This window comes from Bubalus kerabau, chromosome 1, assembly GCF_029407905.1.
Source record: "Bubalus kerabau isolate K-KA32 ecotype Philippines breed swamp buffalo chromosome 1, PCC_UOA_SB_1v2, whole genome shotgun sequence".
In the NCBI taxonomy this organism is placed as follows: Eukaryota; Metazoa; Chordata; class Mammalia; order Artiodactyla; family Bovidae; genus Bubalus; species Bubalus kerabau.
The window spans coordinates 55,418,252-55,562,430 of NC_073624.1; the positions used below are offsets into that span (position 1 = coordinate 55,418,252).

The following is a 144,179-nucleotide window of genomic DNA, read 5'->3' on the forward strand; positions in this document are numbered from 1 at the left end:
AGAGAAACCAATTTTATTTTATTTTTTAACACACACAAACAGGAACAAGTCAGATCAAATACAGACAAGCTTCATGGCCAGCCCAGGAATGGGCTTCAGCAGAGCCAGTGGCCCTGCCCTCCAGCTGTCTGTGGCTCCAATGACACCCAGTGGGCCTGACAGTGTAAATCTCCAGGCTTTACTTGACAGGGATGTTCAAGGTCCCATTTATCTAGAAATGGAAGGAGAAGAAGATAACTCATGAAAGAAGGGTTCCGTGTGAAGTGCTCAGATGCATAGTTATGTCCAACTCATTGAGACCCCATGGACTGTAGCCCACCTCATTGAGACCCCATGGACTGTAGCCCACAAGTTTCCTCTGTCCATGGTATTCTCCCAGCAAGAATACTGGAGTGGGTTGCCATGTCCTCCTCCAGGGGATCTTCCTGATCCAGGGGTTGAACCTGCATCTCTTATGTCTCCTGCATTGGCAGGCAGATTCTTTACCACTAGTGCTACCTGGGAACCCCCAGGGTTCCATACTTTCATCCATAAATGGAGTAGTGGCACTCCCTTTGCTTACCTGTCAAGGAAATAGGATGTTGTTTGTAAATTCACTTTGCAGATCCCTTCACAATTTACAGGGGTTGCCATTGTTGTAATAGGGAGGCAGGACACTGACCCCCTTTTGTGTGAATTACTCAGAATATAGAGCTTCCCACATGGCTCAGTGGTAATGAATCTGCCTGCCAACACAGGAGACACAGGAGACATAGGTTCGATCCCTGGGTCAGGAAGATCCCCTGGATGGGAAACTAGCAACGCACTCCAGTATTCTCGCCTAGGAAATTCCATGGACAGAGGAGACTGGTGGGTTATGGTCTGGTCCAGAGGGTTGCAAAGAGTCAAATACAACTGAGTGATTGAGCATGCACACACACCCAGAGAAGTGGGGAGGTTCCTCTTTCTCCTCCCATGCAAAAAGGTCTTAGTTTCTGGATCTTCAGATCCCTCTTCTATGTTAGGGAATCCTGGAGGTAGATCATCCCTTAGATGAAAACTGCATTCGACATCAGGATCTACATGGGGAATTGATGTTCTTGGTGATGCATAGGGATCAGCCACCCGGGACACGTGAGGTGCTGGGACCCTGAATCTCCTTCCATCTTCTTTCCACCCTGTTGGAGGCCAGGCCACTTTTTCTCACAGGCTGCACTCCCGCTCCCTACTTGTTCGCCTTCTCTCTGTGGAAAGGAGACAGGCCTCATCTCTTTCTCACAGTGGCTTCTGTGCTTTTTCTCTGGAGGGAAAGGAGTTCATGTTAAAAGTGAAACTAGGTTTCCCATTGAAGGAATCATTAATAGAATTCTATTTAGAGTGGATCCCGAATAAAGGGCAAAGAGAGTACAAAGATGAACACAGGCCTTAGAGCCTTGACTTGAACAGGAAATTTTGGGTGCAACCTTCAGTGTTGGGGAGTGTGAACCCCATAAACCAAGGGGAACTTTGAGAAAAGTGAGTGTGCAGGAAATTCATAGCAGACATCCCATTCCCAGTAGCTATCATCTGTCTTGGGGTCTTTGCTGCCCCAAGCCTGTGCTGACACTGTCCTACCCAGCAAAAAGGAGAAGTTCATTACTATGAAGTCTACTCTCTCCAAGGCACCCTGCCCAAAGCTACTTCAGAAGCTGCCCAGCCTGGGTTGAGTCAACCAGGCTGGGATGGCCTGTGGGAGTAGGGGAGGGGATTTGGCTGAGCCTCTGGGTCGCAGCAGCCAGGCCTGCACCTGCATTAAGGAATCCAGGCTCCAAACCCATCTATTTGCTTTTTCAATACGCCTTACAAAGGGAGGGGAGGGGGGAAAGCTGGAAAAACAAAACAAAAAAAGCACAAACTATTATTTTCTCGTGGCTTTTTGGTGAGGGAGGGGAGCTGTGGGGAGAGGAGGAGGCAATTTGCAGCCACCCTCACAAATCCTTTTGAAGTTCTTCAAATAAGAAGTGATGCTGCAAAGTCTTTATTTATTTTTTTCTAAAGCCCCATTTACATTATGATTAAATACCTTCCTCGGATAAGCATAAAGAAAGTCGTTAATCTATATAGCTCTCCAAAGCACCAATACGTTCTGAACTTTTGTAGGATTTGTTACACCCTATTTTGTTACAGTAGGCCAGCTCCTCTAGGTCTAGGCACATGGCTCTCCTCCCCTTCCCCCTTCCCCACCTCCTCCAAGAAAGGAAATAAAGTGAAGGTCTTTCACGGTAAACAAAACCAGCTGATTCTTCACAGAGAACCCATGAATAGCTGGAGAAGGAAAAAAAAAAAAAAACTTACAATAAATGGTGCATTTTTTCTCTGCTGGGTATAGTATTCAAGGATCGGGGCAGTATTCAAACAGAGGTCCATTTTTTGCTCAGCAAGAGAGTTTAGAAAGGGAGCGTGGGGTCCATTCAGCGCTTTCCCCCCTTCACAATCACTGGGTTCTATGAAACCTATCTTCCGTGCCTTGTCCGAGTGTTTCTGGGGACCAATTAGTGCTTTGTTGCACGGCTTCTTTGCTGAATCTTTGAGCAGCAAGAAAAAGCGCTCTCGACTCTCCCCTTATTTTGACCATTTCAGTCATTACTCAGTGTAATAATTAATATGACAACTGGACGCTCCGGTTTGTATAGAAACACCTCAGCGACAGGAGCGAGCGTGCAGTGGGTGGTAACGAGCGGCACATCAGCCCGGAGAAGCCACACACACACAAAAAGGAATGAATGGCCAGGGAGAAAGAGAAGGAATAAAGATAAAATAGTTGGCACAACGCAGAAGAACAGAAAACAGACGCGAATGCAGAGCGGGAGGGGGAAGGGGGGACAATTAGAAAGGGAGGGGGAAAAACACCCGACGGAGGTTAACTTATTTTGAAACTGTTTTCTGAATAGGACCCTGGACGTGAGTGGCCGGCTGTCAGCCCAGCGCGTCCTCCCCCTCCCCCTCCAACTTTCTGAACTCTCTTGGAACTCGGTGGGGAGTGGGGGGCTAGGGTGGGGAAGGGGGGTGAAAGGAGGACTCTTGTATCCTTTAGGTTCTCCCTGAGGTCGCTTTAAAGGATGCATCCAACACACCACTCCGCCCAAATCCTCTACTCCTTGTTTGCCTTCCATTTTTGCAAAAATCTTGCTTTCGGCTAGCAATAGAGAAGATGTGGCGCGAGTACAGAAGAGAGTTGAGTGCTGAATTACATCCCTGAGGGTAAGTTTTGGGGAGAGGGCGCTTCTGATACACCCCCAACAACTCTGCGACGCTGCCTCCTGGAGCAGCGTCCCGCGGGGGCCCTGGCAAAAAGGGTCTCTCCTGGGTAGTGCGCAACCAGCCTGCGCTCTGCGCCTGCGTCCCCGCAAGTGCGCCCTGGGGTGGCGACCCGCTCCGTGACGGCATAATAAATAATTAGAGGGTTTAAGCGCGTTAGACACAGCTCATGCTAATGAGCCAGATAAGGGCTCAGTCTAACCCGAAGTGACAGTTTGCATATCGCAGGAAAGAAAAAAAAAAGCCCGGTTATTTCTCCTCCGCCTAACTTGATCGCCTCTTCTCAAATTCAGGCGTCCCCAAACCCATATTCCCCTGATTCCCTCTCCTCACAGCCCCCTGACCTCCTGCCACACACGCAACACGCACACTCCACCCCCATTTTGACCCTTCCTCGTCTTTCACCCTGCCCGGCCACCTGGTGACAGGGCAAAATCCCTGAGTGTCTCTATCTGACCTGCCAGGAAAGTTCACTCCCAGCGCGTTCGGGCCAGACTCAACCCCCAAGCGGGGATGGTTCGTGTGCCTTTCTTTGCCAAGTAGGGAAAGCACCGAAATACGCAGCCTCAGGGAAGGACTTTGAGACTCAGGGTCAGAGGCCTCTGAGAGCTCCGGGGGCCCCAGCGCTCACTAGTGCGGGCGAGGGGCGCTACCTGCTGGGGAGAGGAACGCGGGCGCCCCGGGCCCTTGAGCTGGAGCTCCCGAAACGCTCCTGCCGTCTCCGGAAAGCAGGGGCAGTTTGCCGAAGTGACTGAGGTCAGTCGTGTGTCCCCATTGTGTGGCCACGTGTCCGGTGTCCATCATCACTTCCCCGAAGTCCGAGCTCAGCCCGACTCCTTGCGGCGCGGCCTGGGAATGCTCCCGCCTATAAATCAGCCGGTGGCTGCGAGCCGTCGGCACCTCGGCGCAGCCCTGGACGCCCGCCCCGCGGGCCAAGGGGAAAGTTTGCTCGCTCCAGGTTAGCTAGAAAGCCGAGGCTGCCAGGGCCCAGGGTCCGCTTGAGCAACTGTAAGCCTCCGCGATGGGGCAGTAAATTATTTCCTCCCTCCCCACCTTCTTCCCTGGCATTTGCAGAATCTTTGGGGGGAGGAGGTGGAGGGAGGGGAAGAAGGTAATTTTTGATACATGGTTATTCATTGTCATGAAACCTTCAACACACAGCAATAAAAACAAAATTAAATGAGTTAATATTTGTAAAACGCTGAGAACAGTGCTGGGCACTGAGTGAACACTGTTTATACATTTGTTAAATAAATGCAGGCATCCTAGGAGATGCTTTGCTCATCTCAGAGGTTAGAAAATATTGTTTTGATCCCAAAATAATCAAGGTGGATATGCTCACTGATTCGTCAAATAACTATTGAACAGAATCAGAGATAAATAAGACTATCTGCCTTCAGTAACCTTCTAGTTTAGCAGACAAAAAAGGAAGAGTAAAAGACAAGAATGTCCATTAAAACACAGTTTGAAAACAATGGAGAGCCCTCTGCCCTCTTCCCTCATGGACTGTTAGTGTGGACTCCACCCCCCAACCCCTGCCCCGTGTTACCCTCTTGGTTAATGCAAATAAATACACAGTCTAGGTAAAAAGTGGACTTGTTGATGCAAACAGAACCAGGCCCTCTTCCCCAACCAGATGGTCACTCCCAGCTTCTCCTGTGTGACAGTTCATGAGCAGACACTAATGAAGTAAACACATACATCTTTAACACCTGTTCAGTTCAGTTCAATTCAGTTGCTCAGTCATGTCCGACTCTTTGCGACCCCATGAATTGCAGCACGCCAGGCCTCCCTGTCCATCACCAATTCCTGGAGTTTACCCAAACTCATGTGCATCAGGTTGGTGATGCCATCCAGCCATCTCATCCTCTGCCGTCCCCTTCTCCTCCTACCCCCAGTCCCTCCCAGCATCAGGGTATTTTCCAATGAGTCAACTCTTCGCATGAGGTGGTCAAAGTATTGGAGTTTCAGCTTCAGCATCAGTCCTTCCAGTGAACACCCAGGACTGATCTCCTTTAGGATGGACTGGTTGGATCTCCTTGCAGTCCAAGGGACTCTCAAGAGTCTTCTCCAACACTACAGTTCAAAGCATCAATTCTTCGGTGCTCAGCTTTCTTCACAGTCCAACTCTCACATCCATACATGACCACTGGAAAAACCATAGCCTTGACTAGACGAACCTTTGTTGGCAAAGTAATGTCTCTGCTTTTGAATATGCTATCTAGGTTGGTCATAACTTTCCTTCCAAGGAGTAAGTGTCTTTTAATTTCATGGCTGCAATCACCATCTGCAGTGATTTTGGAGCCCAGAAAAATAAAGTCTGACACTGTTTCCACTGTTTCCCCATCTATTTGCCATGAAGTGATGGGACCAGATGCCATGATCTTCGTTTTCTGAATGTTGAGCTTTAAGCCAACTTTTTCACACTCCTCTTTCACTTTCATCAAGAGACTTTTTAGTTCCTCTTCACTTTCTGCCATAAGGGTGGTATCATCTGCATATCTGAGGTTATTGATATTTCTCCTGGCAATCTTGATTCCAGCTTGTGCTTCTTCCAGCCCAACATTTCTCATGATGTACTCTAACCACCTGTAGTGAATGTCAAATGAAGTGAAAAGGCAAGTCACTTGAAGTCAGAGACTCCAGGTTCTGGAATTTTCCAGCTCTGTGCCCTTAGGCAAAAGGCTCACCTTCTCCTAGACTATTCTCATGTACCAAATGAGGGGACTGAGTAAACCACCCCCCAATCAACCCCCCTCCCCCGCCTTCACCTCTAACTACACACCTACACAGACAATAGAGGCATGGCCATCTACCCCTCTACTGACAACAGCTTTCCTCTTTGAGCAAACAAACATCTTTTGCTGATCTTTACTGCAAGAACCTTCAGAAGGCACATGACCTCATCCAGAGTTTCAAGATAGAGGCCAGCCCTTGCTAGTGCCAAGATTACAGCTCCTAGTGGCCAGAGGCTGAATTATAGGGTCAGCATAACTTTAGCCCTGGGGGTTAGATGGGCCATTGTCTAATGGGGATTCACATGCAAAGAAAAGAATACCACCAGCCTGGGAAACAGGATTCCCCTCGACTGCCTGAGCAGATTTTGGTTTGGGATTTGGTACTCGGTAAAACGCGACGTCTTCCTTGCTGGGTTGTGTGAATCGCTCGCCACCTGCTGGTCATTTCGTGAACTGCGGCGAGAACTGCAATTCCATACCTTACACGTCTGTTTTGCAGTCTCGTATGTCGTGTCGACTCTTTGCGACCCCATGGACTGCAGCACGCCAGGCTTCCCTGTCCCTCGCCATCTTCGAGTTTTCTCAAACTCATGTGCATTGGTGATTGGTTGGTGATGCTATCCAACCATCTCATCCTCTGTCGCTCCTTCTCCTCCTGCTCTCCATTTCCCCGACATCAGCATCTTTTCTAATGAGTTGGCTCTTCTCATTAGGTGGCCAGAGTATTGGAGCTTCAGCTTCAGCATCAGCCCTTCCAATGAGTAGTCAGGCTCGATTTCCTTTAAGATTGACTGGTTTGATCTCCTTGCTGTCCAACGGACTCGCAAGAGTCTTCTGCAGAACCACATTTCAAAAGCATCAATTCTTCCGCGTGGGGCTTCTCTTGTGGCTCAGCTGGTAAAGAATCTGCCTGCAATGCTGGAGACCAGGGTCCGATCCCTGGGTTGGGAAGATCCCTTGGAGAAGGGAACGGCTACCCACTCTAGTATTCTGTCCTGGCGAATTCCATGGAATGTATAGTCCATAGGGTCGCAAACAGTTGGACACGACTGAACGACTTTCACTCATACTTACTCAGCCTTCTTTATGGTCCAGCTCTTATATCTGTACATGACTAATGGAAAGACCATAACCTTGACCATACCTTTGTTGGCAAAGTGATGTCTTTGCTTTTTAACACACTGTCTAGGTTTCTCATAGCTTTCCTGCCAAGAAGCAATCATCTACTAATTTCATTACAAGTAGATTCTACTAATTTTACCCCATACAGTTCAGTTCACAGAGCATTGTGCTGTCTGTATCACATCCACACAATACTTACATTAGAAATATATGAGATGCCTATTAATGTTCAGATTATAAAGCTTCCCAGACCTACCAAGTCATAATCTGGCCAGCTGGCCTTTTAACAAGCTATACAGTAATCATTTGGTACTCTGCAGATGGAGAATTAGTACTCTAGAGGTGTTCCAGGTGATAAGACATTGTCTTCATTATTTAGAGCTATGAAGAATTAATATTCTGATAAAGAAGTTACACTAGTTCCATAAATATACTTTCTGGGGATGAAGGGGTGTCCCAATGACTTCTGAAGGGAGTGGAGATGATTGGTAAGTTATTACAGAGATGGTCTTTGACGCTGACCCTGAAGCACTGATGGAAATTTGCAGTGGCAAGAAAAGGTCTATGGGAGCAATCTACCCAACACAGAGCATCTTGCTTCCTTGACTTTTGAGACTTCAGCAAGCTTAACTGCCACTCCCCTTTGTTATATCCTGGGTGTGGTCTGCACTCAGAACAGCTCCACCTTGGAAATCTTAACTTTCCATCCATTCCTTCTCATCCTTGTGTTTTATTATCAAGTATATTCCCAACAAGGAAAGAAATTCTGCTTTTTTTTCATTTGAAGGGAGTTGCCCAAGCATATGATATTTCCCCCCAATTTTATAATTAATTGACGAGTTAAAATTGTGTATATTTAAGTTGTACAGCTTGAGGTTTTGATTTTCATATCACAACAATCAAGTAATTAACATACTCATCAGCTCACATAATTACCATTTTCTTTTTCCTCTCTCTCTCTCTCTCTCTCTCTCTCTCTCTCTCTCTCTCTCTCTCGTGTGTGTGTGTGTGTGTGTGTGTGTGTGTGTTGAGCAGACTTAAGATCCACCTGCTTAGTAAATTTCATTTATGCAATACAGTATTTTTAACTTTGTTGTGCATTAGCTCTCCAGAAAGGAAATTGTTTTAATCAGGGGCTGAAGAAAACTGAACACTTAGGCCACATTTTCAAGACTTCTAACTTTGAATCTAAGAGTCAGTGACCTAGGACAGAAACAGTAGGAGTGTTCCTGGAAAACCTTCTTACTTCTAGACAACCAGCAATAGCTATCCATGCAAGTGACAGCAAAATGACTTGAATGCATTTACTAAATACAGATTAAATGGATCTTCATCTTAACTTCTCCTTAGGTTGATCTCAAAAATGTCTGGGTCACTGCATTTAAATATTTATTCAGTACACTATCATATGTAAAATAGAGAGCCAGTGGGAATTTGCCGTACGACTCAGGGAACTAAAGCCGGGGCTCTGTGTCAACCTAGAGGGGTGGAATGGGGTGGGAGGGAGGTTCAAGAGGGAGGGGCCATATATATACCTATGGCTGATTCATGTTGATGCATGACAGAAACCAACAAATATCGTAAAGCAATTATCCTTTAATTAGAAGCAAATAAATTAAAAAGCAAAATAGAAGTAAAACCATAAAAGAGCATGCATGGAGGCATCTCTGAGAATGGCACTATTTCCATTGACTCAGCAGCCCAGAAGTCATCTTTGACCTGTTTCTCACCCTCACCCACCATATCTAAATTGACTCTTTCAACCTTCTAAGTCTTTCTCAAATGCATCCCATTTTATTTATCTCCACCGTTTTAGTTCAAGATGTCCATTTCTTGCCTGAACAACTGTAATTACCTCTGAACTGCTCTTGCTATGCTTCCCTGCCCTCCATTCCACCAGTCGGAGTGATTTGTTATAATGCAAATATCATAAGAAGTGTTAGTTGCTCAGTGGTGTCTGACTCTTTGCAACACCATGGACGGTAACCCACCAGGCTCTTCTGTCCATGAGATTTCCCAGGCAAGAATACTGGAGTGGGTTGCCAGGCCCTTCTCCAGGGGATCTTCCTGACCCAGGAATTGAACCCAGGTCTCCTCCATGGCAGGCAGATTCCTTACTTGCTGAGCCACCAGGGAAGCTGGCAATCTCATAGAAGAGCACCATTTTATTATATACTTCATTGGCTTGGAAATTCTTCCAGGAAAAATATAAAACAAAACAAAACAAAACAAAAACTCTTCACTTGGTCTATAAGACTCTGCATAGTCTAGTTCTCTCTAGCTCTCTGGCTACATCTTCAACCTTATTCCCCATTGTTTCTACCATATTTGACTTTTGCGTATGCTTCTCCTTCTGCCTGGAAGGTTCCAGACAGTTCCAGATTCTTCCCTTCCTTTTTCATCTAGGTATTCTTAAATCAAGAAAACCTCCAGGGGAAAGCTTCTTATGGTATCATGTGTGTCTCTTTCATGTTCTCTGTTACAGCTGTAAATTTGAATTTATCCCTGTAATTTTACTAATCCTAAAAAGAAAATAAACTCAGGGAAGCATTTACACCTGGAACTAGAATAGTGCCTGTTTTCCAGCAAAACTTTAATACATATTTTTAGGTTGTATGGATGAATCTCACTGACTTCTAGTCCCCCTAAGTATCTTCTCAATCTTAAGAGTTCAGCTAGCTCCCCTCCTCCCACCAGTGAGACAGATGCAAAAAGAATTAGAAAAAAATCAAGGTCTAAGATCATGCATGTAACTGGGTGGCATGCCTCTCAAATTAATTACTCTATGAATAATGATCACAACCACTAAGACCGTAGCTTTCAAATGGCCAAGCCTACCGAAACTCTACAGAGACCAGGGATCTCTGAGTGGACAGAGGTGTTTATACCACCCTTGCCTTCCACAGAAGACTCTTCTCTTACTCAAGAACCAATGGGAAAGGATAATGGGTATTTTTCTCAAGACTAACATCACCACCCTAGGTCTTTTGCTTATATCTCAGATTCCTCATCCATACAACAGGAATATCCAAAATCTATCCCACTGGATTCTAGAATGAATTAAATAAGATGGCCTCTGCAAAATGCCTAGTACTGAATAAATATTTAAATACAGAATAAGTATATGTTCCTTTCTGTTTCCAGAGAGGACGAGACAGAAAGAGTAAAGCTGAGGGATAGCCTTTTATGTCTAATTAGAAATCCAGTATGGCTTTGGGAAATTTTTCTAGGCAAGCTCCTTTATTCCTTGCAAATTTCCTTCTTTATATACATTTAAATGGAAAAGATAACAACCACAGCAACAAAACCTGTTCTCCCAATCCCATAACTAGAGAAAATTCCTCTTTCTCATTCTTTTTGTTGTTTTTGTATGCCTCCTGACATATTTACACAGTGTGGAATACAAGACTTTATGTTTTACTTTTATCAGTCATGAGTTGAATTGTGTGTATTTGGAGTATGATAAATGTTTATGATTTAAAAAAATAATTTTTATGACTATATCTATTATGTGAAATAATAGATCTAGTCCCCTATTGATGAAGTTTTCGGTTCTCCCCAAACTTTTTTGGATCTGAACAGTTTTGTACATATTTTTCTACATTCTCGATTAAACTAATATGAATGAGCACTTAGTATAATGAACCAGACACCATGCTTAGTCCTGAAAGTTAGAAAGACTAAGATTTGGTCTCTAGACTGAGAGTTCTTAATCTTGAAGGAGGAGACACAATAGTGAAAATAAGACAAGAGAATTTATGTTTAGTTATTGATGTAAAGTCAAGATGCTACCTGAGTCAGGGAGGGGCGATCAGTTCCACCTGGGGGCAGTGCTTTTTGGAAGAGGTGGTATTCGCCTTGACCAACTGAGAGCCAACACTTACTTGTAAGCACCACTACTGTGGCAGCTTCCCCTGGCTTTGACTTTGGATTTTTCTCAGACAGAATCTTACTCTGCTCTGCTTGGATTTGATGCCATAGCACTATTGACCAGTGGCTGAGCCCACTCTGCCCCAAAGTGTCTTCAGCCCCGGGACTGACCTTGGTGTCCTGCCTCTGAGGCATCTGGCTTCAAACCAGTCCTTCTTGTGCTTTTGCTGCTGTAGCTGTTGTTGATGGGATGGTGGTAAATGTTTAACAACCTGCTGACTTCACTCCTGATGTGCGGTGTTTGCTGATTTCCATGGAGTAAATATTCCTGCTTTGGCAGATTTCAAGCTACCAATGTGAGTATGAAGTTGAGAACAGAGATGCAGTAGCATATTATTATGTAGTGTTTTTACCACACAGATAAAATTGACATAAATCCCTTAGGAGCACGGATAATAAGATTTAGTAAAATAATTATGAAATAATGTCTTGAGGATTTATTACCTTTGTTTTAAATATAATTTATTTAATTTTAAGTTTATATAATTTATAATCAGGGATGTGTTTAGCAACAGTCTCACAGAACTGAAGAATGAGATCTCTCATGTCTATATAAGCAGGCTTTAGTACACCATGGCTATAAATACAAGAACTGGTTCTGCCCACCTCTCAAAACTCAGCTCATCCCTCTCTCCCCTTTACTATCTATTTCAGTCATGACAGGCCTCTGTCTGTTCCTCAAAAAAGTTCCATTACTCATCGTTTTAGAGATTTTCTAAAATGTTCCCTCAAGTGGGATCCTTCTGCTCTCTCATGTTTGCATTTGGAGTTGAGCCTTCTCATAATTCAATTCTCAGTTCAAATATTACCTGGTTGAATAGGTCATCCTTTTGCATCCAACTCAAATTGGCCTCTTCAGAACAGTTTATTTCCTTTATAATACCTCTTTTTAAAACTTTATTTCTTCTTGGCCATCATTAATACTGAGTGTATCTTGCTTTTTTCCCCTTCTTGTTTAGTCATCATATTCCCCTTAAAAGAATGTGAAATCAGTGAGAGCATGGACTGTCCTGCTCACCAATGTCTTGAATTGTACCTGATGGTCCAAGAGTATATTCAGTCACCGGGTCAGAAAGATTCCCTGGAGAAGGAACGGAATATACTCAACAATTTGTTTAATGAGTGAGTGTATGACTGACAACGTGTGAATGATACTCAGTGACTTCAACCTGATGTTGCCAAAAGGGCTAATGGCTCCAGAGTCTTAAGATTTCTATCTATGTCTATCTATCTATCTATACATATATATATTAAAAACCTTTGATCAAGTGCACTTGGTTTACCAGCTGATTTTATTATAACCCAAGGAAATGTCTGAGTTCTGCTAATAATTCCTAGAATACTTTGCCTTAAATCTTACTTTGATGGAAACCACTATGTACATTGATTAGTAGTTTGTGTGGGCATTGATTGATAATGATCTTCAGATTTCTGGGTGATCTGTGTGGGAAACGTTAGATTGCAAAGAAGCAGGCCATAGGAATGAGGTTCTAAAGAAGCTCACAGCCAGTTGACTTTGCAAGGTGTGAAATGTGGGAGTCTCCGAAATTTTTTCCAATGAGGCACTGCACTGTTTTTAAAATTCTGATGAGGAAAGAGTAGTTCTTGCATAGATAAATCCATCTTAAATATTATTCTCACATCTCGCATATTGTTAGAAGTAGACTTGGCCGTGAGTGGCAGAAATTTCAAAATAACATGGGTTTAAACAAAATAGAAGTTAATTTTCCTCTTATGTCAGTGTCTAAGGCAGTGGCCCAAGGCTGCTGGAGCGACGGTCCATGGTGTCGAGCATCAGGCTCCTCCTGTCCTGTTCCTTCACTTTTTTGCTCTGAAAAGTGTGGCTCCCATTCCTATGCTTACCTCACAATCCAATATGTCTGCTCCATCTCCAGTCAGCATTTATGTATTCCAACCTGCAGTAAGGAGAAAATAAAAGAAGAAGGACAGGCTTCTTTTAGGAACAATTCCTAAATGTTGCACAGACTACTCTTTGTATGTGCTATGTTGTTTCAGTCCAACTCTTTGGGACGCTATGGACAGTAACCCACAAGTCTCCTCTGTCCATGGGATTCTCCAGGCAAGAACACTGGAGTGGGTTGCCACCCCCTCCTCCAGGGAATCTTTCTGACCCAGTGATTGAACTCATATCTTTTATGTCTCCTTCATTGGCAGAAGGGATTTTTACCACTAGCTCCATCTGGGAAGCCCCTCTCTTTGCATGTCTTTGATCAAATATTAGACCTGTGGTCACATCTAGCTGCAAGGAAACCTGGGAGATGCTTTTATTTTGGGAAGCCTTGGGGCTGGATAGCTAACATTCTGAGCTTCTATTTCCTGAGAGAGAGAGAAAGAAAACGGGGCAACTCGCCACAGATGCCACATCTTTGTTTCTTCTCCATCAAGTGGGTTAAGCAGTTCCCAAATATCAGTGTACCTACTAGGCTGATGTGTCATATTTCCATGAAATTGGCCGGTAAGGAAACAACAAACCCAAATGAACCTAGGCAGTAAATTTCTCAGAGCACAGCAGGCAACGTGTTTTATGTTCATGTTGGCTCCCCTTGTCCCTCAAGTTCATGGGCATCAGTGAAGAGTGAATCTGGGCATATGCTGAAAACATGTTGGATCTGTGTCACAGCAGAGGAACAAGGAGCTCAGGAAACTCCGATCTTATTTAAGGATTGATGGCAACTTTCCCATCCTCCTCTCCAAAGTGAGACATTATCTTTGCCTTGGAACATATGAAAATCTTCTCTGGGTAGAGGAGAAAGCTTTATTATCATGGGGTGTCTTCTGGGATGGAGAGGTTCTCTATCTATCATGCTGAACAACATTCTGCCCTTTGACACACAGAATCTTATCTCCCAGCTCCAAGGCTGTTTGCTCTGCCAATATCCTTGAAAAGGGGAGTCCAAGACATGTAGAAATGCTGTGAAAATTACCTCTCCACATGCTCCTTTTCTAAATTCTGCACAAATGCATACCCTAATTACACACGTAAAGGAATATCCAAATTTGTTTGAGACCTATAGTTCCTGTTATTACTCTAATGGTATGTTAAATGTGATTGTTTCGTGGTTGTTATTTTGGAGCCTGACACTCTATGCAGGACATTCTAAGAGATGCTGAAGCCCATTTTGCAACCCTCAGCTCAACACTCACTTTAAGGATTTATAAGGGGAGTCTAGGAGACTAACACAAATGGCTGGAATAGAAAATTTATTAGAGAGAGATTTGTTAGTGTGCTGGGACATCTTTCCTTTCCACTGACTAGTGTGCTGTCACGTTTCTCCTTTCTTTTTTCCCAGTCTCCCAATTTATCCCTCCCTACCCTCCCACCCTGGTAACCATTACTTTGTTTTCTGCCTCTGTAACTCTATTTATGTTTTGTAGATAAGTTCATCTGTACCCATTTTTAAGATTCTACATAGAAGCAATATCATAAGATATTTATCTTACTCTTTCTTCCCAGACTTCTTTCTCCTTCACCTCACAGCAAGTCAGGGAGGTTAAAAAGAACCTAACAGAGACCATGGCCTTTGTCCTCTGGAATTTAGGGGATGGATGAACTATGCCTGACTCTTGTATAAAGGCAAGAAACTCTCTAGCTTATTTGAATATTGAACATGAATGTGTGGCCACAGTGAGAGCAAGCTAGACTCCTCCGTTGGAAGGACAGAGGTATGTCTTTCTTGAACTAGGCTACATGGTGAGATGACTCCAAAGAGACAATGCACTGTGGGATGAAACTCTTTAAGTCAGAGGCCATCACTCAAACCACAGAACCATATTTAAAATCCCCCAATAGGAAATCTCCAAGCTAACTACAAGGCTCTGTTAGAGAAATAATCAGAATTGAGACATCTTTTGTGTGTGTGTGCCAGAGAACACCAATACTAGATTATACCTATAGATGCTTCCATGAAGAGCAGGTGTCTTCCACAGTGCAGGGTAATGGGTTGGGGGCAAAGTTTGGGGATAAAGCCCCAGGTCTCTGTCCTGTCCAATGATTTAAACTGTAAAGGGCAGGGGTATAACTCAAGGTATAAATAATTCACAGAAAAGTAAATAGACACCTTGCTCAAAGTAAAAGATATTCTAATTAAAACTATAATGATTTTTTCCCCCCTCAAGATTTTCAAGGATTTTAAAATTTGTAAGTGCAGAAGAGGTCTCATGGCCGGTCTAAAGGCCACATGTGTGGGTTCTCCTCTCACAGTGATGAATTCATAAATGTTCTTGGCTCAAGTGGCTCATATTAGTGCAAAGAGATGGTAAGAGGGAAGTTAGTTCTAGGTTTTGTGCCATAGCATCTTCATCAGCTTATGCAATGGATGGCTGAGGACAATGACTTCTGCTTGATCCAGGAAAGGCTCTGAGATCCAGACCTGCCTTAGTCTCATGGTCATCAGTTGGTGTGAAGGCAAGTGCTGAGCTTCCAGAAGGTCTGATAGATCTCTCATTCACTCAGATATTCTAGTCTGCCTGTGTGTACTCACCCAAGAAGGCTATAGCCCTGCTCATCCCCAGATAAGGTTGATGACCATTTTGCTGTGAATCCTGACTTGGCAGATTTTTAGGTTTCTTCAAGTGATGTCTGGTTTTTCTGTGTATCTGAACCTACTTGTTAAGACTTGTCAATACTGAGGTAAGCAACCTCATATTGGGCTGGAAAAATTATAGGAAATAGATAAAATAAATAGGTAATAAATAAATAGATAAAATAAATAGAAAATAGATCGAAAATAAATAGATAAAATAGATCAGATAAAAATGTTTATCTGATAGTGTATGAACTGTCAGAACCCATAAGGACTGGAAAACTCTTCATATTGATTTGCCTGAGATAGTCCCAATTTATACCTGCTATGTCAGTGTAATTATCCCTAGCACCACTTTCACTATCAAAAAATTCTGGTTTAGATGATAAATTGTATGGTCACCCTCTGGAGGATAATTTGCCAGTATCTATCGAAATGATATAGGTCCATACCTTTTGACCCAGAAATTCTACTCACAGTCTTTTTTCCATACAGACATAAGCTAACATGCATGTAAAATGATGCACATAAAAGTTATTTATCACAGCATTATTTGTAATAGCAAAAGATTGGAAACAACAAAACTGTTAATTAACAGAATGCTAATTGAATTATGATAATTTATACAAAGAAGTACAATGGAGCTATTAAAAAGAGTGATGAGGAATCCCCTGGCAGTCCAGTGGTAAGGACTTCGAGCCTCCACTGCATGGTGCACGGCTTCAATCTCTGGTCAGGGAACTAAGATCTTTCAGGCTGCACAGCTCTGCCAAAAAAAGAATGAAGAAGGTATATAGTAAGCAGGATGATCCCAAGACATGTTATTAAGATAAAAGTTTAAAATGCCAAGGTACCATGTATGCTGTGCTACTGTTCGAATGGAAGAGAAAGAATACATGTACATACACAAATGCAAACATGTATTTGCTTTAAAGTCTCTGGAAGAAAATAATAATGTTGGTTGTCTTTGGGGAAGAGAATCAGGCAGCTGAAGGATGTGTGAGTGTGAGAGAATTTTCATTATTTATGCTTTTACTTTTGGATTTTTGATCCACATGAGTGTGTAACTCTTCAAACACAAGTAAATGAAATTAAACATTATATCAAAATGGAAAAAATAAATAACAACTTAGAGATAACCAGTGTCTTAGTTTGGCCTGCTATAACAAATATACCACAGACTGGGTGGCTAAAATAGCAAACACTTTTATTTCTTACAGTTTTGGAGGCTGGGGCAAGATCAAGGTGCTAGCAGATCTACTATTTGGTGAGAACCCCTTTCCTGGTTTTCAGATGGCCATCTTCTCACAGTATTATACACAGTGAAGAGCAGAGAGAGAAGAAACAGGAGTGCCCTCCTCTCATAAGGGCACTAATCCCTCTCATGAGGGCTCCACCTTCACATCCTAATCACCTCCCAAATTCCTCAGTTCTAAATACCATCACACTGAGGATGAGGCATCGCAACATGAACTTTAGGGGGGACACAAACATTTCAGGCCATAACAACCAGCAAAGAAAAACAAATAGAAGGGGTAACTTTTTTATCATAAGAGCAAAACTTGATCTGTTCTTCCATAGAAAGGTTAAAAAGGAGAAAATGAAATAAAGGGAAAGTGCAGGAAATGGAAAATATGAAATAAAATAAAAGAAATATGCCCTAACATAAAAGTTGTTATAATAAATTTAAATGGGTTAAGCTTACTAATAAGAAATTTTCAGATTAGATTAAAACACAAGATATGTATGTATATTATAATCTCTGTATAAATATTTGAATGTGTTGTTTGTGTTCTATATCAGTTTTTTGATCTGATCTATTAACTTCTGAAGTGAGCATGTTAAGATATCTATATCTAAGAAATAAATATTACCTATTTTTTATATTATATATGAAAATTTTGAATATCTGAAAACAAAAATTGGCCACATGTACTTGGTCACCAAAAAAGCTTCAATAAACCCCAAAGAATCATAGTGACAAAGACTGGGCTCTTTAGCCATGAGGTAATTCAGTTAGAAATTTTAAAACTGAGAGCTAAAAACATCTCCAGTATTTTGAATTTAAATAACAGACTACTAAAAACTCTTGAATTATGGAGATCATTATATTCAAAACTTAGAACCAAACAATAACAAAAACACTAACTGTATCAAATTAATGAGACACAGCCAAAGCAGTACTTAGAAACACTTCATTTTAAATGCATTTATCAGGAAACAAAGAAAATTAAAAACAAATAAACTAAGTGTTCAACTCAAGAAGTTTGGAAAAGAACAACAAAGCAAGTTCAAACACAACATAATAAAGAAAAGTGGAGAAAAACAATGAACTAGATGACAACACAAACAACAGAGAGGAGCAGTCTTATGAAATGCTGACTCTTATTGGGCAAACATCTGGCAGGATAAGAGAAAATTCAGATAAACGAAATACAAAGTAAAAAAGGAAAAATAAATGTAGACACAATCAGTTCAGTTCAGTTCAGTTCAGTTGCTCAGTCGTGTCCAACTCTTTGCGACCCCATGAATCGCAGCACGCCAGGCCTCCCTGTCCATCACCAACTCCCGGGGTTCACTCAAACTCATGTCCATCGAGTCAGTGATGCCATCCAGCCATCTCATCCTCTGTCGTCCCCTTCTCCTCCAGTCCCCAATCCCTCCCAGCATCAGAGTCTTTTCCAATGAGTCAACTCTTTGCATGAGGTGGCCAAAGTACTGGAGTTTCAGCTTTAGCATCATTCCTTCCAAAGAAATCCCAGGGCTGATCTCCTTCAGAATGGACTGGTTGGATCTCCTTGCAGTCCAAGGGACTCTCAAGAGTCTTCTCCAACACCACAGTTCAAAAGCATCAATTCTTCAGCGCTCAGCTTTCTTCACAGTCCAACTCTCACATCCATACATGACCACAGGAAAAAACCCCCCAAAATAAGAAAAGAATGTTATAAACAGTAATATGTTAGTTTTGTTGAGACCTTGACAGAATGAATTAATTTCTGAAAAAAAAAAATACAAACTGAGAAGAAACATAAAATATAAATATGCCAATAAAAGTAAAATAAATTGAACTATATTACTTTTCCTGCTTTCCAAAATTTCAGTCCAACATATTTATAAGAGGTCCTACCAAATCTTCAAGAAACAAATACTTTCTATCTTCTATAGCTTATTCCAGAAATTATAAAAATGGGCAAGTTGTACAACTCCTTGTGCAGGATTACTATAATCTTGATTTCAAAATAAGATGATGGTACAAGTAATAAAATTTCAGTTTCATTTCACTACTAAAAAGAGATGGGAAAATCTTATATAAAACATAAGCTAACCATATCTACTAGTGTAATAAAAATTAATATATTATAGTCAAAGGTTTATCCTGGCATATAAGAAGAGTGTAACATCTACAAAATCTACCAATGTGATTCATTATATTAATAGATGAAAGGAAATACATCACATCATTTTTTTGGTAGATAGAGAAAAAGCATTTGCTAAATTCATTGCTTTATGATAAAAACAAGCCTCAGCATACAAAGACAGAGAGATTTTGTAAATCCAATGATTGTCATAACATCAAAAACCTACATCAAGTATAATATTGATGGAGAAACTTTGGCTGCATTCATAAATTTGGATCTAGCATGTATGTCTACTCTTAACTGCTCCTGTTTAACACAAGTGTCTACAGATTATGCAACACATTCAGGGTTAAACTAATCAATATTTCAGATGAAATATGGAAGAATACATGTGTACTGATACCAAATAAACTTTTGAAAACATACAAGCAAGAAAGGTGACCTGACAACCAGATACTAAGATATACTACCAGGCCATGTTGTGATAATAAATGTAGTATGATACCGACACACAAGAAGAGATATAATGCAATACACCAGTGGAATAAAATTAAGCTTTAGAGAAAGACTCAGGTACAAACGGCAATTTCATCTTGGCTCAGAAAATTCTGACATAAAAATTGGGGGGAATTTTTTGCACTTGTTATAGAAAGCTGACTTGTAATTTGGAGAGAGAAGAAAAAAACAGTTGGGTCATTACCATATCCCATATAAAAGAGATCCAGAAAGATTAAAGATCTGAATGTGAAACAGAAAACTCAGGATGACAGAAGAAAGAAGTGAGTATCATAGCAACATAGGAATAAGGAAGGACTTCTTTAAAAAGATCCCAATAGCACAGGGATGGGGGAGCCTGGTGGGCTGCCATCTATGGGGTCACACAGAGTCAGACACGACTGAAGTGACTTAGCAGCAGCAGCAGCAGCAATAGCACAAGCCACACATTTTTAAGATCGATTTTTTATTATATCTGAATTATAAATTTTCTCAAGGAAAGATACCAGTTGACAGTTAACTGAGAGTGATTGGTGACGAGATGATATCTTTAGTGATCTGAGAAAGGCACAAGGCTAATATAGAGACTACACAAATTATTCCTGCAATGAAATACAAAAGCCAGGAATCCTAATATAAAAATAGGCAAAGTGTTTGATAAAGAACTATTCAGAGCGGAGGCTGGTGGGCTGCCATCTATGGGGTCGCACAGAGTCAGACACGACTGAAGCAACTTAGCATGCATGCATTGGAGAAGGAAATGGCAACCCACTCCAGTGTTCTTGCCTGGAGAGTCCCAGGGACAGAGGAGCCTGGTGGGCTGTTGTCTATGGGGTCGCACAGAGTCGGACACAACTGAAGCGACTTAGCAGCATTCACAGTGTAGTTCTTAAGTACATAGATGCTCAAACTCACATTAGACGTGTGTGTGCATGTGCAGTTATGTCTGACCCTTTGCAACTCCACGGACTGTACCTGCCAGGCTCCTCTGTCCATGGAATTTTCCAGACAAGAATACTGGTGAGGCTCGCCATTCCCTTCTCCATGGGATCTTCCTGACCCAGGGTTCAAACCTGAGTCTCCTGCATTGACCGGCAATTCTTTACCAGCTGACCCCTGGGGAACATACCTTTTCATATTGAACATACTGGCAAGCAATCAGACATTTGGAAAAGACCATATTGAGGATACCTAGCAACAGGAACCCGTTTGCTCTGCTGGTGGGAATGTAGACTCATACAAGCCATTCAAAGGGGCAATCTGGCATTACTTTGTGAAATTAAGGATGCATGTTTCCTACGATTCAGGACCTCATCCTTCTATCCCAGAAAAAATTCTCACACAGGATGTGAGAAGACAAGGATGAGGATATTTATCACAGTATTACTGTTGAGGGTGGTGGAAAGTTAGAGACAGCCTAGGATTCATCACTGGGGAATGGAAAAATCAAATATGGTAGTTACACAGTGTGAAATATACTACACTAGTTAAAGGAGCAGAGTTACTACATTTAGTAGCATGACCATGTTCCAAGAATGTAGAAAGAAAAAAGTTAGAAACCAGAAAATCTATATACATTGATATGCTATAGTAAATTTATACTGGGGCTTCCCAGATGGCTCAGTGTTAAGGAATCTACCTGCCAATGCAGGAGACACAGGTTCAAACCCTGGGTCAGTAAGATCCCCTGGAGTGGGAAATGGCAGCCTTCTCCAGTATTCTTGCCTGGAGAATCCCAGGGACAGAGGAGCCTGGTGGGCTACAGTCCATTGGGTCACAAAAGAGGTGCACATGGCTTAATGACTAAACAACAACAACAACAAATCTATATTATGACATCACTCATATTCATGAAAAATACAACACACACCAATATTTCCTTGTAGCTAATAAATCCATGACTAAATATTAAAACATGTTAAGGATGTCATATCTAGGGGAAAGGAATGGGAATGTGGCATGAAGATAACAGAGAATGAATAAATAAAACAAGAGACAGGCCTTGGAGGTTTTGATTACTTGCCATGAACTCAGAGATTATGATTAACTCAACTCTCTACCTGTGAGGTTAAATGACAAGTGTTTGATAACCTGCAGTGATTGGGAAATCTTCAACTTCCAAGTGAAGGTCAACTCTAAGTTTACCAGGTATACAACTGCACATCTTGCGACATGGTGCCTACCTCTTCCTGGTCGGTCAGCAAATCTCAGTGGTGGACAGGCTGAATTCTCTCTCTTTTTGTAAAAAAAACAAGAATTTATTTATTTTAATTGGAGTCTAATTACTTTACAACATTGTAGTGGTTTTTTCCATACGTTGACATGAATCAGCCACGGGTATACATGTGTCCCCCATCCTGAACCCCCCTCACACCCCCCACCCCCATCCCTCAGGGTTGTCCCAGTGCACTGGCTTTGAGTGCCCTGTTTCATGCATAAAACTTGGACTGGTCGTCTATTTCATATATGTAATATACATGTTTCAATGCTATTCTCTCAAATCATCCCACCCTTGCCTCCTCCCACAGAGTCCAAAAGTCTGTTCTTTTTATCTGTGTCTCTTTTGCTGTCTCGCATATTGGTATTTTTCTTTCTGACTTAGTTCACCCTGTATAATATGCTCCAGTTTCATCCACCTCATTAGAACTGATTCAAATGCATTCTTTTTAATAACTGAGTAATATTCCATTGTGTGTATGTGCCACAGCTTTCTTATCCATTCGTCTGCTGATAGACATCTATGTTGCTTCCATGTCCTGGCTATTGTAAATAGTGCTGCGATGAACACTGGGGTACATGTGACTCTTTCAATTCTGGTTTCCTCAGTGTGTATGCCCAGCAGTGGGATTGCTGGGTCGTATGGCAGTTCTATTCCCAGTTTTTTAAGGAATCTCCACACTGTTCTCCATAGTGGCTGTACTAGTTTGCATTCCCACCAACAGTGTAAGAGGGTTCCCTTTTCTACACGCCCTCTCCACACAGGCTGAATTCTTGGATGTTCCTTTTACACTAATTTTCTTAGGGCTCACCACCACCCTTGTTCACAACAGCAACACATTGTATTCCATCCCAATTTAAATGATAGTTTTAAAAAAAAACAGTACAAAATTCATGTCAGCAGCAATCTCATGGTAAGTGAGTTTTAATCTTATTGCATGGATACATTTCCCCTTTTAGCCAAAACAATTTTGAAAAGAAGCTACTAAATGTTTTTCCCTAAAGCAGCAGACAACTAATTGTGCTCTCCTCCCAACACAGATCTGGGTCATTTTTATGAGAGAGGAAATTAAGAATTTTATTTTTAGTAGATGAGAAAAGAAAAAAGAAGTGCTATTATTTTGTTGTTCTAAAAATCATTGCTGTTCTTATTTTTAGAAGGGAAGGAAGAGTATGTAAGAGCCAGTGCCTTGGAACTGGGTGAAATGTAGTTTGACTTTGAACTACTTATTTAAACTTTCTGTGTCTCAGTTTCTTTATTTATAAAGTGGGGATTCATAGGTCAAGGTTTTGGAGGGGAAAAATGAAACCACTCATGGGGAATGCTTGGCAGTGTCTACTATACAGTGTGCATTTATTTAAATAAGAAGCTGTTATTGCTTGCTTTTATTCATTGCATGCCTCTTAAATAGCAACATAACAGGGTTGTCACATTCATTGCTCTCCTTAGTATGGCAGCAACATCAAGGGATGAAGTGATGTTTGCAAGGCAATCTTGGGGTGGAGGAAAACTCTTCATCTCACGTCTGTGTGTATGTGCGAGCTTAGTCACTCAGTCATATCCTGCTCTTTGCGGTCCCATGGACTGTAGCCCACCAGGCTTCTCTGTCCATAGCATTTTCCAGGCAAGTATACTGGAGCAGGTTGCCATTTCCTACTCTGCGGGATCTTCTAGACCTAGGGGCCAAACCTCATGTCTATCACACTAGAAAAACACTGGAGTTCGATAAAGGATATGGATTCTCCCGAGGGTGGAAGTCAAGGTCTTGCTCTTCTATGTTCAACAACATTGATTCTCCATCTGACCACAGGGACTATTAATCACACACCCAAAGACTCCTTTTGGACATAAATTATACTTCTGTCTGTATTCACAGCAACCAGTAGAAAGCCAGACATGAAATAGAGGCTCCAAGAATCCTAAACAACCCTTAAAGCCCCATTTTATTTTATTTTTTTGCCTCTTAATGTATTATTTATTTATTTTTAATTGGAGGATAATTGCTTCACAAAGTTTTGTTGGTTTCTGCAGTACAACAACATGAATCAGCCATAAGCACATATATACCCCTTGCCTCTTGAGCCTCCCTCCCACCCCACCTTCATATCACCCTCCAAGTCATCACAGAGCACTGAGCTGGGCTCCCTGTTAAAACCCCATTTTAAAGACAAACTGAGGCAAGGACTTGGCCAAAGTTAGTGGTGGAATCAGGAGTCAATCTGTTTGTTTTGAATCCCAAATCTGAGATTTTTTTTTTTTTAATTTTTTGGCAGGTGCCTGGTCATTCCTTCGAAGAATTATGGGAGGGGAATGGGTGGATTTCTAGCAGCCTCTATTATTGGCTTGTTGACTTGTTTTTCCTTAGCCCATTACACTCTCCTGGCTAAATATTAGGCAGAGACTCAAGGCCTTAACGATCTTGATTTGTTTTCACATCTTTTCTGAACTTCTGTCTTTGCAGTGTTGTTTTGCCTGCTGGGAATGAGTGTCTTGTCTCAGTGTCAGAACTGAAAACGTGGAGGTGAATGACATCTTCCTGCATATTAGCCCATCCCCCTATTTTATTTTCTTCAGAAGGCTTAACTCTGCCTAAACTTACTTATATGTTTGCTGTCTGTCTTCCAGAATGGTAGCATGGTGGGGGAGGCAGGGTCCCCCCTACATCCCCATCACCACCTGGCACATAAGAAAGGTCTGCAGTAAGCATCTGCTATGGTATACTTTTAAGCAGTATCCCCCAGTTACTGAGTGTTGAACTATACTGCAAGAACTCTGCGTGCATGCTACCTCACTTCAGTCCTTTCGGATTCTGTAACCTTGTGGCTCCTAGCCCGCCAGGCTCCTCTGCCCATGGGATTCTCCAGGAATTCTCCTATCCCATGGACAGAGGATACAAGAATAGTGAAGTGGGTTGCCATGCCCTCCTCCAGGGCATCTTCCTAATCCAGGGATCGAACCCTCGTCTCTTATGCCTTCTGCATTGGCAGGCGGGTTCTTTACCACTAGCGCCACCTGGAGGGGGGGCGGCGCTCAGAGGGCAAAAACTCTGCTTAATGTTAAAGGTGTCACCTCATGTTTTCTCTTACCCACAGTCTTACTAAAACGTCCTGGTAAGGTGGCGCTACCATCCTCTTCCGCGTGCTCCCTCCCAGCAGAAATGTAAACAGCTCAGTGACACACTGGCTGCATTTCAACCCAGGTCGTGCTCTCACCTTTGCTCCTTAGCAACAGTGCCCAGTACTCACAACGTCGTTTCTTTGGTGGTTAGTAGAAAGGAACCCCTTCCCAAACATCAACTAAGAGACTGACTCTGCTTCTTATAATTTCATCAGGCAGCCACAGATTTACTCCAGTGGCAGAGAATCTGTGCCCAGGCTTTGGAGAGTCCTGGAAATGCCCAACCTGTCTAATCGCCAGGGCACAGGTGGTCCTGCCCTCCCTCGCTGGCCTTCCAACATCCCAGGAAGGCAGCCAAGTTCTGCCTCTCCGCGTCCGCCACACCTTCCCGGGCCGCTCCCCCTGACCCTCCCCTCTGGGTGGCCCAGGTCCCGACCCAGAGCCCTGTAGCGTCAGCACAACGCCCATCGCGGGGCGTTCCTGCGGCGGGTATGCGTCAGGAGACATCTTGGAGGCGCTCCTCCCTAAAGCCAGGTTAAAAACCTCAGCACCACGTGTTGCTTGCGCTGTTTGCAAATCTCCCTGCGGCTGACGGCAGGTAACTGTAGAGAAGGCCCGCGCTACGAACCAGCATGTCAGCTCTGGTCCTGGAGAGCGGAACCTTGGGCAGGAAACTCAGCGACTTTGGACAGGTGAGCCTGGGTTGGGGGGGGGGGGAGGCGCTTAGCTTCGCAGGGAAGGGAGTTTGCCCTCCTCCCGCCGTGGAGAGGTCAGAGCAGTGTTGGTGTTTCAAACTCCCATCAACTCACCAGGACACTGAAAGTTCATTTGAGGAGGATGGAAACGTTTAGGAAGTTGACAGATGACACATGTGCTAACATGTTTCCCAAGGACAGGACATCTAAGGTGACTTTCAGGGAATGAGCTGCAGGAGTTGGGGATCGGCTTTCAGAGCTGTCACGGATGGACTCGCTGTGTGTCTTTACACAAGTCTCTGTCGCCTTCTTTTTCTTCTGTACATTGGTCCTTAACAATCTGGAATGGGAGTTGGGGTCCATCCAGATTTACTCTTCTGTGATGTTTTACACGTGTTCTCAGCCAGGAATCAAAATGGCAAAATTGTAAGAAATTGTATCCTTTTTTTCACCTTTGGGAGAAAACGCGACATGAAGAGGTCCCAGACTTACTCCCACCTGGGGAAGGAGAAAATTAAACACAGAGGAAAATACTCGAGTCAGCCTTGAACTTGAAATGTAAGAGAACCTTAAATGTGGCAAGAATAATGACCAGGGTGCATTCTATTCTCTAGAAAGTGTTCCCTGTCCCTTGAGGTGAACAACTGCAGAGTACGTTCTTTAATTGGCTGGCCACATTCCCAGAATTTAGGGTTCAGACTTAAAGCCCACCCCTGGGAGATAAGGTGGGTCTATGGGGATTTGTCATCTGTAGGATTATTAAGAACAATTTAAAGACCAGGGGGGCTGGAGGACAGAGGATGATTGATGTTTTAGTATAACTAGAGAGTGCAGAAAAGTGGACTTTTTTTTTTTTTTTAATCCCAAGAGAAAGACTTCCTTTGGAAATGGTATGTAGGACTTGGGAGACAGAACTTCATGTTGAAGAGGGACGCCATGGGTGTCAGATCCCAGAACAGACCCCAGCTGTGCCATTATTTAGCTTCTGTGCTGCTGGCTGTGGGATCCCCGCAAGCACGGCAGGAGGTTAGGGGCAACAATCTGATTAGGGAGCCATGGGAACTGAAAACTTCATTTACAGAGCACTTAGAAGCCTAAGAACCACAAATTGTCACTATCAATGATGACGGGGGGTGGGAGGGTGGTGTTTAAAGAGGAAGGTTTAGAGAGTGCCCTGTAACACCTGTGTGTTGAAAGCAAGCTATTTAACTTTGCAAAGCTGCAAGTCTATTCATTTGGAAGGTTGGAATAAAAATACCCATATCCTAGAGTTAGTATGAGAATCAAGTGAAATAATATCTTTAAAGCTCTTAGCACACTTTCTGGAATATAGGAGAAGTGCCAGGGGTGTCTAGCCAGAAATGATTTGTTTGTTCAACAAAATGTGTCAGAATACTGGCAGGAGGAACACACACTGAGTCAAGCCTAGTGGCTGGTGGAGCTTCTCAGTGGAAAGGTGATGGGCCCAGGATCAGGTGACGTGGACTCTGTGTTTAGTTTGCTGATGTTGTGTATTATCAAGAAGTCCCCTCACTGGGTGAAGAGGCTCAGTTTGGGATCTGTAAAACAGGGGGAGGGGGCTGGGAGGTGGGGGAGGTGGGTAGAAAATAGTCTCTAGGAGGGCTTCCCTGGTGACTCAGATGGTAAAGAATCTGCCTGCCATGTGGGAGACCCAGGTTTGACCCCAGGGTCGGGAAGATCCCCTGGAGAAGGGAATGGCTACCCACTCCATATTCTTGCCTGGAGAATTCTGTGGGCAGAGGAGCCTGGTGGATTACAGTCCATGGGGTCGCAAAGAGTCGAACAGGACTGAGCTACTAATACCTTTGAGTCTCTAGGACTCCAGCTCTGACAATCTACAAAAAGACATATTTATACCTTCCTGAAGCTCTAACCCAGATAAGCAGAACGCCCTAGGTGTAGTCCAGATAGAAGGCTGATCTACACATGCAAGCACAACAATCCTGCAAGAGACGTCTGGCTCGTTCGTTCACTCAACTCAACAAAGACTTATTGAGCACCTACTCTAAGCTAGGCACAGCTAGCTGGTATAAAGTCTGCCCTGGTGAAACTTCAATTCTTTTGGAGGAGACAAACTGTAACATTTAACCAAATGAACATATAATTTCATGTGGAGGATAAGTGCTGTGAAGAAAAATAGAATGGGGTGACGGATTAAAAATGAGGAAACTCAGAAATCATAGCTCTAAATGGCACAGAGTCAGTGTTCAAACCCAGGTCTGACTCCAACACCCTGTGCTCTCCAACCACACTGCTTCCTCCTGTAGATAAATTCTGCAATATACAGGCTTAGTGTGTCCACAGCAGGATGTCTTCTCTTGTTTCTGGGTGTCTTACACTGTAGATGTGTGTTTGTATAATCACACATGTGAAAACACACCTCTGCCTATGACCCCCAAAAGCACTAAGGTCGACAGTGAGTACCCCTGGAATATCTTTGCTGTAGATTAATTGCTTGTAGTTATGAAAACTGCTCTTTTTCCAAATATATTAACAATAGAATGTATTTGTTAGACAAAAGCAAACTTATTTCTGTTGTTAAGTGTATTTCTCTGTTCAGTTCAGTCACTCAGTCATGTCCAACTCTTTGACACGTGCTACCATGGACTGTAGCATGCCAGGCTTCCCTGTCCATCACCAACTCAAACTCATGTCTATCGAGTTGATGATGCCATCCAACCATCTCATCCTCTGTTGTCCCCTTTTCCTCCTGCCTTCAATCTTTCCCCATCATCAGGGTCAGTTCTTTGCATCAGGTGGCCAAAGTATTGGAGTTTCAGCTTCAGCATCAGTCTTTCCAATGAATATTCAGGACTAATTTCCTTTAGGATAGACTGGTTGGATCTCCTTGCAGTCCAAAGGACTCTCAAGAGTCTTCTCCAACACCACAATTTAAAAGCATCAATTCTTCGGCACTCAGCAGAATATAGTCTTTATATTCCAACTCTCACATCCATACATGACTACTGGAAAAACCATAGCTTTGACTAGATGGACTTTTGTTGGCAAAGTAATGTCTCTGCTTTTTAATATGCTGTCTAGGTTGGTCATAGCTTTTCTTCCAAGGAACAAGCATCTTTTAATTTTATGGCTTCAGTCACCATCTGTAGTGATTTTGGAGCCCAAAATAATAAAGTCTGTCACTTTCCATTGCTTCCCCATCTGTTTTCCATGAAGTGATGGGACCGGATGCCATGATCTTAATTTTCTGAATGTTGAGTTTTAAGCCAACTTTTTCACTCTCCTCTTTCACTTTCATCAAGAGGCTCTTTAGTTCTTCTTCTCTTTCTGATGTAAGGGTGGTGTCATCTGCATATCTAAGGTTATTGATATTTCTCCCGGCAATCTTGATTCCAGCTTGTGCTTCATCCAGCCTAGCGTTTCTCATGTTGTACTCTGCATATAAGTTAAATAAGCGGGGTAACAATACATAGGCTTGATGTACTCCTTTCCCGATATGGAACCAGTCTGTTGTTCATTGTCCAGTTCTAACTATTGCTTCCTGACCTGCAAACAGATTTCTCAGGAGGCAGGTCAGGTGATCTGGTATTCCCATCTCTTGAAGAATTTTCCACAGTTTTTTGTGATCCACACAGTCAAACACTTTGGCATAGTCAATAAAACAAGAGTAGATTTTTTTTCTGGAACTCTCTTGCTTTTTTGATGATCCAATGGATGTTGGCAATTTGATCTCTGGTTCCTCTGCCTTTTGTAAGTCCAGCTTGAACATCTGGAAGTTCATGATTTGCGTACTGTTGAAGCTTAACTTGGAGAATTTTGAGTACTACTTTGGTGGCATATGAGATGAGGGCAGTTGTACAATTCTCAGTGATCAAAATTCTTTTCTTCTTGGTTGCTAGTAAAGATTTTTTTTTTCTCCCTGCTTTCTTTTCCGTTTCTAATTTTCTGTACCTTTATGCATCCTGAGTGTACATGTGTTTTTAAGTCAACTCACATATCTATTTGAAGCAAATAATTACAGGTTATGAGCCAGTTTAAACACATTCTGGAAAAGATTTGTCCAAGATCCCATGCTGATCCATAGAACAGTATTGGAATCAGAATCCACCCACGATCACATCATTTCACAAAATTCCATAAGCTTCCTTTCAGTTCAGGTCCCTCAAGCTTTGAAAAGGGGAGCTATTGTTCCAGTTGGGTCACTGGGATTTAGATTAAGGATTTTGGAGTTATTGGACTTAGGTTCATTTTACAGGCTCTGCCACTCATTAGCTGAGTGTCCTTGGACAAGCCATTTAATCTTGCTGAGTCTGTTTCCTCATTTCAAAATAATAAGGGTGGTGTCATCTGCATATTCAGGTTATTGATATTTCTCCCAGTAATATATATTATAATATATATATGCTGGTATATATATGTACTACAACTTTATCCATTCATCTGTCAGATGGACATATCAGTTGTTTCCAGGTCTTAGCTATTGTGAATAGTGGTGCTATGAATATTGAGGTGCATGTATTTTTTTGAAATATGGTTTTGTCCAGATATATGTCTAGGAGTGGGATTGCTAGATCATATGGCAATTCTGTTTTTAGTTTTATGAAGTACCTCCGTACTGTTCTCCATAGTAGGAGCCTGAGTTCTTAACCTGCCATGCACTGCCTGTGTGCTCTCAGGTGAGTCACTTTCTTTGGCCCATAGTTTCCCCAAAATGAGATTGTGGACAAGCCTATCTCTGTGAGTCAGTTATTCTCAAGTCCCATGTGGGCATCAGGAGACAAACAGAATACCTAGATTGAGGAGGGATTATTCACCTTGGCTGAGGAGTACAGAAGTTTTCTGAGAGAAGTACTACACATGGGGCTTTTGAGGAAGGGTAATGGATTTGAAAGGGGAAGAGGGTAGGATGCAGTGCATTTCCTGTAATGAGGTGTTGAAAGGGGAAGGAGGAAGTCAGTTTCTGGAAAGGAGTTTCCTGAGGGTGAATCTCAGGAGATGAGGCACCAACGAGACTTTTGAAAATTCGAAAGAGGTATTGTATATTGTTGGCTATGTTGTTCAGTTGCCAAGTCATGTCTGACTCCTTGCGACCCCATGGACTGTAGCCCACCAGGCTCCTCTGTCTATGGGGATTCTCCAGGCAAGAACACTGGAGTGGGTTGCCATGCCCTCCTCTAGGGGATCTTCCCAACCTAGGCATCGAACCTTGGTCTCCCACATTGCAGGCAGATTCTTTACTGTCTGAGACATCAGGGAAGCCCTAAATTCTGCTAGGAGCATCCAATCACTGCCAATCACTGAGGGCTGGATTGTTGTCAGTGTGAACCAAAGAAAGGCCTGACCCTGAGAGCCGTTTCTGGAGAAGGTCAGACTGGCTGGGTGGAAGTGGGGAGGTGGTGGCTGACAGAGTTCCATACATTCAGGTCTGAATTGCACTAGTCGTAGGTGACTTCTGTTGAAATGTTCTGTTTCCTGGAGGCCAACAGGAGAGGATAATGTTGCCAAGTGAACTAGAAATAGAAATGTTTCGTCATTTCAAGGAAACTGGGAAGAACTGAAGGCTTAGTGTTCTCTCCTAGGAAGAAGGCTGACATCAGAGACTTATTTGTGCGTCTCTGGCAGGGTCAGAGACAGAAAGTAGAGTCCACAGGAAGTTGTGATTCATGGACAAAGTGCTGGCATCCAGTGACATGGGCTCCACTGCTAACTTTGCAGCTCTGGATGAGTTATTTAAATTCTCTATAAGACTTCCTCTTGTCATCAATAAAAACGGCACTTGGAGAAAACCTATTTTCTAGATTGTTATCAAAATTAAATGAGATAATCCAAATCAAGTGTTTATTATAATGCTTAGGACAGTATACTAACCAGGTGGTACTAGTGGTAAAGAACCTGCCTGCCAGTGCAGGAGACATGAGACACAGGTTGTATCTCTGGGTTGGGAAGATCCCCTGTAGAAGGGCATGGCAACCCACTCCAGTATTCTTGCCTGGAGAATTCCATGGACAGACAATCCATGGGGTCACAAAGAGTCAGACATGACTTTATAGGGCTTTTAATATATGGTAGATCAAAAAAAATTTTTTAGAAAGATAGTACTGTGGTCCATACAAAGATATATAACAGTTTGGTCTTGCTATTCATCTAAGGCTCCCTCTAATCACACTTACTGATAATTCTGGTTCTTCCCCCACACTGTTTCAGGTGAGGTTCTGGGAAAATCTGAATTCTCTGAATTAAAAGAATTTCATCAGTGGCCACACAGGGATTAAAATGCCAAGTCACCAAGAGCCTACCCAGCACAGCCTTCTCACTGAGATAATGCAACATCCATTCCACTAATTTCATTAACTTGTTTACAAGAGAGTAATTGTTCTGCATGGAGTTTTTGTTCCCAGTTTTAGGTACATGATGTTTATTTGAAAGCACACATGGAACTTTGTGTATTATTGTAAAACCTAATTTAATCCTTAACTTTAAAATTTTAAGATTTTGGCCAACCCTTTCTAGAGTGGCAACCCTAGTCCCACCTTAATTTGCTGTCACATGGCTGGAGAAAATATTAGATCCTTGACATTCTTTGCTGTTTTAAGATGTCTATCTTCCAGTGGGTTAATTGTGTGCTCTTATGTATTCTGTGACTCCTTTTCAACAATTGGTATCTCAGATCCCAGCATCTGGGAACAAGTTAATGCTCCTGCGAGATCTTTACTGAAGGCCAAGAAATCTTTTGTGGGTATTTTTAATATTTCCATCATTTTGTATGCTTTTATTAATATTATATTTAAAATATTTTCTGTCTTTCTTTCATCATCTGAATACTGTTTTGATAGGGCTTGGCATGATTATACATTAGCCTGATTTCTCACATGAGGAAATTAAGAAGGTTAAGCTGTTGGTCCCAAAGTGCTCTGGTAGGTCAATGGAAGAGAGAGGATTCCAACCCATGTATTTGGAGCTAAAAGTCTGTGTGTGTTCTAATTTTAGTATTTTTTACCTTATGTTTCTCAGTGTTTTCCTGGGACAATTATTGAACCATCATACCACCTATAAGATCTTTTTCTACTTACCTTACTTGTTGTGTATGTGTCTATTACGTAAAAATTTGGGCTGCTGATGAATGGGGCATCCTCTTATTCATTTGTTTCTTTCAGATCCCTGATTGTACCTCGCACTTGTAAGTGTCACTGAAATGCAGTCTTTAGAGTGACTGGTGACATCAGTGAATAATTGTATGTGTGTTAATTACTCAGTTGTGTCTGACTCTGTGACCCCATGGACTGTAACTGGTCAGGCTTCTCTGTCTGTGGAATTCTCCAGGCAAGAATACTGGAGTGGGTAGTCATTCCCTTCTCCAGGGGACTCTTCTCAACCCAGGGGTTGAACCTGGATTTCCTGCATTGTGGGCAGATTGTTTACCATCTCAGCCACCAGGGAAGCCCCAGTGAATAATTAGAGTTTTCTGAAATTGAAATATGATCTATGAGCATCATTTAATGTTTCACTTTCCTTGATTCACTTATTTTCCCTTGCACATATACTTCTATATAGAATGTATGTAGCTCATTGTATTCCAAGGCTTAACTAGTAGAGAAAGTTCATGCTCACTTCTTTCTTGGAGGTTTCACAGGACTGAATTGTTGAGCTGTGAAAAAAACATTTTACCCAAGTGCATTTAATCCTATAGGAAACGAGCTATATTGAAGGCAACTCTGATCAAAATGCTGTATCGCTGATCTTCTCACTCAAAGAAGAAGTTGGTGCACTGGCCAGAGTTTTACGTTTATTTGAGGTAAGTGCTCTGTTCATTTCTGTTTTAAATAATGGCATAGCAGACTTCTGTGTTATCTTCTGGTTGGATGCAGTGAAAAGAACATAGAGTCTAGAACTGGAAGGCTTGATTTTCAGCTTAGGCTCTTACATTACCCAACTGTGTGATCTTAGATAAGTCTTTCATTGTCTGTGAGCTAAGGTTTCTCCATTTCATAATTAGGATCATTCAGAAGCATGGTTGCATACCAAGGAAGCCAACATTGGACTCCCTCTTCCTGTATCAAACTTGTTTTGAAGTAATTGAGTTGGCCTTCATATTTACAAGTCATACCACCTTCAGATTCAACTAAAATTTCTATCTGGGGTTGGTTGAATCCACAGATGTGCAGCTCACTGGTAGGGAGGACTGTATTCATTATACTAGTACTGCCATTTTATATAAGGGTCTTGAGCATCCAGGGATTTTGGTACCCATGGGGTCCTGGAATCAGTCCTCCATGGATACAGAAGGATGATTGTACTATTCTCTCAATGTTCCCAAAGCACTTTTTAACTGTGGACTATAGACTAACACTTTCACAGCACTTATTTACCTTGTGAAATGCATACATTTCTGATTGACCCCAAGGATTGTTTCTTCAGGCAGGGAACCTTGTGTGAGTCATCTTTATATCCTCTATAAGCTCAGTTTATATATATAAAGTGTTCAGTTAAGAATGAAATAATATATGGAATCTAGAAAAATGGTACAGATGAACCTATTTACAGGATAGGAATAGAGCTGCTGATGTAGAGAACAAGCATGGGACACACTGTGGGGAGGAGAGAGTGGGATGAATTGAGAGAGTAGCACTCACATATATACAGTACCATGTGTAAAACGATAGCTAGTGGGAAGCTGCTGCAGGGCACAGGGAGCTCAGCTCAGTGTTCTGTGATGACCTAGAGGGGTGGAATGCAGTGAGGGGTGGTTGGTGGGAAGGAGGCTTAAGAGGAAGGGGATATATGTATAGTTATAGCTGATCCACTTTGTTGTACAGCAGACACTAGCACAACTTTGTAAAGCAATTGTACTCCAATATAAAATCATAAATGAAAAAGGATGAAATTATATTTAAATGTGAGCAAAGGAAAATAGACTTTCAAAAATGTTTTTGCCCTGGATTGCAAGAAGAAATATTTTTGAACCAAATAATGTTTTACCCCTAGTACTTTAGGGGTGACTGTACCTGGTGACTGAATACATAAATAGGTGAAGAGACAGATCTCCCAGGCAGAAGAATGCCAAATAATTTAAACAGATACTCTGGAGTCAAAGAAGGAAAAGAATATAACTCTTCACTCCTTAGGTGTGGGCCATACAGAGTGACTTGATGAAATGGCCCTTCACCTCTGTGATCTTCTTTCCCTAAACCCATAACCCCAGTCTAACTATGAGGAAAACATCAGACAAATTCCAGTTAATGAACAGTGTACAGAATACTTGACTAGTACTCTTCAAAACTGTCAAGGTCATCAACAACTAGAAGTGTCTGGGAAGTTGTCCCAGTCCAAAGGAGCCTCAGGGGATTTGACAACTAAATATAATGTAGTGCCCTGAGTGCGATTGTAGAGCAGAAAGAGGACATGAGACACAAACTAAAGAAATTCAAATAAAGTATCGTCCTTAGTCTGTGAAAGTGTATCAACATCAGTTCATTAATTATAACACATGTTCAGTACTTATACATGACACTAATATTAGGGGAAATTGGCTGCAGAATATATGGGAATTCTTTCTACTAGCTTCTTACTTTTTTGTAAATCTGAAGTTGATCTAAAAAATAAAGTCTATTTTAATTAAATTAAACCTGGCTATCCAAAGTGAGGAAGAAAAATATCTGCCTGAGTGAGAGCAAGAAATGAGTGTAGAAAGGAGAGACAGAGAGGTTTCTGAATGGCAAGCTGATCCTGAGAAAGAATATATCTGTAAATACAGGAATGTCATATTTTTGCCTTTGTATTATATGGTTCATAAGCATTTTCCTTGTGAGAGTCAGAGCTTAAGGTTAATAAATTAAATAATAGTAAATTAACAGGATGTTTTCAACCTAATAAATAAGCCACAAGTAACTATTTACCAGGATGAAATGCACCCAAGAAACATGGACTGCACGTGGGATGGTTGAATGCCGAAGTTCATTGACTGTGACAGGTTGTTTAATGTGTGTCTTTGTTTACTCATCTGTAAACTGGAACTAATGATCCATACCTCCCTAGGTCCTGGAGATTGTATGTGCTACATAAAATGCATGGTATGACTCTGAGTCCACAGAAGATTCTCACATGATGTCTGTTCCTTTACTGCTTCCAACTGTTATCTATGAAACCCATGAGAAATCTTTGAGACTGTGTGAAGAGGAGAAAGATGTTAGAAGCCTAGAGATATTCAGGAGCCTTGATTTAAATTTTTTTCCCAAAAAAGTAAAAATAAAAAAAAATAGAATGAATGGCTTAGTGTGTATTGTGAGCATTTACAGCAAATTACAATGACCGAGAGTCAAGGCAGGACCATTTAAAAAAAAGCAGAATAGCAAAGAGCCAGACACGACTGAGCTAGTAATCACAGCAGAGTAAGCACAGCTTAGTAGAACCAAGGGGTTATGGTGGCCACAGTGTATTTGTATACTTCACATCTCTCATGATACCCTCAATGAGATGGAGAAGTAAGTGTTAGATACAAAGCCTTTAAATTGTATGCATGTGTGCTTGGTCGCTCAGTTGCGTCTGACTCTTTGTGACCTCATGCATTGTAGTGCACCAGACTCCTCTGTCCCTGGGAATCTCCAGGCAAGAATACTGGAATGGGTTGCCATGCCCTCCTCCAAGGGATCTTCCCCACCCAGGGATCAAACCTGTGTCTCCTGAATTGCAGACAGATTCTTTATTGCTGAGCCCGTGGGGAAGCCATTTATATTGTGTAGATGATGCTAAACTTCTGGATCATATAAAATGAAATCATTTTCTGCCAGAAAAAAAAAAAAAAGAAAAAAGAATAAGGATGAATCTAAACTACACTTTACGGCAGTATTTCCTAAACAATAGTCTATCAAATGCCACATATTATTAGGTGTTTCATTAGATGAGAGTTCCAAGGTTAAATAGGGTTGGAAAATTCTGCATCTAGATTTTGGAGACCCCTCATGCTTGTGAAAATATTAAAGAGTTTGGAAAGCCCTGCAGAGTGGAAACTTATTCAGTGTTACCTTACTCAGCATTTCCCAAATGTTTTTGACCATGGAACCTTGTTCAAGAAAGACACATTACCATTTTGCAGGCACTAGTATCCCATTGAACTTATGCTATTATAGAGTTAGGAGCTCCTGACTCTCAGTTATGAGTGAGATTTGGGACCCACAGCATTGGGATTAAGACCATGTTGTCTGGAACCAAACTGTTTGGGTTGAAAATCCAGTTGTGCCACCTGTGAACTGGGTAACCTTAGGAAAGTTATTTATCTTCTTGGTGACTTAGTTTCCTCATGTTTAAACTGAAGGTAATAAGATTTTTTTGTAGGGCTGTTGTGAAAATTAAATGAATTAATACAGGCAAAGTACTTAATGATAGTATCTATCACATAGTAAGAGCTCAATAAATGTTTGCTCTCATTATTTCTATGCAGTATCATTTTGGAGAGTCATGGAGCATCAGAGACTTACATTCTTGGCTCTGTGACAGATAGCTAAAGGATTAAGATTAAGGTTAATTGACTTGAAAAGGGATTATGGGGTAAGGAAACAATAATTTCATTCAAATATTTGAAGTGCCATCATGGAAAAAGAATGGGGCTTCCCGGGTGATTCAGATGGTAAAGAATCTGCTTGTAATGTGGGACACCTGGGTTTGATCCCTGGGTGGGGAAGATCCTCTGCAGAAGGGAATGGCTACCCACTCCAGTATTCTTGCCTGGAGAATTCCATGGACAGTGGAGCCTGGCAGGCTACAGTCCATGAGGTCAAAAAGAGTCAGACAGAAGAATACTGTTTATTTTTTGTTACTTCACAGGCAAAAGTACAAAGCATGAAATTACAGGGAGCATATTTCAAATCACTTAAAGGCATCATCTCTACTGTATAAGAGAACTGGAAGACATTGATTTCAAGCATTATTACTATCAAAACAGCTAGTAAAAGGCAGGGCAAAATCAATGCAAAAATTATGGTATAAATAATCTTACCTTTCCTTAATAAAGACAAAGGAAAAATCCATTCTAGTTCCTCCAAAATTGGCAATGGAGGAGAAATGTTATATGGCAGAATCACCTGCACCTGTGAGTACCTTGCTAGGTACTCTTGTAGTCACCTCCATCCTTAATGAGCACGACTGTCTTTGCCGTAGCTGATTAACACCAAAGTCATCATCCCACTAAGTGGTGATACTGCCTGCCAGTGGGCTCATGGTCTATTAGACCTCAGCTAGTAATAGCATCAGAATGCAATGCAAACCTGGAGAGGTGGGATGTGTGGCAGTGGGAGGGAGGCTCAAGAGAGAGGGGATCTATCTATCTATCTATATATATATATATATATATATATAGGAAGTGAGAAATAGATTTAAGGGCCTAGATCTGATGGATAGAGTGCCTGATGAACTATGGAATGAGGTTCGTAACATTGTACAGGAGACAGGGATCAAGACCATCTCCATGGAAAAGAAAGCAAAAAAGCAAAATGGCTGTCTGGGGAGGGCTTACAAATAGCTGTGAAAAGAAGAGAAGCAAAAAGCAAAGGAAAAAAGGAAAGATATAAACATCTGAATGCAGAGTTCCAAAGAATAGCAAGAAGAGATAAGAAAGCCTTCTTCAGCAATTAATGCAAAGAAATAGAGGAAAACAACAGAATGGGAAAGACTAGAGATCTCTTCAAGAAAATCAGACATACGAAAGGAACATTTCATGCAAAGATGGGCTCGATAAAGGACAGAAATGGTATGGACCTAACAGAAGCAGAAGATATTAAGAAGAGGTGGCAAGAATACACAGAAGAACTGTATAAAAAAGATCTTCATGATCCAGATAATCACGATGGTGTGATCACTGACCTAGAGCCAGACATCCTGAAATGTGAAGTCAAGTGAGCCTTAGAAAGCATCACTACAAACAAAACTAGTGGAGGTGATGGAATTCCAGTTGAGCTATTCCAAATCCTGAAAGATGATGCTGTGAAAGTGCTGCACTCAATATGCCAGCAAATTTGGAAAACTCAGCAGTGGCCACAGGACTGGAAAAGGTCAGTTTTCATTCCAATCCCAAAGAAAGGCAATGCCAAAGAATGCTCAAACTACAGCACAATTGCACTCATCTCACACGCTAGTAAAGTAATGCTCAAAATTCTCCAAGCCAGGCTTCAGCAATATGTGAACCATGAACTTCCTAATGTTCAAGCTGGTTTTAGAAAAGGCAGAGGAACCAGAGATCAAATTGCCAACATCCGCTGGATCATTTAAAAAGCAAGAGAGTTCCAGAAAAACATCTATTTCTGCTTTACTGACTATGCCAAAGCCTTTGACTGTGTGGATCATAATAAACTGTGGAAAATTCTGAAAGAGATGGGAATACTAGACCACTTGATCTGCCTTTTGAGAAATTTGTATGCAGGTCAGGAAGCAGCAGTTAGAACTGGACATGGAACAACAGACTGGTTCCAAATAGGAAAAGCAGCACGTCAAGGCTGTATATTGTCACCCTGCTTATTTAACTTATATGCAGAGTACATCATGAGAAACGCTGGACTGGAAGAAACACAAGCTGGAATCAAGATTGCCAGGAGAAATATCAATAAACTCAGATATGCAGATGACACCACCCTTATGGCAGAAAGTGAAGAGGAACTCAAAAGCCTCTTGATGAAAGTGAAAGAGGAGAGTGAAAAAGTTGGCTTAAAGCTCAACATTCAGAAAACGAAGATCATGGCATTCGGTCCCATCACTTCATGGCAAATAGATGGGGAAACAGTGGAAACAGTGTCAGACTTTATTTTTCTGGGCTGCAAAATCACTGCAGATGGTGATTGCAGCCATGAAATTAAAAGACGCTTACTCCTTGGAAGGAAAGTTATGACCAACCTAGATAGCATATTCAAAAGCACACACATTACTTTGCCAACAAAGGTTCGTCTAGTCAAGGCTATGGTTTTTCCAGTGGTCATGTATGCATGTGAGAGTTGGACTGTAAAGAAGGCTGAGCGCCGAAGAATTGATGCTTTGAGCTGTGGTGTTGGAGAAGACTCTTGAGAGTCCCTTGGACTGCAAGGAGATCTAACCAGTCCATTCTGAAGGAGATCAGCCCTGGGATTTCTTTGGAAGGAATGATGCTAAAGCTGAAACTCCAGTACTTTGGCCACCTCATACGAAGAGTTGACTCGTTGGAAAAGACTCTGATGCTGGGAGGGATTGGGGGCAGGAGGAGAAGGGGACGACAGAGGATGAGATGGCTGGATGGCATCACTGACTCGATGGGCGTGAGTCTGAGTGAACTCTGGGAGTTGGTAATGGACAGGGAGGCCTGGCGTGCTGCGATTCATGGGGTCGCAGAGAGTCAGACACGACTGAGCGGCTGATCTGATCTGATCTGATATATATTGGACTTCCCTGGTGGTTCAGACAGTAAAGCGTCTGTCTACAATGTGAGAGACCTAGGTTCGATCCATATACTCACAGATGATTCGTATTTTATAGCAAAAGCCAATACAACATTATAAAGCAATTATCCTCCAATTAAAAAAATAATAATACAAAAATAAATAGACATTCATTAATTCAAAAAAAGAGAATGCAATAGGCTTGATATTTGCATTGGAGATACAGAGGTATGGTGTTTACACACATTGGTTGTGTGGTGATGGAGGCAGTGAGGCAGATGGTTTCGTGGATTGGGGCCAAACAATTAGGAACATACTCAAACCTCTGTCTGCTAACCCCAAAAAATCCCACTGTCTTGAGTACATTGATCTTTCAATTCTCTGCATTTTCCAAAGTTCTCTTTATTTTTAGCTTCTACTCTCTCATGTCCTGTGCCTACTTAGAAAAATAGTCTCCTGAGAGCCTTTATTGCAAGTGGCTTAGTAATGGGCTATAAAATTAGAATCAAACTCCTGGGGGAAGTTGCAGAGAAGAGGTCTCCCTTCCTCTGCCAGAATTCCACTAATCATTTTGCCTCGAATTCCCTAAGGACAGGAATAAGCCATCAGGCGCATATACAGAGCTCTGAAGTGCATGATGAGTGTGCTCAGTTGTCCTCATTTAAGGATGGAGACACACAGGTTCAGACTAAGCAAGCTGCCCAGGGCTAGACTCTTAGAGCTAGAAAATCCTTCCAAGTTCACCCTCCATTTTCACAGTAGATTTGAAAACAAATCTATATATGTGTTTACAGTCTAAATGTTTACAAGTACAGTCTATATTTTTCACAGTCACTTTCTGTGTTCCCTCTCTGCCCAGATGACCCACATCCCACACTCATAAGATACTCAATCAGCTCATACTGTCTCATTCATGCATTCCATTAACCTTCTGTGAGTATCAGCTGTTATCAGACCATATATAGGTGCTGAGGAGACCAGGATGAGTGAAGCAGTCATTCTCTGCATCTGCAGAACATGGAGAAGCTCAGGCTTCCATGAGCATTCTTAATCTAGGCTGGGGGAAAATTTTGTTAAGAATTTTCTTGCAGACATAATGTTTAAGCTGAAACCTAAAGGACTGACTAGTAAGGTAAATGGGGGAGTAAATTCCAGAATGAAGAGACAAATGACTTGAGGGGAGAGAATAAATGCATGGCCAGGTCATGGAATCCTTGAATCCTTTACCATCCACCAACCTCAGTGTTCCTGGGAACAGAGGCGGGGTTGCAGAGGAGAGGTTTGGCAGATAATAAGATGTTTACTACTCTCAAGTTTGGACTTTAGGTCCTGCCTGTGACTCCTGGGTCTGGTGAGCAGGACAGCATCAAGACTGAATCACGAGGGTTCCTTTTATTCTTTTCGCCTTGGTGCAGAGCAGTTGTGGCAGTAACATGTTTACAGGGAACATTCCATCTTTAATCAAAATAAGAAGAGCATTGCGTTTCACTGGGGAAAAGTTCTTACAACCCAGATGACTTTTTCATCTTATTTAAACCCCCAAATATAGATAATGATATAAAGAATGTCCATGTAACTCACTTCCTGTTTAAGCAGTAAATCATTACAGGAATGACTTAAATCCCGGGTACCCCTTCCCCATGTACCTCCCTCCTCAGAAGTAGCTATTAATCTGAATTTGATACATATTATTCCCATGCATCTTTTAAGACTTTGTTATATAAAGATATCCATTAGGATATATGGCATGGTCTTGCAAGTTTTGCTTTTTTGAAGTAAAGTTGATTTACAATGCTGTATTAATTTCTGGTATACAGCAAAGCAATTCATTTGTATATGAACATATATACTTTACGTATATAGACTTCATATTCTTTTCCATAATGGTTTATCACAAGATATTATATATAATTCCTTGTGCTATACAGGACGTTGTTGTTTATCCTGTAAGCTTTTAATCTTCATAAGATTGGAATCATATTGTAATAGTCCGTCTGCAGTTTTCTTTTTGGGGAGAAGAAGGGGGACATTGTTTTTGAGATTTGTGCATCTATTTCTGCTCATTCATTTTTTTTCCCCTCTCTATTTTCCATTGTATGACTATACTTTATTTCTTATTGATGGATCTTTAGCTTGCTTCTCTTGTGTGTCCATGCAGATGGTTCTGCCTCAAACATTTTGATAGGTTTGATGATCCAGTTATTGAATAGAGGAACCTCAAATGGAAAACTGGCACTGTTTTCAGCTGTTCACCTGTTCAAAACCAGGCATATTTGAGAAACAGTAGCATGAAGCTGACTTTCTACACTTTCATCATAAAGTTCAGTCCCACGTTGTGAAAATGTAGACGGAGTGCTATGGTCCATTGATGGCACGTGGGTTGTCATTGCTCATGGATAGCTTAGACTGAAACAGGCCACTGGACCATTTCGATTTTATCTCTTCGGTGCAAAAAAAAAAGGGGTGGGGATAGAAAGGGTAACCTGGGACAGGACAGCTCTTTCCTGTAAAGCCTTGAGAAGAGCCTGGATTAAGCTGCTAGCCCGGTTCTTCCCCAGGAAAGGGGTTCCCTCTGAAATGGACACAGTTCCAACCACATGGAGGGGAAAATGGGGAAGAAATAACCCAACAAAGAGGGACAAGACCGAGGGAGGGAAAGACCAGGAGCTGACCACAGAGATACTCCCAGGGGAGGTGAGACTGGGATCCTAAAAGATGGTTTCCAGGGAGTGAATCCTGAAAGTTAACTTGAACCTGCCTGAGAATGCACCCCTAGCGTGGAGTGGGGGAGGGTCTTGAGCTTACTCTAGACTTTAATAATTGTGCTGCTCCTGCTTTCCTGAATGTTTTTGGTTTCCTATTTAGCCCAGTGGGTTTAATTTTTAGACTCTTAGTCAGCTGGGGCTGTTACTGGACCTCTCACAAGAAGAGATCAGTAAAATACACAAGAAGCCCTGCCTGTACCTCTGTGAGACTTCTCTATTTTTCTAACTGTTATTTCTCACCCCAGATGTTGTGGCCATCCCCAGACTGTTTCTGCTTTTGTCCCATTGCAGTCTTTCTTCTTTTTTTGTGCCCCACGGTTTGTGGGATCTCAGTTCTCTAACCAGGGATCGAACCTATGCCCTCTGCAGTGGAAGTACAGAGTCCTAACCACTGGATCACCAGGAAGTCCCCAGTCTATCCTTAAAATACCTGCCAGAGTCTTCACTGAAAACATGAGTCAAAATCTCTCTCTCCCTCTGTCGTACTACCTCTCATAGCACAATGGCAACCCACTCCAGTATTCTTGCCTGGAAAAGCTGCAGTCCATGGGTTCGCTGAGAGTCGAGCACGACTGAGTGACTTCACTTTCACTTTTCACTTTCATGCATTGGAGAAGGAAATGGCCCACTCCAGTATCCTTGCCTGGAGAATCCCAGGGATGGATGAGCCTGGTAGGCTGCTGTCTATGGGGTCACACAGAGTCAGACACGACTGAAGCGACTTAGCAGCAGCAGCAGCAGCATAGTTGATTTACAGTGTTGTGTTAGTTTCAGGTGTACAGCAAAGGGTTTAAGTTACATAAACATATACATATGCAATACATAGACATATACAATACATATACATATATTCATTCTTTTTTCAGGTGAAAGTGAAAGTCTTTCGGTCGTGTCTGACTCTGCGACCCCATGGACTATACAGTCCATGGAATTCTCCAGGCCAGAATACTGGAGTGGGTAGCCTTTCCCTTCTCCAGGGGATCTTCTCAATCCAGGGATCAAACCCAGGTGTCCCCCATTGCAGGCAGATCCTTTACCAGCAGAGCCACAAGGGAAGCCCAAGAATGTTGGAGTGGGTAGCCTATCCCTTCTCCAGTGGATCTTCCTGACCCAAGAATTGAACCAGGGTGTCCTGCATTGCAGGCAGATTCTTTACCAACTGAGCTATCAGGGAAGCCTTTTTCAGATACTTTACCTTTATAGGTTATTACAGAATATTGAGTAGAGTTCCCTTTGCTTACAGTAGGTCCTTGTTGTTTATCTATTTTATACACAGCTTCTTAACGTCACTCCAAGTGAAAACCAAAGTTAAGATGATGGCTGATAGGTTACTCTTGGCTGCTTCTCTGCCTCGTGGCCTACTGCCCCCTGCCCCCTGCTTATCTGCGCCTGTCACACTGGCCTCACTGCTGGTCTTCAGTCACACTGTGAAATGGCTGACCCCAGCACCCTTCCACTTGCTGTTCCCTTATGACTTGCTTCCTCACTGATTTTAGGTCTAGGCCTACATGTCACCTGTTTATTTTTTGGGGATTTCACGACCCCATTGTTTAAAATGGCACCTAGATTGAACCTCTGGAATAGTCTGTCCTTCTTCCTTGCTTATTTGTGTATGTTCCATCTGAAGACTGTATATTTTATGTATTTATCATAGTTATTATTTGTGTCTTCCTTCCAGAATGTAAGCTCCAGGAGGGCAGGGGTTTTTCCTGCTGTCTGTTCTTATAGCCCAGTGCTTAGGGCAGTGTTTGGCACCAGGAAGGTGTTGGATTGAATGAGTTATGAAAGGCTCCTGTCCGTTTACCTGAGACCAGTGATGTGGACCATCATCTGTGACTGTCTTTGATGTTGCCTCCCACCCCAGAAAGCTCTGAAACAGACAAGGACATAACTTCATTTGAGCTTATGCCAAGGCAACAGCCTGTAGGGGGTCCAAGAATTCAAGAAGCTCCACTTTTCCAGTCTAATCTCATCTGAAAATATGCTCAGCATTTCATTCTCCTTTTGGAAACATACTTTCAGGGAAAAATCTGAGAAGAGCTTAAAGTACAGCAAATATTAAAGGGGAAGTGACTCGTCAACTTAATGTGTTTCAGTTTCCAGGAGAATAATATCTGTGCCAGGTTGAGAAAGGTAGGGCATACTGACTTCTTACTGAGTAACTGTGATTGAAGCCACAATGGTGCAAGGTGCTCTCTCTTGCTAATGCTCATTAAGCTGCCAGATAATATGATTTTTATATTAAACATGGAAAATAAAAATTCATAATGGCTAACGTATCCAAAGGTAGTGAGTACAGAACAGAATTTGAACTCAGATTAGTCCCAAAGCCCACCCCTTTTGCGTTATCATTCTTCTTTCCTTGAGAAATGAAGTGGAAGAGGAGAGGAAGGAGCTTGAGTTCAAGAAAAGGTCCAGAAGCACAAATCCATTTTTCACATTTCGTCATATTCATTCTGTATTTCATCTACTTGTGATGAATCCCCCTTTAGGAAGATTTTCCTCATGGATGGGAGCACAAAAGGGTTTCTGGTCAATCCTTGTTAAAATAGACCATTCTTTTCACTTTGCTTTTTTCTGGCCCCCACACTCTGTTCAAGAGTCCTGAGTCATCAGGTTGTTGCACTGCCTTTTTGTATGCAGAAATTAACTACTGGGCAAATTGTGAAATTGTCTTTGCAGTGTTGAACTCTAACTTTTCTTGCCTCTGCCAAAATGTCCATGAAGACGTGATGAGTGTGCATGGGTCAATTTTTAACTTGAATAGAGCCCTCGTTTGAAAATACAAATTCAGGGACTTGCCTGGCTGTCCGGTGGTTAAGACTCTGTGCTTCCACTGCAGGGGGTATGGATTCAATCCCTGTTGGGGAACTATGATTCCACATGCCACATGGCATGGCCAAATAAATAATAATAATAATTCATTTCTTAAAAGGTAACTATGATCATATTCAGTTTGGTGGTTCATTTCTAAAGCATTTCTTAGCAACCAAAATTATTGGTATCTAAGGATCCACACTATTAAACCAGAGAAACACCACTAAGGAAATTGCATGCTAAGCTAGAGAACTAATTGATTCAAATGGGAAAAAAATCATCTGAAGAATTTAGCTGGGTGATCTTAGCCAGAAATTTCACTCACATTAAAAAGATACGTGGATGAAACTGGAGCCTATTATACAGAGTGAAGCAAGCCAGAAAGAAAAACACCAATACAGTATCAGTTCAGTTCAGTTCATTCGCTCAGTCGTGTCTGACTCTTTGCGACCCCATGAATTGCAGGACGCCAGGCCTCCCTGGCCATCACCAACTCCCGGAGTTCACTCAGACTCACATCCATCGAGTCGGTGATGCCATCCAGGCATCTCATCCTCTGTTGTCCCCTTCTCCTCCTGCCCCCAATCCCTCCCAGCATCAGAGTCTTTTCCAATGAGTCAACTCTTCGCATGAGGTGGCCAAAGTACTGGAGTTTCAGCTTTAGCATCTAACGCATATATATGGAATTTAGAAAGATGGTAACGATAACCCTGTATACGAGACAGCAAAAGAGACACAGATGTATAGAACAGTCTTTTGGATTCTGTGGGAGAGGGTGAGGGTAGGATGATTTGGGAGAATGGCATTGAAACATGTATATTATCATGTGTGAAACGAATCGCCAGTCCAGGTTCGAAGCATGATACAGGATGCTTGGGGCTGGTGCATTGGGATGACCCAGAGGCATGGTATAGGGAGGGAGGTGGGAGTGGGGTTCAGAATGGGGAACATGTGTACACCTGTTCATGTCAATGTATGGCCAAACCAATACAATATTGTAAAGTAATTAGCCTCCAATCAAAATAAATTTATATTAAAAAAAGATATATTTTAATTTTCGTTGCATGGGTAATAGTATGAAACTATTGGGAAAGAAATGGAAGTTACACATAATCTTGTCATAACATCATGATGCCTTTCATTCTAGCCTTTTTTCCTTGTGTTGGACAGACGTTTTAAAACATATTTTAATTATCTATTACATACCTATATCCATCATAAGTATTTTCCCAAGGGTCTGTCATTTAAAAGAGAAAGTTAAATTTTAGTAATAAGTATTGTTTTTCGAAAAGTTGAACTGTGATCAAAAAGAAAATAGAGACAAAAAACACCCTGAGGCCCATCACTGGAGTTATTCAGTCGCTAAGTCATGTCCAACCCTTTGTGACCTCACGGGCGACTTCCCTGTTCTTCACTGTCTCCTGGAGTTTGCTCAAACTCATCACTGGAGATCATCACTGTGGGAGTGCTTACTGGCACTTTGTTTTATGCATGTTGTTAGTTTCTTTTTAATGGTTTCAGGATCTCCAGTGAATGATTATAGACTACAGTCCATCTAATATCCCACTATTATGTGGTCGGCTTACAAATTTTGGTAAAAAGTTCTCCCATAAGTTAGGTCTCTAGAATTATAAAAACTGAGCCACGGGGCATACTTTGTTTTTATTTTTTTTAATTGAAGCAAAATTGCTTTGCAGTGTGTTTGTTTCTGCTGCACAATGAAGTGAATCAGCTGGAAGTATACGTACATTCCCTTCCTCTTGAGGCTCCCCCTCCTTCCCTCCCTTCCATCCCACCCCTCTCAGTCATCACAGAGCACTGAGCTGAGCTCCCTGTGCTGTACAGAAGCTTCCTACCAGCTATCTGTTTTACTCATGGTAGTGTACATACAGCATACACTGTCTTCTGGCTGTTTCCAAGGTGAGAGGCTTCTCCCTGGGTAGTGGTGTTGTGTTAGGAGGGGTGGGATAGAAGTGGGGAAACTCAATCAGCGTAGTTTCTGCCTTCCAGCCTTTAAAAATTTTTTTTCACTCTACACCCCTTCCCACCTCCTATACCACCCGCCCTCCCTTGCTGTCCCACAAATGAACATGGCCAAGGTGCATCCACTCCTATTTCTTGGCTTTGCTGTTTTTCCTCTGCTCTTAACAAGGCAGGAATTGGTTAAAGTTTAAAGTTACTTTAAACTTCTTTTAAAGTTTCAGCTTAGGTCAATAGGTGGAGCTTAACCATTTGCTTTCATCCAGAGCCAAGAAGGATGACATTGCTTTTTGTTTTCATTAGGAAGTCACCTCTATTTGCAAAGAAAGCTTTAGAGCAACTGCTATCTGGTCTTCCTTCCTCCACGTGATCTTCTCTCTCTCTGGTCAGGAGTCCGCACATTGGGTTACCTGGTCAGGGGTATGTTCTTCTGCAGCTGGTGCCCATGTATAATGGCTTCATCATGTACCCCTGAGAATTATGGGGAAGAAGGAGCAGGAAGCAGTGCCTGTGTAGGATTGCTTCTTATTGTGTTTACTCCCATGGTGTTTTCACTTTGAGGGACTTGGCATACTAGTAATAAGAATGATGAGACCTGGTATTTGTGGGATGCTCATCATATCCCTGGCAGGACAGGGTGTGTGGTTAAAAGACCAATGTCTGAGGTTAGAGAAAATGAGCTTCTCTCTCCAGACACTTTTTTTTTTTTAAATAGGTGTGTAATTGCTTTGGGCTTCCCAAGTGGCCTCCCTGGTGGCTCAGATGGTAAGAATCTGCCTACAATGCAAGAGACCCGAGTTCCATCCCTGGGTTGGGAAGATCCCCTGGAGAAGGAAATTGCAACCCAATCGAGTATTCTTACCTGGAGAATCTCATGGACAGAGGAGCCTGGCGGGCTATAGTCCATGGGGTTGCAAAAGAGTTGGACATTACTTAGCAACTAAACAACACTAATTGCTTTACAATGTTGTATTAGTTTCTGCTGTACAATGCAGTGAATCAGCTATATGTATACATATATCCCCTCCCTTTTGGACCTCCCTGCTACCTGGCATCCCCCATCCCAGCCATCTGGGTCATCACAGAGCACCGAGCTGAGCTCCCTGTGTTACACAGCAGCTTCCTCTCTGGCCCCTTTTAACAAAGCATCTTTGTCTCTAATTTCATTCTTTACATCTTCCTTAACCTCTACAAAGGATTCTTGAGAAGGTCACAGAAAATAATTTGAAACTGTAAAGTGATATTATTTGAATATCATTACTGTATTTAAGTATCATTACTGTAATTATCCATGTGCTCTTCAACCATATGCCACTAACCATCAAGGAAAAAGATACACTTCTTGAACTCTAAGGTTGATGAATTTCATTTCTTTGCAATTATAGAATTATTCAAGTTAAGCGTTTTTTTCTGGGTACATTTTGTCCATTTTAATGTTTGGAGAAATCCTCTTTTAAAGAAAAATTAATAAAGAGGATAGTCCTTGATTTTCTTCACAAAGAACAGTACTGTCAATGAAATCAGAGTTTTGAATAAGTAATAATGAAAACCACACATTGAAATTTGAGGGCCAGTTTAAGTAAGTGACTCTTTTTTTACTGATGAACTCTGTAAGGGCTAAAGTATCACTAGCTAGAGACATTGTAGTTGAGAAGCTGTATTAAGTGATTATTATTTGTGACATTTAATGCACATGAGTCTTCCCTTCTCAATGAGACTTCATGTGTCCATTCTATTAAATACTGCAAACTGCCCAGTTGCACTCCAAACTGCCTGTTCCCTTCACCCTGCTCTGCATTGTATTTTTCCCTAGGCTTTATCATTATAATACATAAATCAGTTATCTTTTTTGTTTGTTGTTTGTATCTTCAAAACTTGAATGAAAACTCTATTAAAGGAAAATATCTTTGTTTTGTTCACTACTGTATCCCAGCCACTTAGAAAGTGACCAGTACCTGGAAGGTGCTACATATACATTTGTGGCATAACCGGAATGAAAAGTAATTATATAAAAATATGAGTGGTATTTATACTGGATAAAATAAAATTTTAACTGAGCATGTTTTAGGTACCTGACAGTCTGTATGTATCATCTCATCCAGTGTTTCCTACAAATTTATGAACCAGGTACCATGAATACCTGGAGAAGGGCATGGCAGCCCACTCCAGTATTCTTGCCTGGAGAATCCCATGGGCATAGGAGCCTGGCAGGCTGCACTCCATGGGGTGGCAAAGAGTCGGACATGACTGAATGCCTAAGCACCACAAATACCCACAAAATTACAGATGGAGAAACTGATGGTTAGAAATATAAAAGTACATTTTCTAAGGTCTCATAGCTGATATAGTTAAGAACTTTGATTTAAACCCAATAAGCCTGACTCTTGTGGACTCTATCCAAGCAGAACAGTGTTGCTTCTGTGTACCAAACTGAAATCTTATGTTTGCAATTCTAGGCCTTGAGCAGATTTCCACGTGATTAAGTTCTGTGACATTTGAACTATTTCCCCAACATTTGGTTTGTTATTTGGTTTTGCAGAAGAAAAAGTAAAAAATTTTTGCTGTGTTAAAGGCTTTCTTCTACTCTTATATTGGACAAAAAAAGGAAGAAAGAAAAAAAAAAAACAAACTCTTCTTCCTCACTTCTCCACATTCCGTTGTGTTTGCTCTGGTTTTGCGTTTGGTCTGTGTCAGTTCCAGTTACTGTCCCCTTCATACTCCCTTAACTTCTCTTTTCTAGGAGAATGATATAAACCTGACCCACATTGAATCAAGACCTTCACGTTTAAGGAAAGACGAGTATGAATTTTTCACCAATCTGGATCAACGCAGCGTGCCTGCCCTGGCAAACATCATCAAGATCTTGAGACATGACATTGGTGCCACTGTGCATGAGCTTTCCCGGGATAAGAAGAAAGACACAGGTGAGAGACAGGAATTTCACAAGGTAAATAACTCTACATCCTCACCATAAAATAACGGCAAAGAAGGACTTGCCTGGGAGCCCAGTGGTCAGGACATTGCCTTCCAATGTAGGGGGTGCCAGTTCCATCCCTGGCTGGGAAGCAGGGATTTCATATGCCTTGTGGCCAAGAAACCAAAATGTAAAACAGAAACAATATCGAAACAAATTCAATAAAGATTTTAAAAATCATGCTCATGCTAGGTTGCTTCAGTTGTGTCTGACTCTGTGCAATCACATGAAAAAAACTTAAAAAAAAATAATGTTAAAGGTAATCTCAACCATGAAAGACCAGGATTTAGTGAGAGGATGTAGTTTAGGGATGCAGAATAGTGCCTGTCATAGTTAGACATTTAATAGCTGTTCCTTTTCCCCTTCCTCAAGATAGCTGTTTCTTATATTTAGTTGTCTTTAGTTGCCTTCTACTGCAATTTTTATACATTTTTCATTGGTGGATTTTTATGCTCTCAAAATTTCTCAGTCTCTAGAGGTAGGATGATTAGGGTGTCCAGGGTGCTTTCTATTTAAATATAATATCAGGACAAGTTCTTTAGCAATCTGTTGCGTCTCATGGTCTCTCCCCATGTGCTTCTCATGAGCTGGAGCTCTTTAGTTCCTTGTTCTTAGGACTTTCATTGTCTCTTCCGCTAGATTACAAGCTCCTCGTAGGCAGGGAGAGTCTCTTACCTACATTAATATCCTTAGAGTTACATAGCTCTCAGCAATTATTTGTGCATGAATGACTAAACAGAGCAATTGTCAAGACTTGCTCTGCCCACTTGTTTACTTACTGAAATTGCTACCGAATCCAAACTGGTTCTGCTCTGTCACACGATGGACCAGTAAATCAGGAGACAAGTTACTGGGGACAAGGAATAGTGACTTTATTCAGAAAGCCAGCAGACTGAGAAGATGGCAGACTGATGTCTCAACCATCTTACTCCAGTCAGAATTTGGGCTATTTTACTAAAAATAGCCCGAATTATATTTTTATGTTAAAAAGAGAAGTTAGTTGTCTATTGTAAACTTCTTGGTGCAGGAATCCTTTGTTCTTATAGGTGTCCCTGTAGGTCAGGTTATGATGTTCCTGTGAATCTCCAACAAAACAAATGTTATTCTCTGTTTTGCAACTTTTTACCCATATGTGTATAAAGGCCAGAGCCCTGAGAATGGGCTATCCTGTATATTTTAAGTTCTAGGCAACATTCTTTTACAAAAGGTGGAGAGCCAGTGTGATTAACCACTGGCAGCAGAGCACAAAGGTTAAAATAAAAGAAACATCTAATATGGAGTCATATTTGTTCTTCCCTATTACAAAATATTGCCCTGGAGAGGAGTTAGGGCAATAGAGTGTAGGAATTGCATGGGCTTGGCCTTGGAGAGGCTTTAGTTCAAGCCCTGCTTTTTCCACTTACTGGCTTTGAGACCCTTGACAAGTCTCTTTAACAGCCCTGACCTCTATTTTTCATAGGACTTCTGTGAGGATTAAAGGAGATCTTGCATAGTCAGTGCTTAAAACAGTGCCCAGCTGGGTAAATGATAGTATGTGGTGGTTGTTGAACTGATGAGCCATGCTAATAGGTGACTATTAACTAAAGACCAGAGTTTCCATTAGGGATAATGCTTTGCGTTGTGTAGTTCTGTTGATTTTGACAAATACATAATGTCACGTGTTTGCTATTTCATGTCATACAGAATGGTTTCAGTGCTCTCAAAATGCGCTGTGCTCCACATGCTCATCCCTCTCTCCTTCCCCTTTCTCCCTGGTAACCACCCATCTTTTTACTGTCTCCGTGATTTTGACTTTTCCAGAATGTTATGCTGTATGAATATGAAACCACAGACTATATATCCTTTTTTAAAATATTTATTTATTTGGCCGTATTGGGTCTTTATTAGGTCTTAGTTATGTTATGTGGGATCTTTTGTTGCAGACTCTCTAGTTGTGGCATGAGGGCTTAGTTGCTCTGAAACTTGTGGGATCTTAGTTCCCCGACCAGGAATTGAACCTGTGTCCTGTGCATTGCAAGGCAGAATCTGAACCACTGGACCACCAGGGATGTCCCTACATCCTTTTAGATTGGTTTTTTTTGTTTGTTTGTTTCATTTAGCAGGTTTCCTTCATGCCTTTTTGCGACTTGATAGCTCATTTTTTGGTAATCACTGAAAAATGTTCCATTGTATAGATGTACCGCATCTCATTTATCCATTTTGGTCAATCTATTGAAGGATATTTTTGTTGCTTCTAAATTTTGGCAATTATGGATGAGGCTGTTAAATATTCATATGCAGGTTTTTCTGTTTTCAAAGTTTTCAACTCATTTGGGTCACTACTTAGAAGTGATTGCTGAGATGAACTATTTTTTCCTATATAATCAAAAATTTTTTTCTATTGTAAAATCTAAAATCAAAAGCTTTTTTTGGCCACAACATTAAAGACTAGCTCAAGAGGATTTCAGGCTTTGCAGTTGAAGATAACATGTTAATAATTACTGCTGCTGCTGCTGCTAAGTTGCTTCAGTCGTGTCCGACTCTGCGACCCCATAGACGGCAGCCCACCAGGCTCCCCCATCCCTGGGATTCTCCAGGCAAGAACACTGGAGTGGGTTGCCATTTCCTTCTCCAATACATGAAAGTGAAAAGTGAAAGTGAAGTCGCTCAGTCGTGTCCGACTCTTCGCGACCCCATGGACTGCAGCCTACCAGGCTCCTCCGTCCATGGGATTTTAAATGAGACATAAGACTGCACACTCCTCCCCCCACCCCCCTGCCCCACATAGGCCATTGAAACATTTTCTAAAAGACTCCTCTGAAGCTATCCCAGGGGATCTCTTCTCTTCTTGCCCTTGCTCTCTGTGGCTGTAACCAAGACCAGGAAGTCCATCCTGGGTGTCTGCTCTTGCTGAGAGTGGCAGCCATGCATGCAGGCTCTGATCACTGATGGGGAGCGGGGCACTTGGAATTCTTCCTCAAATTAACCCTATCAGCTTCCCTTCTTCTTCTACCTTCTGAGTGAGCTGCTTCCCTGATGACCTCCTTCTCTTGCTTTTCCGGCCACCTGCTCCCAACAGGAGCCTCAGGCCCTCAGGGCAAAGGGCCTGCCGGATCCTGGGGCGAGCTCTGCCTCTGCTGGGAGCAGGTGGAGGCCGGGCCAGCTGGAGCCCTGGGGTAGAAATTCAAAGCAATTGACAGGCAGGCAGGCAGCCCCTCAGGGAGGCAGGGAAGATGTACATAGATCAGCTGAAGGGCTGGCAGCCTGAACTGGAGGCTCAGAAAGCAGATGTGGAAGAGCAGTTAGGAGCCCAGACTCCGGAACCAGGACACCCACTTGGTGTGATTTGGGGCAGATTATTGATCATCATAGTTTATCACTGTATAGAATTCAAGTAAGAAGCCTCTGTCTTGCAAGATTAATGAAATAACACCAGTGGTGTATTGAGGACAGCCCAGAGTACATTTAAGGGCTTAATAGAGGTTCACTATTCTTAGTGTTATCATCATTGTTATAAATAATGCCTTGAGCATAGGAGCCATGAAAAGCCAGCCGGTACACAACTACATTTTCAGAGGTTCTGGGAACTGGAAAATGACCTCAGAGGTCATGCAGCCCAACATCTTTAATTTTTCATCTGTTAAAATCAGAGGCCACAACTTGTCTTCGGGCACAGAGTGAAGTCTGTGCAGTTGTGGGCAAGCAGGTGTCGAGCACCGCTTTATGCCGAGCACCGTGTTTGGAGCTGGAGGGAGAGAGAGAGCCGGCAGGGCCTGTCCTTAGGGAGCTCACAGGCTGATGAGGGCAGCTGGGCAGCCAAGTGAATGCAGAAGAGGGGGTGGGTGCTGTGATGGAGACACGGCTGGTAGAATTCGGCCTCAGTTCCACCTTAACTCTGAGGACCCAGCAAGTGTGAAAGTGAGGAAGCCCACACTCTGATATCGAGGCACCGCATCATCAATGTTGGGCTCATCAGAGGTAGAACGTGACACAGGTCTGATTCCCTGGTGGGGCCCAAAGTGGCAGGATATTGATGTTTAACATTGGGTCGATATTTTACCTAGTGAGGAAAACACTGCTCAGACTAACCCTCCAAAGCACTACGTGTCTCCCGACCCTTGTTTCTTTGGATGGTTCTTTACCCCAGCCCATATTGGTTGCCCTTCCCTGGCATGGTTTCCCGACCCTTGCACCTGCTGAAAGACATAGCCCTTTGGGTTTCTGGGTTAGTTTTTATGAACTGGAATCTGGGCCCAGATTTTTTTTTTTAGGGGAAACAGCCATCCCTTTACAGAATTGTTCTTTCCGTCAAACTCCATGAGAGGATGATTAGGAGAAGAAAGCATCTTCATAGATCTGAACCTTTGATTCTTTCATTCAACAAAGTGCCCTTTCTACTGAGGGGCTCAGATCTCAGGGGCGAGTCTGACAACAGGCTGAAGGAGGGGGAGATCTGAACCCCTCAAATCAATTGGGCTAAATCACTTGCCATTCTAGTTGTTAAACCATTCAAAAGGCTGTATGGGTACTAGAAAATGAAAGTTTTCAGTTTCTTAATTGCTAAAGTTCCCCACCCAAAACAGCTTAAGGGAAGGCTAATTATGGTGACAAGTTAAAGAAACCCCAACCTTCTCAAATGGCTCCTGGCTGATAGGAATTTAATAGGATTTTAATCCATAGAGTCTTTTGAATACTTGAGGTCTATTCTCCTGTTCCCCTGTCTCCTGATGACCTCAAATCCTTCTTCAACCCAACATGAAAGAGTGTTAATATCTTCCATCGATTAGTCTACTAATCCTTTTACCTTTCTCTTTGAATCTTTTGCATGACATTACATTTAGCTGGGAGTTGGGGGGATGTAAAATTCCTACATGGAGCCAGATTGCAGCCAAGAGAAGCAGATGGACAAAATGTCTTGGCTAGAAAGAGGTGTAGGATCATCACCTTTCGAGAAATTTATCTGTTTGGAGTTATTTTCCAAGAGCAATTGGACTTGAGAGTTATTTTCCAAGAACAATTGGATAGATTTTGTTCAAATTGGGATGATTATAGGGGTCTTGGTGTGGAAACAAAGCACATCCAGATTTCCAGGACAACTGTATTTTCTGTGCGGAGTAGAAAGGCTATTTATTTACTTTTTCATCTATCTACTACCTATCTAGCCTGGAGGTGCTTATGATTTTGTCTTTTTTATTTGGATTAATTCCTGAAGCAATGATGGAAAAATTATTGCAGAAGACAAAATAACATTATATTTATTCCCTCCTTCTTATACATTATATTTATTCCCTTACTCTTCTATGCCCCTCTCCCCTCCCAGCCCACTTGAGTTTTTCTCTTTTCTGCTTCAACATCACTGCTCTGAAAGACAGTGTCATGATAAGGCTGAAGTTTCAGATCCATCGTGGGAGGAAGAAGGGTAGGGTTCCTTGGAGGAGTCTGAATAGCCCCTGGGATTGTGGGCAGAATTGTACACATGCACCTGCTTGCATATATTTTAGGAGAGGATTTTCAAAGGGGTCATGGTTCTCAAAGAGTTGAGATCCTGTAGAGAGAAGCTGCTTAGGGCAGGAGGGGGCTCCAGATGGTCAGGATATTTCTCCATTTCTACCACCTGCACCTGCCTTTCCTCTGGCTCTTCCTCTGCTCTACTCTTCCATTTCCATCATCTTCCTTTTATCTCCCTCTCACTTCGGAACCTCCTCCCTTGCATTTCACTTGGCCCCACCTGTGTCTCAGGGCTGGGGATGCTCATGGACCTGGGTCTGCTGGAGACCTGGGATCTGCATGTTCATAAAGACATACAGGATTGATTGATAGCCTTTTCCAGTCTACCTGGATGCTTGCTACCTGTGGCAACATCGCTCTAAGTCCTCTGGCAGCTGGGGATGGGACTTTTGTTTCAGTAGCCTGCCTCATCGTGACAAGCATGCCCACAGCTAAGAGGACAAACCTGTTTGTGAAGAGGTGGCAGCAACCCTGAAGCTGGAGGCTGGCCTAGGGTTTGCCCTCTTGTAAGCTGTCAGAAGCATATCTGTTCACGGTGAGGGAAGATCCTGAGTAAATGCGGTTTCTGAGGCCAGTCTGCTTTCCAGGTTCCAGGGCTTCAAGCTGAGGAACATCATAAGATTATAAGCAGGCTTTCATTCTAACAGGAGTTCCTTATTTGTGGGCCAAATCCAAAATATTTTCCCCTTAGGTTGTCTCACTGAAGCTTTGCAACTCAACTGGCCAGAGTAAGCAGATAACTTGATTTTTATTCTCCATATTAGGAAATGAGGCAGAGGTACACTTGAATGGCAGTGTGGATTTTGGAGTCTTCATTTTTCCAGTTCAATTCCTGGGCTGTAGTTTTTTGGCCAAGTTGCTCGCCCTCTGTAGGCCTAGCTTTTCTTGTCTGTAAAATGAAAATATCTGTGTGCCAGTTCAATTCAGTTCAGTTGCTCAGTCGTGTCCAACTCTTTGCGACCCCATGAATCGCAGCACGCCAGGCCTCCCTGTCCATCACCAACTCCTGGAGTTCACTCAGACTCACGTCCATTGAGTCAGTGATGCCATCCAGCCATCTCTTCCTCTGTCGTCCCCTTCTCCTCCTGCCCCCAATCCCTCCCAGCATCAGAGTCTTTTCCAATGAGTCAACTCTTCGCATGAAGTGGCCAAAGTACTGGAGTTACAGCTTTAGCATCCTTCCTTCCCAAGAAATCCCAGGGCTGATCTCCTTCAGAATGGACTGGTTGGATCTCCTGGCAGTCCAAGGGACTCTCAAGAGTCTTCTCCAACACCACAGCTCAAAAGCATCAATTCTTCGGCGCTCAGCTTTCTTCACAGTCCAACTCTCACATCCATACATGACCACTGGAAAAACCATAGCCTTGACTAGACAGACCTTTGTTGACAAAGTAATGTCTCTGCTTTTCAATATGCTATCTAGGTTGGTCATAACTTTCCTCCCAAGGAGTAAACGTCTTTTAATTTCATGGCTGCAATCACCATCTGCAGTGATTTTGGAGCCCCCAAAAATAAAGTCTGGTACTGTTTCCACTGTTTGCCCATCTATTTCCCATGAAGTGATGAGACCAGATGCCATGATCTTCGTTTTCTGAATGTTGAGTTTTAAGCCAACTTTTTGACTCTCCTCTTTCACCTTCATCAAGAGGCTTTTTAGTTCCTCTTCACTTTCTGCCATAAGGGTGGTGTCATCTGCATATCTGAGGTTACTGATATTTCTCCTGGCAATCTTGATTCCAGCTTGTGCTTCTTCCAGCTCAGCATTTCTCATTGTGTACTCTGCATAGAAGTTAAATAAGCAGGGTGACAATGCAGTTGTGTAAATCCTGTGATATGATTGTACAATGTACCTGGCATGAAGTATCCATGCAAAAAGGTCAGGAAACTCACGCCTAGTCTTTTCTAAGGATACCCAATAAATCTCATGGTGGAGACAGAGTCAGAACCTCCAAAGTCCTGATCTTTGATAAAGAAAGGCTACCATGATGTGCTATTTGGATCAATCCAAAAGATGGTGAAGATTACAAAGAATTAGACTAAGAACACCCTTTTTCTCTGTACAAATGTGTTCCCTCAATTGAAGGAGGTAATAAGAGAATATGAAATACTTATTATGGAATGTCAATTTGCCATTGATGCTGAGTTGAGGGAGCAGCATGGCAAGTGAAAAAGAGCAACTACGTGAAAAGAGTCAAGAGCCAGGATATGAATTCCTATTCTGTACAAAGCCAGCTAGGCTTGAATCTCATCTGACTTCCTGCCAGCTGGGACACCTCATTACCTCTTCTTCCTCATCTGTAAAATAGAACTGAGATTCACTCTGTCACTTTCTGGGTCTCACAAGGGCATCATGCAAGATACTCCATATGTTAGGATGTTTGATGGATTGCGTTGAACTTGCTTGAGTTGAAGAGGCCCTTGATCTTAGATATCCTTAAGCCTCAGTAAGGGGGGAGCTTTATGGTCTGTTGCTGTTGTTCAGACACTAAGTCATGTATGACCCTTTGCAACCCCATGGACTGTAGCCTGCCAGTCTCCTCTGTCCATGGGATTCCACAAGCAGTACTGGATTTCTTTCTCCAAGGGATCTTCCTGACTCAGAGATGGAACCCATGTCTCCTGCACTGGCAGGCAGATTCTTTACCATTGAACCACCAGGAAAGCAACCGCAGCTTAGTATCAGGCTATTTGCTACCACCAGCTCCTTGGGGTGGACACTCACCAGGCTAATAACAAATAGAGAGTTGGTGGCAGCCACTCTTTCACTGGGGCTAGCCCCACCAGAAGCCAGGGAGTCAACTTCCTGTGTGGGATGATGTGAGGGCCCCTGGGCATGATCTCTCATTCACAAAGATGACTTCCTGTGAACATAGCTTGGCTGTTTGATATTATCCATGTGACTCTGTGTTATATCGGAAATAGCACTGATGTTGGGCTGCCGTCTTTGGGGTTGCACAGAGTCAGACACGACTGAAGCGACTTAGCAGCAGCAGCAGCAGGAGATGGAAGGCCAGTTTCACATTCAGATTTCCTGCTTTATCCTCTTTGTTCTTTTCTTCCCTCCTTTTCTTTTTTCCTTCTCTTCTTCCTCATCCTTCTGACAACATTCATTACCAAAAGCAGTAGCCTCTTTTTTGTCATTTTCCTCTTTGAAATATTTGTAACATTTGACATCATTTTTCTCCCTGGAATCCCCTCTCTCCTTCGTATTTGCTAAATCACATGGGTCTTACTTATTAAAATCCTGCTGATTGGCGTTTTCTTCCTTTTTCTTTTATATCTTCTCCAAACCCAGAGTCTGCTTTACCACCTTCTTGTCATTCATTCACATTTATGCCCTAATTCAGTGGATCATTCATCCATACAACTCATATATATTGAATACCCATTCAGCGGCAGCCACATGGAGGGATGCATTAGGGAAAATCAGTCATGTGGTGTCTTGACTCATGTGTCTTATGGTCTAGGAGGCTGCTGTTCAGCCATGTCTGTGTAGGGATAGGGGAGTGGCTGTTTGCCAGGCACACCAAGGATCTACACTGAGGCCAGTCTTGGGCATGGTGGGGAGAGGGGAGCAAGGGTTGGGGAGGTGCTCCTGTGGGGAGACAGACATTATATGGAAGAGGCTTTAGATACATTCTGTTTGAGCCAATGTAGGTTGGCCATAACTCCAGAGGCAAGTAGCTGGTAATCAGATCTCACTGCAATGTGGAATTCAGTATTTGGGAACATAGTGAACATCCCCATCAATAAGTAAGTTAATAAGATAAGTGACATCTTAAAATGGCTGTTGGGAGGATAGCTCCAGTTTAGATTGGTGATTGGAATACACGCCCTTTTCTTTGTTCATCATTTCACTGGCATCTCTCACTCATTCCATCCATTTATTCATTTTGACACCTTTTCAGTCTTTACTTCCTGGTTGATGCCTTTTACCCACCTGGTTTCATTCTCATTGTGATACGTGGATAGAGGGATCACATGCTTTGTCTGGCCTGTCAGTGATAAGTGAGCCCTGCCTCCACCATGCTTCTGTTTGGTCCAGGAGGAGGGAACTGGCTTGGCACCATCATCCGCATTTGGCTCACCCATTCTTGCCAAGACCTTCACAGAGGGTGTTCCTTCTTTAGAAAGAAAATGGAAGCTCCTTAAAGGAGAAACCTAATGCCCTCAAAGGCATTCATCCTTCAGGAGGTGGGCACACCAGCTCTGTTGGGGTTAGTTCAGGGAAGGCTTCTCTGCTGGGCTGGAGGCCATGGCCTCAGAAAAGACATCCAGGAGCCTCGGAAGTGGGGGAGGGTGGCAGGGCAGTGAACATCCTTCTATTTTGGGCCTTGGAAGCTGAGGATTTATTGCTCTCCCTGAGACAGGCTGGAGGCAGAAGTCTGGGGCAAGCCTGGGTGCCTTGCTGGCTACACCCTGGGGCTGGTGAGCATCTGGTGGAGGGAGGGGGTCAGATGGGATTCAACCTGCACCTTGAACTGCTATAAATCTTCCTGGCCAGGAAGCAGGCTCCAGCCAGGCCTGTGGGGGTGGGGTGGTGTGGTGGTGGTGGTGATGCTTTTTGCTCAGGAGCACCCCTGAACCAGCCACTCCTCGGCGTCCGGGCTGAGCAGTTGACCCTGACTTAATGAGACTACAACGTGGGTGTCCAGGGCCAGCTCTCCCGTGGGCTGCTTCCCTTGGAGCCAAATCAATATTTATTAATGATCTGCCCCCCTCACCCCACCCCCGGATGCCTCTGGCTTCACAGAGGCCCTCTGTTGCACCAGCCTGCCCGAGCCATTCATTAACCACTGAGCCCCGCCGCCTGTGAGGCCGTGGAGGGGCTCACAGAGGCCAGCCCACCGCGGAGGTATTTGCAAAGGTCATTAATGAGCTAATCTGATTTCACTTTTCCAAACAGAAGCCTGGGTCGCTGGGGTCAGTCTCTATTCCCAGCTTTGTGAGTGAGTCTGGTTGGGAGGGGAGAGGCCTGTGACCATCACTGAAGAAGAGAAAGGGAAAAGGAAGGGGTCTTGGAAGAACCTAGAACTTGCATGTTAAAAAGCTACCACTTCTAAAGCCAGGGTGCCTGATGGAAGGTGAGGAAGACCTGGGGCTGTCCTAGGGATTTTCTATCAGCCCCTCTAAATTCCTGTCTTAGTTTGTTGTTTCCTCCCCCTCTCTACATGGGAGAACAGAAATCTAAAATCAAGGGTCCCCCACTCTCACTTTATTCTAAGCCAGCCCAGTGGTTCAGTGCACAAGCTGCCCCAGTTCTGATTCCAGGCCCGCCAGCTCTGTCATCTTGAACAAGTCACCTCATCTCTCTGACCTTCAGTGTGCTCCGTTAATAATGCAAAAATAATCCTGTCTACCCCCCAGGGCTTCTCTGGTAGCTCAGATGGTAAAGAATCTGCCTGCAATGCAGGAGACCTGGGTTCTATCCCCGGGTTGGGAAGATCCCCTGGAGTAGGAAATGGCAACCCACTCCAGTATTCTTGCATGGAGAATTTCACAGACAGAGGAGCCTGGTGGGCTACAGTCCATGGGGTCGCAAAGAACTGGACATGACTGAGTGACTAACACAAACGCCTGCCAGAGTTACTCTGAAAACTAAAATAGACGGTGGAAGTCAAGTGCTTAGCACAGCATTTGGTGGCTGGGAAGCTTTCAGAAAGTATAACTTTAAAGGAAAAAAGCAGTTACTGTAACCTTGAGACTGGGGAAATTGGAAGAACCCATAAGTTGATGATGGGGACATGGGTAAGTGTCCTATCCTGGCCATCAGTGGACTGCAGGACCTTACTTAACCAGACAAGTGTGTTCTGAGCCTTTTCTGAATGATGATGGGGCCCAGAAGCTACCAGGAGTGCCTGGACTTCGATGAAGGCCCCATGGCCTCACAGTGACACCTGGGTCTCCCTGACAGTCTCCCTGATGGGGTCCTAGAGATTGTTAAGCTGCTTCAACCTTTGTCTTCTCTTTGCCAAGACTTAACACCTGGGGGATTTCCTGGTGGCTCAGATGGTAGAGTCTGCCTGCAATGTGGGAGACCTTAGTTTGATCCTTGAATCAGGAAGATCCCCTGGAGAAGGAAATGGCAACCCACTCCAGTATTCGTGTCTGGAAAATCCTATGGGTGAAAGAGCCTGGAAGGCTATATAGGGTCCATAGGGTCGTAGAGTTGGACATGACTGAGCGATTTCACTTTGCCAAGACTTGAATCCTTTGAGTCTTTGCAACCCTCTCAAGTTCTCTGATTTTTTTTTCCCGCCAAGAGGTCTGAACCAAGCCATGTGGCCCAAGTACAGAGTGTTTTCCTTTTGGAGGAGAGGAAAAGAGAAAAGGAGAAAAGAGAAGAGAAAAGAAAAGGAGAGGAGAGGAAACGAGAAATCAGCCAAAGCTGAAAGTAAGCTGGTTCTGCTGCCCTCTGGCGTTCAGCTGGAAGCTGACCAGCACGCCCAGCTCTGAACCCGGGTGGGGACAAAGAAGCTTGTCTCTGGAGCAGAGCCTTGTTTCTTTGGGAAACAGTAGGGTCAGGCATTTGGGGAGCTGAAGAAACACAGTAACTATGCTTCCAAGAACAAGTCAGGCTGACACATAGATTGACTGAAAGTGTATTTTCATGAGTCCCCCTAGCCAGTGTTAGCCCTCCACATAGGCATATGAAACCCCAAAAGGATCGTAGCAGCTATGAATCCAACAGCCTACATTTTTTGCAGAGGAAACTGAGCCCAAGATCAGAAAACCTGTTAACATCAGAGCAGAGCCTGTCTGAGAAGGTGCTTCTGACTCCTGTCTCCCTTCTTTCCTCCTGTTCCCTCCCCTCCTCCTCCTCTCCCTTCTCCCCTTCATTCCTCTCCTCCTCCTTTTTCTTCTTCCTCATCACCACTGAACTTTTCCCATCCTAGTGGTTAACACCGATGGAACACTTACTGTGGCCAGTCGCTCTGCTCAAATGTGTCCCATTTCCTCTAGCATTTAACACAAGTGTGTGCGTGCTCACTTGTGTCTGACTCTGAGACCCTGAGGACTATATAGCCCGCCAGGCTTCTATGTCCATGGGATTTCCCAGGCAGGGATACTGGAGTGGGTGGCCATTGCCTCTTCTAGGGGATCTGCTGACCCAGAGATTGAATCTGCGGCTCCTGCATTGGCAGGCGGATTCTTTACCACTGAGCCACCTTAACATATATAATGATGCAGTAATATGGAAAGACAGTTTTAATTCATTTTGTGGTTAAAGAAACTAAGGCTTTGAGAGAGAAAATGCTTGCTCAGTTACACAACAGAGTAAGTGGACAGATTCCTAGCCTTGCTGGAAAACATTATGCTCTGCTCCCTGTATTATATTACTGCTGCTGCTGCTGCTAAGTCGCTTCAGTCGTGTCCGACTCTGTGCGACCCCATAGACGGCAGCCCACCAGGATTCCCGTCCCTGGGATTCACACTGGAGTGGGTTGCCATTTCCTTCTCCAATGCATGAAAGTGAAAAGTGAAAGGGAAATTGCTCAGTCATGTCCAACTCTTTGCAACCCCATGGACTGCAGCCTACCAGGCTCCTCCGCCCATGGGATTTTCCAGGCAAGAGTACTGGAGTGGGGTGCCATTGCCTTAAGGGCAGAGTAAAAACAAAAGCAAAGTCCCCGGAGTTTGTAGCTGAACAGTTCTAATACTGACATTCCTCCTCTATTGTGCTTTGCTTTACCATGCTTCACAGGTACTGTATTTTTTTTTACAAATGGCAGGTTTGTGAAAGCCCTGTATGGAGCAAGTCCATAGCCTTCATTTTTCCAACAGCGTTTGCTCGCTTCCTATCTCTGTATCCTATGCTGGTAGTTCTCACAATATGTCAGCCTTTCTCATGGTTGTATCTGTCATGGTGATCTGAGATCAATGATGTTACTACTATGACTTGCTGAAGGCTCAGATGATACTTAGCATTTTTAGCGAATAAATATTTTTTTAATTAAGATATATACATTGCTTTTTCAGATGTAACATTATTGTACACTTCATAGACTACAGCACAGTGTGAAAACACAACTTTTATATGTCCTGGGAAACCTCAGAGTTAATGTGACTCACTATACTGTGATATTCTCTTTATCATGGTGGTCTGGAACCAAACCCCCAGTATTCCCAACATGTGTAAGTGCTCAGTTGCTGCAGTCATGTCTGACCCTTCACAAACCTATGGACTGTAGCCTGCCAGGCTCCTCTGCCCATGGGGTTCTCCAGGCAAGAATATAGGAGTGGGTTTCCATGCCCTCCTCCAGGGGATCTTCCTGATCTAGGGATCGAACCTGCTTCTCCTGCATCTCCTGCATTGCAGATGGATTCTTTACTACTGAGCCATCAGGGAATCCCTATTTCCAACATGAATCTGTATTTATTATGTACCAGACTCTGTTCTCAACAGATCACACATATTAACTCTTTTAAACTTATGTGTTCCTATAAAGTGGTACTTTATTATCCCCACTTTACCCGTAGGAAGACTAAAGCAGGGTTAAGTATTTGTCCACTTGACTTCACATTCCAGGAAGTCTGGCTCTAGGTGAGTGATCACACCATCGTGATTATCTGGGTCGTGAAGATCCTTTTTGTACAGTTCTTCTGTGTATTCTTGTCACTTCTTCTTAATATCTTCTGCTTCTGTTTAGGTCCCTACCATTTCTGTCCTTTATTGAGCCCATCTTTGCAGGAAATGTTCCGTTGGTATCTCTAATTTTCTTGAAGAGATCTCTAGTCTTTTCCATTCTATTGTTTTCCTCTATTTCTTTGCATCGATCACTGAGGAAGGCTTTCTTATATCTCCTTGCTATTGTTTGGAACTCTGCATTCAGATGCTTATATCTTTCCTTTTCTCCTTTGCTTTTCGCTTCCCTTCTTTTCATAGCTATTTGTAAGGCCTCCCCAGACAGCCATTTTGCTTTTTTGCATTTCTTTTTCTTGGGAATGGTCTTGATTCCTGCCTCCTGTACAGTGTCATTAACCTCTGTCCATAGTTCATCAGGCACTCTGTCTATCAGATCTAGTCCCTTAAATCTATTTCTTACTTCCACTGTATAGTCATAAGGGATTTTATTTAGGTCATACCTGAATGGTCTAGTGGTTTTCCCTACTTTCTTCAATTTCAGTCTGAATTTGGCAATAAGGAGTTCATGATCTGAGCCCCAGTCAGCTCCCGGTCTTGTTTTTGCTGACTGTATAGAGCTTCTCCATCTTTGGCTGCAAAGAATATAATCAATCTGATTTTGGTGTCGACCATCTGGTGATGTCCATGTGTAGAGTCTTCTCTTGTGTTGTTGGAAGAGGGTGTTTGCTATGACCAGTGCATTCTCTTGGCAGAACTCTATTAGCCTTTGCCCTGCTTCATTCTGTACTCCAAGGCCAAATTTGCCTGTTACCCCAGGTGTTTCTTGACTTCCTACTTTTGCATCCCAGTCCCTATAATGAAAAGGACATCTTTTTTGGGTGTTAGTTCTAGAAGGTCTTGTAGGTCTTCATAGAACTGTTCAACTTCAGCTTCTTCAGCATTACTGGTAGGGGCATAGACTTGGATTACCATGATATTGAATGGTTTGCCTTGGAAACGAACAGAGCTCATTCTGTCGTTTTTGAGATTGCATCCAAGTACTGCATTTCAGACTCTTTTGTTGACCATGATGGCCACTCCATTTCTTCTAAGGGATTCCTGCCCGCAGTAGTAGATATAATGGTCATCTGAGTTAAATTCACCCATTCCAGTCCATCTTAGTTCACTGATTCCTAGAATGTCGATGTTCACCCTTGTCATCTCCTGTTTGACCACTTCCAATTCGCCTTGATTCATGGACCTGACATTCCAGGTTCCTTTGCCATATTGCCCCAGAGACCAAGCCTAGGTTGTCTGCCTGTGTAATCAGGGCCTTAACCACAGCTAGGTTGTCTCTCCCTGAGAAACGGGGGCCCTGATCTGGGCTGGGGTCAAACTCTGGCTGTTCCAGTCCCCTTGAGCAATGGCAAGCTCGTGTCATGTCTCTCTGACTTTCACCCTGGGGTCTGGAGCCATGAGATGTTATGTAAAATAGTATCTTCTTCCTTTTCTATTTCCTGGTACTGATTTTTTCTTCTTCAGGGACTTCCTGGCATTGTTATATTTTAAAATTTATTTATAGCTTATTCCTTGTCACTCTCTCTCGGATGTGAGCCCCACAGGAGTGAGGAATCCACTGTATTCACTCCTCAACGTCCAGAGCCTGGCAGTATAAATGCTTAATACGTAGTCATGAAAACTCCTCTGGGAGGGCTAAGGGTCCCCCAAGTCAGAAGATGGTGCAGTGAGGAAAGGCTGGCTTGCTGTATCTCCAAGGGCAGCTGTTACTGCCAGAATTATGGATAAATTTCTGGCAAAATAGAGGCTGTGAATGAGCAGGGACAGGCAGTCTTGGAAGGGAAGTGACAGGGCAGCAACGCACTAGAGAAACAGGGAGGGTCTTACAGGGGGTCCTGAGTCCTGACTGACTACGATAGGACATCCTTCCTTATGCCCTCCCAGACCCATGGAGGGAACAGACCCCATTTTCAGTTCTGACAACAGAGATCCATCATGCAAGGCCCTGGATTCAAGGAGAAAGAAAAGCTTGGAGAGAATTCAAATGACAAAGTGGGAAGTCAGGTCTCATCTTCAGTGAGCTAAATGCGGGGCTGAGTCATCCCAGACTCCAAAGTCCAGCATCTGGAACAGCGGAGGGCTGTGGAGCGACTTCTCCTCCCTGCCCCTCGGCTTCCTCTTCTGAAAATGGGGGTGATAAGAATACCAACCTCACGGAGCTGGTATGAGAATTGGGTGAGGAAGGGTGTGTAGTGTTTAGGACAGCACCTGGCACGAAACAACAGCTCTGTGAGTCTTAGCTGGAATTACTACCACAATGTCTGTTCCTGTTATTACTATTGTAGGGAGCCCACCTTGAGAACCGGGTTGGGCTTAGGGGTGTGCAGACCTCCAGGTGGGAAACTGTAAAGAAAATCAGGCAGTCAGGCTCCAGAGCCAGGCCCTCTGCCCAACCTCTGTGCTCCCCACCCCTGTACCTGGCAGGATGGATTTTGTGGTCCAGACCTGAGATCACAGCATCATCCAGGCCCAAGTTTGAATATTGAATCCACTGTTTCCAACAGTGTGTGTGTTTGGGTTTATCACTTAACCTCTCCACATCCCAGTCTTTTCATTTTCAATATGGGGATACCAATAGTACCACCAGGCTTCCCTTGTGGCTCAAACAGTAAAGAATCCAGCTGCAATGCAGGGTTTGATCCCTGGGTCAGGAAGATCCCCTGGAGAAGGGAATGGCAACCCACTCCAGTATTCTTGCCTGGAGAATTCCATGGACAGGGGAGCCTGGCGGCCTACAGTCCATGGGTCTCAAAGAATTGGACACAACTGAACAATTAACACACAAACAGTCAGTTCAGTCAGTTCAGTTGCTCAGTCGTGTCTGGCTCTTTGAGAACCCGAGGACTGCAGCACACCAGGCCTCCCTGTCCATCACCAACTCCTAGAGTTTACTCAAACTCATGTCCATTGAGTCAGTGATGCCGTCCAACCATCTCATCCTCTGTCGTCCCCTTCTCCTCCTGCCTTCAATCTTTCCCAGCATCAGGGTCTTTTCAAATGAGTCAGTTCTTTGAATCAGGTGGCCAAAGTATTGGAGTTTCAGCTTCAGCATCAGTCTTTCCAAGGAATATTCAGGACTGAATTCCTTTAGGATGGACTGGTTGGATCTCCTTGCTGTCCAAGGGACTCTCAAGAGGCTTCTTCTCCAACACCACAGTTCAAAAGCATCAATTCTTCGGTGCTCAGCTTTCTTTATAGTCTAACTCTTACATCCATACATGGCTATTGGAAAAACCATAGCTTTGACTAGATGGATCTTTGTTGGAAAAGTAATGTCTCTGCTTTTTAATATGCTGTCTAGGTTGGTCATAACTTTTCTTCCAAGGAGCAAGCGTCTTTTAATTTCGTGGCTGCAGTCACCATCTGCAATGATTTTGGAACCCAAAAAACTAAAGTCTATCATTGTTTCCATTATTTCCCCATATATTTGCCATGAGGTGATTGGACTGGATGCCATGATCTTAGTTTTCTGAATGTTGAGCTTTAAGCCAACTTTTTCACTCTCCTCTTTCACTTTCATCAAGAAGCTCTTTAGTTTTTTGCTTTCTGCCATAAGGGTGCATATCTGCATATCTGAGGTTATTGATATTTCTCCTGGCAATCTTGATTCCAGCTTGTGCTTTATCCAGTCCAGTATTTCTCATGATGTACTCTGCATAGAAGTTAAATAAGCAGGGTGACAGTATACAGCCTTGACGTACTCCTTTCCCAATTTGGAACCAGTCTGTTGTTCTATCTCCGGTTCTAACTGTTACTTCCTGACCAGCATACAGATTTCTCAGGAGGCAGGTCAGGTGGTCTGGTATTCCCATCTCTTGAAGAATTTTCCACAGTTTGTTGTGATCCACACAGGGCTTTGGCATAGTCAATAAAGCAGAAGTAGATGTTTTTTTCTGGAACTCTCTTGCTTTTTTGATGATCCAACTCATCGAATAGTACCCACCAATCGTACCCACACCAATAGTACACACACACACAATAGTACCCACCAGTAGTACAAATACTAAGTAAAGTATTTGGAATTATACTCAGTGTTAGTTAGTTTTTATTATTAACAGAGGAGGAAGAAAGATTAGCATCTCAGATCTATGGAAAGGAGGCTGTTAAGTGGACCTTTATTACTTGTGTTCACATAATCATCTTGTTTTGATGGAATGCAGCGGTTTCCTGTCTGATGCGCTAATGTGTAGACCATGGGTGACAGTTCCCCAGTATGACCACTAGATGGCAAACATGTTCTTTCCTGCCTGACCTGAGCAAAGCCAGACAAATAACACGCAAGCAGTGGAAAGCTACCTTTTATCATCCTGACGCTGGGCTGCATCCTTTGCCTGCATTCTCATTTACTCCTCACAGCAGTCCCCAGATTAAAGGACATATTTCACCAAAAATGCTAAGCACAATTCCTGGCATATGACATGTTGCTGCTATTTTTACAGAGTTGAGACTGAGACACAGAGGATGAGTAGGCAGCTGGAGCCTGGGTTCTAAAAGGTAGACACAACTGGCTGCAAGTTTAGCATCTTTTTCCCTAAAATTTCCTCCCTCTGTTCCCTCTCTGCACATAGAACTACAGTGCAGCCTGGTTCCTAACTTCATGGAACTTACAGTTCAAAATGTCCTCATCTCTGTTCATTCATTCCTGGGACAGTTCTGCTCTCAGTGTGCCTTCTTTCTTGAAGGCCACAGAGATCTGGGTGCTGCCACCTGCTCTGCAGGACCCAGTCACTGTGGGTCACACCATTCAGATCCCACCTTCTCTCCCACTGTGCTTCCCAACCCAGGGATCAAACCCAGTTCTCCCACAGTGCAGGCAGATTCTTTACCAGCTGAGCCACAAGGGAAGCCCAAGAATACTGCAGTGGGTAGCCTATCCCTTCTCCAGGGGATCTTTCCGACCCAGGAATTGAACTGGGGTCTCCTGCATTGCAGGTGATTCTTTACCAACTGAATCAGGGAAGCCTTGTGGTAAAGAACCCACCTGCTAATGCAGGAGACATAAGAGATGTGGTTTCAATCCCTGAGTTGGGAAGATCCCCTGAAGGAGGGCATGGCAACCTACTCCAGTATTCTTGCCTGGAGAATCCCATGGACAGAGGAGCCTGGTGGGCTAAAGTCCATAGGGTCACAAAGAGTCAGACATGACTGAAGCGACTTAGCATGCATAGAATGCACATTCCAGAATATATCTGGAACATATATCACATGAAATATTCTGCTGCTAAAGCAAACCATCAAACACCACTCCACTGTGCCATGATAGGTAGACAAGAGATGAATTTTGAGATAATTCAGAGAAAATCTCCAGGAAAGGGAATAGGTGAGGGAACATATTTTAAGTGAAATAAGCGAGACAGAAAAAAAAAAAAAAAACATACTGAATGGTATCATTTATATGTGGAATCTTCAAAAATAAAAAAAAAAGAAAATTCACAGAAACATAAAGTAGATAACTGGTTACCAGGGGCTTAATGGTGGGGAAATAGGGAGAGGCTGGTAAAAGGGTACAAACTTTTCAGCTATAAGATGAATGACATCTGAGACTTCCCCAGTGGTTCAGTGGTTAAGACTCTGTGCCTCCAATGCAGGGGACACAGGTTCAATCCCTGGTGATGAAACTAAGATCCCACGTGTTGTGTGGAATGGCCCCCCAAAACAGATGGATCAGGCCTGAGGATCTAATGTAAAACATGGTGACTGTAGTCAATAACACTGTACTGTATTGTTGGAATTTGCAAAGAGAATAAAACCCTCAAAAGATAAATATGTGTGGTGATGGATGTGTTAATTAACCAGATGGGGGGAATCCTCTCACAATGTGTATGTCTATCAGACCATCATGATATATGTTTAAGCTATCGTCAGGTTTCGTTATTGGCTTATTCAACTTCAATGTTGAATAAACCAAGAAATATATACAATTTGTTTCCAAGGAAAATGAGATTTGACTTTTGAATAGGAATTTGGGGGTTATCTGGGCCCCCACTTGCCAGCACCATGGGCTTGCCTTATTGGAGCTGATCCCCTGCTTCTGATCTTGGTAAGCCCTTTGGCCATGTTACACCCATCTGCTAATCAGGCCTTTGCCCTTTCTGTGTTGCAGTGCCCTGGTTTCCAAGAACCATTCAGGAACTCGACAACTTTGCCAACCAGGTTCTCAGCTATGGAGCTGAACTGGATGCAGATCACCCGGTGAGCCCGTGGCCCCGCCCATGGAGCTCCCTCAGTTCCTCCCTCCACCCCCTCCACCCCCTTTCAGCAATGTGTTTTTGTTTGCTTGTAAGACAAACATTTATTGAGTGTCTACTTAGACATCATCATTATCATGGTTATCTTTGAAGCAAATACAGATCACCATCCAGAAACTATTATTTATTTATCATATATGTATGTAAGGGATGTGTATTCATACATGCACAAAAACACACATGCACATATGTAAATCACCTTTATTTCTGATTTGGTCCTACCACAGAGATTTAAATCAAGTGCTTGGGCAACACTAAACTACTAACAACTCCACCAGGTACAGTGGGGCAGTAGGGGGTGGTGATCTGGAACTGGATTTCAAAGCCTGAGAACAGTCATATAAGGAACCAAGAGGCTCTATGAGCCGAGGGAATAGCATATGCAAAGGCTCAGAGTCCTGAAAAGTATCTGGAATATTTGGACATGAATCTGAGCAAACTCCAAGAGATGGTAAAAGACAGGGGAGCCTGGCATGCTGAAGTCCATGGGGCGCAAAGAATTGGAAACAACTCAGTTACTGAACAACAACAACAATATTTGGGGAATGGCTGAGTTGATGTATTAGGCATGAGGGTGAGAGTGTCAGGAGATGAAGCTGGGCAGTGGGTTATGGTCAGATTTTAAAAGATCTGATGTATCAGATAGAACATTTGACTGTATCCTGTATCCATTCATATTTTTAAGTAGTTGACCAAGGTTGGAGTCTTATTCTCCTTTTTAGGGCGGAGGACTCTAGAAGGAGCAGCCTTCTAGAGGCTGAGAAGTGAGGCTTCTAGAGGTGAGAAATGCCACCATCGTGTTGACTGTCATTTACTCTCCGACCAGGCAGATGGTTCCTCAATCTTTAAACGACTTGGAGGCTGTTTTCATTACTGTAACTCACTTAGAGCCTCTGCATTTTATCAGGACTCTGTTTCTCCTCCGTCTCAGCTATGTGGTCTTTACAGCTGAGCTGGTTGTGAACTTGCTCTTCACAAAGGCTCTTCTCAGTAAGCAAAGCTGATGTTCCCATTGTATTGACTGAGTCACTGAGGCACAACAAAAGTAAATGACTTCCCTAAGTCATCCTAAACTTTGGATCCTTCACCTCTTTCATCTGTGCTCATAGTACCTGAGGACAGAAGTCTAACCAGTGTCAGAAATTCAGGCCCTTTCACAGAGACGAAGAGCAAACTATTTGGGCAGGCTAGCCTTTTAAAATATGAACAGTTTTTGCTTGTTCCAATTCAAATAGTAAACCCCTTAGAGTGGACTCAAAAGTGCGGAAAAGCATGAGGAAGAATATGAAGATCATCGCTAATCTTAGTTATTTCTCTTTTTCTCTTGGTTCTATTCTGCATTTTTTTTTTAACATGGAGAAGGTGTTTTATAAGCAGAAGCAAAGGTGAATTTCCCCCAGCTCCTATACTTCAAAACAGAAAAAAAAAAAATCACCTGTTATACTGTCCAAAATCATCAATATTTTATTAATTTATTTATTTAGACACACGTGAGTACACATGGCGCTTCCCAGTGGCGCAGTGGTAAAGAATCTGCCTGCCAAATGCAGGAGATGTAGGAGACTAGGGTTCGATCCCTGATTTGGGACGATCCCCGGAAGTAGGAAATGACAGCCCACTCCAGTATTCTTACCTGGGAAACCCCTTGGACAGAGGAGCCTGGTGGGCTACCGTCTGTGGAGTCACAAAGAATCGGACACGACTGAGCATGCGCGCACACAGCATGAATATACATATTTTAAGTTAGTGCTATCATGTCCTAACCCGCCCCCAACAGGAAGCTTGTAGGAGGTTTCAGTCTTTTAGTCTTAGGATGATTCGGCAGTGAATCCTCCTGCCTGTGCATCTTTATGTGAACTTCCCAGAGCTTCTTTGATTCTTATTTGTGAAATTATTTAAGGATAGAAACTGGATTTCAGGCTCCTCATATCTATTACTTAACACCTGCTCCCTGCAAAAACTAGAGGTAAAGTTGCAGCATTTGGAATCTCGTCCCATCTTCCTGGGTAGAAAGCAGCCGAGTGGAGCCCGGGGAAGAGGGGGCACACAAGGAGATGCTCTACATGCCCCATGACACGTCTGGGGCAGACCCAGTTTGCCGCCTGCCCAGGGAGACGAGCATCTCCAAAGACTCCATTTCTCAGAAATGCTGTTGGGCCACCCTGACCCCATCCGTCCCTGGGATGTTTTCTCCTCTTCCCAAGCTCCCCACCTCCCGCTCCGCTCCGTGTCCCTTCTGCTGGCCACTTGCTGGCTCCCTCGGAGCAACGGGGGAAGAGGCCAGTTCTCAGAAACGGCCCGTTCCCTCTCCTTACCCTCGTGTCTCCTCAGAGGCACTCGGGGCTGGTCTTAAAACTCCCTGGAATTCATTTTCATTACAGACCAAGCCCATGTCTTTGGCTCCCTGGCCTCTCCGTGTCACGCTTTTTATCATAAAAATGCGATTTATCAGGTACACGGTCCCCCTGACGAGGAGGCCAGGCTCTCTGTGTTCCTTTCTGTGACTTTTCATCAGATCTGGGGAACTCGCGGGCCAAGGACAGAGTAAACCCTCCAGGGTGCTTCCCTGCAGCCTCCAGCCCTGCAGGGCCTGGCCTCGCCACGAGGGGTGGCTCGGGCGTTCTTCCCGAAAGGACCCTCTGTTCCTCCCGGTCCCCTGGTGTTCAGACTGACCCCCTGCCCTTGGCAGTGTCCACTGACACCTGACCCAGAATCTCACTTCCGGGCTTTCAAAACAGCCCCTTGAGAAAAGAGGACAAGGAAGAATTGTTCCCGAAATGCAGGGTAGAGGGCACCTGCCTTTCAGCAGGAATGTGGAAGGGGCCAGCTCACCTGCCTTCTTCTCCCGGCTCTCTCCCGCCTTCCCCCTCACCCCACCTTCCTCCCACAAACATTGATTAAGCAAATAACATCCACAGCTAATGTTTCTCCAATGAGGACTGTATGCCAGATGCTGTGCTGAATGCTTTACCCACATTTTCAAAATTTCAATGTTATAACCTCCCTGGGAGGATTGAATTTTCTCATTTTCAGAGGAGACGACTCAGACGAGCAGGCTGTGTGGCCTCACGTGTATGTGGACTGTGTCCCAGGCTGTGGAGAGGAAAGGGGCTGGAAATGATTAGTGAGACCTGGTTCCTTCTGCCCTCCACAGGCCTTCGGTCATGGGGTAGAGCAGGGAGGGGTGTCCAGTTTTCCCAAACGGATGCCAGAGGGGGCTAGGATACAGCCTCGCAGGTGGAATTCAAATGGGTCTAGTTATTGTTTTTTAGATCATGAATTAATTTGGTTGCTTTGGGTCTTGTGGGATCTAGTGCCCTGACCAGGGATTGAACTGGGGGGCCCCCCTGCATTGGGAACAGAGTCTTAGCCACTGGGTCACCAGGGAAGTATCCCAAATTGGTCTCTTTGATCCCTGTTTCTAAAATGGACTCTCCTTTCCCTGACATCTCCCAGCCTCTGTGCTCCTGTTCACGTCATTTCCTTTCTCTGGGATATTTTTTCTTATTCTCTCACTTCTTTGCCTGCTGGCAAACCTGTCTTTTCATCTTTTAAGGCCCAGCTCACATACCTTGGACTCCCTAAAGCCTTCCTCCTGAGCACTTTCTCCTGGTCAAGTTTTTCATCCTGATGCTGCAGAACTAGGTCCACTGAGTTTTATACTTTGAACACAGTATCAGCTCCAAATAAATTCATTGCCTCAGAGGACTTCTTTAATGGTCATGTGCACAGTTCTTAAATTGTAGTTTTTGAAAAAAATTCTCATGATCAAGGAATAAAGTCTGTATTCCGGACTCTCATTTTAAGCATCTATAAGTTCCATTATCTCACTAGAAGGTTTGGAAAATCCTATAAAAATGAAACCCATTCAACCTCATGTTCCTTAAATTTATTTACCCATGGAACCCCCTTTTCATGGAATACCTAGCAACACCATCTTGAATGGTAGTGTTCCATGGAACATAGTTTGAGTTCAGTTCAGTTCAGTTCAGTCACTCAGTTGTGTCTGACTCTTTGCAACCCCATGAACTGCAGCACGCCAGGCCTCCCTGTCCATCACCAACTCCTGGAGTCCACCCAAACCCATGCCCATTGAGTCGATGATGCCATCCAACCATCTCATCCTCTGTCGTCCCTCAATTCTCCTCCTGCCCTCAATCTTTCCCAACCTCAGGGTCTTTTCCAATGAGTCAGCTCTTCGCATCAGGTGGCCAAAGTACTGGAGTTTCAGCTTCAAAATCAGTCCTACCAATGAACACCCAGGACTGATCTCCTTTAGGAAGGACTAGTTGGATCTCCTTGCAGTCCAAGGGACTCTCAAGAGTCTTCTCCAACACCACAGTTCAAAAGCATCAATTCTTCATTTGGTAAAATCATAACACACAAAGTATATGATTAAACATCAGATTTAAAGAGTCAGATAGTACATACTATCAGTTCTAAGGTCCTTGTGGACTAGAATGGTTTGGGAGGACTTCTGGAAAGAGGGAGATCTGAGGTGAGCCCTCTAGTAACAAAGTCAATAGTTGTTGTTCAGTTGTTAAGTCGTGTCTGACTCTTTGTAACCTATGGACACCAGGCTTCCCTGTCTTTCACTGTCTCCTGGAGTTTGCTCAGATTCATGTCCATTGAGTCCGTGACGCCATTCAACCATCTCATCCTCTGCTTCCCTCTTCTCCTTTAGCCTTCAATCTTTCCCAGCCTCAGGGTCTTTTCCAGTGAGTCGGCCCTTCCCATCAGGTGACCAAAGTATTGATCAAGAGGGCCAAATGCTTATCAAACGACCCCCAAATCTCTATGAATTAACCCAGTAAAAGTTCATTTCCAGTGTAGGTCAAAAGGGAAGTTTCCTCTTACAGTCCTGCAGAGATCAAGTCTCCTTCGATCTAGTGGCGGCGCCCTCATCTGGGTCCTGGGAGCCGTCTCCATTCTGCCAGGCATGGGAGAATTGCTTCTGGGAGGTATTTATGGTCCAGGATGAAAGGTGACTCACATCCCTTCACTTCAGTTCCACTGCCTGCAGCTCAGTCACAGGGTTGCTACTCCCTAAAAAAGAGACCAGGGACAGTGGTTTAGTAATGCTGTCTGAAAGCAAAAGGGCTCAGATCTTGGGGACCATCAGCAGCCTCTGCCACACAGACCCTAACCCCATAGGTCCCTCTTCCAGTTTTCCTGGCACCTGTTGCGGCTGCTGCTAAGTCGCTTCAGTCGTGTCCGACTCTGTGTGACCCCATAGACGGCAGCCCACTAGGCTCCCCCATCCCTGGGATTCTCCAGGCAAGAACACTGAAGTGGGTTGCCATTTCCTTCTCCAATGCATGAAAGTGAAAAGTGAAAGGGAAGTCGCTCAGCCGTGTCCAACTCTTCGCGACCCCATGGACTGCAGCCTACCAGGCTCCTCCATCCATAGGATTTTCCAGGCAAGAGTACTGGAGTGGGGTGCCATCACCTTCTCCATCCTGGCACCTGTACCTGTTTCTAAACTGAAGATCTGCATGAGGCGAGGCTTTCTGGTGGGGAAAGCATTAGCCAATACAACTGCTTTTCTGTGTCTCTTTCTACTTCTTGATGTAAACCTCTCAAATTGCTTTTCAATATTTCCAGAACATAGATCCTGAGTATCCCTGCTCTCCAAGAAGAGCCTTGCTCTTTCCCGAAAGCAGGACTATCTTTCTAATACTTCTCTTTCCCTTTTCCTTTGCCCATCCAACCTTCTCCACCCCAGGGTCCTGTCAAGGTCTGTTCTAAGGATCAGTCAGACAGTTGAGTCATCAAAGACTCCCTGTGCTTCTACTAAGCTGCTCTGTCAAAACATAACTTTTAAAAAGTTAAAAACAACTGTCATACAGGTAGATAGTGAACATCTCTCAAAGATCTATGAACTCAGGAGTAAGGGAATCAATAACATGACAAGGACAGTGCAAAGGAAGATATAAGAGATGAAAACATATGGTCATTGAAAAATGGGATGCTGGAATGAGATTACAAAGATGGATACACGTGATTAATGTCCTATAAAACAATAAAGTCACAACCACGAGTGCTTTTTGTTGGACAGAAGTCATTTGCAACTTGATCATAAAATAAATGTTTTGCAACTTAAAGGTCCATCTAGTTAAGGCTATGGTTTTTCCTGTGGTCATGTATGGATGTGAGAGTTGGACTGTGAAGAAGGCTGAGCGCTGAAGAGTTGATGCTTTTGAACTGTGGTGTTGGAGAAGACTCTTGAGAGTCTCTTGGACTGCAAGGAGATCCAACCAGTCCATTCTGAAGGAGATCAGCCCTGGGATTTCCTTGGAAGGAACAATGCTAAAGCTGAAACTCCAGTACTTTGGCCACCTCATGTGAAGAGTTGACTCATTGGAAAAGACTCTGAAGCTGGGAGGGATTGGGGGCCGGAGGAGAAGGGAACGACAGAGGATGAGATGGCTGGATTGCATCACTGACTCGATGGACGTGAGTCTGAGTGAACTCCAGGAGTTGGTGATGGACAGGGAGGCCTGGCGTGCTGCGATTCATGGGGTCGCAAAGAGTCAGACACGACTGAGTTACTGAACTGAACTGAATCTTCTGTAAGGGCTTCCCCGGTGGCTCAGCGGTAAATAGTCTGCCTGCAATTCCAGAGACACAGGTTTGATCCCTGGGTTGGGAAGATCCCCTGGAGGAGGGCATGGCAACCTCCTCCAATATTCTTGACTGGAGAATCCCATGGAAGAGAGGAACCTGGCAGGCTACATTCCACAGGGTTGCAAACAGTCAGACATGACTGAAGTGACTTAGCATGCATGCATTCTTTCTATAAGTCAACCCTACTGAAGCAAAATCATACTATTCAACACCCCAAGTAAAAAAGTTGCTGAGATTAAGGTGAGAGATTCCAGGTGGACTGCGGGTGATGTTACGACTTTGCATCCTGTAGACTTCTCTCACCATTGTCCCATCCACTATGCCTCTCTTCTGCCTCCCCCCACCACTCCTTCACCAACAATATATTTTCCTGTCAAAACATACTTGGTTACATGCAGTGCAACCAAAATTGCTGCTATTAGCTTAATTGAGACAGGGTGATTATAAATAAATTATATGCAGTCCTACCGAAATTGCTGCTATTAGTCCAAATTGAGATGGGATGATTAGTCATCACCAACTGTAGCTTAATTCAGAGTGTCTTCCGCGTGGTCACAGAGCCCTGTGGCCACCTGGCAGCCCAGGGGATGCAAGGCCAAATGCCTGAGAGGTGGGCTCCCAGGCTGCAGATCTCTTTTGCTGGTAACAAAACAAAAGTCTGTGCTGCCTAGATGGCAGGGTTCCTTTGTACATCGATAATGGACTTCTTAGAAACTTGAAGTTGGAAAAGACCATAGTTAGAAAACTTGCCATATAGAAAATTTTTGTTATATATTAGCATACATAATTATATAAATAACATATAATAGTATATAAAATATTATGCAATATAAAATATAGTATTATATTTGGATGTGTTGATATAGCTCACTGTATCAATCTTCTGTCCATTCCCATAATGATTTGAGATGGGTTTTTAATATTATTTTACTTTTTTTCTAATTATAAAAGGGCTACCCCAGTGGCTCAGCAGTAAAGAATTCGCCTGCAGTGTAGGAGACACTGGTTCAATCCCTGGGTCAGGAAGATCCCCTGGAGGAGGGCATGGCAACCCACTGCAGTATTCTTGCCTTGTGAATCCTGTGGACAGAGGAGCCTGGTCGCCTGTAGCCCATATGGTTGCAAAGAGCTGGACACAGCTGAAGTGACTGAGCATGCATGCCAAGATAAATTTTCAAGTTGGGATTAACATATGTTGTTGTTGTTTAGTCACTACATTGTGTCCAACTCTTTTGTGATGACCTCTCCCTTTTGTGACGGTAGCCTGCCAATCTCCTCTGTCCAGGCAACTGGAGTGGGTTGCCATTTCCTTCTCTACGGGAGCTTCCCAACCCAGGGATTGAACCTGTGTCTCCTGCATTGGCAGGCAGATTCTTTACCACGGAGCCACCAGAGACTGACATATACACACTGCTATATATAAAATAGATAACTAACAAGGACCTACTATATAGCACAGGGAGCTATACTTAATATTTTGTAATAACCTATAATGGGAAAATCTGAAAAAGATATATGTATGTATATGTATTCAGTTATACATATATATAAATGTATAACTGAATCATTGTGCCATGTACCTGAAATTAACATGATATTGCAAATCAATTATACTTCAAATAAATAAATAAAAATGAAACAATAAAATAAACCCAACTGCAAAAAAAAAAAAAAAAAAAAAGGAGGGAAAAAGAAACCCACATTCACAGTAAAAAAAAAAAAAAATACTGTGTATTTTTACACATTAAAAATACATTTAGAAGCCTAAGTGGCATGGAAGAATAAGAGTTCCCATTTCATACCATTGATTGGATTTGGGTGTATTTATTCTATCATTGTTTTTATTCTATTTAAATAATCCCTCTGACATAGTTGCTACCTATTGGAATACAATTTTATGTTAAGCTTTTTTTTTTTTTTAATTGGTTGAAAAATCTTTAAACTACCTAGACAAAATATGTTGAAGGTAAAAGAAAAATGAGCCAAATGGTAAGAGAAATTGTCATGGGCATCCCATTCTGGAGACATCATAATAAAGTGGAAATCCACCGGTTAAGCAAATTTGAATTCTTCACTCCTCTCCCTGGGTAACTATCTCAGACTTCAAACCACATCTCACCACCTGGCCAGGACGGGAAAACCCAAGTGGAGGTGCTGTTTCTGCAGTTAAGGGCCCCTCGGCAAATGGCTCTATGGGCTTCACTTTCTGTATATCTACATCAAAATATAAAAATAGATATTCTTCAAGGCAACTTTACAAGTGCAAATCCTATGCTTTGTATTTAGGGACTGGGAAAAGCCATGACCATTAAACAGGACTTGTAGTAAGGATGACTGTTAGTCAAGCATTAATGACTGACAAGCATTAAGGTTAAATTTTGAGTCTGTAAGTTTGGAGATGTGTTCTTCATTTAGCCCAGTAGACACGTTCCTCAAAGTGTTTGTTAGCGCTGCTTGGAAATAAAATGATAGAGTCCAATTTTCTTTAATTTATTTTTATTTATTTATTTTTGGACACCCACAGGGCATGTGGGATTTTCCCTGACCAGGGACCGAGCCCTTGGCCCCTGCACTGAAAGTATGGAGTCTTAACCCGTGCACTGCCAGGGAAATCCAGTAGTGTCCAGTTTTCTTACTGTATTGTCCCAAAGCAACTTACTTTCATCCAGAAGAACTGGGTCCAGCAGTAGTTTTAAGTTTTCAGATTCCTAAGCTTTCCTGCTTGTAGTTAATGATTTAAAATCACTCGGTACTTGAGGGAAAACACTGTAGTTATACTTTGTGATAACTATTGTATGGAATCTTTTCTAAGCTGAATAACTGCTTAATTTGAGATTTAGTTTTGGAGTGAAAAACTAAATAATATGGAAATTTTACTTTACTTTTTCAGTGGGAAACATTTAGATTTTTCTTTTTCTCAAAAAAGAACTATAAATATCCTAGGAAACAAACTAGGGAACTTCTTTCTCCCCTTCCTTTCTCTCCCCCTCTATTTATCCCTCCCTCTGCCTTATCCTTTTCTTCCTTGTCTATTTTAACAAGTGTTGGTGGTTCTTTCCATATGCCAAACAGACTCTGTATGCTATGGATACTCAGGTGAAACTACATTATATACATGGACCCCTGGTTCTTTAGAATTACTGGTGGAGTTGGGTTTTATAAAACAATTCAGTTCAGTTCAGTCGCTCAGTCGTGTCCGACTCTTTGGGACCCCATGAATCGCAGCACACCAGACCTCCCTGTCCATCACCAACTCCCAGAGTTCACTAAGACTCATGTCCATCGAGTCAGTGATGCCATTCAGCCATCTCATCCTCTGTCATCCCCTTCTCCTCCTGCCCCCAATCCCTCCCAGAATCAGAGTCTTTTCCAATGAGTCAGCTCTTCGCATGAGGTGGCCAAAGTACTGGAGTTTCAGCTTTAGCATCATGAACACAATAACCAACCAACCAATCAAGTGAAGCAGAAAACAATATCTGAAAGTCAGAGAATACTTATCCTTTAAAAAGAGTCTTTAAGTATTACTCTCCATGGCATAAACCTTTGTTGTTGATTCATTAATGCCTTGGTTTGGAGGGATGGTGGGACATAGAAATTGCAAGCTAAAGTGATGGATGGTACAGTTTATTGGTAGATGCTTGATGACACTAATATCTTGTTTAACTAAAATATAGATTACAATCAAATTTTTTTGGAAAATGGTCTTTTTTCTAGCTTTTTTGAAATATAACTGGCATACAGCATCATGTAAGTTTGGACTTACAACCTGCTGATTTGATATGTGTGCATATTTTAAAATGATTGCCATATGTGATTACTATATATATTGTAATATGATTACCATATGTAAGGTCAGTTAACACCTCTATCTTCTCACATAATTACCATTCTTTTCCTGTGGTGAAAACATTTAAGATCTACTCTCTTATTAGCTTTCAAGTATAAAGAGTAGTATTTTAACTATAGTCATCATCCTGCACATTAGATCCCTAGAACTTGTTCATCTTGTAACTTGAAGTTTGACCCTTTAACCAACAGCTCCCTGTTTCTCCCACTCTCCTCCTCTGGCAACCACCAATTTACTTTCTGCCTATGAATTTGGCCTTTTTAGATTCCACATATAAGTGATGTCATACAGTACTTGGTCTTTCTCTAACTTATTTCACTTAGTAAAATGTTCTCAAGTTCCACCCATGTTGTCAGAAGGTTTTTCCTTCTCTTTTATGGATAAATAATATCCCATTGTATATATGTACCACATTTTCTTTATCCATTTATCTGTCAGTGAACACTTCGTTTATTTCTGTATCTTGACTGTTTGAATGGGGATGCAGTGGACATAGAGGTGCAGGTACCTCTCTAAGAGTGAATTTATTTCCTTTGGATATATACGTACAAGTAGGATTGCTGGATCATATAGCAGTTCTATTTTTCATTTTTTGAGGAACCTCTGTACTGTTTTCCAAAATAGTTATACCAATTTACATTCCCATCAGTAGTACACAAAGGGTTCCTTTTCTCCACATTCTTGCCAACACTCATCTTTTTGATAATCAGATCAGACCAGTCGCTCAGTCGTGTCCGACTCTTTTCGACCCCATGAATTGCAGCACGCCAGGCCTCCCTGTCCATCACCAACTCCTGGAGTTCACTCAGACTCACGTCCATCGAGTCAGCGATGCCATCCAGCCATCTCATCCTCTGTCGTCCCCTTCTCCTCCTGCCCCCAATCCCTCTAACAGATATGAAGTGATAGCTCATTGTGATTTTAGTTTCATCTTACTGATGATTAATGATGTTGAGCATCTCTTCATGTACCTGATGGCCATTTGTATATCTTCTTTGGAAAAATGCCTGTTTTGATCCTCTGCCTATTTTTAAATCAGACTATTTGATTTTTGTCTATTGTTTGACTTTCTTGTATATTTTGGATATTAATTCCTTAGCTGATGAGGAGTTTGTGAATATTTTCTCCTATTTTATTGATTGCCTTTTCATTTGGTTAATTGTTCCTTTTGCTGTGCAGAAGCTTTTCTGTTTGGTGTAGTCCCACTTATTTACTTTTGCTTTTGTTGCTTGTGCTTTTGGTGTCATATTCAAAAATTCATTTTTCTAGGCCAAGATCAAGGAACAATCCTCAGAAAGAACAAAGCTAGAGGAATTACATGCCCTGATTTCAAGCTATATTACAAAGCTATAGCAATCAAAACATTTTAGTATGGGCATAAAAACAGACAGATGAAGTAATGGGACAGATTAAGAGCCTGGAAATAGACTCATGCACATATAGTCAACTAGTGTTTGATAAGGGAGTGAAGAATACTCAATGGGAAAGGATAGTCTCTTCCGTAGATGGTGTTGGGAAAACTGGACATTCATATGCAAAAGAATGAAATTAGACCCCTGTCTTACACCACTCAAAAAATGAACTTGAAATGCATTAAATTAAGACCTGAAATGATAAAACTCCAAGAAGAAAACATAAGGAAAATGTCCTTTTAACCAATTGGGATCATCTCCAACTCTAGGATGTGACCTCCCCTAACCCTCAACACTGAAAGAGACACTTGGCCTCTTTTCATTCAGAAATGTTTATAAATTGTTGGGGAAAGGCTGCCTGCAAGTCAGCCTCAGAGGAGAAACTAGTATCCTGTTTATGCCTTGGGGCAGAATCTTAGTTAGTCAGGCCCCTGCCAAGTTGTAAAGGTTGATATTTCCTGAAGTGACGTGAAAAGAGTATGGAATTGAGTGATTCAAATCCTAACTTTACTGGACTGCTCTTCTCTGAACCACTGTTTATTCTGGAAAGAAAGGGATCATCACACTGGTTTACCTTACATGTTTCTTGTGAGAGTTATGAGTTCCTAGCATGCACAGACTGGCATATAATAGACACTGAATAAATGGTATTTTTAAAAATTGCAATACCAGTAAGCGTTTACCTGTTAGTCTATTAAGAAGTTAGGAGGCAGTGCTGGACTCATACCATTGGTCAGGAGTTGAGTGGCTATTGTCTATCTTCTTCCTAGACATTTAGCCTAAGAACTCTGCCTAATTTAGCACATTTATAGATTAGAAATGCTATAGATGAGATTTCTTTAAAACCCAGACACCATTTGCGCTTAGGAATCCCAAGGCAGAGCTCACATTGAATTGAAAGTGTGGCTAGTAATGTGTCGCTCATGATATCTTATGAGACAATTTATGCTCAGATTAACTGAGACTTTATTTTCAGAGTATAATCAGGGGAAGGCGAGCTGAAGTGTCAGTGGTCAAAGGCCCCCATTCAAAGCATGTGTAGATAGGCCAGGTTTCAAAGCCTGAAGAAATAAAGTGTCTCCTTTCTTCCTAGGGATTTAAAGATCCTGTATACCGAGCAAGACGGAAGCAATTCGCTGACATTGCCTACAACTATAGACAGTAAGTCTGCTCTGTGTGTTGGTGGGGGATGGGGAGAAGACCATACTCTCCTTTGCCCAAAGTTGGAAAATACCAGCTTGGAGAATCCTTCCCTCTGTGTATGTTTGTGTATGTTTAAATCCTCCCTTTAATAACACACATTTAAAAATTCACCACGAGATAAAACAATATTACCCCCTACACCAGGGCCCAGCTCTCTCCCAAGCTTTGTTGTGTAATTACGCAGTGACATCTGACATAATTATAAAAGGCCTCAGTCCTGAATAAAAGAGCCTCTGGTGTTTCTGCATTAAACTGGAAAAAAGGAGAAAGAAGTATTTACATTCAAGAAGGAGTTGGCTGCTTTACTGAATTAGTGAATCATTGGAGGTTTCAGGAGAGCCAAGCCTCAGGGTTCTACTTTTATCTGATCTGACCCAGATGCGAAGGGCAATTTTAGAATGAGTTTATTTTTTTCTCTCTGGGATTCCGCCAGATTTTAGCCAGAGGAAAATGCAAATATTAAATGTTATTTGGGAAGAGAATTGTTTTGCTATTTTGAGTTCTTGGGAACTACAGAAATGCTCCCATGAGAAACTTAGTGTTTGGGGACCTGAGCTCCATTACTGAGTTAAGGGTGTGAGAAAAGACGTGCTCAAGAAGAAACATACAGGGTTTAGAACATGAGGTGATGGGACTTCAACAGCTTTGCTAGAATATGGGGGAGATAAAGGAGATGCTAACACTTTGTATACAGAATAAAAACGACCTTCACAAGGGAAAGGCTTCCAGAGAAAATTTCTTTATCTGAATGAATCCTGGTAGTAGAAAGATCCAGAACAGTGCTGACCTTCGTCATGTCTAGACCCAGCTGGACTTTGGCTTGTGGCAAGCAGGAATCACAGAATGTGGTGACCTCTCTCCCGTGTCCCCATCATGATCCCAGCATGGTCAGGTGGACACATCAGACACAGGCAAGAGTCCTTCTTCAGATAGTCAATAATAATAGGTCATTTTTAATCTCCTTGTTATGTCTGGGGCTTTGCTAAATGCTTAATGTACATAATTTCATTTAGTCTTAATAATAACTCCCCATTTTTCAGATGAAAAAACTAAAGCTTTAGAACAGCCCAGTAAATAACTTGCCAAAGTCATAGAACTGGAAGGTGGAAGAGCCTGGTTTTGAGCTCAGGCTTTTTTAACCACAAAGTCATTCTCAACCACTTCCTTGATTGTCTAGGGACTCTCCAAGTCAGGAGACCACACTTCTCCTGATGTCCAAGGAGCTGCTTACGGGGTGCATTCACTCCTTCTTGGCTGTTGGGACTTGAGAGGGAGAAACTCAAACCACCTCTTTAACATAAAAATATTATACTTGGTGAAGAAGTGTGGAATTGGTTGAATGCCTCATGATTCTGGATGATCATGAGTTAAATTGGCTACTGAAAACCATCCAGAGATGGCTGGTACTCAAAGGCACACCAGATATTTTCAGGCAGTTCTACACCTCATGTTCAGTTCAGTTCAGTTCAGTCACTCAATCGTGTCTGACTCTTTGTGACCCCATGAACCGCAGCACACCAGGCCTCCCTATCCATCACCAATGGCCAGAGTCTTCCCAAACTCATGTCCACTGAGTCAGTGATGTCATCCAACCATCATTTGTCATCCCCTTCTCTTCCTGCCCTCAATCTTTCCCAGCATCAGGGTCTTTTCAAATGAGTCAGCTCTTCGAATTAGGTGACCAAAGTATTGGAATTTCAGCTTCAACATCAGTCCTTCCAATGAACACCCAGGACTGATCTCCTTAAGGATGGACTGGTTGGATCTCCTTGCAGTCCAAGGGACTCTCAAGAGTCTTCTCCAACACCACAGTTCAAAAGCATCAATTCTTCGGTGCTCAGCTTTCATTGGAGAAGGCAATGGCACCCCACTCCAGTACTCTTGCCTAGAAAATCCTATGGACGGAGAAGCCTGGTAGGCTGCAGTCCATGGGGTCGCTAAGAGTAGGACACAACTGAGCGACTTCACTTTCACTTTTTACTTTCATGCATTGGAGAAGGAAATGGCAACCCACTCCAATGTTCTTGCCTGGAGAATCCCAGGGACGGGGGAGCCTGGTGGGCTGCTGTCTATGGGGTCGCAGAGTCAGACACGACTGAAGTGACTTAGCAGCAGCAGCAGCAGCTTTCATTATAGTCCAACTCTCACATTCATACATGACCACTGGAAAAACCATAGCCTTGACTAGATAGACCTTTGTTGGCAAAGTAATGTCTCTGCTTTTGAATATGCTGTCGAGGTTGGTCATAACTTTTCTTCAAAGGAGTAAGCATCTTTTAATTTCATGGCTGCAGTCACCATCTGCAGTGATTTTGGAGCCCCCCAAAAATAAAGTCAGCCACTGTTTCTACTATTTCCCCATCTATTTCCCATGAAGTGGTGGGACCAGATGCCATGATCTTAGTTTTCTGAATGTTGAGCTTTAAACCAACATTTTTACTCTCCTCTGTCACTTTCATCAAGAGGCTCTTTAGTTCTTCACTTTCTGCCATAAGGGTGGTGTCATCTGCATGTCTGAGGTTATTGATATTTCTCCCAGAAATCTTGATTCCAGCTTGTGCTTCTTCCAGCCCAGCGTTTCTCATGATGTACTCTGCATAGAAGTTAAATAAGCAGGGTGACAATATACAGCCTTGATGTACTCCTTTTCCTATTTGGAACCAATTTGTTGTTCCATGTCCACTTCTAACTGTTGCTTCCTGACCTGCATACAGGTTGCTCAAGAGGCAGGTCAGGTGGTCTGGTATTCCCATCTCTTGAAGAGTTTTCCAGTTTATTGAGAGCCACACACTCAAAGACTTTGGCATAGTCAATAAAGCAGGAGTAGATTTTTTTTCTGGAACTCTCTTGCTTTTACCATGATCCAGAAGATGTTGGCAATTTAATCTCTGGTTCCTCTGCCTTTGTAAAACCAGCTTGAACATCTGGAAGTTCACGGTTCACGTATTGCTGAAGCCTGGATTGGAGAATTTTGAGCATTACTTTACTAGCGTGGGAGATGAGTGCAATTGTGCAGTAGTTTGAGCATTCTTTGGCATTGCCTTTCTTTAGGATTGAAATGAACACTGACCTTTTCTAGTCCTGTGGCCACTTCTGAGTTCCAAATTTGCTGGCATATTGAGTGCAGCACTTTCACAGCATCATCTTTTAGGATTTAGTGAAGTGAAATTCACTTCATGTAGTGCTTTCACCTCATGTAGTGAAGTGAAATTAAAAGACACTTGCTCTTTGGAAGAAAATATATGACAAACCTAGACAACATATTAAAAGGTAGAGACAGGGCTTTACCAACAAATGTCCATCTAGTGAAAGCTATGGTTTTTCCATTAATCAAGTATGGATGTGAGAGTTGGACTGTAAAGAAAGCTGAGCACTGAAGAACTGATGCTTCTGAACTGTAGTGTTGGAGAAGACTCTTGAGAGTCTCTTGGATAGCAAGGAGATCAAACCAGTCAATAATAAAGGAAATCAGTCCTAAATATTCATTGGAAGGACTGAGGCTGAAGCAGAAACTCCAATACTTTGGAAAAGACCCTGATGCTGGGAAAGATTGAAGGCAGAAGGAGAAAGGGATGACAGAGGGTGAGATGGTTGGATAGCATCACTGACTAGATGGACAGGAGTTTGAGCAAATGCCAGGAGTCGGTGAAGGATAGGGAAGTCTGGCATGGTCCAGTCCATGGAGTCACAAAGAGTTGGACATGACTGAGTGACTGAACTGAATAGTGAAGTGAAAGTCACTCAGCTGCATCCAACTCTTTGTGACCCCATGAACCTGCCAGGCTCCTCTGTTCATGGAATTCTCAAGGCAAGAATGCTGGAGTGGTTTGCCATTCCCTTCTCCAGGGGATCTTTCCAATCTAGGGATCAAACCCACGTCTCCCACATTGCAGGCAGATTCTTTACCAGCTGAAGTACCAGGGAATCACCTCATATAGATGAACCCCAAATGGTTAAGTGATGTACTGAAGGGCATATCTCTCATTAGGGACTGAACTTGTCCTCCAATTTAAAGCCTGTTTCTGACCTCATCTCCGCTCATCTCTTTAGAACTTCTGATGCTGTTTTCCATCCCTTCCTTCTTTGCTTTTGTCTTTTATCTCAACATCTGTTACAGTTGATTCTCATTCTTTGAAGGTTACTTGCTTACATTGATTTGAGACCCCTGCAAACACAAGGGATTTCCACACTCATCCCCAGATATGTGCAGAGCAAGGAAAAATGAGTCTCCTGATGCATCAGTTCCCAACTGAGGTCAAACAAGGCAACACTGCCTTCTTGTTTCGGCTTTTCTACTGTAAACAAGTGCTTTTTTTGCGGTCTCTTTGGAGCCATGTTTGTTGACTTTTTGTTCTTTTGGTTGGTAATTGTGTTGTTTAAAATGGCCCTCCAGCATAGAGCTGAAATTCTGTCTCATGGTCTTGAGTACAGGATGGCTCCGACATGCCTAATGGGAAAAATGTGTGTTCGATATGCTTCCTTCAGGACTGGGCTGTAGTGCTGCTGGCTGTGAGTTCAGTGTGAATGAATCAGCCATACATTAAGTAAGGTGTCTTTAAACAAAGGCACATGCAAGACAAGGTTGGGATTATGAGTTGAAAATGTGATCTGGGTCCTGCATTTCACATAGGAGCAGCGGTTCAGTGTTCACTTACTCAGAGTTCATGGTGTCTTGATGGAACAGAACTTCTGTCAGTAAGGAGAAGAAACTCTGTTCTATTGTCTGAAGGTTTCCCTCCTTCCTCCTTCAGGCTTCATCTCAGTCTCCTCTGGCCTCCTCCTCCTACCCCAGAAATCATCATGCCTTTCAAGACCCAGTTTTGACCCTCTTCCTTGGGCTCTGCCAGCCTCCATGCCAAACAGCCCCACATTCTGGCCTCTAGCACCTTCCCAGTCATCCTCCCACATGGGGTCAAAATCCTGCCCCTTGAGTCATAGACTCACAGGATCAGTTGATCCAATGTGTTTACTCTGTTCCAGGACACATGCCAAGAGCAAGACCAACAAACTCCATGTCCTCTGGGGATTATTGAGAAAGACAGACAATGACAAAAAGAACAATACATGCGATCCATATGACCAAAGTCAAAACACGGGTTTCACAAGGCCATATAATTAGGAAATTTAATTCTGACTGGAGGGTATTGGTTAGAGGAAGTGACATTTAGACTGAGAACTGAAGATGGAGTAGGAGTTTATCGGCCCAAGAGAATGAGGAAAGTGAACGGAAGGGTAGGTATGGTTAAAAACAGGGCTTTTGTTGTAAGATGTATATTTGGGTCCAGAACTGAATTACTGGAGGCAGTCAGAAAGCAGCTAAACCCTGTTAGCACCTCTTCTTGGCCCATCCACCATGTGATGCTCTGGCTCCTCCCTAAGAATATTTAGCAAAAGTCTTAAAACATCAGTTTGAAGAGGCACTGTCAAATTACTCTTGTGTTTAGGGGTACCAAATTATTTGCCTTGGTAATGATTACATGTATGGGGACTTGGTGTAAAATAAGACTGAGTGAGGAAGCTGATACTTTCCTGGACTATAGGTGCTGGACTATCTTGAATGCCATCTTTGGCTGGTGGAATAATTCAAAACCAGTATCTTCTCCTTAAAATATGGTTTTGTTTTTGTTTTATTTTTTTTGGAAGAGAGATCCCAATGGGCTGAAATCTTATTTCAAGCTAAATTGACAATTTTTATTTCAAGCCAAATTAATACTTTCCCTCAAATATCTTGGTTTATTTTACTTCATGAGATCATAGTTTGGTAAAATAATTGATGATATATTCAAAGACTGAGGATCTTGTGTAACCTAGGTCTCTTGGTAGAAGGAGAAGATGGAAGCAAATGTGCAGAATTTAATTCCTAAGTAGATCATGGATGGACAGAGGAGCCTAGCAAGGTCACATGATTTAGTGACTAAACAACAATAAATATTCCCAGAACATCATGGGTGTTCAATAAATATTTGTTGAATGAATACATGAACCTAGAAGACCCTATGACAGTAAAGATTCAAAGTACCAAGTCAAAGATGGAGCTAGGGATTGTGTCTAGAACCACTTAGAAGGCAGCTGCTGCAGAGTTTGATTGTTTCTGGAGTGGGGCTTAGACTTTAGAATTTTATCAAAGAATATGCTAAATGGACTATAAGAATTTTTATCTTTTAGCCACAATTGAACTGAAACAAAAGGGGTGTTTTATTGGCTCCTATAAGTACAAAGTGTAAAGGGAATAGTTGAGGTGGATCTAGGACTCTACATCTCATTCTCCTTCCTTCCCCCTGACTCTGGTGTCCTCTGTAGTGACCTTGCTCTGAGGCACTGGCCTTATCTCTCTCAGAAGTGAACCTAGGACCTCTAGGCTGACACCACAATCTGGCCAGAGGTTCTATCTCTTTTCAACAGAATCAACAAAAGTTCTTTCACTGAGTCTCATTGGCTCTGATCAGGAAATGGGCCTATCTCTCAGCCAATCACTGTGGCCAGGGAAATGAGACACTCTAATAGGCCAGGCCTGGTCACATGCCCCCTCTGAAGGTAGGAAGGGTGGAGTCTCCTCTTACTTGAACCTGCAGACCGAGAGGGGAGAAGGGTTCTTTACTGGAAGAATGGGAATGGGTATGGAACTCTGGAACAGCAAATGTCAACTGAGGGGCTATCTCATTGCCTAGTATGTTCCAATCTCCTGAAAATTTGTTGCTCTTATAGCAGAGACTTTGCTTTCTAAATGAGAATCTGTTACGGTGATCATTTCCAACTATCCAATGGTACTGTTTGTCAGCACCAGTGTTAGGTACTTTATACACAGCATTTCACTTACCTCTCCACCATACCATCCAAAGAGTTGCTTGTTTTTAGCCCATGTCCTGGCTGTATAGGTTCAGAGAGGTTTACTAAATTGCCTGAGGCTACTCAGTCAATGGCAGAGCAAAGCAGTCTACTTACCTCTGACCTTTTCCAAAGCCTATTTTTTCTCTTTGCCAGCACTTAACCCCTGAAACAATGGTGCCTCTGTAGGCAGGTCTTTCGTGGTGTTCTTTTCACCATTCCAACACCATTATAGACCCTCTGGGCTTTTAATTCTTAAAGAAAAATTGGTCTTTTCCCTCTACCCTTTGCCCATCACTTCATGGAACATAACAGTGACTTTGCTTTAATGTCTTTGGAAGAGCTACAACTCTGAAAGGGCAAGAGGGACCTAGTTTGAAGCCTGAAGATGATCTATAATTCTAAGGTAAACACTCTTGCCTTGTCCCAGACACTGCGTACCCTGTTAGGAAACAGGCCGGCAGCCCAGAGAACAGTCATCGGCCTTTGAAGTCAGGCTTTGTTTGGTTTTCATTTTTTGCTGTTCAGAATATGGCTCACTCTTAGCTGGTTTTCAAACGGACCTTTTGAACTAATGACGCTTGGATAATAGAGTGTCACCTGGAAGTATATTGGAATCCAGAAGCCTGGGCTCTCCCCTCCCTCACAGGTTCAGGATATGAAGTGTTCAGTTCAGTTGCTCAGTTGTGTCCGACTCTTTGTGACCCCATGAATTGCAGCATGCCAGGCCTCCCTATCCATCACCAACTCCCGGAGTTCACTCAAACTCATGTTCATTGAGTCAGTGATGCCACCCAGCCATCTCATCCTCTGTCATCCCCTTCTCCTCCTGCCCCCAATCCCTCCCAGCATCAGAGTCTTTTCCAATCAGTCAACTCTTCGCATGAGGTGGCCAAAGTACTGGAGTTTCAGCTTTAGCATCATTCCTTCCAAAGAACACCCAGGACTGATCTCCTTTAGAATGGACTGGTTGGATCTCCTTGCAGTCCTAGGGACTCTCAAGAGTGTTCTCCAGCACCACAGTTCAAAAGTATCAATTCTTTGGCACTCAGCTTTCTTCACAATCCAACTCTCACATCCATACATGACCACTGGAAAAGCCATAGCCTTGACTAGATGGACCTTTGTTGGCAAAGTAATGTCTCTGCTTTTCAATATGCTATCTAGGTTGGTCATAACTTTCCTTCCAAGGAGTAAGTGTCTTTTAATTTCAAGGCTGCAATCACCATCTGCAGTGATTTTGGAGCCCACCAAAATAAAGTCTGACACTGTTTCCACTGTTTCCCCATCTATTTCCCATGAACTGATGGGACCGGATGCCATGATCTTAGTTTTCTGAATGTTGAGCTTTAAGCCAACTTTTTCACTCTCCTCTTTCACTTTCATCAAGAGGCTTTTTAGTTCCTCTTCACTTTCTGCCATAAGGGTGGTGTCATCTGCATATCTGAGGTGATTGATATTTCTCCCGGCAATCTTGATTCCAGCTTGTGCTTCTTCCAGCCCAGCGTTTCTCATGATGTACTCTGCATATAAGTTAAATAAGCAGGGTGACGATATACAGCCTTGACGTACTCCTTTTCCTATTTGGAACCAGTCTGTTGTTCCATGTCCAGTTCTAACTGTTGCTTCTTGACCTGCATATAGGTTTCTCAAGAGGCCAGTCAGGTAGTCTGGTATTCCCATCTCTTGAAGAATTTTCCACAGTTTATTGTGAGCCACACAGTCAAAGGCTTTGGCATAGTCAGTAAAGCAGAAATAGATGTTTTTCTGGAACTCTCTTGCTTTTTCCATGATCCAGCAGATGTTGACAATTTGGTCTCTGGTTCCTCTGCCTTTTCTAAAACCAGCTTGAACATCTGGAAGTTCACGGTTCACGTATTGCTGAAGCCTGGCTTGGAGAATTTTGAGCATTACTTTACTAGCGTGTGAGATGAGTGCAATTGTGCGGTAGTTTGAGCATTCTTTGGCATTGCCTTTCTTTGGGATTGGAATGAAAACTGACCTTTTCCAGTCCTGTGGCCACTGCTGAGTTTTCCAAATTTGCTGGCATATTGAGTGCAGCACTTTCACAGCATCATCTTTCAGGATTTGGAATAGCTCAACTGGAATTCCATCACCTCCACTAGCTTTGTTTGTAGTGATGCTTTCTAAGGCCAACTTGACTTCACATTCCAGAATGTCTGGCTCTAGGTGAGTGATCACACCATCGTGATTATCTTGGTCATCAAGATCTTTTTTGTACAGTTCTTCTGTGTATTCTTGCCACCTCTTCTTAATATCTTCTGTTTCTGTTAGGTCCATACCATTTCTGTCCTTTATCGAGCCCATCTTTGCATGAAATGTTCCCTTGGTATCTCTAATTTTCTTGAAGAGATCTCTAGTCTTTCCCATTCTATTGTTTTCCTCTATTTCTTTGCATTGATCACTGAAGAAGGCTTTCTTATCTCTTCCTGCTATTCTTTGGAACTCTGCATTCAGATGCTTATATCTTTCCTTTTCTCCTTTGCTTTTCACTTCTCTTCTTTTCACAGCTATTTGTAAGGCCTCCCCAGACAGCCATTTTGCTTTTTTGTATTTCTTTTCCATGGGGATGGTCTTGATCCCTATCTCCTGTACAGTGTCACGAACCTCCATCCATAGTTCATCAGGCACTCTATCTATCAGATCTAGGCCCTTAAATCTATTTCTCACTTCCACTGTATAATCATAAGGGATTTGATTTAGGTCCTACTTGAATGGTCTAGTGGTTTTCCCTACTTTCCTCAATTTCAGTCTGAATTTGGCAATAAGGAGTTCATGATCTGAGCTACAGTCAGCTTCCGGTCTTGTTTTTGCTGACTGTATAGAGCTTCTGCATCTTTGGCTGCAAAGAATATAATCAATCTGATTTTGGTGTTGACCATCTGGTGACATCCATGTGTAGAGTCTTCTCTTGTGTTGTTGGAAGAGGGTGTTTGCTATGACCAGTGCATTCTCTTTACAGAACTGTATTAGCCTTTGCCCTGCTTTATTCCATACTCCAAGGCCAAATTTGCCTGTTACTCCAGGTGTTTCTTGACTTCCTACTTTTGCATTCCAGTCCCCTATAATGAAAAGGACATCTTTTTTGGGTGTTAGTTTAAAAGGTCTTGTAGGTCTTCATAGAACCATTCAACTTCAGCTTCTTCAGTGTTACTGGTTGGGGCATAGACTTGGACTACCATGATATTGAATGGTTTGCCTTGGAAATGAACAGAGATCATTCTGTAGTTTTTGAGATTGCATCCAAGTATGCATTTCAGACTCTTTTGTTGACCATGATGGCTACTCCATTTCTTCTAAGGGATTCCTGCCTGCAGTAGTAGATATAATGGTCATCTGAGTTAAATTCACCCATTCCAGTCCATTTTAGTTTGCTGATTCCTAGAATGTCGATGTTCACTCTTGCCATTTCCTGTTTGACCACTTCCAATTCGCCTTGATTCATGGACCTAACATTCCAGGTTCGTATGCAATATTGCTCTTTACAGCATCGGACCTTGCTTCTATCACCAGTCACATCCACAAATGGATATTGTTTTTGCTTTGGCTCTGTCCATTCATTCTTTCTGGAGTTATTTCCCCACTGATCTCCAGTAGCATACTGGGCACCTACTGACCTGGGGAGTTCCTCTTTCAGTATCCTATCATTTTGCCTTTTCATACTGTTCATGAGGGGTAGGTCCAATATATGTACTTTAGCAAACTCTCCATAGTTTTGTTATGTCATAGCAACAGATGCTGGGTAAGCAGATCTTTTACCTAGCATGCATTTAAATATTCTTATAATATCCTAGGGGCAGAAATACCAAATCCAGCAAGTTTATGCCCACTCAACAAGGGATCTCAAACTCATGTTACATATAGTAAATCCACTTGAGCTCACAGGTATGGTTGCTTTAGTTGACAATACAAAACACTATTGTTTTGCTTGAGCTTGGATGCTTTTGTTCAGAAAGAGGATGTATTCTTCACTTGTCTCAGTCCCCATCCTCCTATTATCTATCCCTGCTACTTTACACATTTATGTTAAATGCTAAATGTTAAATGTACTTCTGAAGGTAAGTGCATTTCCACACTGGGTAAAGAGTAGAAGATAGAAGAGCAGAAAAGCCCAGTGGTTTCCCAAAATGAGAAGAAATCTTTGGTGCAGTGGGTAAGGTTGGAAGCTTCTGTCCTTGCTTAACCAAGTCACATGAATGTTTCCTATATCAAGAAGTGGAATTTTCCTCTTTCAAGTAACTTATGAAATAGGAAATCCACTGTCTTCTGGGGTGGCAGCTCATGGACTTTGGACCCATGTCCCTCTACCCAAGCTCCTTCACCCTCTCCTCTGCACCTGCCCTGCTGCTGACAAATATTTCATGTCTGTTTCCTAGCGGGCAGCCCATTCCTCGAGTGGAATACACGGAGGAAGAAAAAAAGACATGGGGGACAGTGTTCAGGACCCTGAAGTCCTTGTATAAGACCCATGCTTGCTATGAGCACAACCACATTTTCCCCCTTCTGGAAAAGTATTGCAGCTTCCGCGAAGATAACATTCCCCAGCTCGAAGAGGTTTCTCAGTTTCTGCAGAGTAAGTGCACATCTGGGTCAAAAGATTGGGGGCTGGGGATGGAAAGGGGAAGAGAAGGAAATTTAGGCAAGTGGATTGTGTTCGTGCTAATGCAGGCAGGTTGATTTTCCCAGGAAAATGAATATTTCACTGCTGGGCTCTGCCTCCCTGCCAGGCCCCACCAGTATAACACTGTCATCCAAGAAAAGGCATCCAGTGTAGATTTTGCCATGTCTATATCCCTGAAAGGTTTTTTTAATACTCAAAGCCCAAGGTGCCTAGTCAGGGTTCTCCCCGCAGCTCCTGCTATGTTATAAGCTGGCTGCAGTGTGCATTTGTGTAAGACATGCACTATTTGTGCCAAGAGATCTGAGCCCTGTCTATTCATCTGGTCTTTGGAATCTTGTTTTGATCCTCTCTAGTTGGGAGAACCTTCCTTAGTTTAGTCATTTGTCAAATGGAGACCATCCACCATTTAGTCTTTCTCACAGGGAAATTGTGAGAATGAAATCAAATATTGAACATGAAAGCCTAGCGCTCATGTATAGTAGGTGCTGACTGAGTTTGGGATGCATTGCAATCTGAGTAACTCAATAGGTAAACAGGTGATTGAACTGACCTGCCCATCATTTCAGGGGAGAAAAGTGTTTTCTTTTCTGCCAGGAGCTGTTGACTCAGCAAAACCAAGATAAACAGACAACACATGTTAAACACCTACTATGTGCTAAGTAAAATGCTGGAAATTAGGGAGATAGACCACAGGGCTATAGAAGGAAGAGTTTTCTATGCCTCAGAGCTATGCAGAGACGGTGCAAGAAGCAAGAAGCCAGGGAAGCTGCCTGGTAGGGAGGGAAGTGGGAGCTGGACTAGATGGGGAGTGAGTTGGATGACCTTTTGAATCCCTTCTATTTAGAGTCTTTACTATTCAGATAAAGAGAGGAGCAGGGCTCAAGCAAAATGAACTTCAACCTGAGGGTCTAAGACATATAAGCCAAGGGACAAAGGAGTCTTAAAGATATTCTTTGGCTAATTACCCGTGTTGCTATGGCCAATAACAAGAAGAATACTACAGCAATGCTAGTAGTTGTGTGTGTGTGTGGGCTCAGTCGTGTCTGACTGTTTTGCAACCCCAAAGACTGTAGCCCATCAGGCTCCTCTGTCCATGGAATTTTCCAGGCAAAAATACTGGAGTGGGTTGCCATTTCCTCCTCCAGGGGATCTTCCTGACTCCAGGATTGAACCCATGTCTCCTGCATTGGCAGTTGGATTCTTTACCATTGTGCCACCAATTTGTAGGGTGGCAGGTGGGGATGGGAAAGAAGTATGTGCTAAGTCTTTCCAGTTGTGTCCGCGTCTTTACAACCCCATGGGCTATAGCCCTCCAGGCTCCTCTGTCCACGGGGATTCTCCAGGCAAGAATACTGGAGTGGGTTGCCATGCCCTCCTCCAGGGGATCTTCCCAACCCAGGGATCGAACCTGGGTCTTCAGTGCTACACATAAATTCTTTACCATCTGAGCAACCAGGGAAGCCAATGGACTATATACTGCACCAGTGCCTAGGAGAGAAGTACAGTTCAGTTCAGTTGCCCAGTTGTGTTTGACTCTTTGCAACCTCATGGACTGCAGCATGCCAGTCTTCCCTGTCCATCACCAACTCCCAGGCTTGCTCAAACTCCTGTCCATTGAGTCAGTGAAGCCATCCAACCATCTCATCCTCTGTTGTCCCCTTCTCCTCCCGCCTTCAATCTTTCCCAGCATTAGGGTCTTTTCCAATGAGTCAGCTCTTCACATCAGGTGGCCAGCGTATTGGAGTTTCAGCTTCAGCATCAGTCCTTCCAATGAATATCCAGGACTGATTTCCTTTAGGATGGACTGGTTGGATCTCCTTGCAGTCCAAGGGACTTTCAAGAGTCTTTTCTAACACCCCAGTTCAAAAGCATCAATTCTTCAGTGCTCAGCCTTCTTTATAGTCCAGCGTTCACATCCATACACGAGTACTGGAAAAACCATAAGTTTGACTAGACAGGCCTTTGTTGGCAAAGTAGTGTCTCTGCTTTTTAATATGCTGTCTAGGTTGATCATACCTTTTATTCCAAGGAGCAAGCTTCTTTTAATTTCATGGCTGCAGTCACCATCTGCAGTGATTTTGGAGCCCAAGAAAATAAAGTGTCTAACTGTTTCCATCGTTTCCCCATCTATTTGCCATGAAGTGATGGGACCAGATGCCCACTGGAGAAGGCAATGGCAAACCACTTCAGAATTCTTGCCTTGAGAACCCCATGAGCAATAGAAGAGAAGCATCAAGTAGCGATTATAGAAACAGACTCTGAAGCCAGAGTGCTGGTAGCTGTGACCTTGGGCAGAGCTTTAATCGCTGCATCTTCTCAGCTCCCCCATCTGTAAAGTGCAGAGAATAGGAGCTCTACCTCCTAGAGTTACGATGAGGATTAATTTGTATATATAAAGTGCTTAAACCTGTGTCTGACACATGGTGGGTATTATACAGTGTTAGCTATTACTACGGAGAAGGCGATGGCACCCCACTCCAGTACTCTTGCCTGGAAAATCCCATGGACGGAGGAGCCTGGTGGGCTGCAGTCCATGGGGTCGCTAAGAGTCGGACACGACTGAGCGACTTCACTTTCGCTTTTCACTTTCACGCATTGGAGAAGGAAATGGCAACCCACTCCAGTGTTCTTGCCTGGAGAATCCCAGGGATGGGGGAGCCTGGTGGGCTGCCGTCTATGGGGTCGCACAGAGTCGGACATGACTGAAGCGACTTAGCAGCAGCAGCAGCAGCTATTACTATCATGATCATGGTCATTACTATTCTCCTTCCAAGTCTGAAATTAGGGAGATTGAGAGACAGATACAAGAGCCAGAGGATGGGTGATCAAAATGGTATTGGTATTTTATTACCAATAGAAGCTGCTTCGAGAATGTGGTATAGATGTGTAGGCAAAATGGACTTTCTAATGTTTCACCCCTGGATTAGGTAAACTAACTTGCCAATTAATTCACTGGCACAGTATCTAGTCATTGGCTGGCCAAGAGCAGACTAGAATGTGTTCATGTGTGGACAGTCAAGAGAGAAAGGGCAGGGAGGATGAAGTTGAGAATATTCATTTCCTCTTCTCAAATTCTTAGTCAGAGAAGTCACTGTTCCTCATGGGGTATACCTATATGTGCTATATGGAAAGCACTACAGAAAAGCTAGAAGTGCTCCTTTCATATTCTTCCCTCCTGGGAAGCAGAATGAAAATTCCCTGCTACTCTAGAAACATGAGAAGTAAGGAATAAGTGTTCCACCCTAACAAACAGTAATGAAAGTTTAAATTTATTGGAAGTTCCCATGTGCTAGGCTCTAAGTCTTTTATACTTATTAGCTCTTCTGATTCTCAGAATAATCTTAAGAAATATTTCCCCACATTTTGCCCATGAGAAAACAGGCTCAGAGAGGTGAAGTGGCCTGACCCAGATCACCCAGCTAGAAAGTACTAAAGCATAGATTTGAAGTCAGTTCTGCTTGGCGTCAATGTCCATGCTCTTGGACAGTTGAATGTACTGCTTTCCTCCCCAGTGGTCTTCAGGCCCCTCTGGCTCCCTGTGATGGGCTCTGAGTTTTCTTTCTCCTTTGCTTCCCAGGTTGCACTGGTTTCCGCCTCCGACCAGTGGCTGGCCTGCTTTCTTCTCGGGATTTCTTGGGTGGCCTGGCTTTCCGAGTCTTCCACTGCACTCAGTACATCAGACATGGGTCTAAGCCCATGTATACACCAGAACCGTGAGTACCATCCTTTTGCTATCAGTTTCTAGCCACAGTGAGTTCCATCTCACCCGGCTCCAGGAACAAGGCCAGGACTCACTGTGGGCTGGTCCACAGGACTCATTGCCTGCATTGTTTGATGATAGTGCAACAAGGGAATTTCATCTCTTCTGGGGATTTCCCCCATCCAAATAGACTGTACTGATTGGAGATTTAGGCATCTTCTGAATCAAAGGTTCAGATGAGAGAATGAGAGTTCACATTCGAATTCCAAAGAGACTGTAGTAAAGTCAGAGCTATGAAATGCCAAATGGGAATAGGAACAAGTGACAGCCAGGCGGTCTCAACACTTCCTGATTCCTGGATCACATCTAGATGATTCTCATCTCTTTGCCTAGGTTGGGTCTCAGCTGAAGATACAGAATGTCTGGCCACTATGCTTCTTATTTTTGCATGTAGCCATCTCCTTAGACAGCTAGAACTGAAGTAGTTTATGTGATCAGTCAGCAGGATACCCCAAATGATCTTTCCCAGCCTACAAAATTCATTACTAGAAATCAGAAAAGACCTATTACTAGTAAATCTGGCACCTAGAGTGTTAAATAAATGTAAGTTTTCTTCTGTAACCAGTCTCAGCCCCCTCCAGGATAAGACAGGAACATCATTAATATTATTATTGTTGTTGTTACTGTTATTATTACTTCTACTATTATTATTATTTAGTTCTCATGGAGAATAACTGAGCATATTGTATCTGCCCAGGGATGTCAATACCAAGGAGAAGACTTGGGATGGGAAGTGTTTGTGATCCACAGTTCATTCAGGTGTATGGCTGCCCATAGGTGTACTGGCTCTTTTGTTCTGCATCCCAGTGGGCATACGCTCAAAATCCCCTGGCTACTGTGTTCTGTCCTGTCCCTTACATTTCTTTTCCCTTCTTCTTTTTCTCTTGTATCTTGTTTCAACTGATACCAAGCCTTACATACCCCTTATTCTTAGGAATGAGGTTATAAGACTGAATGAGTTGCTTGTTGCTTTCTGCCCATTCCTTGTGTAGAAAGACTGAGTCCTGCATAGCTTATAACCCTCCTCCCCTCCAAGCTCTGTGCTTTTTGTTTTTCAGGGACATATGCCATGAGCTCTTGGGACATGTACCTTTGTTTTCGGATCGCAGCTTTGCCCAGTTTTCTCAGGTGAGCAGTTAATTTCTCTAGACTTCTAGTTACAGGGTGAGACCTGGATTGCTCAGATAAATTGAAACCATGGAGGGGCTCTCATGTCCTCTGCGAGGGTGGAATCCAGGTATAGTTCTGTGACCCCATCACAGGTGGGAATGTGGTCCCATGGGGCTGGCTAATTACCAGTTCCAGGGACCACAGCATGGAGCTGGTGATTTGGTTGTCCTAGGAATTGTGTGTTATTGACTTAGCTAATTTCACCTGTCCTACTGGATGTAGTTTAAGAGCCTTTTCATCTGTGAAAACCTCCCAGATCCCCATGCAGAAGTAACCTTGTCTTCTTCCAAATTCTTGTGGCATCTTTCCCCTCATATTTTGGGTCTTTGCCACTTTCTACCTTATCAGGCAATCATTTTTGTATATGTTTTAAGTAAGTAAGATGGCATTTGCCAAGACTCTAGTGCCAATAGCCTGACTCATGGCAAAAAATAAAGAGCCAGTTGCCTTCTCACCATCATCAAGGTAGCAAGCTAAGCTTTGATTCATCTATTACAGTGGTGAGCAGGCTCAAAAATGCTTTTTGGATGAGTGAAAGAATCCTACAAATTCTCTTCTGGCACTGAGAGGCAGCCCCAAACCATGGTTGGGCAACTGGGATGGTGGGAGAGTGGAATGGTAGTGCTATGTAGCCTGGAGCAAGTTGCCAGTCACCACAGAAGTGGATCAATAAAGAGCCCTTCCTGATAGTCTCCTTCCTCACAAGGAGGAATAACGATCAAATAGAATGACCTATGAGCAAATGCTGGCCCAAGGATGAATTTCACAGTAATGGGATTGTATGTGAATCACTTAAGCATATTCCTTTAGCCAGAAAGAAAGAACTATTTCTACTCTTGAATGAGGGAGGCTGCTACATGGTAGCTGAAACAAACAGAGAACAAAATTAACTGCTTACTAAACAAGGAAAAACTGTACTTGTTAGACACAGCCTCTCTAAACAAAGGAAACAACTGCTTTTATGTGTGTTAGATGCTCAGTCATGTCTGACTCTTTGCGACCCCATGGATTGTAGCCCACCAGCTCCTCTGTCCATGGGATTCTCAGGCAGGAATACCGGAGTGGGTTGCCATTTCCTCCTCCAGGGGGTCTAACAAACCGAGGGACTGAACCCCTGTCTCCTGTGCCTCCTGCATTGGCAGGCAGATGCTTTGCCACTGAGCCACCTTATGCGGGCTTGGGGGAATTGCGAAGTTCGGAGATTGTTGGACCTTTAGAAGTGGGAGTGTTTAGAAATTAGGTGGACCTTTGCTGTGGAAGCGCCACCACGGGAGTAGCTGACTTTCAGAAGTGTGGTTCCTGCTGCCAAGATGTCATAGATTGCTATCAAACTAGGATTGGAAGTCTTTATTCTCATTACTAAAAGTTTTACTTCCCAGTCAGAGGCTAAATGGCCATCCTCCTTAAGCCATTTCCAATTTGGGGATCCCCACAGAGGGGTTGGAAGTTACCTGAGTGAGCAGACAGGAGCTTCTGGCTCATCAGTGTTCCTGGTTCCAATTTTGACCTGGACAGTTCCAAAGCAGGGAGTTATTTTGAGTTCCCTGAGCATCTTCTTTTTTGATCTAAAAGCAGGACTAGTTTCCCACTGGAGTGCAGAATGGACTGGGGATGAACCACTTCGGGTTCCTTGTTTTAGGCAAGATCTGGGCTCACAAAGAATAGTGGCTATGAGAACAGGGAACCCTTTCAACCTTGCATTTATTGATGATGACTTCTGTTAGACTTGGGCTTCTCAGGTGGTGCTAGTGGTAAAGAACCCGCCTGCCAGTTCAAGAGACGTAAGAGACGTGGGTTCAGCCTCTGAGTCAGGAAGATCCCCTGGAGGAGGACATTGCCTCTCCTTAAAGGGATTTTTCACGGGCTGTGCATTTGGCCTGTACAATGCTCTTTCCTCCACTATCAGCAGAGCCAATAACAGCCTCACTTTCATCAAGTCTTTGCTCAAATATCACCTTTCCAATGATGCTTTCAAATTGTGGTGCTGGAGAAGACTTTTGAGAGTCCCTTGGACTATAGGGAGATCAAACCAGTCGATCCTAAAAGAAATCAGCCCTGAATGTTCATTGGAAGGACTGATGCTAAAGCTGAAGCTCCAGTACTTTGGCCACCTCATGTGATAACTGACTCATTAGAAGAGGCCCTGATGCTGGGAAAGATTGAGGTCAAGAAGAAAAGGAGGTGACAGAGAATGAGATGGTTGGATGGCATCACCGATTCAATGGACATGAGGTTGAGCAAATTGAGTGAAGCACAGGAAGCCTGGAATGCCTCAGTCCATGGGGTTGCAAAGAGTCAGACATGACTTTGAGATTGAACAACAGCAACACAGTGATTTTTTAAAATCATTCTGGAGCCTTATTTAAAATCACAGCCTGGGGACTTCTCTGATGGTTCAGAGATTAAGAATCTGCCTTCCAATGCAGGCATTTGGAGGTTCAATTCTATCCCTGGTTGGGGAACTAAGATGCCATATGCTGCAGAGCAACTAATCCCACATGCCTAGAGAAGCTGCATGCCGCATCTACTGAGCCTGCAAGCTGCAACGAAGACCCAATACAGCCAAAAACAGAAGATGAAGGATAGGGCAATCAAAGCCCCCAACCCCACCCATGCTTCTCTGGCACGCTGGATCCCCCTTGTCCCTTTCTCCTTTTGTTTCTTCTTTCCGAAGAACTTATCACCTTATGACATGCTTATTATTTACTGTTTATCCACTTAAATGTAAAAGTCAGAAATCTTTATCAATTTCATACATTGCCTGTCACATAGAAGGCATTCAATAAATATTTTTGGAATGAATGAATGCATATTAGTAGGAAAGAAATATAATATATATGCACACACACATACATATATTTGTATATATATGTATGTGCTTTGCTGCAAATCAGTCTGGAGCAAATGCTGTAAAAGAGTCAGAGACCACTAGGGGCTTCTGAGTTGGGAGCTGTGATGAGAGGTGGCCTGTGACATCTCAGACTCTCCAGCTATGCATATACCTGGACAGATGTCAAGCACTTCACAGCAAGTCTCCTATGGTATCTTCAGGGGGCTTGATGAAGTCCCATCTGGTGCACCAGGAATATTCCACTTGAACTGTGGAAGGATAATCAGGACTTGAAACGTTAGACACAACCTGCCGTGTGACCTTGAGCAGGTCATCTCTTTTCTCTGTGCCTCGGTTTTCTCTTTTGTAAAGTGAATAGAGGACCAAGTGATGGAGAAAGGCTTCCTCCATCCTCGAGATCTGTGATTCTATAAAGTGTGGTCAGGGAAGCCTTGACAGAACAGTTAAGAGCCTACCTGGGCCCTTCTGAATGTATCTAGCCACCCATCCCCTTCCTGTGGTCAAATACGAGGTTGGATCTGAGCATCAAGGTTGAAGGTCAGCAGACCCCAGCCATGTCAGTGCCGGTTTCTCTGCCATTACAGGAGATCGGCCTTGCCTCCCTGGGTGCACCTGACGAGTACATTGAAAAACTTGCAACAGTAAGTACCCTCTCTCCCTGGTGGATGGTGGGAATGTCTTGGGTCTTTGAAACTTTGCTGCTTTCCTGAAAGCCAGATCATTTGAAAAAAGAAAAAATCTGAATGTCTTGCTTACATTTGCACAAGTGACATTTCACATTTTGACTTCTTCTTAGTGGTTTGATTTTGAAATCAACTACATGCAGATGTTTACATGTAACTTTAAACAGTATGTCTTGAAAGCACCAACAGGCTATAATGATAGTCGTTGAGAACCCCCTTGAGTGGGTAGGTAGTCATCTAGATTCACATCTTTGAAAAGGAAAATATTTACTTTCTACCTAACACTGGAGCCAGCATTGGATCTTTCCTTTCTCAGATCCAAGGTAGAAGTGGGAACTGGCTTTTCCCTTCTAACCAAACACTCTCTTCCCCAGGGGTGTGATGACTGTCATCCATAGACACCATGGATGAGCGACTCTGCACAGCAGGGGTTTTCCTTCCTGTAGACCCCTTTCCAACTTGAGTGATTCCCTCCCTAACCTCTAAGCCACATTTTTAAATAATATGCTCAGCTTGGAAGATAAGAAATAAAACTTTATAATGGAACTAGGGACTACAGATTAATGCACACATATCATTCAGTTCAGTTCAGTTCAGTTGCTCAGTTGTGTCTGACTCTTTGCAACCCCATGGACTGCAGCACTCCAGGCTTCCCTGCCATTATGATATATCCATTTAGAAGTTTGTGAATTTAATTTAAGAGAAGGTTGAAACCTCCCAGATCCTTTCTCACTGCCCAGATGCTCTGAGACCCTGGGCAAGTAGCTTTTGCACCCTCACCTCTAAAAATGCATACAATTTTTTATATCATTTCCATCTCAAAAGTACATCATGAGGATCTTGAGGATCAAAAGAGTTAAATTTGTGTGGATGTAAGTTTTTAAATGCCAGATGCTGTGGTGATACAAAAAGCAACTTTCAAGGAAACTACAGAACTTGATAGAATCTCTCATTTGTAAGAAAAAAATAAACTCAAACACAGAGCATTAAGTTACCTGCTGTAATTGTGATAAAAGTATTCATTACCAACCTAGCTTCTCAAAAATAATCTTATTATTAATATACTGATCTGGCAATAGTCTTGGGCCCCTTGGTCTGCCCTTGAGATGCTGTGTCACTGTATTTATTTAACTTGACCTCTCTGGGCTAAAGATGTCTCATCTGTATGTGAGGAGCTCAGACTGACTCAGTTCTGACAGCCTTCCCAGGTTTCACATTCTCTGCTGCTGCTGCTGCTAAGTCACTTCAGTCGTGTCAGACTCTGTGGGACCCCAGAGACGGCAGCGCACCAGGCCCCACCGTCCCTGGGATTCTCCAGGCAAGAACACTGGAGTGGGTTACCATTTCCTTCTCCAATGCATAAAAGGGAAAAGTGAAAGTGAAGTCGTTCAGTCGTGTCCGACTCTTAGCGACCCCATGGACTGCAGCCTACCAGGCTCCTCCGCCCATGGGATTTCCCAGGCAAGAGTACTGGAGTGAGTTGCCATTCACATTCTCTAGTGCAATAAATAGACTTACCTAGAAACCCTGGGCCTTGGCTTTCTCTGGCCCTATAGTAGGAAAGAAAGTGAAAGTCACTCAGTCGTGTCTGACTCTCTGCAATCCCATGGATTATACAGTCTATGGAATTCTCCAGGCCAGAATACAGGAGTGGGTAACCTTTCTCTTCTCCAGGGGATCTTCCCAACAGGGATCAAACCTAGGTCTCCTACATGCAGGTGGATTCTTTACCAGCTGAGTCACAAGGGAAGCCTGAGAATCCTGGAGTGGGTAGCCTATCCCTTCTCCAGCGGATGTTCCTGACCCAGGAATCAATTCTAGGACCTTATTTCCCAAGCCATTTATCTGGGACATGTTGCACTGGGAGCTATTGAAAGAAAAAGACTTGGTTATTTGGGAGGCTGAGTGTAGTGACTGACAGGGTTTTAACACAGATTGTTGGATGGTGGGAATGTTGACTAATAACCTTAGAACTTTGAGGCCAAATAAGGAAGCAGATAACTCAATAAAATGCAGTGATGAAATTTATTGTGGGTAACTTACACATAGGAAAGGGTGGGTAGACAGCAGCCAGAGGCTTTGGCAACCACACTCTATGCCACAAAAAGGGTATGGGGGGTTAAAGGAGCCAACACTACAAGATCAAGTGCAGCCAAATTAAAATTTATTAGTTAATTAATTAAAGGGGCCAAAGCTAAGGATAGAATCTGATTACTAAGGGAGAAGCAGGCTCACACTGTCAGGAGTTAGGGGTTTTTTCCTCCCCCTGGAAGGTCTCATGACCATTATTTCTTGTGAGGCATTACCCATCTGCCTCAGCAAAAATTTTTATATGTCAGATGAAGTTTTTATATCAGATAAGAAGGGTAAAAGTTGATGAGGAACTTATTTGGTGCAGTCCTTGTGAGTAGACTAAAGTTCAACCATGCAGAAAAGGATGGGGTTAGGACTTCAGGCTTAGATGGAGCTGACAAAATGGAGTTGGCATGGTTCAGCCACACAGATGACAGGATACTCCCTCACTGATTCTATCATGACCCAATTCCCTACCTCCCACTGAGCCTGATGGGATTGTCTGGTAACTCCAGCCAACTTGGGGGAGCAACTCCCTCTAGCTGATGCCACAGAGAAGAAAGTGGAAGGGGTGGAGGAGTTCCTGTCATAGAGAGTGGCTTGTTGGGGGTATCCTTTGGGGGCTTCCTTAATACTCTCCCACAACTTCCCATCATATCTTGCATTCAGTTCAGTTCAGTTCAATCACTCAGTCGTGTCTGACTCTTTGCAACCCCATGGACTGCAGCACACCAGCCTCCCTGTCATTCCCTGGAGCCTGCTCAAACTCATGTCCATTGAGTTGGTGCCATCCAGCCATCTCATCCTCTGTCATCCTCTTCTCATGCCCCCAATCCCTCCCAGCATCAGGGTCTTTTCCAAGGAGTCAATTCTTCATATCAAGTGGCCAAAGTATTGGAGTTTCAGCTTCAGCATCTTGCATTCAGCCAACTCTTAATTCAACAGGCAACTGGATAGGGTAAGGCATAGCACACAAAACCATGACCCCAGGTCAGGCTGATTCAGAGAACAGACCTGCACAAACTCCCACCTGGGCACCTTGTCTCTGGCCCTGGGTCACCTGCTGCTTCCTTGTGTATGCTTTCAACTTGACTTTCCATTTCAGATTTACTGGTTTACTGTGGAGTTTGGGCTCTGCAAGCAAGGAGACTCCATAAAGGCATATGGTGCTGGGCTCCTGTCATCCTTTGGTGAATTACAGGTATGAACTGAACAGGAACTATGGATGGATTTGAGAGTGGTAGGTACAGCAGAGCATTCATTTTCCCTTTATGCTGTCAAAACCCTCTTATATCCACTTTGAAACCGAACCTTGGAGTTTCTCCTCAAGTGACTGACCTCTTAGCAGCTATGATTTGGTCATGACTGTGGGATTTAGAAATTGAAATTGAACTGCAGATACATAGGTCTCCAAACCAGAGGGGCCTCCTGAATCTAGGGTTGAACTGTGCATTGGGATATAGACAAACACATGCCAGAAAATGCGGCTGCTCCCACACTCTCTGTTGATCACCTTACCTGAAAATGGTCAGGGTAAAATATTCCTTTTGATCCTGATTACTGTCTAGTATGTGCAAATAATTTAGTTCACCTGCACTCGGACTAGGGTATGGAAAGAATCAGGATAAGGTGGGAGGGGATGCACAAATAGCCTAGGGGATGCGGCAGGGACCAGCAGCCCTGATGTAACCATGATGACTTTCCATTTGGGACCCGCAGTATTGCCTATCAGGCAAGCCGAAGCTCCTTCCTCTGGAACTGGAGAAGACCGCTGTCCAGGAGTATACGATCACAGAGTTCCAGCCTCTGTATTATGTGGCTGAGAGTTTTAATGATGCCAAGGAGAAAGTGAGGTGAGATGGTAACCACCGTGGGCCAGCAGCCCTTGGGACCTCCTGACTCGACCTGGTGCCGCCGGCGTGTGGGAGGTTGGGCAGGAGAAAGGACTCCAGTGCCTACAGCAGCGGTGTGCATCGGACAGTATTCTCTCCCCACCCTGTCCCTTTCCACTCCCTGTTGAGAGACGTGCCTTCCTTTGCAGGACCCCATTTCATAGCTTGTTAGCCGAACATGATGATCCCTGCAGACAGGCCCACCACCTTATCCTTGCTAGTGCGGCCACCAGGTCCACCCCTGAGCTCTGCTATGTTCAGAGCGGCCACAGAGGTACCCCCGTCAAACAGCCCTAGGTGTCTTCTCACCCCAGAGAGTCCCTTGTCACTTTAGTATGTGCATAACTCCCACATATGTGCATAACTCACCCCCCCACTTCAGCCTTTCAGTTCAGTCACTCAGTCGTGTCCGACTCTCTGCGACCCCATGAATTGCAGCACACCAGGCCTCCCTGTCCATCACCAACTCCCGGAGTTCACTCAGATTCACGTCCATCAAGTCGGTGATGCCATCCAGCCATCTCATCCTCTGTCGTCCCCTTCTCCTCCTGCCCCCAATCCCGCCCAGCATCAGAGTCTTTTCCAATGAGTCAACTCTTCGCATGAGGTGGCCAAAGTACTGGAGTTTCAGCTTCAGCATCATTCCTTCCAAAGAACACCCAGGGCTGATCTCCTCTAGAATGGACTGGTTGGATCTCCTTGCAGTCCAAGGGACTCTCAAGAGTCTTCTCCAACACCACAGTTCAAAAGCATCAATTCTTCAGCGTTCAGCCTTCTTCACAGTCCAACTCTCGCATCCATACATGACCACTGGAAAAACCATAGCCTTGACTAGATGGACCTTTGTTGACAAAGTAATGTCTCTGCTTTTCAATATGCTATCTAGGTTGGTCATAACTTTTCTTCCAAGGGGTAAGCGTCTTTTAATTTCATGGCTGCAGTCACCATCTGCAGTGATTTTGGAGCCCAGAAAAAGAAAGTCTGACACTGTTTCCACTGTTTCCCCATCTATTTCCCATGAAATGATGGGACCAGATGCCATGATCTTCGTTTTCTGAATGTTGAGCTTTAAGCCAACTTTTTGACTCTCCTCTTTCACTTTCATCAGGAGGCTTTTTAGTTCCTCTTCACTTTCTGCCATGAAGGTGGTGTCATCTGCATATCTGAGGTTATTGATATTTCTCCCAGAAATCTTGATTCCAGCTTGTGCTTCTTCCAGCCCAGGGTTTCTCATGATGTACTCTGCATATAAGTTAAATAAGCAGGGTGACAATATACAGCCTTGATGCCTTTACCCACATTTAACCTTTTTTGTGTGTCTTTCTCTAACCAACTTACCTAAAATCACTACCCAGCCCTGTTGCCCCAGTAGTCCTTACCCACTCTGTGATTTACTTTTCTCCCTAGTACTTATTAATGTCTAGAATCTTGTATGATTTAAGGTCTATGAGGATAGGGAGTTTTGTCCTTTCTGTTCTTTCTTTCCACTTCAGGAACAGTGCCAGACACATAGCAAGCACTCAGTATTGCTATTGTTCAGTTGCTAAGTCATGTCAGGCTCTTTGTGACCCCACAGACTGCAGCACACCAGACTTGCTTGTCCTTCACTGTCTCCTGGAGTTTACTCAAACTCATGTCTGTTGGGTCGTGATGCCATCCAACCATCTCATCCTCTGAATCAGTGAGTAATTGGCAAATGTGCCAATCGCAGAGGCAATTCAGCACCAGACTGGTGGAGTGGTACCAGGACTCTGAGACTCTCAGCCCTCCAAGAAGATGGCCCTGCCATCAACCTGCTAGAGCCACACTACTCCCAGCAGGAGATAGGCTGGGCAGAGGGTCTACTTAGACAGGGCAACCATGAATCCATTTTTACCACTTCTTTTGTTATATCTGAGCAGTGATGCATAATAAATATAAGTCTTACAGGCTTCTGGGATCCCATGAAGCTGGGCATGTCAACTTTGAATGCACCAGACTTAGGTAACCAACAGTAAAATGGTAGCCCACAAATGTACTTTCTTTGACCCCAAATGACTCCCTTTACTCTTTTCTCCAGGGCCCTTAGGTCCTTCCTGCCATTCTTTCCCATTTTTCTCCTAAATTTTCACCCTTACTGGGAACCTAGTCTTCCTGTAGCCCTAAAGGTTCCACTCTGCCATTCCTGGGACTCCTTTAGTGTTATGGATTTTTGTGAGTTCATGCATTATTCCACCAAGGTAATTATAGTCACAGGTAAGGTGGCTCAGACAGTAAAGAATCCACCTGCAATGAACGAGACATGGGTTTGACCCCTGGGGTCTGGAAGATCCCCTGGAGAAGGGAATGGCTAGCCACTCCAGTATTCTTGCCAGGAGAGTCCCATGGACCAAGGAGCCTGGTGGGCTACATGCCATGGTGTTGGACACATGTGAGAGACTAACACTTTAACTTTTAGAGATGCCTGGTAGCTATTTTGTACCAAACACTGTTCTCAGTGCTTTTCAGATATTAATTCATTTAGTCATTAAATAAGACCACAAATTGCAGATAGGGGTATAGAAACATTGAAGGGGTAAGTAACTCACTCAGAGTCATACAGCTAGTAAGTGGCTGGCCCAGGGTTTGGACTCAAGCAGTGGAACTCAGAGCCAGTACTCTTAACTGCTGAGTCGCACTGAGATTCCCATATGGACAGGCCCTTCAGGAAGTGCTCAGCCCCAGGCCAACAGGGAAGACCTTGCCAGGACATGGGCCTCTCTTTGAAATCCCACCAGCTCTGCTAGTGTTCACTTCCCCTGGTGACTCAGTGGTAAAGAACCTGCCTGTAATGCAGGAGATGCGGGTCCATTCCCTGGGTCAGGAAGATCCCCTGAAGGAGGAAATGGCAACCCACTCCAGTATTCTTGCCTGGAAAATCCCATGGACGGAGGAGCCTGGTGGGCTATATAGTCCATGGGGTGGCAGAGAGTTGGACATGACGGAGTGCACTCACTCACTGCTAGTGTCTAGAGCCCAGAGGAGACACAAAAGCTCTCATCTGCTGAGAACTGGCTCACAGAATGAAAGAGAATTCTAAAGAACACAGTTCAAAAAAGGAAGGGATTTGAGCATCTCTGGGATACCCTCAGAGCATCCTGACTAAAAGAAACCATGCCAACCATTTTCAATTTTGGTATTTAAGTTCTAGCAGAAACGGGTCTGAGTTTGTTCACACACCCGCTACTTGACCTGAGGAGGGCTGAGTGGGCCTCAGACTGACAGCCCAATTCATATACCCCCAGTGGGGGAAGTCGATTCCCCAAAGGAAAAACAAGGGGCACCCGGGAATAAGAGGGAAGAGAGGAAGAGCAGGCAGAGCCACAGGCGTCTACTACTATTCTGGTTCATGTCACCAGCTGCACTGAGAAAGCTTTTTCCAAAGAAAAAGCTTTGGTTCTCAAACATAGGAGGGCCCTCAATCCACGTTGAGTTTTATTCATAGTGTTGTCTTCAGCTTTGGGAACCATGTTTCTTTCTTTGCATTGATGGTCAAGCATCTCAGAGCTTTTTTTTCTTCTACAACATTCTTTGGCTAGGTTGTACTTACTCCTTTTATTTTGTTTAATGATAAGAATTCGGTCTTATTGTATACTGTGCTTTTATTGTAAGCTACTTCTGACATTTTGGAGGCATGTGCGTAAGTGTGTTTGTGTATACACAGACACACCTACCACATGCAAAGGCTTCCCAAAGAGGACCTAAAACTCCATTTCACTTCTCAGCCCAGTACTAAAGCCCCTGGTGAGGTTTCAATGCTACTAATAACCAAGTGAATGCCACTGAAAAATCTTTTAAAATTATTTTTCCCCAAATGGTAGCCTTCACTCAGACCTATGATTTTGGTTTCAGGAACTTTGCTGCCACAATCCCACGGCCCTTCTCAGTTCATTATGACCCATACACTCAACGGATTGAGGTCTTGGACAACACCCAGCAACTTAAGATTTTGGCTGACTCCATCAGTAGTAAGTAACATATACCCTTTGAGGCCATTCTCTCATAGAGGATTGTGTTTTCTTACCTTCGTCAGAGGAACAGTAAGAAATGTATTAAATATATAAGAAAAGCATTTCCAGGGAAGCCACTGACTTATTGAGAGAGAAAAACTTAGCAATAAAAAGCCAGAATTGCCTTGAGTGTCCTTTCTGCTTTGACCTTCCTGGACCCCACACCACCTCCGATGACCCACCACCTTTCCACCCTGGCTTGTTGCTGCCAAGTTCCCCTTTCTCCTTTGCATTTTCACCCCTTTCCCTCTAAGTGTCCACTGGACCTTACTCTGCCTGGAATACCAGCTCCTAAGGATAGATTTTATCTACTTTATCAACCACAGAGTAGTTCATCCATTGACCTTTTATTTTTTCTGGACAACAAGAATATTATAATAGTTGTTCTTAAAAAGGCATTGTGCTATTGTGTTCATCTCCCGATTCTTTCTAGCCTTCAAATTCCCCTCGAGCAACATTGACCAGCTCTTAGTGCCCATGCTTCCCCTGGCCTGTGCCTATACAGTTTTTGTTTAAAATACTCTCTTTACCACTCCCATTTAGGGACACCATTCCAGTTCATCTTTTAATCTTCATACATGTCTCTTCTTAGGGTAAGCCTGGTTTGGGTGTCCCTCCTAGGTTTTGCCCTTCCCATAGATCCCTCTCTCAGAGCACTTATCGTAGGTTTTTTATTTTATTTTTATTTTATAATTGTTTGCTTGTCTGTCTCTCCAACTAGACTTTAGCAGAGGGCCATGTCAGGTTTACTGTCAAATCCCCAGCAGTTATCCATATTCCTAAAAATCATATTAGGTACTCAAGAGCTATTGAATGAATGGACAAAACCACCAAAGGATCAAGCTTAAAGGGAGAAGTTCTAGTCCAAGGGGTGGGGAGTTTCTATCTGTAAAAATGTGCTAACAAAGGCCAGAAGGGCTGGTGGACTTGGCATACCCCTCTCTACCCCTGTGATGTTGCCTGAGACCACTGCTAATATGTAGAACTAGCCCATTATACTCGTTCACATCAGGTATGGCTTCCCTCCCATAATGAGCCATTTTGATAAAGTCCAAGGCTGATTCCCTCCCATAGATGCCATCTTGAACACTCAGCTGGAATAATCTGTTCACCAAAGAGGCCAGCCAAGGGCTCTGGAGGCTGGGGTGTGAGAGAGAAGGGTTAGGCCATAGCTGTTTTTTCTCTCTCTTTTTCTCATTTCCCCTGAGAAAGCGAAAATACTTTCAAAGACTATTATTTATAAGAGGTTTCTAAAAATCAATGAATGACAGATTTAGGAACTGGAGGGTCCTTAGAGTTTTGTGACCTTATATAAGGCCCCATCATCTCTATACTGTCCTCAGGACCTAGGCAGGAGTAAGGCTGGTCTGTCTCTAAGTCCCCTTCCACTTCTATGAAGAGTCTGTGTCCTTATGGCCCCATGGCATGTGAGAACCTGCATGAATGAAAGTGACTCCATCATACCTTATTTAGTCTGGTGGTCTGGCAATCTAGGCTGAGTTATCTGCTTGGACCATGCCTTCTCCAACCTCGTGTGTCTCAGAATCACTTGGAGAGCTAGTTAGAAATGGATAGTCCTGAGTTGTACTCCCAGACTATCCCTGAATGTGTGATATGAGTCAGGGATTTGTATTTGTAATGAAGGCCCAGTGAATTCTGACATGGAGTGGGGATGGGGGGCTATGTGAACCCTACTTTTAGGTTCTGTGGCTTAGCCCCTTGCGAGCATCTGTGGATGGTCATGTGAAAAGGAATCTTAAAAGCTAGTGATTTCCCTGGGGAGAAAACTATTAACTCCTTCCCTGAGAAATAGACTATGGAAAGAGGAAGCTTAATTACATTAATAGCTCTTTAGCACTTCCTACAACTTGGAATCATCTGTAATGGCTCGGATTTTATCACCCTAACTAAGCTGTCAGCTCCTTGAAGGTTGGGGTAGTACCTAGTGTATCCACACACCCCACTGATTCCCTAGCCTTTTACATGCTGCAGATACTTGAAGGGTGTTTGTTTACAGTATAAGTGGCTCCTTTGTTTTTCTTTGTAGGTGAAGTTGAGATCCTTTGCAGTGCCCTCCAGAAATTAAAGTGAAGTCACGGACAGAACCTAAACTGAGAATCTCTCAATGGAAATCCACCTACTTCTTTTATTTCATCTTAAAAAGTGTAAAAAACAAGTCTTAATTCAAAATGACAGCCTTAAATCCTTTCGAGAGCAAGTTGGCGGGTCAACAAATAAAATCATACGAAATGACAGCATATTAATAATACCCAAAAGCATAATGGTAGATCTTTTGGGATCATCTATGATTTAGAGATGATAATCTCATACTCTGAATTGAATTAAAAATCAATAACCTGTCACATTTCATCAAAGTTAATGAAAACTTGGGACCTGTTTTATTCAACCTTCCTAAATACTTTCATTTGCTGTAGAGAATTCCTAAAGGGATATATCCCTCACTGTGAAACACAAGCCTATCAGAATTGAATTTCTGGATTTAATATAAATTTTAACCTACAAAAGTCTTTTTCTGTTTCAGGGAACTATGATTCTACTTACTGCTTTGTTATTTTGCCTATGTAGATTTTCTTTAATTCAGAAGCCTATTAAAATCAATACCAATATTAAAATTCATAATGTAATATCAAAATATTTCTGTATGTTTTATTATCATCATAAACACTGGTATGGAAGGTGGTAGAACTTTCCATCTGATTCAACTTGCAGTATCATTTTCCAATCAATCAATTGTCAAGTCTGTTTGGGGAGACATTTTGAAGACATTTAAGATGCAATGCATACATGCTAAGTCACTTCAGTCATGTCTGACTTTTTGCAACCCCATGGACTGTAGCCCACCAGGTTCCTCTGTTCATGGGTTTCTTCAGGCAAGAAAACTGGAGTGGGTTGCCATTTCTTCCTCCAGGGGATCTTCCTAACCCAGGGATAGAATCCAAGTCTCTTAAGTTTCCTCCATTGGCAGGTGGGTTCTTTACCACTAGCATTACCCAAGAAGCCCCTTTAAGATGCAATAGATGTTAATTAAAATCCCAGCTGGTAGATTTTCAGTAAATATTCATTGAATTAATACATTATTAAACAGCAAATCTTCAACAAATTTGAGAATTTTAAATTCATTAAGAAAAACTTTAGTGGTTTCTCAATTTTGTAGTTTCTTGGAATGAAATAATCCTCTCATTGCCTTAGAAATATATTAGCTGGATAAACTTATAATGTGAAAAAATGATCAGAGTTTCAGATTTCCCATCCGTTGCAGGGGATCATTGTGATAATCTAAGTCAAGTCTGGGCAGTTGACAGATTTGACTTTTGTTGGTTGTGCATTTTATGTGACTACACAAATATAAGAAACAGTGGGGGAAAAAAGCAATGTCTTAAAAGCTTTGGTTTGAAATTCTCACACCACTCTATCATTTTATCATGAAAATAGTTAAATCGTCAATGATTTTTATACTTCTGCAAGTGTGATTCTCAAACCAGTTGTATCATTATCAACAGTAAATCCTAGGCACAATCCGAGCCTTGTTGTTGTTCAGTCACATCTGACTCTTTGCAACCCCATGGACTGAAGGATGCCAGGCTACCCTCTCCTTCACAGTCTCCCTGAGTTTGCTCAAACTCATGTCCATTGAGAGTCAGTGATACCATTCAACTATCTCATCCTCTGCCCCCGCCTTCTTCTCCTTCCCTCACTTTTTCCCAGTGTTGGGGTCTTTACCCAAATAAAATATCTGGGGATGGGACACAGAGACCTGTGTTTTTAAGCACTACAGTGTATTCTCTTACACCCAGCCAAGCTACCTCAAGTTTGAGAAGCCCTGATTTCTGGTGGTCAGTTCTGCCACTTGCTAATGATGTCATCTTGCATGAGTCACTTCTCCTCTTTGGACGTTGGTTTTACTCTGACAATGAGGAGTTAAACTGGATGAATCAAGATCCCTTCCAGCCTTGAAATATAATTCAAATGCTAACATGTGTCTTTAAACAGCTGTCACTAATCTATTAATGGGTGTAATAATACCCGCCCAAGTATGCCAGATGGGTGGAAAGAACAATTTGGTCTGAATGTGTCTGCGGTTTCATTGCTTTGAAAGGGGGATTTTCTTTTCTCTATTTCCTCATGCCTTTGAAGAACTCATTGACAAGCTATGATTCTAAAACTGGAAGTGGACTTTTTCTCTGGTGTTCATCTAGGGTTCAAATACCCTACAAAGGAACTATTTTGATAACTATTTTTTTGCTCTGCTCAGTTGCTAAGTTGTGTCCAGCTGTTTGCAACCCCAAGGACTGTAGCGCAGGTTACTCTGTTCATGGGATTTTCCAGGCAAGAATACTGGAGTGGGTTGCCTTTTCCTTCTCCAAGCTGTTTCTTTACTTCACATTAAATGTAAGTTAGAACATTTCTTGATTTTGGTACTGAAATATTATAAAGTATTTTATACTGGCTATTTTATTTTATAGTGATTTTTAGTCCTACTGAAGGTAATTTAGTGTGTTCTAAGTGAAAGCTTAGGCAGGAAGAAATTATGTATTGGATGGAAGCTAGTCTCTGAAATTTTCATGTGTTACTCAGTACTTAGCTTTTTTCATCTGGATATAAAAGGTACAGCAATTGGATTCAGTATATTTCCATGTGTTAGTATTATTATTTGTTCAATACACAGTAAACAGTTTTTAAGGAAACAATAGTAATGTTTTACTGACAGCTAATCTTGCTATGTCCAAAAAAATAAATATATGGAAGAATATTAAAACTGTGTAGTATTAGTGTTCAGTAAATTTCTGAAAGGAGGAAACTAAATTTTAATTCTAAATTTCTAAGTTATATCATTTAGTTGTGCTTCAGAGAATCTACCACTAAAATATCATCTTCATGAAGTCAAGAACCTTTATTATCTTTTCCACCACTGGAAAGCCTTGGCATGTTACACATGGTAGATGCGCAATACTCTTTAATCTTTAAAACTTTTTCTGAGTTTAATCACAAGGAGTGTAGTGAGATTGTCTCTCACAAATAAACTATTTTGCAAGAAAAATTTGAGAACAAATTTTTGTGATTTGTGATTTTCCCTTTTAAACTTGTGATTTTCCCTTTTAAAATCTATTGAAAATATTATTCTAGGCTATGACTTTTTAAAAGAAAAATATTATCTCCTGTTTAAGCTAGGTTATGGCTAGGTAGTTTGTATCTTACACTGCTTCAACAACTGACATTTAGAAATGCTTGTTGTTGCTTAGTTGCTAAGTCATGTCCAACTCTTTTGCAACCCCCTGTACTGTAGCCTGCCCAGCTCCTTTGTCCATGAGATTTCCCAGGCAAGAATACTGGAATGGTTTGCCATTTCCTTCTGCAGGGGATCTTCCCCACCCAGCGACTGAACCTGCGTCTCCTGCTTAGTAGATGGATTCTTTACTGTCTGCGCCACCAGGGAAGACCTTGGAAGGTCTTAATAAATGTCAATTAATAAAGGGGACAAAAATGCATTGGTGAAACTTGAGAGTTATCCACAGTGGGGCTGAAGTGGTCAGAAAGCAATAAGTGACTTGTCTAAAGATTGCAAAAAATCACAGGAGACAAAATAAGAAAGCTTAGTAAAATATGGACTGTTCAAAATAAGAAGGAAAAAAACGTGATCAAAACTTTCGCTTCTCAATGAAGTCTGCACACACACACATACACACACATGATCACTGCCTTTTAATAGCTTTCCCATTCAGTTTCAAAAACTATAAGCCATAGTAGATTTGATACATGTTAGAAATGAAACTAGTAGCTTCTGTGCCTTGAATTTTTACCTCATTTATAGTCTTACTTTTAACTTTGCTAGCTTCAAGGCACAGTTTACCTTTTCACCTGTAGTAAGCACAATTATTTTAAAAGAATAAGTTCAGAATGAGAAGCAATTGCAGAGAAAATTGATTCTAGCTCTCCAGGGTCTATACAACTCATCTATTACGTTGTTTATCATTATTCAGGGTTACTCTTTAACAATATTTGTTTTGTATGTGTCTTGCACACTGTTTCATTTATGACAACAATCTCTGAGTAATAGAACACCTATGAAAAATAAAGAGACAAAATGTACCTCACTGAGAGATGGACCCAAAAGGAGATGAAACTGCAAGAAGAATAATACCTGCTTGTTTTCAGGTCTGTCTAAATGGGTAAAACGTGAATGGTGATTCACATGAACTGCAGTGTGTATTTTTTCTCAGATCATTCTTAGGAGAGAGGTGATGCCCCAAAATCAGTTTCTTTCATTGGGGTTATTAAAATTAGTACATGCTTTGGATGTCTATAGTTTATTCTTCCCAGAAGCAAATTAAAGACTATCTATTAAAGAAGAAATAAACTTAAGTCTTCTCTGAGGCTTCTTTATTCCTACAGGTTTTCAAAAAATGTCAGCTGCATCCTGTCTTTTTCTGCAATCACCTTTCAGATGGAGAGAGTGTTGGCTAAGGGCTTACTGTCATTGTTCCTTGTGAGTTGTCAGGGGAGAATAGAGTTTAGACTTAGAAAGAAATGATAAGGAATGTACATTCCTTTGTTTTCAGTTTTTCCCTTATGGCTCTCTTCCAAATGTGGCCCTTGGGTTTCTTTGAAAAGAAATTCATCCTATCATACACACACACACACACCCCATTCCTTTGACCTCTAAGAGTCTTTACAAAAGATGAGTTGGGGGCTGAGTTAAGGTCTCTACAGATAAAGGCACATAGGACATACTTGGGGGTGGGGGGAGCATGTTTTAAAGCATTTTTTTGAGAGCCTCCAGCCATTGACACCACCCAGAAGGAGAGAATCAGCTTGGAACAACAGCAGTACTTGCAAAGGATAACTGTTGGCTCAGTAAGGCTTTCAATTGTCTCTAGCATCCAAATACTCCTTGCGCCCACCAGCACTAAAGCCGTGGAGACTGCTAAGTTCCATTTCTTTGGCCTAACAAAAAATCAAATTTCCAAATGAGGAAGCTGAACCTTTCCCAAACTTCCCATCCTCAGAATGTCCTTTGGAAAGGGAGGGAGACAAGAGGCTCCTGTAAGAGTGTCATTTGGGGGAGAAAATAATTTCCCAGTGCACAGGGAAGTCTGGGATTACAAAACAGCAGGTTACAGAATGGTGGTGTTATGAACATGAAGTGCCAGATAAGAGAAAATGTGCCTGAGGTTGGAGTGGAAGAGTGCATGCTAAGTCACTCAGTTGTCTCTGATTCTGCAATCCTATGGAATGTAGCCCACCAGGCTCCTCTGTCCTTGGAATTTTCCAGGCAAGAATACTGGAGCAGTTTGCCATTTCCTCCTCCAGGGGATTTTCCTGACCCAGGGATTGAACTCTAGTCTCTTTTGTCTTCTGCATTGGCAGGCAGGATCTTTACCACTAGCGCCACCTGGGAAGAAGGTGTAAGTGAAGGGAAAGGACCCTACTTATCTAAGCCTCCCAAAGGTGAGTGTCTCAGCACCGCGGACAGCACCCACTCCCAGCACGGGGAATCACTGACCTGGCTGCTGCTGCTGCTGCTAAGTCACTTGAGTCGTGTCCGACTCTGTGTGACCCCATCGACGGCAGCCCACAAGGCTCTCCCGTCCCTGGGATTCTCCAGGCAAGAACTGGAGTGGGTTGCCATTTCCTTCTCCAATGCATGAAAGTGAAAGTGAAATTGAAGTCGCTCAGTCGTGTCCGACCCTCAGCGACCTCAGGGACTGCAGCCTTCCAGGCTCCTCCATCCATGGGATTTTCCAGGCAAGAGTACTGGAGTGGGGTGCCATGACCTGGAAGAGGATGGAAAACCTTAAGGCTATCATTTCACTAAGCAAAAGTAAGGAGAAGGGGGGGAAAAGTAAAGGAGTAAGTACACAGATGAAGCGGCAAACTGTCTTGCTCACTACAGGCTGAATAAATTTTGACTGGGTAAAGGCAAGGCAGGATGGACCAGTGGGTCATGGTCCCCTTGGTAACAATGCATTATACAGATGAAAGTCAGGTATTATATTTTTGTTAACGGTACACACCCACATTTGAGATCGGAAGACATAGCATCTTTCAGTAGCACTGCTCTGGTGACCCTGATTCAAATGCCAGTTTTTCCATCAGGTTGAACCTACTTTGACAGACTCTTAATCTCCCTGAGTTACAGTTTCCTCCTCTGTAAAATGGGGAAGAGGTATGCTCACCTTATAAGATTGCCACATAAATCAAATAACATATTATGTGTGTATAAACACCTCTCAATCATTTTTAGTAACATTCTAACAATTTTAAATGTTTATTTATTGCTATTGTTCAGTCTCTAAGTTGACTGTTTGTGACCCCATGGACTGCAGCACTCTAGGCTCCCTTCTCCTTCACTATCTCCTGGAGTTTGCTCAAATTCACATCCATTGAGTCAATGATGCTAGCTAATCATCTCATCCTCTGCCATCCCCTTCTCTGTTTGCCCTCAATTTCCCCCAGATTATTATGCTGACATAAAGCACAAATGAACTCCCATGAAATTTGGTTATTATTATTATTGTGGTTGTTTTAGTCAAATAACAAGATCCCAATTGGCCCATTTTTTTCCAAAGAGATGGATAATTGTGGAAGTGCCCTACATAAAGACTATATTGTTTACACTTGAGAAAGGAGTTTGACTAAATCAGAATATAAATCTTTCAACACAGTCCAAATTTATGTACACATATACATAAAAGTTGTGAGGTATAAAATAAAGAAATGTACATCAACTCAAAGCTAAAGCTCTATCTTGTAAAAGATAACTTTGCAGATTGAAATGGAAGTTTCTTGTTTGAAGTTCAAAGCAATAGACTTTCACTCCTTTAATCCCATTTCTGCAATTCCCACATCATTGCCTGTTTTCTTTTTCCTTCTGGAGCTATGGCATTACCAGCACTGTTTAAAACCATAACCTCCAAAAGCCAGCATTCACTCTTCTACTAATGACACTTCCTTCTGCTAGGAATATCTTGTTGTGCTCATTTTACAAGATCGTTAACATAAACAAAATTGAATTGAAATCATCATTCTCTCGATATGTTGTTTTACTGCAGAACCAACACAAGAGAATTTAGCTTCACTCTGCTGCCCAGTTTAAGGTCACCTTGGGCAGGCTTTTTATCTTTCCAGGGGCAGGAAGTAGAGATCACTTTAAAAAAAAATAAAAGTAGCTGGTACTATGATCAAGCCATTTCCCCCTCTGAACATTTTGCTCCAAAGTCAACCCAAGGAGCAGCCAACGTAGAAGACCAGATGGAAATAACAATTCTTGCAGAATAGAATGAGTCCCTCAAAGATGTGGATGTTATAAGAAGGTATCCTTATAAAAGGATTATAGAATAAATGCCTCCAAAATTTGTCATCAGCTATATACTTTGATAGAGAGAAGAGAGACCCAACCAGTATACCAGTATACAAAGCTTAAAAACACAAAATTTATTGCACTTTCTGGGTTTAATTCAACAAGTAACTTATTTGGCTGTCTACTTCCTGCTCAGCCCTGGACCAGGCTCATTAAAAAGATTACTGGGAGGGCAGTTAGGCAGTGCCTGCCTCCATGAGCCCTCCACTGGGGTGTTGGTTTAGCTGGTATGTTTCCACCTCTGTACCATCCCATTTCCTGACCTCCTTTTCTCTTCCCTCTCAGGAGCTCACTGAGCTGAAAGATATCACTTTCCATGCTTCAGTCCTAGCTCAGACTCTGCTCAGATGGAACCAAAACACAAGCTCCACTTTTACTTTTTTAATTGGAGTATAATTGCTTTACAATGTTGCATTAGTTTCTGCTGTATAACAACACGAATCAGCTGTATGTGTGTGTGTGTATATATATATATCCCCTCCCTCTTGAGCCTCCCCTCCCACCCCTTTAGGTCATCACAGAGCATCGAACTGAACTCTCATTGCTACATAGCAGCTTCCCACTAGCTATCTATTTTATACTTATGGCAACCCACTCCAGTGTTCTTGCCTGGAGAATCCCAGGGACAGGGGAGCCTGGTGGGCTGCCGTCTATGGGGTCGCGCAGAGTCGGACACGACTAAAGTGACTTAGCAGCAGCAGCAGTGTATATATGTCATTTTAAGGGGTTCAGACCTCACTGACCCAAAGATCCGGTTTTTATTTGACAAAATTAAAGCTTCATCCCCTGGACTTACAGGCCAGGGCAGTGAATTTTAAGCCAATCCCAAATTCATTCCACCCTGAAACTTTCAGGACCAGTTTCAGGGGCTTGGGGATTGCGAGTAAAGCAGGAAAGGGCCATGTGGCTTTTCTGCCTGAACTGGGAATGGTGCTGGAGGAGGAATCGGAGGAGGCAAGCTAAGAGACTGGGAGGCATCAACATCTTTTTAATTCACAAGGGGAGATAGTACTAGCAGGAAGTGGAAAGACTTTCAGATTCACCCTGACAATTGGCACATGGTTGGGAAGGTGCGGAAACGCGGCACTCAGACTTTAATTAGCCTGCCTGCAACTGGGTTAATTAAAACCAATTCCAATACCATAGCTCCGTTTTACTGCTTTACCCGTTTTACTGTAATAGGGGCGGGCTGCTGTTGGCCTTAAACATCCACGCTTTGATGTCGGCCAGGACCATGGATAGCTGCCATCCCTAGGTCCTTCTGTCCTTCCAGCCCTGAGCAGTCTCCAGTTTCACCAGGGAGGACCAGGACTGTGGCTGTCCGAATCGACTTCCTCTTGCTCTGCTCCCTCCCCACCCACCCCCGCGACTTCTGGGAGCCTGGAGTCAGGCCTTGAGCTAAGAGCCCTAGGAAAAGTCCGAGCCAGAGGGCCAAGAAAGGGGCGTCCTGCTGAGTACCCAAGTCTGCAGCGCAGGAAGTTCAGTTTCCGCACCCGAGAGGCATCACCCAGGGAGATGACAGAGGAGGAGAAGGCGGCCACGGGACCCAGGAGACGTCAGGGCGGAGGTGATCTTGCTTTTCTCCGCGGAGGGCGGCTGGTTTGTCAAAGACAGCCCAAGCCCTCCAGGGGCTTCCAGGGGAGGGAAGAGAGAGAGATATGTTAGAAGCGTCCCTGCACAGTGGAGCTGAGATTTCCCAGGACGGTAAGTTCAATCTCCCTATTTCCCCCTCCACTTCCAGTCTGTAGCCCCTGGAAATGTGGCTCTTTGTGGGGAGGGGTGGCTAGATGTGGAATTCTCTCCATATTAGTCTTGCATCTCAGTGTCCCCATTTCACCAATCACTGGGTGGTCTCCACATTCCCTCCCTCCTCTCTTTCCAGATTTCACCATCCCCAGGTCCTGTAGAAAGAGCTGAGAGGAAGGTCGGGTTACCAGGGCCCGGCTGGGGGTTGAGGTCTGGAGGTCCTTGCTTTTTGTAGGAAGATAGGGAGGGAATTTGAGATCCTTCTGCTTCAGATTGGTCTTCTTTGCTGGCTTCCATTCTAAGTGTAGAGGCAGAGCTCAAGGAGCAAAGTCTTCTTCTCCATCCAAGACCAAGGAAGCTTTCCACAGATACCGTCTTTGTTAAGGAGCCGGAGCTTGCTTTGTGTGTGTGTGGTAGGTGAGTGTGTGGCAGAAAGCACAAGAGGCATATTTCAATCCGACTGAGCAGCATCTTCTAAGGTTTTGGTCTCTGTGAATCCCCAAAGGGCTCAGGGCTGACCCAGGAGACAAGTCGGGGTTGAAGGCTGGACCTATGACAAGGTTGAGGGGGCGGGGAGAAACGACGGAGGAGGGGGGAGGGAAGATGCCCCTGGTATCAGAATGGGGATGCAGACACACAATATTGCCTTTGGGGATTTATAATTTAAATTATTGCTACTATTAGTTGTGGGTATCTCAACTAGAATCAGAAGCAGGAATTATTTGTGGAAGGGGGTCTGGGACTCTGAAAAGTAAATATTCAGTTATGTTTTATCTGGGTGGTTGGGGGTTGGAGGGCATTCCAACCACCTGACACCTTCAGGCAAGTGCTAAATGCACTAAAAAGATGAATTGGGCAGTGTAAAAAAGTATGTCAGCTTGATTTCTATAGCACTTTTTGTATCAACAAATATTTTGAAGTAAGCCAAATGTCCAACAATAAGAGATTGTTTAGACAAATTATAACCTATATACTAGAATATTGTATTGGTGGGGGTGGTGGTTTAGTCACTCCATCATGTCGGAGTCTTGTGACCCATGGACTGTACCCCGCCAGTTTCCTCTGTCCATGGAATTTCCCAGGCAAGAATACTGGAGTGGGTTAAGAAAGTTAATCACATTCTTTTTGTTTGTTTGTTTTCTTAAAACCAGTATATAAGCTAAAGAACGAAAGCAGTCTCTGACCTCTATCCCAGCCTCAGTAGTAACCCTAACCACTGGTGACACTCTGGTGCTTACAAGTCTTTTTTTTTTTTTTTTCTTGTAATCATAAAAAGGAGAATATTCTTCTTAAGGAAGATTGTTGGGGGGGCACCTCAAAAGAAAATGAGGTGAATCTGTAAAAACTATCAGGGAATCCTAGGAGGTGTGGTTAAATGAAAAAAATAAAAGCATGATCATGTTTTAATTAAAATAAAAAGCTGCCAGTAGTGTGTATGCCTGTATTTAGTCTACAGGTATATTTTTTATACTCACAGAGGGAAAAGACTTTCGAGCACCAGAATGTTGCCAGTGGTTAGAGTTATTACAGAGACTGGGATAGGGGTCAGAGACTGCTCTCGTTCTTTACCTTATATAGTGGTTTTAAGAAAAGAAAAAAAATGATGTGATTAAAGACAATTTCAATTTTTTTTCTGTTGTTTTTATTCTCATTATTTCAGTATTTTTTGTAATAAACAAATACCACTGAAATGAGAAAGAAACAAGCACACAAAGATGTCAATTACTGATACATCTCTCCCTTTTAGTCCTTGGAAACAAAAATCCTCTGTCTAGAATCAAAATTTATGCCCAAGGCTAAAGGAGCTTTGTCCCAGCTGGAAATTTACATGAATATGACATTTCTAAGTCCAGTGTCAGCCTGTCTGTTGATGACTTAAAACAAGAGCTCGAAAATATGCATGTTCACCCAGAGGCTTATCATTAAATTTTTCTGTTTATACTTTCTGAATGAAAACTGAGTGGAGATGCCATTTCCTTGGATTGGCTATGCTTGCTAACTTTGTCTCCTTTTAAAGGTAGTTCCTGGAATTGCCGAGTGCTACATCTACTCAAAACTTTGTTCTTGTAAATCTTGCGGACTAAGAAGACAGCAGAACATAGTGATTAACCAAGGGCACTGAAGTCAGATTGAACCTTGGGTTTTCCCATTCACTGAATATATGGCCTCTAACAAATTATTACCACTTGTGTTTCTGTTCCCTCATCAGTAAGTTGGGAATATAATAGTAAATACCTCGTAGATTTATTAAGATAAACCCTTTAAAGAGTTTAGGAGAGTGCTAAGTGTCAGCATCAATTATCAACTACCCTACCTACAAAATGCTAATCAAGGGGCAATGGAAATCAGTTAGAAGCAACTTGGATTTTTTTTTTTTTCTGGATAAAAATATCCAGCATAACCATGAAGAATGGAGCTAGACAAATGGGAATTGATTAAGGAACCTACATAGATGGGAAAAGATAATGACTTTTAGAGTCAGACGCCCTGGATTCAATTCCTGGCTTTAGCATTTATCAGCTATTTGCATGTGAGCAATTATGTTACCTCTCAGTACTTTTGGTTAATTACAAAATGACAACAATAACAGTGCCCACTTTATATAGTGGCTGTGATCATTAAGTGAATCTAAGCATTCAGTAAGTGGTAGCTTCTATGTGTTTCTTGTCCTCTAAAGGCAAAATTTCTTAGACACTGTCCATTACCCACTCATATCCCTCTATCCTCTCCACTTCAGTTCAGAAAAGCTTGACTCCCAGCTACCAGCTCCTGCATTTCTCTTCCTGAAAGTTTTATCTGGATTCTAAGGCACTTTGCCTGCCCTATGGTAAAAAAGAGTGCCTGGAAATTAATAACTTACCATCAGCTTTCTTCCAATGACCAATAAGAGTTGGTAGTGAATTTTTTTTAGTGTATATAGACACTGGCTCCCAGAGTTTCCTTGGTGAGATGAAGCTCAGCTGCCAACAGTAAGAGCTGTTGATCACACGCCCTTTAATCATTGCTTTTCCTTCCCTGTGTCTCTTTCCTAATTTTTCCATCTTCAGTTCCTAAATAAACTATTTGTACTGGAATCCTTTTCTTGGGTTCATCTTCTGGAAGAACCCAAAGTAAGACAGAGGCACATAGTGTTCCAGTAATGATTATACTGGTGACTTGCGTTTCTCCTACAAGCTTCTACATTGTTTTGCTCCACGATGGCCATCCTTAAGCCTTATTCTATCACACAATTGCTCTCTTTTTTTGCTCAGATGTCTTCATTTCTCTTTCTTAAATTTGCTTTGATTCCAAGGAAATATATAAGCTCTTGACAATTGCCACTACCTGGTGATCAAGCGTGGACACAATTTGGACCATTATCACTTTGTGTATCTGGAATTTGTTTCGTAGCTTACAGTGTGTACTCTCCAAAGTTCTAAAATGGGACTCCAGACAGGCTTCTCATCTGCACTGAGAATACAATCACTCTCAGGCAGGAATCTGACAGGCAGACCCTGATCTTTCCTGATAATATGGCTGGAAATATGAACCTGGATTTAGACCAGTGTGTAGGTACTGCACAACCTCTGACCCCAGGCATATAGACAAAGGGAAACTGGACCCTTTTGTTGATGAGTATCTTAGAAGGGACAATTGCAGACAGTAGAGCTGGTAGCCTGAAGCCACATAGGTCAGGGTTTCATCCCAGCTCTTTCACAACTAGCTATGCAACCTTGACAGGTTTATCTTTCTAAACTCTGATTCTCCTCATTTGCAAATTCAGGATAATAATACATATATACATACCTCACAAGGTTTCTTAGCAATTAAATATGCTAATACATATTAAGGACTTCCCCAGTGGCTCAGTGGTAAAGAAATCGACCTGCCAATGCAGGACATGTGGGTTTGATTCCTGGGTCAGGAACATTCCCTGGAGGAGGAAGTGACAACCCATTCCAGTATTCTTGCTGGGCAAATCCAGAAGACAGAGAAGCCTGGCAGGCTGCAGTCCATGGGGTTGTGAAAGAGTCGGACATGACTTAGTAACTAAACAACAAGTACATATTAAGTACTTAACACAATGGCATATGTCTAAGAAATGTCAGTCCTCATTTTAACTAATAATAATAATAACAACAACAACATCTTGTAGAGGAATCATAGAGTACCATATAGTATACAATGAATTTATGCCATCTGGACACTGGAAGAAGATTGTTGACATCCTACAGCACAGCAATCCTCTAACTGAGGTAAGGGGAGGTAACATTTTACAGTCTACACAATTGGCTTCAACAAACAAATGTAGTCGGTGTTCAGCACATGTTAGATATGATTGTTGGTGTTGCTGTTGAAACTACAGGCAAATGGTAGAGCTAGCTGTTGAAAGACAGGTCAGTACAGGTCAGTACAGAGCCTGTTCACTGTCACCCAGCAGGTGGCCATTTGTTGTTTAGTCCCTAAGTCATGTCTGACTCTTTTGGGACACCATGGACTGTAGCCTAACCAGGCTCCTCTGTCTATGGGATTTCCCAGGCAGGAGTGCTGGAGTGGGTTGCCATTTCCTTCTCCAGGGGATCTTTCCGAGCCAGGGACTGAAACCTTGTCGCCTATGCAGGCAGATTCTTTACTACTGAGCCACCAGTGTAACCCACAGTGGCCACCGGTAACATCTAACACCAACTGAGAAAGGAGGCCATCTCTCTTCTCCAGGCCAAGAGTGTGCGCAGGGCCCTGATTACCTTGGAAAGGAAGGCAGGGCTTCCTGGGTGCAGTTTGCCAGAGGCAGGGGTGGGTTGCATTAGTGTGGCGCTGAGCTGGAAGTACATTGAGACAGAGAAGGAGCCTGGTTTCTGCCTCCTAGGTGCACTCACAGGGTAAATACCTTGATTGGCTAGGTGATCAGTTCCCAGGACACAATGAGCATCCATATATGCGGGTCTCATTGCTGCTGGTGGAACACAGGTAACATTTACCCTAGAAATTTCTGTCCCTTATCTCCAAAGCCCCATATTGGAGACCCTATTCAGAGTGAACTCTTATATCCTATCTTATCACACTACTGCTTTATTTTAATTTAATTTTTTAGCGGTGCTGGGTCTTCATTGCTGCACGGGTGTTTTTCTAGTTACGGCGAATGGGGCCACTTTCTATTTGCAGTGCATGGCTTCTTATTGCAGTGGATGTGTTTGTTGCTGAGCATGGGCTCTAGGCACACAGGCTTCAGTAAGTAGTTGTAGCTCCCAGGCTTCAGAGCACAGGCTCAGTGGTTGTTCAGGGGCTTAGTTGCTCCACATGTGGGATCTTCCTGGACCAGGGATCAAACACATGTCTCCTGCATTGGCAGTGGATTCTTGATCACTGAACCACCAGGGAAGTGACACAGTATTGCTAAGGAAACCTCATTCTTGTGGCAAAGGGGCATGGTTGAACAATTTAATTCCTTACTGGAATCTTTGTAAAGTGCACCTAAAGGTAATTCTATTTCTTTTCTTATAGCAAAACATCCTGATACTCCACAATATCTCTCCTTTCTTTCTCCTGTACTTAATATCTCTCCAACATACAACCTATGAAGCTTATCTTTCTCTCTTCTGTATTTACCTTCCTATCTACTTCTGACTTTCTGGCTCTAAAGATAACACAGTGTCATGGTTCAAAGCATAGTCTCTGGAATCAGATTGGCTAGCTTTGAATCTTAGCACTGCCATTGTTTGTTTGTAGCCTTGGACAAGTTGCCTAATAATATTAGTTGACATACATTGATTTTTACCTTGTACCAGGCAGGTATTAAGTAACTTGCCCAAGGTAACTTAGCTCCTCAGTGATAGAGATAGGACCTGAGCTCAAGTGGCTTGGCTCCAAAGCCCACACTCTTGGAGGCTATTCTCTTCTGCTATGATATGCCTCAGTTTTTTCATCTTTAAAATGGGAATGATAGTAATGCCTCCTCATGGCAGGGAATGTTATGTGCTGCTGCTGCTGCTGCTGCCGCTGCTAAGTCGCTTCAGTCATGCCCAACTCTGTGCGACCCCATAGATGGCAGCCCACTAGGCTCCCCCGTCCCTGGGATTCTCCAGGCAAGAACACTGGAGTGGGTTGCCATTTCCTTCTCCAATGCATGAAAGTGAAAAGTGAAAGTGAAATCGCTCAGTCGTGTCAACTCTTAGTGACCCCATGGACTGCAGCCCACCAGGCTCCTCCGTCCATGGGAGTTTCCAGGCAAGAGTACTGGAGTGGGGTGCCATTGCCTTCTCTGATGCTATGTGCTAGTGAATGGTAAAGCTATAACTAAATTAATTTACTCAACTGAAGTTCAGAGAAGCTAAGTTACTTCCCTAATAGTCACATTAATAAATTGCTAAAGCAAAGTCGATTTAAATTCAAATCTATACTACTTCTAGACTAGCCATTCAAACCATACTCAGCCATCTGCTAATGTTGTGGTATTAAATATGTTTTTCTATCTCTCTGGGCTTCAGTTTTCTCATCTTTAAATTCAGGATGAAAAAACCTGTCCTGTCCACTTCACAAAGTTGGGATAAGAATAAAAATCAAATATGACAATGTAACTTGTAGGCCTTCAAATGGCATGGAAATGAAAGTTAAGGTACCACTAGAGCTTTCTAGAAGCTTTCCCCTATGTGGCACACAGCTGGAAAATGAAGAAAGTTTGGTGGACACACCAGACACCCTCGAATTACTCCAGGACACCACAGATGACCATTTAGTCTATGGGGAAGTGTATTAAGAAAACCTATTGAGGAGAGGACAGGGGGTGACTGCCAGGGTCCCTGGAGCCAGAGGCACAGGAGAATCGGAGCGCTGCCCCTGCTGCACACTGTGGATGGGAGGAGAATCTCTGTTGTACTGAAGCAACAGTGTACTTAAGAGATTATGTATGGAGAAGGAAGCTTCGATAGTTGGGCTCATGGAGACCCAGTTACCTATACATCCACGCTTCCCTCATCCTCGTCCTAACAGAATCACTAGGATTGCCTTCTCTTAGGGAACAGGCTGCCTCATTCATTTGTTCAACAAATATTTGTTAATTACTTACCATGTGGCAGACACAATTCCAAAGAATATGAGAAAGTCCCCTGCTTTTGTGGCATCTGCATCCTGACATATAAGGACACAGGAGGGGAGACATGAAGTAAAGAACGTAATCATTTTGTGTGATAAGGGGCTATAAAGACAATAAACATGTAATTGTTAATGAAAATAAGTTCTGATGATAGATCACTATATACTTTTGGCAAATAATCTGAAGGTATTCAAATAAATCAAGGACATTACTATAATAAAACTTATATTCTCATTTGCCTACTTGTATCAATAAATACCTAAACTTTTAAAAAAATTTTAAACACACAAATAGAAGCAATACTGGTTCCTGACTCATTCTAGCAATAAGTAAATTAGTTCTATATGAACTAATGGAGGTTAGAAAAATTTTAATTTACCTAATTAATAAACACATTTCCAATTAAAGTGAACTTTTATAGTTTTTTAATAATTTATAAATTTACAAATAATATTTGTACATTTTACTCAATCCAAAAGAAATATTTTAATGCTTAGGATCTTATAGTAACAAGAAAGATTTTAAAAATACACTCACCTTTAACTTATATTCATATTTTTATTGCAGAGATCAACAAAATGCTTTAAGAAATGAAGCATGTATATCACTGGGATAAAATTCTGTATGCAATATGGAATGGAAATATGACTTTTTTTAAACAGGAAGATGCAAATTTTCCAACTATGAGCAAAGTGTTTATTCACATATTTTGAGTTGATTATGGTGAGAACCAAATTTGAATGGAATTCAGATTTCATTGGATACCTATATAAGTATGGTCTATGGTTTTATTTTATTGTTTTTTATTTTCTTACTTTTATTTTAAATGTCAATATTTTAATATACTAGGAATTATATTCTTGGCAACACATGATAAAATAATAACTTCAAAATATATAAGGGGTGTGTGTGTTAGTTGCTCAGTCATGTCTGACTCTTTGCAACCCCATGGACTGTTGCTTACCAGGCCCCTCTGTCCATGGAATTCTCCAAGCAAGAATACTGGAGTGGGTTGCCATTCCCTTCTCCAGGGGATCATCCCAACTCAGGGATCAAACTTGGGTCTCCTGCATTGCAGGCAGATTCTTTACCATCTGAGCCACCAGGGAAGCCCCATAAGGGGTATATGGTGTTATGAAATTTTTGTAGGGAGTGTGTTGAGATAAAAGTTTGAATAAAGACTGTAATCCATAGGCTGCATTATATTCCATGGCCCCTAGAGGGAGTCTCTTCCCAGTTCCACTCAAGGACAGTTTGGAAGGATGGAGAACATTCATTTGCACTGATTGTTCCATATATTATTAAAAATGCCCTGGATGGAAAGTTCACTGGGAGGAAAATGCCGCATAGTACAAATAGCACTGGATCTAACATAAGTTGAGTCTGCTTGTAACTAGCTCTTGGGCTGCCTGATCCATTGTTTCCCCATTTGAAATATGGACATAAAACCTGCTCCTCCTAATCCACAGCGTGCTAGAACATAGCAATGAAGAACACAGACCCTTGGATCTGACTGCTTAGGTTCAAATCCAGCTTTGCCACTTACCAGCTGGGTGACTTGATGCATGTTTTTTATACCTCTGTGCCTTGTGTCATCTAATAAAAAATGGAATGGGATCAATAATAGTGCCTACTGAGTAGAGTTGCTGTGATAATTAACCAAATTAATAATTATAAAGTGCTTTGAATAACTCTGGCACAAAGCTATTATTGTTACGTATTATCTTAGTTATTACTATCATGATAATCATTCACATGTTTATTGAGAAAATCAAATGCGACAATGCACAGGAAGTGCTTTGAGTCCTCTGGCTGCTACAAAGATAAAAGAAATACTGATAAAACTGTATTGGCTGTGGTGCTTTCAGCATCAATTACAAAGCAAAACCTACTAAAACTGGCTTAACCTGTGAGAGGATTTCTAATTTCCCATAACACTAGCTCCACAGATGTCACAGTCGGGATCCTGGTGCTATTACTCCAGCCCTGTCCATGAGTTTGCTTGGTCTTTTACAATGACATCCCTTATGCTCACACAGGATGGCCACTGACAGAAGCTGAAGCCTTGTTCTTCCCATCTGCAATGGTCTGAATGTTTATGTCCTACCCCCACATTCATGGGGTCTTCCCTGGTAGCTCAGCTGGTAAAGAATCTGCCTGCAATGCAGGAGACCCCAGTTTGACTCCTGGGTCGGGAAGTTCCACTGCAGAAGGGGTAGTCTACCCACTCCAGTATTCCTGGGCTTCCCTGGTGGTTCAGCTGGAAAAGAATCCACCCGCAATGTAGGAGACCTGGGTTCGATCCCTGGGTTGGGAAGATCCCCAGGAGAAGGAAACGACTACCCACTCCAGTATTCTGGTCTGGAGAATTCCATGGGGTTACAAAGAGTTGGACACAACTGAGTGACTTTCACTTTCATTTTCCCTAAATTCATATAATGAAACCCTCAACCCCAAAGATGATATATTTAGAAGGTGGGACCCTTGGGAGCTGCTTGGGTCATGAGGATGGAGCCCTCATGAGTGGGATCAGCATTCCTTAAAGAGATCTCACAGAGATCTTCAGTGGCTCAGACAGTAAAGAAATTGCCTGCAAGGCAGGAGACCCAGGTGAAATCCCTGGGTCGGGAAGATCCCCTGGAGGAGGGCATGCCTATCCACTTGTATTCTTGCCTGGAGAATTCCATGGGCAGAGGATCCTGGTGGGCTATGGTCCATGGGGTCACAAAGAGTTGGACACGACTGAGTGACTAACACTTCCACTTTTTCAAAGAGACCTCACAGAGATGGTAGAAAGGGAGACAGTTAGAGGAAACAGCTAGAAAACACCAGCTAAGAATCAGAAAGCAGGCTTTCACCGGAGCCCTCTCACCAGAACTCTGGTGCCTTGATCTTGGACTCCGCAGCCTCCATAACTGTTAGAAATATACTTCTGTTATTTATTTTACAGATTTTTTTTGATATGCACTATTTTTTAAAGTCTTTGTTGAATTTGTTACAATATTGTTTCTGTTTTGGTTTTTTGACTTTGAGGTATGTGGGATCCCAGCTCCCCAACCAGGGATCAAACCCACAGCCCCTGCATTGGAAGGCAGTCTTAACCACTGGATCGCCAGGGAAGTTCCTCTGTTGTTTACAAGCTACCCAGTCTGTGGTGTTTTCTTATGGCAGCCTGGATGGAATAGGAAACACCTTCCATCTAATTAGCCTGCCTATGTAAATTAGGTGCCCATCTCTGGATCAGAAGCATTTGTTAAGGAAGCATGCACTGAGTGCCTTCATCTGGGGTGTCTGAATTGATTGCTGGTAAATGGGATGCTGTGACTAAACTAGTCAGGATCCAGCCCTTAAAACTGGAGATGTGAGTCATGCGATGTCTTAGGGTCCCAGCAGGAAGTAGGTGGCATATTAGAACCGGTTAGATGAGGAAAATTTAATCAAGTGGTCATTTATGAGGTTGTGGTCAAAGCTGAAGAAACTCAGCAACGGCTAGTGCAGTGCCCAGGGGCTGACGACAACAGAGAGCCACCACTGCCCCTCGGCCTGAGCAGTGCAGAGTTCTTATTAGAACACACGCACAGGGCATTGGATGGTGAGGGCAACCCAAGAGGATCTTTGTCCATTCATAAAGGGATGCTGTCAGCCTGCAATTACTTAGCCATGGAGAAAGCCAACAGAGTAAATACTGCAACCTGACTCTTCTTTCGGTTGCTGAAATTCACAGGGCCAGAGAGCCATTAATCCCACCAATGCATGCCCAGGTCAGAATGGAGAAGGATAAAGACGGATTTGGAGGAGCAAATGGAAGAGGGAGCACAAAGGAATACTGAGCACACTCAGACCATGAAGGGGAAGGCAACGATCACTCAACAAAAACCATGACCTGCTGGGAAAGAGCAAGGGAAATGCTGGCTAGATAGCTAACAGGATTCACTAGAATGATCCTTATTCAAAATAACTATAGATTGTTTAAAATTGCAGACATCTCTTATTTGGAAGTAAAAGGCATCTCCAAGGGAGCTGCACCAGAAGATAACAAAAGGCTGAGCTGCCACTAGTTGATGAGGAATACAGGAAAGGGGGACGTACTGACCTTTCAGAGAAAAGTGAAGAAATCCATTCCCATAAGGGATTGCAAAGAGAAGTGGCTGTTCCCTTGATAAAGCCAGAGAGGGCAAGCCTAATGAGGCCTAAGCCAGTTACATGGTGTAATTTACTGAATGGTGTTGGCTGCCTTGCAATGTTTCAAAGCAATTTTTTTGTTTGTAATACAGATTAGTAGGAAAGGATTTGGATGTTGCCATTTTCCAAAGGAAACTTGAATACACTTGGTAATAGAGAAAAATAAGTCTCCTTGGAAAGTCTCATATTTCTATGTAAAGCAGTACCCTAAGTCAGAATTTACACAATGTATTATTGCCTAATGTATGAGGATCAGCTAATTAATTCAGAACTAAATGTCAGGATAAACAGACCCAATCCCAAAGGGACTCCAAGACTTAGTGGCAACACCAAGTGTCCATTAAAAACCCAACATCAGTGGTTCTCAACACTGGCTGTGCATTAGAACAACCTGGGTAGCTTTAAATTTTTTCTACACCCAGACTCCACCCTAGAGCAATGAAATAAGAATCTTTCAGTGGGGCCCAGGAATTGGTATTTTTTGAAAAGTTCTCTAAGTGATTATAACACTCTCCAGGGGTTGAGAAGCTCTGGTCTACAGGATACTTACATCTCTGGTGGATGTGATATGCCTAAATCAATCAGATCGCTTGCTTTGCTAATTAACTCATCAGTTCAACTCAAGTAGACATCCTGGAATGTGGATCTGCCTTGCTGTGTCTTACAGCCCAATACTGAGGCCTCTCAACAAAAGGGTTAGGAGGGGGGGCTCTGAGATCAGGCTGTGAAAGTGAAAGTGAAGTTGCTCAGTTGTGTCCTACTCTTTGCGACCCCATGGACTGTAGCCTATCAGGCTCCTCCATTCGTGGGATTTTCCAGGCAAGACTGCTGGAATGGATTGCCATTTCCTTCTCCAGGGGATCTTCCCGACCCAGGAATTGAACCTGGGTCTCCCGAATTGCTGGCAGATGCTTTACCATCTGAGATCAGGCTGCCCACATCAAATTCAGAGTCTATTCATGGGCTTATGTGACTTTGGGAAAATCATTTAACACTTTCAAACCTTAGTTACATAATCTGTACAATATAGGAGGGGTAATGGTGGAAATTACAGCATAGATTGTTTTGAGGATTAATTTAGAATTCACAGAAAGTATCCCACATAGTGCTGATAAGGATCCTTTGGCCCAGAGACGGTGAGTAACTTGCCCAAGATTATCCAGCTAGTAATTGACTGAAGGGCTTCCCTTGTGGCTCAGCTGGTAAAGAATCTGCCCGCAATGAGGGAGACCTGGGTTCGATCCCTGGGTTAGGAAGACCTCCTGGAGAAGGAAAAGGCTACCCACTCCGGTATTCTGGCCTGGAGAATTTCATGGACTATAGAGTCCATGGGGTAGCAAAGAGTCGGACACAACTGAGCAATTTTCACTTTCACTTTAATTGACTGAACTAGGATTTGAACTCGGGTCTGTCTGTCTTTGTGGCTCATCCTTTGTCAGCTGAGCCATCTTGTGTTGCTGGAATGACACTCCTCAACATCAGGACTGCTGTAACTTCTCCTAGGGGGGGGAAAAAAATCCTTGCTGAACAAATGGAACCATGTCCCAGGAGTGGTGCTTTCTCAGCTTGTCTCTTCCTTTCTAGGACAACACAGATCTGGAGTACAGAAGTTAAGAGCAGACATTATGGCTTTGGGCTACAGAGAGTAAGCAAACCAGTCAGGCAGTGTTCCTGGGTCCATAGCTTTCCCTGGAAAGAGAACTATTTTCCGTACAGGAGTATTTTTTATCCTGAAGGATGGGCCGGCAGTAGGGTTGCTCCGTGGAGAAGAAGGGGCAATGTCTGCTGGTGGTGCTCTTCAGAAGACCCACTCTCTTGGTGCTCAAGCAGTGAAGGGTGATCCGTGGGTGGATGAACTGCTCACAGTCCACCTCTGAGATCTGAATATCAGTGCATCCCCACTGAGACCCTGATACTTCCCTACGCTGGCCAGGGCTCCACAGCCATCGTGGTCCCACCCTCTCCTGCCCCAAGTGGGCACACTCATACTTTTTTTTTTTCTTTTTGAAAAGTGTGTGAAAATTCTCAGAAAGAGAATATTTTAAACCAGATTTACATTTATATATTTAAAATAACCAAGCTGCAAATACAAAATAAAAATAATAGCCTAGTCTTATTGAGAGGCTTTGTAGCCCAAGCTTTACATGTATTATTAACCCATTGAAGGCTCACCATAACCCTGTGAGGTACTGATCCAATCTTTCAGCTGAGGAGACTATAGCCCAGAGAGGCTAAATAATTGCCAGGTGTATTCTGTGGTTGAGTTCTGGTATCTATCAGATCCCAGCAGTAAATAGAAGAGATACTAAATTGGGTAAATCAGGAAGAGTTTAATATTGGAAATAGATATGCTAGCTGGGCTTCCCAGGTGGCACTAGTGGTAAAGAACCCATCTGCCTATGCAGAAAAACTCAGTCCCTGGGTTGGGAAGACCCCCTGGAGGAGGGCATAGCAACCCACTCCAGTATTCTTGCCTGGAGAATCCCATGGACAGAGGAACTTGGTGGGCTATAGTCCATAGGGCCACAAAGAGCTGGACATGACTAAAGCAGCTTAGCACATACATACACTCTAGATAGAGTGGACAGGGTATAAGGAAACTGAGAAAGCATAGGCAATACCTTGGCCCCAGACATAAAAGGAAAGAGCTCTGCCAGGAGCTATGACTTTGAGTAGGGGGAGGTACCAAATACCCACAGTTACTCTCCTCCCTTCTATCTCCCTCCAGTCTCCCACAGTGCTTTCCATCAGCGGAACCCAACTGCAAGTAAGAGGACAAGAGACCTGTGATTCAGTCCATACAGGTTGACCTCCCTGGGGCATGGGAGAGGATGGAGGAGAATAGAGAATGGATCTGGAAAAGAAAACAGAAAACATTCAGTGCATGTATTATCTCAGTTTGGACAATTAGCTCTTCTTGCTCTAGAACTTGAAATCGAAAACAGAAAGACAGAGAAACTGTCATTAAAAATGAATACCGTTAATGGCGCATGACAGAATGTCCACCAGTTTCTGCTGCCGAAGAATCTTGACTTTTTCTGCTTCCATTTCTTCTACAAATTGGTTGCTCAGAGATCCAGGATGTTTCCAATATGTCTCTTACTTCTGCCTAACATGATGGAAGTCATTTACTGTCACTTATAACTGAAAGGTCCCTAATGAACCAATGCCCAAATTTTTAGTATTGGCATTTAGATCACTGCATTTATGGCTACATTCCCAACTGTACTCAAGAAAAGGACTTATGTAGAAGAAGAGGAAGCGGAGGAGAAAGGGGAGGAAAGAGAGGAGATCGGGGAAAGAAGGAGAAGGGAAGGAGGAGGAAGGGTGGCAAAGGAAATAGAAAGAGAACAAGAACACAAATGATTATAAACACTTGGAAAGTAGGAACTTCTTCAATATGATCCTGCTGAGAACCACTGTCCCATCACCCACATTCTCAGATGGCTCTTTTGGAGAAAAACTTAATTATTGGGTTGTAATTTTTTAGATTTAGCTATTTTGGTTAATTGAATTTGCTAGTTAACTGTCCATCACCTTTGAATTTTAATCTAAGCCATATTACCTGTAATCTTATATAGATGTGCAGCAGTTGCTTGAGATCCCTAAAGGGCAGATTGGAGAGAAACAACTCAGTTGGATTTCTTGCCTCTCATTGAGAGAAATCAACCAGGCAATCATTTAGTTTGCAAGCATTTGTCAATTACCTTGTTGTATGTGCATGGAGGGTTCCAATCAGGACATATAAAAATGAAGTGACAATGTCTTGTCATGGGAGGTGACTTAGAGTACCCTCTGCCTGGCGATATCTATTTTATACTTAGTGTTTTAATAAAGAGCTCTTTTTCCAAATTATTTTAAGATATGTCTGAACAGAAAAACCATTTGTGTGTGTGTGTGCATTTCACTTTCTCTTAATCGCACCTGTGGAGACAGCTCGGCTCTTTAAACTCCAGGTTTCTGGCCAAGACCTTTCTGACCACCTGGGGGCAGCATAACCTTACACAGAAAAGCACCTTGAAGGAACCAACTGGCTTTCTGAACTCCTGGCTTTCAAACACAAGCCTTTTAAGTAACGTTTAACGTTTCCCAAATGACTGACTCGAGAAGTACTATATTGGAAGAAATGGTTCTACAATTAAACAAGTTTAGGCAACTCTGCTTTAATCAAAGTTAACATCTGAGATTTTACCAGAAAGGTATATGAAATGTTCTGAGAAGTCTTGCAGGGAAGACGTCTTCTAACTTGGATGGGAAGTTAATTTGATGAGAAGGCTCTTGTCATTTAATCTGTTCTCAAAGTTAATACTACTCAACCAAGACTAAAGCATGTATTTAAAGTATATCTCATGTTGATGTTTGATAGAAAACAACAAAATTCAGTAAAGCAATTATCCTTCCATTTAAAAATAAATTAATTTTTAAAAAAAGTATATCAAGTACCAGTCAGAACTGAGTTTTCTCTAGAAGAAAAGGAAAGGTAGAGAGGTAAAACTAGAAATTCACAGGCTTCAGCAGGGAAGCTAAATAGAAAATGGAGTGTTCTGAGAAAATGGGGAAATACCTCTTCATGGGAATCCAAAAATAAGGCTGAGATTCTAAATAATGTTGGAGAATTAAAGCTGGAATAAGACTGGTACCTCTGACCAACACAAGGCCTTTTTAGAATAAAGTTACAACATCTGCCAAAAAAAAGTATTGCTCACCATCCAATTATACAAGGATCAAGTCATTAGCCACTGTAGTCGCTGACCAAAGTGCACCCTGAGAGGCGTGAGCATACGTGCTCAGTCGCTCAGTTGTGTATGACTCTATGTGACCCCATAGACTGTAGCCCACCAGGATACTCTGTCCATGGGATTTCCCAGGCAAGAATACTGGAGTGGGTTGTCATTCCCTTCTCCAGAGGATCTTCCCAACCCAGGGATTAAACCTGGGTCTCTTGAGTCTCCCGCATTGGCAGGCGGATTCTTTACCACTGGGCCACCTGGGAATCCCTGAGAGGAATTCAGGACAAAAAGCCAGATGAGGCATTCTGTGTTTTGGGAAAACAGACCCCCTAGATAGTTGATATATATCTCAGGAAGAAGTATAATGAGATGAGATTCTTGCATTTTCCCAAACATTGAAATACTCTAAAATCGTTAACTAATATATCTATCTTTGTCACTAACAGTTATCTTTACTTAGATCTTTACTTTGAATGCAGGTGTTCCCCAGCCAAAAATCATATATATGATGGCTTCTTCCCCTCCTGGGGACAGTTTGCTCAGAGCTATTGAGAGGCTGTTTCCCAGGCTATAGTCTTCAGGAAAGTCCCTGAGTCCCTTGGACTGCAAGGAGATCAAATCAGTCCATCCTAAAGGAATCAATCCTGAATATTCATTGGAAGGACTGTTGCTAAGCTGAAGTTCCAATACTTTGGCCACCTGATACAAAGAACTGACTCATTGGAAAAGACCCTCATGTTGGGAAAGATTGAAGGTGGGAGGAGAAGGGGACGACAGAGGATGAGATGGTTGGATGGGATCACTGACTCAATGGACATGAGTTTGAGCAAGCTCCTAGAGTTGGTGATGGACAGTGAAGCCTGAGGTGCTGCAGTCCACAGGGTCACAAAGAGTCGGACATGACTGAGTGACTGAACTGAACTGAACTGAAAGTCTCTGAATAAAACACCAAAACCCACAACTCTTACATTGTGCATTTTATTTTTTCAGTCAAAAGTTTTGGGTGACCATAAAAGAACCCAGAGCAGATTTCTCTCCTTCTCCAGAACTCTATGAGGGTCCAGAGCCATGGTACCAGCAAGGGACCCTTATGTCCATCTGCCTCCTCGTCAAGTCCAAGTAACTCAGTAAGTCTTTCCTGTCTCAGATCTTCCATCTTGGTTGATCCTGAGTTTTATTCTGTGATGGTCAAAGAGGTACCTGAATCTGATCTCTCTAGAATTTGAAACTCTTAGTGAGTATTCTTATTTTCGTGACCATATTGTTATTTGCATTAAGTTCAATAAGAATCTGTTCTTCCTAGGACATAATTGGAAACACTGTATCACCAAGGTTTTGAATGCAATGATATATTTGAGAATAAATGCAAAACCAAGTATGACCAGTTAAAGAACTAAGGTGGACTTTGGGAACCAAAAAGCCACTTGGCAAAACAACCTGGTAACTTGCTCACAGGATTCTCTGCATCCTTACAAGGTGAATAAGGAAGGTCACTTCTTGGCAAATGCAATAACCTCAAAATAGTTGGGGAACCTCAAGAAGAGAAGAATTCACCTAAATATGCAGGCACTGTGAGCAAAATCTGATGGCAAGTATTTGTCATAGCTTTCCTTGCCTTGAGAGGCCTTTTAAGTTCAATTTGAGATTCCTGATGAAAAGTTCCAGTGAAGACAATTTAAAAGAGCTTATATGATCAATTACACTTGTGTAGTAATCAAACCAAATTTATTGAAACCAGAATTACTTTGACAACAAATAGTCTTAATCTGGGTATATTTGATGGAAATAAGGGTCAATTTTAGAGAAAAAAATGTTTCCGTGAATATTAAGTTCCATTGTTGTTCAGTTCAGTTCAGTTCAGTCACTCAGTTGTGTCCGACTCTTTGTGACCCCATGAATCGCAGCATGCCAGGCCTCCCTGTCCATCACCAACTCCCAGAGTTTACCCAAACTCATGTACATCGAGTCAGTGATGCCATCCAGCCATCTCATCCTCTGTCGTCCCCTTCTCCTGCCTCCAATCCCTCCCAGCATCAGAGTCTTTTCCAATAAGTCAACTCTTCGTATGAGGTGGCCAAAGTATTGGAGTTTCAGCTTTAGCATCATTCCTTCCAATGAACACCCAGGACTGATCTCCTTTAGGATGCACTGGTTGGATCTCCTTGCAGTCCAAGGGACTCTGAAGAGTCTTCTCCAACACCACAGTTCAAAAGCATCAACTCTTCAGTGCTCAGCCTTCTTCACAGTCCAACTCTCACATCCATATATGACCACAGGAAAAACCATAGCCTTGACTAGACAAACCTTTGTTGGCAAAGTAATGTCTCTGCTTTTGAATATGCTATCTAGGTTGGTCATAACTTTCCTTCCAAGGAGTAAGAGTCTTTTAATTTCATGGTTGCAATCACCATCTGCAGTGATTTTGGAGCCCCCAAAAATAAAGTCTGACACTGTTTCTCCTGTTTCCCCATCTATTTGCCATGAAGTGATGGGACCAGATGCCATGACCTTAGTTTTCTGAATGTTGAGCTTTAAGCCAACTTTTTCACTCTCCTCTTTCACTTTCATCAAGAGGCTTTTTAGTTCCTCTTTACTTTCTGCCATAAGGGTGGTATCATCTGCATATCTGAGGTTATTGATATTTCTCCTGGCAATCTTGATTCCAGCTTGTGCTTCTTCCAACCCAGCGTTTCTCATGATGTACTCTGCATATAAGTTAAATAAGCAGGGTGACAATATACAGCCTTCACATACTCCTTTCCTTATTTGGAACCAGTCTGTTGTTTCATGTCCAGTTCTAACTGTTGCTTCCTGACCTGCATATAGGTTTCTCAAGAGGCAGGTCAGGTGGTCTGGTATTCCCATGTCTTTCAGAATTTTCCACAGTTTATTGTGATCCACACAGTCAAAGGCTTTGGCATAGTCAATAAAGCAGAAATAGATGTTTTTCTGGAACTCTCTTGCTTTTTTCCATGATCCAGTGAATGTTGGCAATTTGATCTCTGGTTCCTCTGCCTTTTCTAAAACCAGCTTGAACATCTGGAAGTTCACAGTTCACGTATTGCTGAAGCCTGGCTTGGAGAATTTTGAGCATTACTTTACTAGCGTGTGAAATGAGTGCAATTGTCCATTGTTGTTAACTGCCTTTTAATTGTTTTTGAGTTTTGTATTTACAGGCTAAGACTTATTTCCATGAAATTAAAAGACGCATACTCCTTGGAAGGAAAGTTATGACCAACCTAGATAGCATATTCAAAAGCACAGACATTACTTTGCCAACAAAGGTCCGTCTAGTCAAGGCTATGGTTTTTCCAGTAGTCATGTATGGATGTGAGAGTTGGACTGTGAAGAAGGCTGAGCACCGAAGAATTGATGCTTTTGAACTGTGGTGTTGGAGAAGACTCTTCAGAGTGCCTTGGACTGCAAGGAGATCCAACCAGTCCATTCTGAAGGAGATCAGCCCTGGGATTTCTTTGGAAGGAATGGTGCTGAAGCTGAAACTCCAGTACTTTGGCCACCTCATGCGAAGAGTTGACTGACTGGAAAAGACTCTGATGCTGGGAGGGATTGGGGGCAGGAGGAGAAGGGGATGACAGAGGATGAGATGGCTGGATGGCATCACTGACTCAATGGATGTGAGTCTGAGTGAACTCCGGCAGTTTGTGATGGACAGGGAGGCCTGGCATGCTGCGATTCATGGGGTCACAAAGAGTTGGACACGACTGAGTGACTGAACTCAACTGAACTTATTTCCTAAGTGACTCCTTGTAACTATGTTGCATTATTGTAAAGTTTAATTGAATTATTAAAAGCACATTCTAAGCTTGTTTTTGAAGCTTATCTTTTTTTTAAAAAAGTGTCTTTAGATGAAGATTAGATGCCCATGACCTGCAACCAGGAGAGTATATATACTGTAACAGATATCATGTAAAGAACTCCCTTTGAAAGGTCCTTAGCAAGTACTTTTAACTAGCTCAAGTGCAGTGGGGAAACATGAAAGAAATTGACACTTAGGTTTCTATTTTCCCAATTTAAAGGGGACCCTGCACTGGACTAGTCTATAGCAAGGATGTGCATGCATGCTAAGTTGCTTCAGTTGTGGTTGACTCTTTGAGACCCTATGGACTGTAGTCCATCAGGCTCCTCTGTCCATGGGACTCTTCAGGCAAGAATACTGGAGTGGGTTGCCATGCCTTCCTCTAGGGGATCTTCCCAACCCAGGGATCGAACCTGTGTCTCTTATGTCTCCTGCATTGGCAGACGGGTTCTTTACCACTAGTGCCACCTGGGAAGCCCATAGAGAGGACTGCTGACCTCAAAATCACCTTAAAACAATGTTCATATAGAGGAGAAATGACACTTATGCCAGGACCAGAAGACGACACCAGAAGTAGACAGTTATCCCAAGGTGCTAGACTTGACCCATACGATTATTTATACTATTTTCTTGATTTCTTGAACATCTTGCATATGAATCAAATGTTTTTCTATCATAGGCATGACCCTATGCAGAGCTTAAAAATGAATCCAGTTATTGACTTCATGGTAAATTACCTACATCTAGTATTTCTGGTTTACCTTGGTGGATTTCTCTTCTCCAAGGCTCTGATTAGATGGTTCTCAGAAAGTTATTTTAGAAATAAGAAGTTATACTTCTGTTCAGGCCACTATTGATATTACTAGATAAGATCCTGTTATTTGGCTAGTCAATCATGCTTGCTATGACTCTGGCTATATATGTGACTTTTCTTTAAAAGTTACTGAAGCTAATTCAGAGCAATGAGCTAAATTTCAGTCAAAATCATAACCACCCACTTATTATGAGGGACTCTCCCTAAGTTATGGGATGGATTTGTATGGGTAAGACCAGGTTATAGTATTTAGGTTTAAAGGCCCCATTACATCAGGGTAATTAGATCATACAAAGGATAATCAGCCTAATAACCCTAGGAAACTGGGCTGGATGCCTTATAAACAATGCAAATATATCATTATCCTTAAAAATAGCAATGGGTACAGAACAGACTGGATCAGACAACTGGGATTATACTGGACTGCATCTAATGAAAACTCTTGGCTTAAATTCTTGTGTGTGACCTAATTTGTGCTACTAGCTATATTATATATTGTATTTTGCCAATTTTATAATATCGTTGTTTCACGTATTACCTAATGCATGACCAAGTCTCTGACAAAAATAATGATGACTAAGAGACTTAAAATGATTGCCCCAAAACATAGTTCCATTTATGATTAAGATTATTGTAATAATATAACTC

The 144,179-nt window shown here is 42.9% G+C and overlaps 1 protein-coding gene across 1 annotated transcript; it reads left to right on the forward strand.

Annotated features, from left to right (window-relative positions):
- The first annotated feature begins 25,240 nt into the window (after positions 1–25,240).
- PAH (phenylalanine hydroxylase) lies at positions 25,241–114,405 on the forward strand. The gene is made up of 13 exons (XM_055566200.1): positions 25,241–25,491; positions 33,164–33,268; positions 50,169–50,352; positions 70,637–70,725; positions 83,761–83,828; positions 95,093–95,289; positions 98,915–99,050; positions 100,156–100,225; positions 103,703–103,759; positions 106,980–107,075; positions 107,594–107,727; positions 111,637–111,752; positions 113,842–114,405. The coding sequence occupies exons 1-13, from the start codon at positions 25,432–25,434 to the stop codon at positions 113,883–113,885; spliced, it is 1,356 nt and encodes a 451-aa protein (XP_055422175.1). The 5' UTR covers positions 25,241–25,431; the 3' UTR covers positions 113,886–114,405.
- Positions 114,406–144,179: the final 29,774 nt, after the last annotated feature.

What these genes read in the sequence shown, in the direction of transcription:
- PAH (XM_055566200.1), top strand. Translation starts at nt 25,432, where the DNA reads ATGTCAGCTCTGGTCCTGGAGAGCGGAACCTTGGGCAGGAAACTCAGC. An exon ending in AACTCAGCGACTTTGGACAG is followed by an intron (nt 25,492 to 33,163) that starts GTGAGCCTGGGT and finishes TTAATCCTATAG; the next exon opens with GAAACGAGCTATATTGAAGG. An exon ending in GAGTTTTACGTTTATTTGAG is followed by an intron (nt 33,269 to 50,168) that starts GTAAGTGCTCTG and finishes TCTCTTTTCTAG; the next exon opens with GAGAATGATATAAACCTGAC.